The following is a 144,179-nucleotide window of genomic DNA, read 5'->3' as shown; positions in this document are numbered from 1 at the left end:
CTCTGAAGTTGCCCTGTGTGTAGGTCGCATTACTTTCCTTGGGATTGATATATTGTACTTGTTCACTTTAAAGTCCTAGTAAGAAGAACACAACAGATTAAAATAATAGATCAAAATTAAAAAGTTAAAAATCAAGTCAACACAAAGCATTACATTTATATTACGATATAAACGTAATGCAGTGCTATACATAATCTTCAGTGTGTCATTGCTCTAGTCCACAGGTCTTCAACCTGTGGCCCTCCAGATGTTGTGGAACTACATTTCCCAGCATGCCCTGACCGTTTTGGCATGCTCTTATAGAAAAAAATGTGGCAATGCATGTTGGAACATGTAGTTTCACAACATCTGGAGGGCCACAGGTTGAAGACCCATGCTCTAGTCCAGTGGTACCCCTAATAGTGCACGTTTTGCAGGTCTCCACACAGAATCCCAAGTGCTATAATTAGCTCCACCTGTGGATCTTTTCAAATGTGCCTGAATAATGAGTACAGCTGCTGGGTGACCTGGAAAACATGCACTGTTGGGGGTACTTGGGGACCAGGGTTGGGAACCACTGCTCTAGTCCATCAGATCACACAAAAACAGTTGCTTTTATGGTCTTTCTCCTGGGATTTGTGTGTTTTGCACTGACTGTGTTATTAAAGCCCCACCTGCTAAGTCCAGACCTAATGTGAAAAAGGGGCTTCCATCATGACCCCATTCACGCACGCAGTGATGTACATGTCATCATTTCCGGGATCACTGGCTGCTTTTCAGAGCAGCAGTGATTTCAGGCTCCCCCAACTGTCCACCCAGCCCCACTGGTGAATTGTGTGTGTGTGTGTTTGTTTATATGTGGATATACAGTATGTAGATAGATAGGTAGAATATTATACAGGTTGAGTATCCCTTATCCAAAATGCTCGGGACCAGGAGAATTTTGGATAACGGATTATTCCGTATTTCGGAATATTTTAATATTTCAATGATGTATTTTGAATTATCTTGCATTTATGCTGTATAAACACATAATATACACACAAATATATTTTATTACCACATAAAATACACACAAATATATTTTATTTGTTCAAAAAACAAGGTTTCAAAACGTGAAACAAAATGTGTGTACTATCTCAGCACTGAATTTGAATGCCAAGCAATCATTGTCTTGCACATATATAGTTCCAGTTACATATCATGTCCCCAGTGATGCTGTTACAAATGTCCCCAGTGAGTTTTTAGCAAAAAAAAAAAATTTTTTTCACTTTCTGGAATGTCTGGTTTTCGGAATAATTCGGATAACGGATATTCGGATACGGGATACTCAACCTGTATGTATATTCTTATATGCTGAATGTATCCTTGTGTAATATTGCAAGGAATATACATATACTCGAATAAGAAAAGTGCATTGTATAGCCCAAACCGCTGGGTTGTATAACTAAATGTAAAAAAAAAAAAGAAAACCAGTGCTGCATTGATACAAGAAATATAATTTTTTCTATAAGAATCATAAAATGTAATGTATACAATGTAGCCATACTGTATATAAGAAATATAAAAACCTTTTCACAAATATACACACATCATGCCATATAAAAATAATAAAAAAATACCTCATATTGTGGAACACAGAAATCAGTTTAAAAAAAAATGCCAGTAATAATCAGCTGCTTCAGGACCTTTCATTGAGCTAGGATCACACATGGATCCAATGCTAGATTCATAAATGAAGAAAATGTCTAGAGACCTTCTGTGTCAGCCAAAATGTATTGGTACGAGAATAAACGTCTCTTGAATCAATTAAATATCCATGTGTTAAAAAAACAGACTAGAAAAGATGGGTCAAAGATGTAATACATTTATTCTAAAAACCAGTGGACATTTCAAAATGAAATGCGCAAGAATATTCAAATATACTAAAGCACAGATATTGGTTCACAATAATGCCTTCTGAATTAGAGGTTACTATGGCGTGCCTCCGACTTACAAGTTGTTTACTGTATTTGCACAACAGTTGTCGTTTATTTGCTTTATATATTTTTTTTTCATAGTTTAGAATTAGTGTGTTATGCATTTTATATGTATATTATTATGCCCATGTTTTTACATTTTTGCCTTAACTGTTTTCTCATAAGAAGCGATGATTGCTTTAAAGACTGTCTTATTTTTATCCACATTAATTAATTCGTTTCCCCTGGTGACCTCATTGTACATCTTAGCCAGGTTATAGATTGAAAATTAGCCCATGATTTTGTACAGCAGCTGCTTACTTAAAAATGTTCCAAAACATTTAGTACATAAGGCTGCTCCATTACACACGATGTACAGTATTGTTCTGTTTCTTTCAGCTGTTATCTGTCCTGCACCAAATGCACCCTCACATGGATCATATGACCCTCAAAAGGATGAATACACATTCTTAGATGCTATAACCTTTTCATGTGATAAGGGTTTATCACTTGCTGGTGAATCTTCAGCATCCTGCACAGCTAATGGATCATGGAGTTATACTTCTCCTACATGCATAGGTTAGAAATGTTACATTATTTTACCGCAAATGTTACATTTTCTGAAAATATAGCATTAAATGACTTAACACGCTTTTTTTTTTTTGGTTTGGTTCATCTAGATCAGGGGTAGCCAACTCCAGTCCTTGAGAGCTACCAACAGTTCATGTTTTCCAGACCACCTAGCAGGTGCCCAGGTGCATTCTTTACTAAACTGCCAAATTACAAAAGATCCACAGTTAGATAATTATTTAACTTGGAATTCTGTGACGAGACCTGGGAAATGTTAGCTGCTGGTAGCTCTTAAGGACTGGAGTTGGCTACCCCTGATCTAGATGTTAATGTATTATGAAATGGCTTACTACAGTTTTTAGTTGTGTGCTGAGGGGACATTTTAATTTTGAAGTTCAAAAAATTGGATGTGACATGAGCGCATACAGTTATCTTAATATAACTTGTTATTTAATAGAATGCCTTCAGATCCTATTCTGCCATACAGTAGTGCCTATGGTAGCTGCTGTTTTTGACTTGTTCTAAAAACATAATAACCTTGTAATTGCATAGTATAGTAATGCCAATGGATACCTGTTGTTCATAACGGGCATGGCCCCAATGTATGGATGAAACCCTGCATGGCAACAGTGTGGCTAACCATGTAAAATGCAGCAGAGCTGTATTCTGAGTACATTTATAAAGCATCATCTGCTGCACTGCACTCTGGTCCAGCCTAGCAACAAGAAGCCAGAAGCTGTCAATCTCAACCCATACAAACAGGTTTCCAATAGACCGGATGTGAAATACACAAAGTTGTAGATACAGAAACGCTTTAGGTGCCAATTTGCCTCCTAATTAATGTGCCAAAAGCAGGAACTCTTTAGATGAATTCTCCTATAGAATCAGTCAAAATGCGATGCATTGGCCTTCATTTCAGATCTTTTTGCAGATCTTAAATCTTTCGAAACTATCTAGCAGTTGCCAAGAGGATTTGACTGCAACTTGAATGCCACTCATTTTCCATCCCAACCTCCCTACCGTGTGAGAATGTGAATTCGATCAATGTCCTATATCAAACTTAATGCAAGCTGTGCAGCAGCTCTGTCGGCTACCCTGTTTTTTTTACAGGCCCTGGAAAAGCTTTTAAGTCTAATCCGAGTGGTCATTTTGAACTGTTCATCATCATTATCTGGTGATTGACACGTACAAACAGAGACTTTTCCCTCACTGGTACGATAGCCGATAGAACTGCACGATGGTGCATCAAGATAAGATTCTCTTTTTCTTCTTTTCTCAAGCTTGGACATTGGGCATTTCCCTTCCCTTCAAAGATTCTTTTCTCGTTAATAGTAGTTGATCGATCAATCCTGTCCATGCACGTTTGTCTGGCATTGCGTTGATCGGTCAGGAAATCACGCTCAATGCGATCAATTACACCGGTCAACACCAATTTTGAGTCTGGGTTCTGCATATCTGATTTTTATTTCTTCCATGTTATTAATTAACGAAAAAAATTACTTTTACCCGATAGTTTGCTTTGTAGCCATCAGAATGAAATTACAGATTTTAAGAAAATGTCCTTACTTTCATACCTTTTTTTTATTGTATGTAAAAATAGAACAAACTTTTGTTATGAATTTGAATTTTATTTACAAACCCAAATTTTAAAACAAACTACTGTAACAGAATATATAAAAATGTTTAGAAATTAATATTTTTCGTATTTCTTCTGTGACTGGAAAGTATTAGCCCCCAAATATAATCCCCCATCATACTCTCATTGTATTGCCCCTGATAACGATGTTCAAAGTTAATCATATCCTGTTGAAAATGTTTACCTTGCTCTTCCAAATTGGCACCCATGTTATCTTTAAAGTGGTTGAAGTGAGCGTGCAACCTATGTAAAATAGTAATGATCATTGTAAAAGGCACAAAAGCATAGTTTTTACAAAAAAAACTAAGGTTTTGTTTATTTTTCTATTTATAGATTCAGAAAACAGTTATTTAAAATAAACAACAACAAAAAAGTTTTTTGGTTTAATGTGTTATTGTTTTTCATTTGTCCAAATCGACACATTTTTCATGGCAATCTAATAGTCTATTCACCTGTTCCTTCTAAGTATCCAGCTTGATTTTAATATTTTGTTTTTCTTATCCAGATCAGAGGAGTGCTTAGATTTATGGGCACTGTAATTTTTGTTCAAGTCCTGGACATAATTATATTATTTTAGGATTACCTGTTTTCTGCGACAATTTCCTACCACATGAAGTGCTCCAGATATTGTCATTTCTCACAAATATGGTCACATACAGCTGTGACAGACTCGCTACGATTCTTTCCATCAAGTTTTCTTTACTTTTCTGTGTAAACAAGAATTAAATATCGAACTATGTCAAGGTTTGTCTGAAGCATAGTGTCAGACAGCTGCTGAGGTGCACCAATCACCTCTGCTGTTTGGTGAGATTCATTGTCAGAATTATTCAGACTTTGAGCCAATGAGAAATGGAATCTGAGGTGTATGCTCAAAAATAGGGTAATTCATCTACGGATGAATCAACAATGAAAACAAAACAGATGAGGATAAAAGCCCAAAGCAGGATCGAAAGAGTACGCAGTTAAGACAAACTAATTTGACCTGAGATCAAAGAAGCGACCGAGCGTAACGTATTACGATGAAATTAGAGTTTACGTGAATTGATTAAGTCGTTACAGCCAGAAGAGTAAGCAATAGTCTGCTCAGAAAGCGGGCATTCAAGCATGCACGTGGAGGCAGTAATGAGGCGGAGTTGAGGAGGGGGACCCCCCCCCTCCCTGCTCCCCCATTGCATCTCCCTCCCCCCCTTACCCTATTGCATTTTCTCATGGGTGCCTAGCATGAACATGCACTGCGAGCGGTCGACCGTCAGTGCCGAAAGAGGGGGTGTAGTATACTTTTACAACAGGGTTTGGATTGAGTAAAAGTTTAAATTTTATATTTTCTAGTTGATTCCTTTTGCCTTGACTTGCAATATTTGACCACATTTCATTGAAATTAGAAAACTTTCATGTTTTTGATATATACGCAAACTTTGAGGCAATAATAGCAGACTGAAGCTGTCATCCCATGAGTCCCATCTTTTGACACATTAATTAGGAGGCAATTTGACACCTTTGGCACCTATAGTGTTTCTGTATCTGCAACTTTGATGTTTTTTTCACTTCGGCCTAGTGTGCACCCCAAACTTATTCAAAGCTGCAGCACAGCCTTTATTGCTCTTAGGGGCCATTTTTCTTTTACTGTACTTGAAATCTTTGAACACCCAGAGCAGATTTCAGATGCAGTGTAAACAGTGTGCAGCAAGGTACATTTATGGCTCTATCTAACTTCTGCTCATACTATACTGTACTGTATGTGCTGGAAATCCAGAGCACTCTCTGGTTGACTTTTTAGAACCAGCTTTTACACTTCGGGGTACGTTATTTCTGTCTGGAAACTACTCCTGTGTATTCGGACCTCATGGTTGTGTTAGTCCATACCAGGACAAAATTTTCATTAAAGGCTGGTTACCACCTTTCACTCCTAAACCTCATTTGTGCAATTTTCATGACTGTACTGGAGAACATGATCTCAGACTTCAAGTGGGTCCATCATGCACAGTGTCACTACAATGAGCAGATTTCACTCCTTTTTGAAATGGAACAAGATACCACAGTACAATAAGCTCATCAGTCTGTCATAGGAGAATGTTTCTCATTTGGTGTTTGAGAGGAAATCACCTTAGTTTAGATGTTTGAAAATCCTCCAAGCTCCATACCGGTTGTCCAGATTGTGTGTTTGCATACAGGGAAATTAATTTTTGAAAGGATGGTGTTTTGCACTGATTTCCCTGTGCAGTACGTGACCATTCTTACAGGCATTTTCTGGATGTTCCTTTACAGAACAAAGAAAATGTGTCTTTGGAATTCGCTATTTTCCTTTAATCTGAACATGAAGGGGTAAATTTGCTGTCAATCATTTTCTGTGATGCAGTGGAGAAATGATAAACCAAATCTGATTGCTTGCTTTTTTGCAACATCACCTCTTTACATTTTTAGAGGCTTTAATGAATATACCAGAGTCTTTTTTGCACTTGTTTTATGTTTAAGAGGATAGTCTTTCCTCCTCATTTGTTCCTCTCCTCTCTGCTGTGGGGTTTTGTTAAACAGAATTGACAAGCCCCCAGCAGGAATGGTGCATAGGGGGAGGAGCGTGGTAAAAAAATGTTAGATTCTTTAGTGCCTGCACTTATCTTGTACCCATTCGACCCCAATGTGACCCCAATGTATTTCCAACTTAAGATATTGTATCTGTTGTAAACGGCTATTTATGCCATCATTGCTAGATCTTTGTACATTTCAATAAAATAACCGTAGTGTCAGCTTTAACACTCTATTTGCTCTGTCAGGCACCATTTAGTGCCCGCTGGCATCCAAAGCACTTTATTTACCCCCATATAGGTTAGGAGCAGAGTTAGCCTTTTATTATATAGGATTTATTTTAGATGTTCTATGATAAGGTTGCCACTTTAGTTAATCGTAATGCTATCTACGTAATACATCTATTATGTTAACAATTCTCTTTATTTTATGATTTATAATTAATTGCCTTTCTCAAACACATTTTTCATAGCGGTTCAATGCTCTGATCCATATGTTCCACATTCAAGGAGGTTGTCTGGATTTATAGGACCTTATTCTCTCAATTCTGCTGTGATATTTGAGTGTGAGAATAGTTACGTCATGAATGGATCCAGTTCTATCACTTGCAGGATTACCAGTCAGTGGGAGCCGGAAGTCCCAGAGTGTCTGAGTAAGTATTCCTCTTAATCCGTCATATTTCTTTGTTGGCTCATGCTAATGACAGAAGGCAAGTTTTGTATGTATGATCCCACTTGTAAAGATTGTGTTTTATATTCTAATGTGCCTCTCCAGAGCTATTTTAGGGTGATCTTCTGTCCCCAGAGTAAAAGATAATACTGAACCAGTGCTGGCTGTACCAATATAGGAAAATGTATATTAATAATACAGATGGAGCCGGCGTTGTCTTTGTAGGGGATGGCGGCAGAATCGCCAGCCGCCATCCCCCGCCAGCCGCCATATGCTCTGCGAAAGGGGACGCGCGCACACGAGATGTGTGCGCGTCCACTTCCGACGGCGATTCCCCCGGGTCCCCGCTGGCTTGCCGGCGGTCACCCAGGGTCCCCAACGCCTCCCCGCACCCCCCACGCCTCCCCTAACCCTGTCCGTCTCCCTGAAGCGGAGACGGACAGGGTTCCTGTCGCCCCGCCGCCTGGAAACTGAGACGCGCGTGAGACGCACGCGCGTCTCAGTCAGATGGACGCCGGGCTGCTGGCGGATCGCCAGCGGAGACAGTCTGGCGATTCGCCAGCAAGAGGGAGCCCGGCTCCATCTGTATGTAAGAAGGTTTCAATTTTAGTCCAAAAATACATTTTTAATACACCATTAACTAGACAAATATAAAAGTTTAGATACATCACAAAGATGATTAATGACACATTGTATAATTGCTACTATATCAAGGATGCTCATATGTTAACTACAAAGGAAATCTCCAAATAAATAAGCTACACGATTGTTACCAGGTAGCAGTCCCAAGTGTGGAGAGTAAATGTCCACAGGTTCTTTCTGTAGGGATGGTCGGTAAACCTTGGTGGCTGAATATAAGGGTGACGCCAGAAGGATCCTCCAAATGGTTAATGGTGGAAAATGTCGATAGGAGAGAGAGCAAAAAGTCAGCATAGGCTAAATTTACATTTTTCATTCAGAAAAAAAAAACAACAACAATATAGAGTACAGATTGTTTTCCAGGTCTCCTCACAGAATTACAAGTGAAATAATTAGCTCCACCTTTGGATCTTTTAAAATGTGCACCTGCCGGGTGACCTAGAAAATGTGAACTGTGTGGGGACCTGAAGACCGAATTTGAGAACCCCTGATATAGACAATTCATCTTAAGCTGGTTACACTGGGCGATTCCCATGGATGCTGACATAGTTAAATATATTGTTCTCCTGTGGCACAGAAGAACGATATAATGCATGGTTCATGATTTCGGTCAGGGACATTACACCCTACTGCACTCGCTCCGTACACACACATATCTCTAGTAACTATTTGCAGAATGAATTGCAGCTGTGACAGCAATAAAAGAAAGAAAAACCATCATTAAAATAAGCAAATAAAAATCAGAAGTCTACAGTATATGTCAAATATGGTCAAATTCAATTATTCACAAGAGAACCACATTTAAAACCTTTAATTCTATAAAGAATTGTCAGATATTAGAAGAAGGCTAGATTCTTATTGGAGATCAGGGTCCAGTCATGTGACCTGGATATATTAGGCACATAGTTTCATAGCGTAGGCTCTATGGTTTCCAGACCAATAATGGTTATGGTGAAGTGACTGATCACGGTCCAGCTGCTGGATGTGCAGTCACATGACTGGATGTGGTTGTTGTGGTGTCAGAGCCGCACAAAGATCCCCAACGTGCTGCGTTTTGGCTGTTGTGATCGTCGCTGGGATTCCTGTGCAGGTGGACGTGCTTGCTTGGGATTGATATCTATTGATATCTATAGGATAACATATAAAGTCAGTTTTTATGAAACTGTGTGCCTAACATATCAGAGTCACATGGACCCTGAGCACATGACTTGAGATCTCCTGTCATGGACTCACAAACAAATAGATCATTCTGTCCTGAAGAAGCTGGAGGTTTTATCCCAGAGAAACGCATTGAGCCTGAACTTGACTTTCTGACACCATTTACTCCTGAAGATTGCTTTTCTGCAACTACACTTACTGGACATCTAAGGACAAAGCTTTCTCTCCTATAGACATTTTCCATTACTCATTTGGAGGATCCTTCTGGCGTCACCCTTATATTCAGCCACCCAGGTTTACCGACCATCCCTAAAAAAAGAATCTGTGGACACTCACTCTCAACACTTGGTACGGCCACCTGGTAACATTCGTGTAGCTTATATATTTGGAGATCTCCTTTCCAGTTAACACATGCGCATTCTTGATATAGTAGTAATTATACAATGTGTCATTAATCAGCCTTTCCAAGTGGCTGGCACTCTCATTTTCAATAAAATTATAGCTGTGGTGACATTCCTTAAGAGGGCCAAGGAGTGGTCCAATGTAGATATAGAAAGAGCGTGATAGGAGTCACTCACCAGTCTTGCAGATAAAACAGAATTTTAATCAGGCAGCATGGCAAAAAGGGGGTTGGTCGACATATCGGTCCACCTCTGGGACCTTTGTCAATAAATATATATATATATATATATATATATATATATATATATATATATATATATATATATATATATATATATATATATATATATATATATATATATATATATATATATATATATATATATATATATGTATCCCCAATATTCCAATTCGCGCTAGAGCCTATTTGACAAAATATTTTTACAAAGTGATAAATATTTGTATGTATGGCAGCCTCACCACTAAGTTCCCTGAGGGAAAGGGAACGTACAATACCCAATGTCTTTACCCAATAGTGGTATGGCGCCTATAGTAAAGTCCAAATGCAAAATTTGCAAATTCCGTATCGAGTGAAGTAATACAGATGGTCTTTTCCAATATTTTTGTTTATTTTTCTTCACAGGATAGTCGGATAAAAAACGCTTGTAGCCAATCCCAACGCGTTTCGTCTCATAGAGACTTCATCAGGGGAAATACAATAATCTTGTGGTCGTGATTTTTGTGACAAATGTAGAATACTGTCTTCATTAAACATTAATTATCCGGAATTGGTTAATTATATAAGACATGATATCTTAGACCTAGAATATGAATATAAATTAATATCCTGCTGGTAGGTTAATATATAACCAATTAGTGTGACCTGGAATGGAACAGATCTTAATTTCTGTCGACCCCCTTTTTTTTTTTTTTTTTTTTTTATATATATTGGAGTGGGTAATCCTTGCCTATAAAATTTGCAGGTATTGGAAATCCTGTCAGCCTCCTTTAAATCATGCTAAAAATTGATTTTCCTAAAAACGAGGATGGTGAATCTTCATCCAAAATAAAAATATATAGATCTCCAAAGAGACTCCTGTGTGCTTCAGAGAGCGTTTCTGCTAGCCTCTCTGAAGCACACAGGAGTCTCTTTGGAGATCTATATATTTTTATTTTGGATGAAGATTCACCATCCTCGTTTTTAGGAAAATCAATTTTTAGCATGATTTAAAGGAGGCTGACAGGATTTCCAATACCTGCAAATTTTATAGGCAAGGATTACCCACTCCAATATATATAAAAAAAAAAAAAAAAAAAAAAAAAAGGGGGTCGACAGAAATTAAGATCTGTTCCATTCCAGGTCACACTAATTGGTTATATATTAACCTACCAGCAGGATATTAATTTATATTCATATTCTAGGTCTAAGATATCATGTCTTATATAATTAACCAATTCCGGATAATTAATGTTTAATGAAGACAGTATTCTACATTTGTCACAAAAATCACGACCACAAGATTATTGTATTTCCCCTGATGAAGTCTCTATGAGACGAAACGCGTTGGGATTGGCTACAAGCGTTTTTTATCCGACTATCCTGTGAAGAAAAATAAACAAAAATATTGGAAAAGACCATCTGTATTACTTCACTCGATACGGAATTTGCAAATTTTGCATTTGGACTTTACTATAGGCGCCATACCACTATTGGGTAAAGATATATATATATATATATATATATATATATATATATATATATATATATATATATATATATATATATATATATATATATATATATATATATATATATATATATATATATATATATATACATACAACTTGCATCTGGCACTCCTGTTGTTTCTTGTTGCAAACGTTGCCGGGTGCCTCCAAAGGTACTGTATATCATGGGGGATGCTGCGGCACTCTCGGTCTTAAATGAAATAATCACACTGTACTCAAGTGTCTCTTCAATGTTTCGGTCTTTATTTTACAAGACCTTCATTCCTGATGAAGGTCTTGTAAAATAAAGACCGAAACGTTGAAGAGACACTTGAGTACAGTGTGATTATTTCATTTAAGACCGAGTGTGCCGCAGCATCCCCCATGATATATATATATCTGATGGTGTCCGACACTCCTCTCTCCTGGGAATAACTTGCTGGGGTGCCCCCTGGATACCCCTAGCGTGGTCTGTATACGGTAGGTAATCAGTGGCACTCCTCAGGCTTGATGAAAGATAACATTCCTTTATTGTCGCCTATGGCGTTTCGGGGAAGAGTTCCCCCGTTTTCAAGGGCACAGGATACAATGACATGATGTGCGTACAACATATATACAGGTGTCTCTCAATACAAGCAACTAAGACAATTAAAAACATTACGGTGCTCACCTGTCCGGCGCCGCCGCTCAGCTTGGATCTCCACATGCCGGAATCCATGTGTTGCTGACAATCTGCATGAGACAGGGGTGCCGGTCAGTGACGTCACCACAATGCCGTTGCCAGGTGACCGCTGTAAACAAATAGAAAATAATTTCATGAGCGTACCTGGTCTGGGCTGGACATTGTGATAAAATACATGAATATATACAATTTAAAATAATATATGTCTATCGGAGCCATATAACAAGAAACTGGAAAGAGAAAGGATTGTCTCTTTGCTGGCGCACTAAGAAGAAAAGAAGATAAATTTGTTTAAAATATACCTTTTATTATTTATTAAAAAGGGAAAATTGTTTACGTGAAGTATTCCTAATGAGAATTGAATAAAATAAGTATTAAATTACAGCTGTGTGTTATTTCGTATATTTAATTCTACAATGGTCTCAAATGCTGATGTGAGTAAGTATCCTGTCCTCTTAATTTACAGTTGTATCCAAAATCTTTTTTTATTTTCACTTTATTTTGGAAACCTTGTTCCTTTTCGCTTTATTTACTAAGGATTGGATACATTGACTTTTGTAGCTGCTGCTAAAGATAGACAGGATATCTGGACTATTCTGTATTGTGATGTTTTCACAGTAAATTGTCCTTAGTTCTCATACAGCAAATGCACATGATATTGGTCTCAAAACCTAGATGTTGGAGACCTTCTTTGTAAGTAGCAGATGCCTCATTACAGGTCTCTTTTCACTGATAGGTGGATTCCCTTATATTTCTAGGGAGGAGTCGTAATGTGCACTTCAATTTGTGTACAGTATGTTTGAACACTGTACATATGGTGATCAATCACCAAATTACCTGTGTATGATTATACAGGCAGGCGGAGTCTGGGTTGATTGTTGTGGCTAGTCAGATATATGGTTATATTATACGGCCATATACTGTAGTGCTTATTATAGCCAGATACCCTATCATCCAATTCAGTGACCATTATGTTAGCCGCTGTCATTAATCCCAAACAATGTATGTGGTTTGTTGCTGCTTATCAGGCAACGTCTAAATTGGCTAATGCGGCCAAGTCAAATAATTTGTGTGCCAGATAATTGGACAGACACTGCTATCTCTGGTAGAATATACGCTGTTGTGGATTTCTCCAAAAACTAGCCGGTATGGTGTAGTTACTGTCTCCAATAACTTGCTCCCCTCAATTCTTGGGGGATATAGCAATTACACACCCCGGTAAGGACATTTATATAATGATTTAACAGGCAGGGAGTGTGTAAGATCATTGTTGCTGCTAATTTACGTATAGTTATTAGGCAGCTAGATAGTTTATACCCAGGTCACTTAAATGTGCAAAATTTTCATAGACTGCACATACATTTCAGCAATCAATGGACCCCATGAGATAATTGAATTAACATATAATAGCTGAGAGAAGAATATTAATTGCAAACTAACACAAATGGTGTGCGGTTTTCTCATATGATAATATTCAGTCCGGAAACTTATGTGATAAATATATAGGCGTGAGGCTTGTAATATTGCCACCAGTCATTTGTAATATTGCTCAGCTATATGATATTACTGCGACCACGTTGTTTAGGCAGTAATATTTATAAGCTGTATATGTCACTGCCGGACTCGGGTTTATATGGTGATTAAATATACAGCCCACTGATTACATATATTGTTATTCAGTGAGCGGTTATAACGTAGCTGAAAGCTGTGCAGATTTGTTCAGCGTTTATTCACATTGATCAGTATCACTGATCATGCGGCTTCTCTGTCGGTCTTAGTAACAATCATTGCCGTCAGACTAGCCGCATATTAGCCGGGTGTATCAGCAGCATGTCTAATGGTTGCTGCCATTTATCACTGCGCTTCTCCAATGTCTATTGGTTCACGGGGAGGTAAGGAGACCTTGTGCTGCTCTCAGGTAGCGTGCACACTACTCGATTCTCTTATTGCTATTCACAACTTAAGCTAGGTTGAGCTGAGACACATTATATATACATCATTTCATTTTGCATTTTTTAAACACACACAGCACCGTTTCAGACGCTGTGTGTGTTTAAAAAATGCAAAATGAAATGATGTATATATAATGTGTCTCAGCTCAACCTAGCTTAAGTTGTGAATAGCAATAAGAGAATCGAGTAGTGTGCATGCTACCTGACAGCAGGCAGCAGCACACTACTTGGAACACTTGCTCACTGCAGTTTAGAATAATTAGTTGTTTTTACTGCCCTCTTGTGCTTACTGCTGGTATTATCCTAATCTTAAATTATTTTACTTGAAAACTACTAGAGGCAAGTGCTTGCTGCTTGGATCCCTAGGTGAGCAAACATCCCCACACCAAAGGGATTTTTTCCAAAAAATATTTGGTCACTAACCCCAGAAGTCTATGGCTTGGGAAATTTAACCTGTGGATTTGACCTGTGGATCTAACTAGTCTATGGATCCAATACGGTTGTATTTATAATTGGATATGCTCCCAACTGAGCCCTAGGAGAAATTCCACCGCATTTATATAGAGGTTCTTCTAAAGAAATGTACTACTCCATTCAATATTCCTTTTCAAATAAGGTTCTATCTGGGCCAAAAAACTCATTGGGCCAGCACAGATATTCCTATCTGTCCACTATCAAAAATGACCTGACTTTGAAGGGTACTAAATGTCGTATTCTTAATAAGAGATCACAAACCCCTGATGAAGCTTCTTATCGAGGCGAAACGTGTTGAGTACTGATCACGGTTTTTAAATAAATATAAAAATTTCTTCAAAAGCACTACTTCAGAAGTTTATTAGATTTTATTGTTTTACTGTGTATGTTATATGGACATTACAAGAATAGGGCGCTGAAGACACTATTGATATATCTATCTATCTATCTATATATATATATATATATATATATATAGATATAGATAGATATATATATATATATATATATATATATATATATATATATATATATATATATATCTAAAAGAAGGAAGAAGTGGGCGCTCCAATAGTGTATTACCACTTAATTTTTAAAAGGTTTTTATTGGTATAAAACAGAACAAACAGATGGGGTCACGTACCGCAGCATGCGGCTGTTACCTGCCGCTGGCTTCACAGCATGAACCGAGTACTCCGTACTCACAAAAGTAGGAGAGGTTACACTCCACACTCAGGTCCGTTACAGCTCCACAGAGATGCTAGGCCACGCCCCTACGCGTTTCGTCACACCGGACTTCGTCAGAGGGCTGGCCTAGCGTCAGACAGATTCCTCTTACATGGTGTCTGTACAAGTGTAACCAATCATTACACTGATTATCCCTTTGGGCTATGTGTCAGATGTTCTGACCACTTTAAAACAAGAGAGGTAGAGAAAAGGTAGGTCACAATGAGTGGCCTGAGGGGCGCCTGAGCGGAGTTGTTTTGCTGGAGCTGCGGTCTCGGGACTTGGGAAGTCTGACCCAAGGAATGGTACACTGGAAAAAAGGGGGGGGTTTGAGACCGCGCTCGCTAAGAAGCATGCAACAGGTGTACTCTCCCAGTACAAACACCTTTGGCATCCCTACATAGGACGATTATCTGGAGACCTTATAGGAACGGATAAAGGACACTACTACGGCTGGACTGTGGGTGAATATCCTTGCTCTCTGCATTTACTTGTGGTACCCCCAATCTTTTTAATTGATTTATTTTATCATACTTTTTTTTAATATGTATTATTTATAATAAATGTTTTAACTACACCTGTTGCATGCTTCTTAGCGAGCGCAGTCTCAAACCCCCCCCCCCCTTTTTCCAGTTAAAACAAGAGAGACCAATTCTCCTGTTGGCAACAATTCTTACAATAAGTTGCAAAATATAAAATTATTCAATAAAAAATCGCAATAAAAAATACCGCAATAAAAAATACATATAAAATAACATACATACATACATACATAAAATATACAGTACATATGCATATCTCACATCGATACAAAACGATCTTTAAAAGTAATCTTTCTTTTTTTTTTTTTAAACATGAGAAATCATCTCCATAGGAATAATGGAATACATCGGTACAACAATAATTAATACATACTATAGTGATATCCTATCCGAAAAAAGCAGCAAAAATGAAAAAAGCATCACTATACAACCGTAATAATAGTGACACATATATAAAATATATGTGTCACTATTATTACGGTTGTATAGTGATGCTTTTTTTCATTTTTGCTGCTTTTTTCGGATATGATATCACTATAGTATGTATTAATTATTGTTGTACCGATGTATTCCATTATTCCTATGGAGATGATTTCTCATGGTTTTTTTTAAAAATAGAAAGATTACTTTTAAAGATTGTTTTGTATTGATGTGAGATATGCATATGTACTGTATATTTTATGTATGTAATTTTATATGTATTTTTTATTGCGGTATTTTTTATTGAATAATTTTATATGTTGCAACTTATTGTAAGAATTGTTGTCAACAGGAGAATTGGTCTCTCTTGTTTAAAAGTGGTCAGAACATCTGACACATAGCCCAAAGGGATAATCAGTGTAATGATCTGTTACACCTGTACAGACACCATGTAAGAGGAATCTGTCTGATGCTAGGCCAGCCCTCTGACGAAGTCCGTTGTGACGAAACGTGTAGGGGCGTGGCCTAGCATCTCTGCGAAGCTTGTGTCTGTGGAGCTGTAACGGAGCTGAGTGTGGAGTGTAACCTCTCCTACTTTTGTGAGTACGGAGTACTCTGTTCATGCTGTGAAGCCAGCTGCAGATAAATGCTGCATGCTGCGGTACGTGACCCCATCTGTTTGTTCTGTTTTATACCAATAAAAACCTTTTAAAAATTAAGTGGTAATACACTATTGGAGCGCCCACTTCTTCCTTCTTTTAGATACAATTGACCCAGTGGATTCGGGAACTATATAAAGTGGAGCAGCCGGCTTAGAAAACAAGCATAAGTGATTACCCATTTAAAGGAACTCTCACTACAGGTAGAAGGAATTAAGACACCTGACTCTTTGTTGCATACAGGAATTACACCCTGTCGGACTGGTATCATTTTGATCTTTTCGATCTTTATACTATTTGAATATTTATCTTTGCGCATTGTCATTTATCTATCTATATATATATATATATATATATATATATATATATATATATATATATATATATATATATATATATATATATATATATATATATATATATATATATATATATATATATATAGGGTTGTATTCTCTCCTAACCCTGTTTGTGCAAGGATACTTGAGAAGAAGAAGCGGCACTCCGACGGATTGGTTTCAGGTGTATATTTAGAATGACTTTACAGCATGATAGACAACGTTTCAAGACCAGTGCGGTCTTTTCATCAGGTCGTGCATACAGTGCAAAAAATAGTAGTAAACAGTGATATATATATAATTGGTGAAAAGCATATCAAGGTATATTTTCCTCAAAGTATACTGTAGATGACATCACAATTTCATGATTAAAACAACATTTTAATCCAAAAATATCAGGAGACCTAAGAAAACTGGAAACACAATGTCCAAGTAAAAGGCATTGAAGTATCACTATAAATCTAAAAAGACTGGAGGGAGCACAATTGTGGCCAGGAATGGATGAGAAAGTGTGTGTGGCGGGGAGGGAAGCCAGACCTTGTGATAAAGAAGAAAGATCCAGCAGGATTAAAACATGTTGGCCTTTTAAGGGAGCTCTTTTTTGAACCATCTTCCACCCAGGTGTGGATGTTTAAGATATGTCCATCAAGGAACAAGATAGGCATTCCAGACCTTCTTTATCAGTTTTAGGTGGGTATTCAATCTTTGTCGACCTCCCGCAGCCATCTCCCGATGGGGGAGATGGCTGCGGGGCCCTATTCAATGCTGTCTTCCCCGACAGCATTGAACAGGGTTTCTCCGCAGGACGAGCCCGACATCACAAGTTGTCGGGCTCGTTCTGCCGAGAAAAGCCGGAAATAGGCGAGCTCCCGGCCGGAGCTTGTCTATTTCCATCATCAACTCGCGGCCACGCCCTCTTCTCGCCGCTCCGCGGCCGGGACATTGAATCCCGACTGCCGAGCTCCAGGCGAGCTGACCGAGAACGGGACAGGGGCACGGCTGTCGCGCTAGCTCGACAGCCGTGCCCCTGACATTGAATACCCCCCTTAATTTCCCTACTTTCTCATCCATTCCTGGCCACAATTGTGCTCCCTCCAGCCTTTTTATTGTGATATTTCATTGCTTTTTACTTGGACACATTGGGCCAAATGTAAGAGGGTGTGAGAATCAGACCTATAAAATAAAAACCTATTTTTTTTAAAGCAGCAATCAATTACTTGGCACATTCAACCATTTTTTTTCATTGTAAATGATTGCCGTTTAAAAATTTTTTTTATCACTTTCTAAGTCTAACATCCTATTACATTTGGCCCATTGTGTTTAATTTTTGGATTAAAACATTGTTTTTATTATGAAATTGTGATCACCTATAAAATATATAATTTATTAGTGGTGGGAGGATCAGATACCTTTTACATGCAGATTACCACATCTTTTTCCTGTGAGTGTGTAGACACCATTGCAAAGATACCTGTTTATGTGATTATTTATACATATTCAATTGTGAGTCTGGGTATGCAAGAGTACTTTAATTCAAGTGAGAGCCTCATCTGTATATTACCCTTACTACCTATGAATTGATACCTGGTGGTGAAGGTCTATCAATCAACACCCGTTTCTACTTTCCCCCTCCTCTAGAAAGAAACCACTTGGGGGCTTTTTTTTTTTTTTATAATGTTGTTTTTGTTTTATTTTTGTTTTACATGCTTGCTGTTTGAAGATTCATCAATGACTCATTTATTACCCTGTAAAAGTTTTCATCTCCAGGGAAGTAATTCATTAGCGATCGTTCATTTATGTTGAATTTACAGTTGAAATACTTGAGATGGCTATTGACTCGCACAGATTATGTCATTGATCTAAACCCCCCCAAAATGCTATGGACAATGTGTAGGCCCAAAACACTGGTACCACAATGTGCAATCGTTTTTACGTCTTCCTCCATCTTGGAGCTGAAATGGTCCAATGGTCTTCACTGAAATTTCAGTTCACAATATTGGAATTATGTGAAGTGTTGGACCACTTTTATTTGGCGCTCCTAAAAGGCGGCGTAGTCATCCTCTACTTTATGGAGAGGTAAATTATGAAACCAAAACATGAAAACCAGAACCAGATGATGCTCTTGCGACCAGTATGCTGATGACTGAGGCAAGATCTAGTTACCATACTATAGAACAACTGGCATATTTTTTGTGTTCCAGTTTTCATTGCTATAGCCAGGTAAGCTATAAATCCAGTTTAGTAAAGTCTATCTGTTTATTTGCAATATAGGTGCTATAAGAAATAATGTTACACTGCTGTATAATATAAGATTATTGTAAGTGACCAAACTGCTCATTGCTTTCTAACATCTTTCTCCAACCTTCTATTGTACAGTGAGCAAATAATGATCCCGAGAACGTTGCATTGTGGAGGGAGGTTATGTACATTAGTCACTTCTTCCTTGAGTGAAAATATTAACATTACTCCTGTCTTTTGCTCCATTGCATTTCTCTGTTTTTGTTAGTAATTTTATTATTGTACTGTAAAGCCTGCTGAGCTGCGGTTTCTTTCTCAGCTGTGTGTCCTCCTCCTCCTAATATTCCTTATGCGGACCTTGATGAACGTTTTGCCCACCTCCCCAACTACTTTGATGGTACGACTGTGCAGTACAATTGCAAAGAAGGTTTTGAACGTGATCAGAATAAACTAAATAATATATCATGCGAAAACGGACGCTGGATTATGGCTGACAATTTCTGTATACGTAAGTACACCTATATAAATAACTGATGTTCTGCTTGTGTGTAAATAAGCTATGTTTTATAATGAAAAAAGTGCACTTTACTCTTTACGTACAGGTAAATCATGTGGTGATCCTGGGCACGTACTGAATGCGAATAGGATTGCTCCAGATTTCCTGTATGGTTCCAGAGCAATCTATACATGTAATGAAGGGTAGGTTTTATCCAATAGGGAAATACAGTACCACACTGCAATATGTTAACTTATTTTTATTGTTTTGTTTAAATATGCAAAACAGGAAAACTATGACCTACAGCTAAAGAAGACCATATAGAAATATCAGGGTGGCAGTAAAGGATGGTGTAAGTAAGAGAAGGAAAAGCACACAAGGGAAGAGGGTCCTGCTAGTAAGAGCTTACATTCTAAAGGGGAGAGGCAAGTGGTCAGGAGTGACACAGATACAGTGAACGTGGATCAGACTGTGTAATTGTCCATAGTGTAATGCCCCATTCCAAAATTATACTGCAGTATGTGTTGCCATATGTAACATACTGGTTTGCAATACAGTAAAGAATGAGGTGTGAAGTGGTCTCACTCTCTCTACCTAAAAGTACAGTAGTAAGAGGCATCTGCAGTGTAAAGATGATTCACACTGCAGGCTTGTTTCAGTACTGTGTTTGGCTGCTGCATCATACCGTAGCATGTTGTACTGTATAATGATGCACACTCAGTCACATGATAATGTGTCTGTAATAAACTTCTAAATCTCTGATTTTAGCTATCCTGCTCCTAGAACAGTTTATATATAAAAAAAGGTGTAGTAAAAGTAGTAATCTGATTGCTATCCACTGCCACTTTTACTCTTTAGAAAGATAGGGCTAATTTAAATGGTATAAGCCAATCAATAACAGGTTAAACATAGATTATCTGACCCCTGATGGTCTGGAACGTCCTTTGAATCGCAAAAGCAAAGTCTTTCTCTAATGGGAAAAACTATGTGCACTGCAGGTTGGGCAGATGTAAGATTTGGGTGGGATATGTTCAAACTGAAATCTAAATTGTAGTGTAAGAACAGCCAGTATTTTATGCTGCAGAGTAACAAAATAATTTACCCAATTTTGAAGGCCCCATACACTAGTCCAGGCATGTCCAACGTTGGCCCTCCAGATGTTGTGAAACTACACATCCCAGCATGCTTTGCCACAGTTTTGCTATTAGAGAATGCTAAAACTATTGCAAAGCATGCTGGGATGTATAGTTTCAAAACATCTGGAGGGCCAACATTGGACATGCCTGCACTAGTCCGACTTCTCTGAGGTAGAAGTAGGACCTGATTACCCTTGAACTCCCCTGGCAGCTCCCCGTGTTTAAATACATGCCAGTTTTCACCTAATTCATCGGAATCGTGTGAAATCTGAAATTGCAGTAGGTTATGGGGACCGTAACTCTCTACACATGTTACATTTGCCCCATCTGCAGTGCACATGGTTTTGCCCATCAGAAAAATATTTAGCTTTTGCAATCCATACTAAATCAGGTCCTAATGCGGCATACACACAGGGTAACTGGATCCCTATTTGTAAGCGATTTGACAAGATCGCTTAGAAATAAGGCACAGATCGCTCCTTGTTTAGGCCCCCCTGGGACGGTGATGCACGGTCCCCCACGTCGCCATTGCTAGATTAATACTGCATGCACTATAATGCGGCATACACACTCTGCGATTGTATCTCTATTTCTGAATGATGTGTCTAGATCGATTAGAAATTAAGCATGGATCGCTCCGTGTGTAGGCACCCCAGCGAAGGTGATTCACAGGCCCGCGCGTGGCCATCACCATGCTAGATTTGTACTGCATGCCCTATAAATCTAGTCCACACCAGTATTCTTTCACCAGAGAACACTGGCCATGCCTGATTGCTCAGCACACATCGCTGGTGCTGAGCAGTATTGCTTAGCAAGAGGCACGCATCGCTCCGTGTGTACAGGGCTTAAATCTAGTCATCGGCAGTGTTCTCTCACCAGAGAAAACTATCCGAAAGTTCTTATATTTCCTATTTATACAAGGTTTCGCTACGCTCTTCAGAAAATCATGGTTTTTGAGTGGCTATGCGTCGATGTCCCTTGTCACAGTTATACTGTACATGTAGTTTGAGTACCTGTTAGGTTTATTTACCTTATAATGAAATTCTATTAAGACTCTGAGATGGCTGCTTTGCATGCAGTTTAGATTTTTCTGCTGCCTTGTAATAATGGAACCATTCTCAGTTGGATGAACCAATACCCTATACCTCCACCTCTGAGAGCAAGCATTTGTCCCAGCTGCAACCTGTTTGCAGGAATTCTCTACATTGCCCCGTTCTAGTGGCCATATAGTCACAAGTAGAGATGCTGCTCCGTTTCATGTAGTTCTCAAATGCTTGTTCCTGCTGAAAGTTGCTAGATCATGAAGCAAACTTACATTTAACTCTGACTCAGTACATGCGCATTGTGAGTATTGCTCTAATCCAGATGTTGAGGAACTACACATCCCAGGATGCTTTGCATTGGTTTTGCTATGTTGCCATGCTGAAACTGATGGAAGGCATGCTGGGATGTGTAGTTCCTCAACATCTGGAGGGCCGCAATTGCCCAGCCCTGCTCTAATCATTTATACATTTTTAAAATGTGTATATTTTTCACTTCAGCTATGTGAGGACTTCTGCAGCAAGCTATAGTGATTGTCAAGCTGATGGAACTTGGAGTAAAGCAGCTGTTGTTTGTACAGGTGATTAGCTTTTATTTTCTTGAAGCGGAACCACTTAGGCCGGAATCGGTTAGCTGCAGATTGAATTGCACAGTGCGTTCTCCCAGTTAAAATGCTGAAATACGGATCTTCAGACAGCTCTGATGTCACCATTTAACATTTATTTGTGCTCACAGCCAAGCTGCGGCCACTGGAATCTCCCTCCTTTTATTTATTTTTTAATAAACAAAATATATTTATTTTCCAACACGTCAGCTAGTTATGCCCCTTTCAGACCGCACTTAAAAACCGGTATTTTGCAGATTTTTAACCGTTTTAAAACGGTAATCCGTGCGGTCTGAAAGGTGCAGGACCACTTTACCGTTTGCTGCTTTTCTGAAATGGTACAGTTTTAGTGTAAAGTTGTTAATTACAGGTTGATTATCCCTTATCCAAAATGCTCAGGGCCAGAAGCATTTTGGATAATGGATTATTCTGTATTTCTGAATATTTTTATATTTTAATGAGGCATTTTGAGGACTGAACCCATGTTTGAACACTAAATGCATTTATGTTGTATAAACACATAAAACAGATCTATTTTATTTGCATGAAACACTGTTTATGTCACTATCTCAGACACTGAATTTGAATGCTAAGCAATCATTATCTATCACATATTTAGTGCCAGTTACCAATATCCGGATAAGGGATACACAGTCTGTACTTAATTAGCATCGATTGGACTCTCTCTAGTAGACTGGTTGTAAACACTCGTCATGTTTTATTGTACAGCATAATATTGCAACATATGTGCCAATATGTGTTTGTATGTATTGATTCCCAATCTCGATCCTTTAGGCACCCTAAAGGTCCATACACATTGGGCGACTTTGAGCTGAAAGCAGCTCAGTTTTGTTGTTTTAGCTGCTTTCAGCTCATAAGCAGCCCAGTGTGTACGGGGCAGCGATGAGTGATGCTGCGTGCTCCCGCATCATCGATGGCAGTCGATGCTCATCTGCTGGCATTACCAGCAGATGAGAAACCAGGTGGATGGCTTTCCATAGCCTCCTGTTATAGTCTAGCCCCTGTGAACATCTATAATGCTATAATGTATAAATTACTGAACTAATGTTTTTCTTTGTCTCAGCGGTGTGTGGTTCACCTCCCGAACTCCCTCTTGCAGAGCTTGACAAAAGCTTTGCCAACCTACCCAACTACTTCAATGGTACGACTGTGCATTACAATTGCAAACCAGGGTACATACATGATGCTAATAAATCAAACACTATAACTTGCTCGGACAAAACCTGGTCCAAGATTAACGAGTTCTGTTTACGTAAGTACAGTTTGTCGTCTTTTGCTAAGGTATGTTTTTGTTAGTAAAAATGCATAACTCAAGTAAATTTTAATCCTTCCTTACAGGTAAATCATGTGGCGATCCAGGGGAAATACCAAATGCTAACAGGTTTGCTCCAGACTTCCTGTTTGGCTCCAGAGCAAACTATACGTGCATAAAGGGGTAGGCTGCATTTACTGGAGAATTAATACTTTGCAATAGTCTGTTTTGCAACTTTTTTTTTTTTTTTACATGTTTGTTGGGGCTAATTCCGTTAATAAAAGATCTCATTGTAGTTCTACACGTTACACCAATAAACATTGCTCTTATTTGCTCACAGTGCAAGAACAAGACATCTATTGCATGGGGCTACAAGAGGACTTCATTGAGTATCATAATGTGTTACTAAGTAATGAGCAGCAACATCAGATTATTAGTATATTGAATAACAAAAAAGGACATTTTAAACCTTTACATATATGTAGATCATTCATTAACGTTCATCTAAGAAAACTTTTCTCTTTATATAAATTAATGTGTAAGTTCCAGCTGCTCATCCAGTGCTGTGTTTTTCTCTCTTCTTTACAGTATACCCTAGCTCAGGCCTTGATAACTAGCACCATGCTACTTTGTGGATCTTTCAAAATCTATACTACCAATACTCACATGATAGACTGATAACTGCTGAGGTTGCAGCACACACGTCGGTCGTTCTTTTTTTTTTTTTTTTGTCAATTACTCTACCAGTATTACAGTGAAACCACTGGTTTGGATAAATGGATTGCATGGGCAATATGTGCACATATATATCTGACTTTAGTGGTGAGCAGACCCAAAGAGAAATCCTTAATAAAGTAGACTGTTATTGGGTGCCAAACCATGTTAACACATAAGCCTGGGAACTTTTCCTGAATGCTATACAGGTATGTGTCCAATAACAGGGTAACTTGCATGGTGAGAGAAAGGGCTGTAATTTAATAGCCCTGGGCGTTAAAGCATGAGGCTACCACCCTTCGAGTGATGGTAGGTAGATATTTATAGTGTATATTAACACTTTGCTCTGATTACTGATGACACTATAGTTTTGGTTAAGGTATAGATGATAGACCGTGTCTAGATTGGCCACTAATGGTTGATAGTGACTAGGTCGAGAATGGTAGATATACCCTAGGTCAACATTGACATGCGAAACAAGCTTTAGGTCAACGATGGCTAAAATTGATTCTCCAGCTGTTGTTGAACTACACATCCCAGCATGCCCTGCATCAGTTTTACTATTGGCCATACTAAAAAACGGATGCAGGGCATGCGGTGTAGTTCAACAACAGCTGGAGTGTCAAGGTTAGCCATCACTGCTTTAGGTCGGCATGGACATGTTCAACTTGAATAAAGTAGACATGAGTTTTTCATTTTTTGGGTGTCTATGTTGACATGGACACCGTATGTGTACCTCGTCTCTTGGCATGGCTTGCTGCACTCCCCCTGCTTCAGTCGCAGTGCTTCACTGCACATGGCACACTACTATCTAAGTGGGCACAGAGTAAGAAAATAATAGTGTGCCATGTGCAGTGAAGCACTGTGACTGAAGCATGGCGAGTGCAGCAAGCCATGCCAAGAGACGTGGTACACATACGGTGTCCATGTCAACATAGACACCCAAAAAATGAAAAACTCATGTCGACTTTATGCATGTGTCCCCCTTCTGTTAATATCGACCTAGGGTATATTGATCATTCTTAGGTGCCGACTTAGTCACTGTCAACAATTAGTGGTCCACCTAGACATTGTCGACCCAGGAACCGCATACCATAGTTTTTGCCATGCTTTGCATTGGCTGTTATCATTCATTGCATATATGTATCCCAAAACACTCTAAAATTGTATTGCATAGATAATTTTTTTTAGCATTAATAAATATTATCACTGTGAGTTACTGTGTCTATAATTTTGTTTTATTTTATGTGTTTTTTCACTTCAGGTATGCAATGCCTACAGAGACATACAGAGAATGCCAGGCGGATGGGACTTGGAGCAGAGCAGGTCTTGTTTGTACAGGTGGTTGTTGTTTTTGTATTAATGCTGAATTTAATTATTAAACCACTGTTCTCCTGGCTGTGTGTATTTTTTGAGGGCTGATGCAGAGTTGGACGCCGTTGCATCCCAAATCGCCCACGTAAAATGTGCGAACTACAAAAGACGCAGTTAAAATAGTTGCAAGATTTGTGCGGGTCGGCGTCCTTAACCTATTATAGGCTACATACTTCGAACCATGTTTTTTACCAATTGTTTAAAACAGCAAATTATGCATTTTTTTCTATCAATAAGAAAACGTATAAGCATTCTTTAATATGTCAGACAAAATTCTACATCCCATGTACAAAAGCTAAAATAAATGCTTCACACCCACACCGTTCCAAACAAAACATATGAACAAGCAACAAAGAAAGTGTCTCTTCATTTTAGCTGTGCTTTTAAAAGAGGTTAACCACAAGCCATTCTTTGTTGATGGTGATTGTCGGTATAGATAGGTATTTATGGATCGGTTTATTATTTAATATTGTCACATTTGCAAACATGAACAGAACTCAACCTGAATAATTCCTCACTTTAATCAGGAACTTATACATTTGGAATTTGGCAGACATTTAGAATATCATCTAACATTGGTGATTAATATTGTTTACATTTGTATTTTGTACATTTAGAACTATACACAGCAATGTAACAATCATAGGGAGAGCATTTTATCATTCATAATTTTTTGTGAACCTGGAATTTCAGTTTAAAGAAAAGACTATGGGCTAGATTGTTTAGATCGCAAAATGTTAATGTTTTGCCCTTTTTACATTGCTAAGAAGTTTGGTCATACCCAGGACTTGGACACAGGAGTGACCCAGCATTTGCCCCAGGCCAGATCAGATCAGGTTTTTCCTTGGTGCCTTCAGGAAAGGGAACCCTTTTAAGGAGCAGGGCCTTTGGCCCCGATTTTAACTTAATTTTTATTTTTACTTTCGCTTTTAAAAGGGCGGCTCATAGCACTACTAGTGCTGTATAGAAGCCGCCCTGCATCTGCTGGGGGATTTCTTTTCTACATGTTCAGCCTCCCCAGTGTCTTCCAGGCACCGAGAGCAGCCGCTAGCAATGGAGAGAGGCAAGCAGCTACCAGTTTGCGGGTAGCCGACTCGGCGGCACGCCGCAAGGTGTCCTGGGACCATGGTCTTGCGAGAGCGTGTCCCAGATGTGATTTAGCATGCTGGGTGCATGTTCTTTAAAGTGTTTTTTTTGTAAAATGATTTGTTTGTGATTTTATATATGTGTGTCTATTGAAGGATTTTGTTATCCGATATCTAGGAATCACGACACTGAGGTTAATATAATTTACAAGTAAAGATATACAATTTAACTATTGAACGGATATTAATTATCCAATTGTGTTCAATCATGTGGTTTGATAGTGTGTCTTAATATCTTTTAAATGATATTAATAAAAATGATATACTAGTAATAAGAGTGCCCCCAAATCAATGAGAGTTCTTGTTTCTCCTGTCCTGCTTGAATGATAATCCACTCTCTGGGGAGCACCTCCACAAAACCAACTGGTTCATTTCTACTGTCTGATACATAAAATTGTGGATTATATATAATCTCTGCCTAATCTAAATTTGCACTGCAGCATCTTTGTGCATGTGTGTCACCCCATTTTCCCTTTCCCTTCTTTAATTAAAGCGAAGCTTAAGATATTTACTAAATTACTATGGAACATTTTATGGAATACGGTCAAAATCCTGGCATTCGACATCAGAAGACCGACAGCTCCCAGAGTTAGGCATTAAGGGGCAGTTAAGCTGTGTACACACGGGGGCGATAGGGGCTGAAATCGCTGTGAATATGGTCGCTATTGCCATTGATGGGAGTGTGCCCCGGCGATAAATCGCCGGGTGCGCGCTCCCATTTTTAGCCCCATTCTAATCGCTGCGACCAGCTGATTACCTCTGTGGCACCGCCGGCAGAGGTTCCCTTTCATCAGCGACCATCTCTGGTCGCTGATGAAAAGGAGAAACTGAGCAGTGCTGAGCAGTATATCTTCCCTGTGTGTACACAGCTTTAGTGTTAGGCTGGGAGTTATGCTGCTTGAGATAAGGGGGGAGATATAATGCTCAGCAATATATTGCTCAGTGTCTGCTTTTTCATCAGCGACCAGAGATTGTCGCTGATGAAAGGTAACCTCTGCCGGCGGTGGCGCTGAGGTAATGAGCAGGTCGCAGGAGCAAACTCCTGCGACCAGCGTTTAGAATGGGGCTGAAAACAGGAGCACGCACCCGGCAATTTATCGCCGGGGCACACTCCCATCACTGGCAATATGGTCGCCAACGACCATATTTCCAGCGATTTTAGCCCCTGTGTGTACACAGCTTAAGAGTGCAGTGTGCATACTTAGAAGATCAGTCAGGATTCTGTTATCGGGCTTCTAGCTGTCTTACCCAACTTCTGTTTATCTAATAAACATTCTGCCACCACAGACATGTCTCAAGTTCAATTTAGGCCTGATCTACAAAATTTTGTGAATATACTTTAATGTCTCATATTCTAGTGTCACCATTATTTGATTACTGTATTGTGATGTTAGCTGTGGCTATTGGAGGTCAACTCCGTATTTTCATATATCTTGCACCTCCACTTTATTTATTTATGTATTTATTCATCCACTACAAATACCTGGAGTGCCAGCCTTCCAAGCATGATAGATAGATATTTCCCAATTGCCTCCTCTGTGTCCTCTGGTGACATTTTTTAGTGCAAGAAATGTTAATAAATTAAATTAATTAGGGGATGGGTATCGCCATGGGCAAAACTGCAAATTTGCCATAAACACATGGATTTTGCAGCAAATTCACAGATCCACGTGGTTGATTTTTTTATTTTTTTCACAGCTGAAAAATTGGCACAGAGATTGATTATGGTGAATCTAATTCACCCTCTAAAAAAAAAAAGTGAAAATTGGCAATTTTTTGCCTGCCGCAAAATTCGGCGACGATTGAATACCTCCTCATAATAGTTATAATGTATAATATCTCTCAGTTTTCCTAAACAAAGGTCATTATTGGTAAATATTAAGGTACAGTATGTTGCCTAAATTTTTATTTAGGGTAGCATGCACTAAATATAGTAAATATAATTAATACCATCAGTTTTCACTAGTACTCTACAAAAGGCTATATATTATTTTATATGTCCAGGAGAATTTCTACACACGCCCTACAACTTTAGGACCAGATCCCCCTTACACTTGTCCAACTTGTCTGAGGGACAAGTTGGACCTGATTGACTTGAGATTTATCCTATGTGCAGGAGGATCAATCTCTTGGTTAGACCCAATGCGCACGGGAACGTGCATCGGGTCCTACAGCACATCAGATTTTGTCAGATAAATTGGCCCAATCCATCTGAATTGGGTCAAATCTGACAATCTCACAAGTGTAAGGGGCCTTTTAGATTTATCAAACTATTTAAAGGTTTAATAGGCGCATTTGGAGCTGCTCCTGGTAATTCTATTGCCAGCCGCCAGAAGGGGGCACGCGTGCATGAGATGCATGCGCGCCCTGTTCTGACTGAGCCCACCTCCGCCGGCTCCCTGCTGCTTCCCCTGTAGCTGCCAGCATCCCCCACTCGCGCTGCCTGTCTCCCTGAAGTGGAGAGGAGCAGGAAATCTGCTCCCCGCCACCTTGCTGACAGGGATGCTCGCACGTCCCGTCAGATGGAGCTCCTGTCCGCCAGTCTCAGGAAACCAGAATACCCAGATGAAACCCATGCTAGCATGGGGAGAATATACAAACTCCACAAAGTTAGAGCCATACTGGGAATCAAACCTATGACCTCAATGTTGTGAGACTTTAATACTGAACATTACACCATCTTTAATGCTGATAATTAGTGAAGTTCCGTAAAGCTGTCCCATGTGACCTGCATCTTGTGTTGCATGGTGTGTTGGGTTTAGGAGTCTTAAGGTTACATCTACATTTGTCCCATCTATTTTCCGTTAGATTTGCTATTTATGTCTCAGTGGTTTTGATATATTATGTTGGTATGGTTTTTATAACAACATTGTTGCCATTTTCCAGGTGTTGTCATAACTGTCTACATGAATTGCTCTACTTTTATGAATGTCTGTTTATTGGATTTTAATATCTCATATTCTCTCAGTAACCATTATGTTTCTGTAATTTGTATTTGTATTTTAGTTCCTAATCTGTATAGATTGATGAAATGCTGTTTTGTCTTTGTAGGTGTGTGTGGTCCTCCTCCCACATACCAGTTTGCAGATCCTGATGAAAGATCTGCCAACCTACCAAACTACTTTGATAAGATGACTGTTCAGTACAATTGCAAACAAGGTTATGTACGTGATACCCAGAAAAAAAATACAATAACTTGCATAAACAAAATTTGGTCCGATCTTGACGAGTTCTGTTCACAAAGTAAGTACTGTATGCTTTTCCTATTGCTGAAGCTCAGGTGTGTGTGTGTGTGAACAGATGGAGCGCTTCTCATTCTTGCCGTCAGCGTGCCATCGCATAGGTTTTGGCGATCCTCTCTTCTTGCGCTCCCATCCGCCAAGGGCAGGGGTGGGGAACCTTTTTTGTGCCAAGGGCCGGTTGTATGAGGAAAAAAATCCTTCGGGGGCCATATGTAAAAAATTCTCTTACAAATTCTCCTGCTGCAGCCGTCCCACACTCTGGTGGCTGCCACTGAATAGGACTGACAGTCTCCGGCTGCTGTTGATAAAGAGGAATCTCGCGAGAACTACCAACCTCTCCAGAGAATTCCCCTGTACTTGACTCCCGGCAAAGCCGACAGGCGGGTGGGAGGGCCACTCAGACTGGCTACGGGAGCCGCATACGGCCCCCGGGCCTGAGGTTCATGGATGCCAAGGGGCATGGATGCTCACCATGCAATACAAGTGGTCACCTCTGGGTGGCTAATGCTCCACCAATCTTGCGGTGGATTGATATACTCTACCGATGGATCGGTATCGAAATTCGCTGAGCGAGCTTACACAGTAAACTACAGACGCTTGTGTGTCTCATCCCCGTGAACATCGCTGTGGCTCCATCTGTACTGTACAACTGTACTTCTGCTGTGTGCTAGTATAATTGTTGTGTATGTACTGTGATAATTAATTTTGTCAATGAATACTATTTAACCATTTAAGTGTCCCAGCGCTAACCTTATGTGCTGAGTCGGCAATTAGGAGGAGTAGAGGCTTTCATTAAATCAGCCCTCTCCTTACACATATTCAGTGCACAGTGCATTAAAGCTATATTGCACTTAATCTATTTGGCATACATATAAGGGAACCTGACTATATTAGTGCTATATGGATAAATTAAAATTGATTTATTTATTAATAGTTTATTGTATAGTGCACACATATTCCACAGCGCTTTACAGAGAATATTTGATCATTCACATCAGTCCCTGCCCCAGTGGAGCTTAAAATCGATATTAAATGAGCTTAAAGCTTGATTTCTCTGGTTTCAATTGGCTCAGAACTGGGTTTGTATGGAAGAGGAGACGTTTATCTACCAGAAGATATGAACCCCAAGATTCTGAGACCCCCGGAAAGGGTAACTGCAAACATCAGAACCCATGGTGGGTCTGAATTAACGGGTCCATTCTAGTCAATGGGGGAAAATTGTGTCTATTTTGCACCCTGATATCTCCGGTTCTATGTGTCCTAGAGACTTGAGACTGTACCATATGAAAGAGGAGACTCTTGGCTTACAGAGTAGATGAAGTAGTAGTTTATATGACATCAGTAAGGGAAGCGGCAAGCATCCGTAGTTAGAGTGCCTTCCAATTGTCCACCTACTGTAGCTCATTACTACTGAGTGCCGCAAATAGGAAATACTGTATAGAGAGGCTAAAGACAGTGTTTTTGCATCCAATAACTTTTATCTATCCCCATTAAACTTATAGAGATATCACTTATAGCTGTAACTGTTACAGTACAATACATTCTTTTTTATTGCATACGGGCCGTTGTTTTAAACCTTTGGAATAAAAGTTACTTTTAAATAAATTCATTATTCATTTATATTGATTTTCTAAGTGTGCCCCAAAACCCTCTTGTACTTCCTCAGCCACCTTTGACTTCTCAACATTGGAAGTATGCTTTAGCGGGACAAATCTGTAGATACATTTAAATGTTTGTTTACAGTCCATTGCAATGATATTCTAATCTGAGGTGTTTTTTTGTATTTCAGCAAACAATGTACCCATAATTGTAGGTAAGTGAGCAAAACTGTACTTGACCAATTGATTTGTGTGCGTTGCACAGATTTTTTCCCCCCTCAATTGCGTATTATTCATACATTGGATGATACTGGTTTTTATACTTGACACAAACTTGGCAAAACTCGTTTAGATAAAATGTGTCCATTGTAAAAATTATGTGTATTTTAAGCAACGTTCTTGCATGTTTTCAGTGATCAGCATGTTAGTGATAATGGTGTCCACTGCAGTTTTGCTGCCTCATGTTATCACTATAGGCTATGAAAAGGTCGTACTATGGGGCACAGGACTGATAAGAGTGGTTAGAGTGATACTCGAAATACTCTTGGCACACTGGGTCTGATTCATATGTGACAGGGAGCCGCTGCATCAATATAGCCATAAAGCAGGAGGAGTCACCTGTGTCCTTGGATGCAAAATTGGAGGAATTGTTTGGCTTCTTGATACATGGGATCACACAGGCCAGCCGCTGCAGGTTCCAAGCAAGGGAATCTGTCTGGTCCCTCCCTGGCAGTGGCGGCGACAAGCCACCATTTGAGAAATGGAGACCATCACCTCCAGATGGCATCAGGCTGTCAATCACTAACCAACTGAGGCTGTCCAGAGTCTGGCACTGCAAATTACCAGTACAAGTTCTATGCATGTGCAAAGTACTAAACATCAGTGCTGCATGGGCCACAAGTACCGTGTTTCCCCGATAATAAGACACTGTCTTATTTTTTTTTTCCTCTCAAAAAAGACCATAGGTCTTATTTTCGGGGGAGGGCTTATTTTAATAGACCCCACATTCTTGATGGCCCCAAACCTTTCCACATGCCCCCACATTCTTGATGGCCCCAAACCTCTGTTTGCTTACCGAGACAGCCAGAACTGTATTGATGGCCCCTGTGTGCTGTCGGCGCTGTACAGGCTGTACTGTTCAGCAGCCGCGTGATGTGCGCAGCGTGACGTCACGCCGCACCTACCGCAATGCATCCCTGGGAACGGGAGCCGCGGTATTATCGTACAGGTACAGGAGAGTTGAGCGGGGCTGAGCAGGGCTACATTTTAATAACTTTAATAAAATCTATGGGAAAATTCATAGGCCTTATTTTCGGGGGAGGGCTTATTTTGGACAAATGTTCCAAATCTGGGGTAGGGCTTATTATCGGGGTAGGTCTAATTATCGGGGAAACGGTATGTGACCTAAATCAGGCCCACTGTGCTGCTCTTTGAATCTGTCACCCTCTACGGAACATGCAACAATATTGTTACATTTAAAAAAAAAATTGTGTGTGAAGACTTTAGCTTCTTGTAGAGATTGCTGGAGAGATACTGGGGCAGATGTATTAAGCCTGGCGAAGAGATAAATTGGAAGGAGATAACGCACCAGCCAATCAGCTGTGTTTGAAATATGATAGTTGGGAATTGATTGGCTGCTGCTATATCTCCTTCCACTTTATCTCCACTTTATCTCTTTGCCAGGCTTAATACATCTGCCTCAATGTGAAAAGTACATGGTGCATAATTATTTACTGATACAGTAGTTCTGCGGTTCTCAAACTGTGGGTCCTGACCCCAAAGTGGGTCGCGACTCCATGTTGCTGACCATCAGGCTGATGACTTTTCTCATCTCAGTCAGTGATTCAAGGAGTCTGAAAAAGTCTGTTGAATTGTCTGTTACTTCAGACTCCTCCCATCATTTAGTGTCTACACAATGCTGCCATGTATGTGCCGTCTACTGACTACACATGGGACGTGATGACCTTCTGCAGTCACTTGCTGGGGTCCTGTAATAAATGTTATTATCTGATGGGGTCCCAGAGCAAAATAGTTAGAGGGACCCCTGCAGTAGTTGATCAAATATGCTCATAGTCATTAAAGGGAAATACATCATATTTTGTACAGTTGTTGATGAAGCACAATTGTAGTTGTAGCTGCCAGTGTGAGTAATGGGGAGAGATTCACAGCTGATCTTGTACAATGTACAGTAAAGGTTTTATCATTTGTTTTGGGATGTCTGCAAACTGCTTCGACTAGTTTAGATGTCTGTTTGGATTCTGATGATGATGGGGGGGGTGTTTCATTAAAGATAAAATAAGAAATCATTCCGCCACCCCTAGGGTGCCGGCCTCCTCTTTCTTTTACTCTGGATCCCCATGGCTGCTGTGCTGCTGCAGAAAGGAGAAGCCTCCCATGGGGATCTGAATGCTAACCGTTTCCCACACCTCTTTAACATTTAGTGGTGCTAAGGTACCCCACGCCCCCAGTCCATTCCCTCGGCAGGTATGGGCTTTTATTCCGAGCCTGGGGCCCCAGATCTATAAATTTCTAAATTCTGCTTAAAGATAACCTCTACCTATTCTCTCACTGCTCCATACAGTAATTGTAGGAGAAAATGCTGAGTGATTGGCAACATGTAAGAAATCTCTACGCAGCTTCAGTTTTTGTCTTAACAGAATTTAATTAATAAATGTTTTTGTAATAAAAATTTATTTGCAGGTTTATAAAGAATATTAATTTGACTACATTTTTTACAGTACTTGCTGCGTTATATGGGTGTTACAGTAAGAGGCACTGGAAAGTAATATCATAGGAGGCTGTTTTGTGATCTGGCATCATTTGTACATCATTATTAGTAATACATTCCTCTAAAATTCCATTAAAATGTTTTTTTTTCTTTTTTTACATTCTTTTAAGGAATAATCATTGCAATTGCGGTTGTTTGCTGTTGTGGAGTACTGATTTGGTATTTTAAAAAACATAAAAAGAGCGGGTGAGATCACTTATTGCATATGTGTCTGTCTATTATTCTTTGCATGTTCTTACAGACATTGCAAAAAAGCACTTCTTGCTATCCTCTGTTTCTTTCAGAACACTTTTCTCCCTTTTAGTGTAAAGTATTAATTTACTTGGTGTATCAGATGTATTTGTTTTGGTAAGAAGCATCTGTTCTCCCAGGTTTGGTTTAACGGACATCCTACCCGCCACTCTCCTGCTCCAGGGGTCATGTGGTCAGAATCTGTGTCAGGATAATAATAAAGGACAATAAATTAGGGCAAACAGGTGAAAATCAGCCTATTTAAAACATTCATTATCCAAAATATTATTTATTCTTCAATTCTCAGGAGAGTGACGCTGGGGTGTAGGGTTGGAGTAGCCTGGCACCAAATGGGTTAAACCTTTTGCCTCCTGTGCAGCCCAGGCTCCTCCCCATATGCCCTGCCTCTGCCCCCAGTTCTCGTTTGGTGCACCTTTTATAGTAGGGGGTTGTTTTAGGCAGACTTATTTTATTTTAGGATTTTTATTTATTTATTTTTACACTGTGCAGCAGCGCTGGGTGTCTGAAAGACACCAGCAATGCTGCACAATCACCAGTTGGCCACAGCACCACTCCTGCCAGTCCATGGGCATTGAAGGGGACCATAGCTTGCCACCGGGGACAGGTAAGGGTGTCTCTGCACTCCATCCTCCTGCTAGACCACCACAGAAGTTGGGCAGGCAGCACCAGTAGCACGGCAGCTCATGTGGCAGTCCAGGACCCCAGCCGCTTTACTGGCGCTGTCCTGGTGCTGTTTCTTGGTGGATATCTATCAGGAGGGGAGGTGAGCTCTCCCCACTAGCTCCTTCCCTGGGTTAGCAGCATGCGCTCCATCATGCAGGCTTTCCACCATTGGTCTCCTTCTCCTCCCTCTCTCACACAGGCCAGAGATGCAGAGCACCCATTAGGTCCAGTCCGGAGTTCTTCTGTTGGCAGAGTTTGGATTCCTTCCCTGTATACCTCTCCTCCATTAAGGATTAGGTCACACAATTACAATGCTGTGGCTAGTTGAGCTTATTGCCCTGTGTTTCTGCATTGTATGTACTGTATGCTTGATGTGTTTACCTCAGTCTGCATTTAACTCTTTAGCTACTTGTTTTGCTCAGCTCTGCTACCTCGGGATGCAGTCAAAATCCCGACGGGGTCAAAATCCCGACGGGGTCAAAATCCCGACATATAGAATGTACAAGTGAAACAGTCTACATGCCTTTCTGTCGACAGGTGCAAGGTCGACATGGGTTTTTTCACTGTTTTTGAACCGACATGTGCCGACAGGCGGTATTTCATGCCCTACCATCCACTACGGCGTGGTGGGAGAATAAAATAGTGTGCCGAGTGCAGCGAGGCACCGTGCCAGAAGCATTGTCAGCGAAGCGAGCGATGCGAGGGGCTGCGGTTCACTTGCAACTGTGTCCATGTCGACTGTGTCGACATTCGAGTAAAAAAAAACACAGTGAAAAAACCCATGTCGACCTCTCACCTGTCCACCGAAAGTCATGTAGACTGTTTCACCTGTACATTCTATATGTCGGGATTTTAAATATCGGGATTTTGTCCATTTTGACCGTCGGGATTTCATACCGAATCCGCTTCCTCAGTTAGTAAGTCAAATGTCTGTCCTGATGCACTGTTTGTCCTGTATGGCTTTCACAAGCGTGGTTGACCTGCTAGTAAACAGACCATTGGATGCTGGCTTCATTCTGTCATTCAGCATGCTTACCTGGATGCGTATCTCTCGATTCCGTCCGGCATTCAAGCTCATTCCACTCGGGTTGTGTGTCTTCATGGGCTGTTGGGGGTGGTACAACAACAGAATAGATTTGCAGAGTGGCAACTTGTACTAAATGTGTAAAAACCTAAAAAAGTCCCTTTGCTTCCCAAGACTCTGCCTTCAGACAGAGTGCTCTTAATGCAGCTCAGTCATGCCCCCCCCCCCCACCCTTAGGTTGCTGCATTAGGATGTCCCAGCATCAGCCCTGTGTCTCCTAAGAACAAAAGAAAAAAGGGCCTTAACTGTTAAATCATTCTTTGAGGTACTCAGGAGACACAGGGATCCCTCCCTGCCATGCATGCTTCTGTTATTAGTTACTGTTAGAGTTCCGTTGTCCCTTGTTGTGTGGACTAGAATGTTTGGTCTCCAGTAGACTGCAGATGTTTGTATGTAGTTCTCCTCTTCCTTGCTATCTTGGGCTTGCTAACATGAACTGACTGCCTGGGCAGAGGTAGGGCATAGGGGGAGGAGGAGCCTTAGTTGCCTTTGAGGCAAAAGGTTTAGCCCGTTTTGGTGCCAGGCTACTCCAATCCTGTACCCCAGCGTTAACCTTGTGTCTCCGGAGTACCTTGAAGAAAGAGATTTAAAAGGTAAGACATATATCTCCCTATCCATGCCATGCTGAACTCTAGCATTGGAGGAAACATATGATATTTGAGGTAATGGATTAGTCATTTTAATTAATGTTTGAGGAAAAAGTGTTTCTATTGTAAGTCACAAATATCATCTGCTAGCTGCCGTCAAGCATTACTCTCCATTTATTTTAACTGAAACTTGTCCCACTCCTGGTTCTGTGCTACATTGAGACACTATCACCCACCAGCTTAGAGTAATTGTGTATTTGGTATTTGCTTGATGCTGCAGATGTGTTCTCATACATTTAGCCTTAATACGCCATGCAGCCTTTTGTAAGTGAGCTGACAGGTTTTATGCAACTCTACTAATGCTGGGCATCTTTTTTGATGAAAGTGCATCATATTCACAATGCAGTGTGACTAGGACATACGATGAGATGGTGCTGAGTAATTTGATATGACATTTGTATAGTGTTTGGCCGAGTCTGTAGAACTATAGAACTATGACTTGTATTGGGAAAAACGCTACTTTGTATAGATCCAGATACTGAGTCTCATACAGATATGCTAGGGTTATAACTAGAGACAGGATTATATGCATTTGCATATTTGCATATGCATTCGCATATTTTGCCCATTCTCACTTGTTATTGCATATTTTACCTAAAATCTAGTGATGGTGCATATTTTAGGACCCACCACCTTTCCACCCACGAATCACAGCAGTGATTTGCCCTCCTGCTGGCCAGGTAGTGGTAGAGTGTGCAGGCCGAGCCAATATGTGCGCAGTGTGGGGGACATTGCTCTAGGCTGCCAATCTATTTTAATAAAAGTCAGTCGGGGCGGGTTATGCCACAAAGCTCCTGAACCTTTGCCTGCCCCTGGCCTGGGACTTTGCACCAAGAGAGAGACTTCTGCAGCAGAGGAGGTGGGCGGAAGGATTGTAACATCACGCGGTGCGGAGAAAACTCCGGGTCACAGTGAGTATGCGGCGCAGGGAGAAAGCCTTCCACTGCGCCGCTTTCACATGCTATGCTGACATTTGATCCATCTGCGCTGGAGATGAGGGTCTGTGTAGTTGATAACAGAAGAGCCTAGGATGCTGCAGTCTGCTGTAGCAGCCTGGAGGAAAAAAAATCCTGTGTACAGCCTTAAACATCTGCAGGGGCTGTGGGCCTATTTTTGAGGTTTATTTGCAACTAATAGGATGCTGATTTTTAAATAAATAAGTTAAAAATGACTTTTTTCATTATTCAATGTAGCATATTTTAACACTTTTCATGCATATTTTAAGTATTTTTCATGCATATTTGCATGCATATTTAAAGCTTTTTATATTGCATATAATCCTGTCTCTATGAATCAGCACAGACTCCTAATGTGCCCTAGAAGAAAAATACACCCGATGCTAGAATATTCTCATGTGGCTGTAGGTGCCAAGAAGGGCTGGTTAGCATGACAAAAGATGTATGGGACTTCTGTATGCCTGTTGTTGGACTTGGAGCCGGGGCACATGTTACCAATGTGTGCTGATTGTTGTAGAGACAGCTGCTGATACTGTACCTGCAGGGTCCTTAACAGAATAGTGCAGATTGATTAAATAAAATGCTAACACCCTTTATTTAGGGGTGTTATATAGATCAAAATTGGTTTATGATCTTGTTTAAATAAAATTTATCCATTAACCCTTTTTTTGTGAGTGTTTCCTACTGGGTGAGGTTTTTTTTATTTTGGGGGGAGCGCTCCCTAAAAACAGATTTCTCTCTCCCTAAAAACCGATGTCTCTCTCCCAGGGCCCAGGCGACCCTAAGAGACAGACAGACAGACCCACAATTTTTCGGGTTTGTCAATATCCCTTCATAGTCCCTTCTCTGGTGCCAATAAGGAATAGAAACAATATGTGGTGAGCAGTTAGGGGAGATGCCTTTGAGGAAAGGTATGCATATAGATCTGTAAATCTGTGGAGGGCTGAAGTGAGGTTGTGTATTCTAAAACCAAATCATATTTATAAAGAGGCGGCAATTGGGAATGACTGTTCCCATATGATAAATTAGTTTGGTTCTTCCTTTTGTCAGAGACGTCTCCTGGTCACCTCCACTCCAAGGTATGGTGACTTTTTTAAGGTCAACAAATTTTCAAGAAACAAAACACTTATCTGTGCAAATCAGTGTATCTTTATTTATTGGCCAAGCCACAATACAATCTAATATGGTAGTATTCTGTACCCTCTTTTTGCCTTCTATAGGGCAAATTAGACAGCACGACTACCTGGAGAGATGATTCCTCAGTGGTCTTCTCCATTGCTTGTAGAAACACTAATTCCTTGAATGAACCTTTAAAAAGATTCAAGCTAGCTACTTCTAGCATAAAATAGTATAATGTATTATTAAAACATGGATCAACAAACAACCAGGAATCATTTAGTACCATAAAAAAGGTAAGCACCCATTTTCCAGGGCTCCACACACAATCAAAGGTGAATTAATTCGCTCCACCTGTGATCGTTTAAAATGTGTCAGTGACTGAGTGCACCTGTTCACCTGCCAGGTGACCTGGAAAATGTGCACTGTTGGGGGTCCTTGAGGACCTAGGTTGAGAACCACTGATATAAGGCATTTTCTAAGCGATCTGACTAGATCGCTTAGAAAAGTGCCCCTACATCGCTCCATGTGTAGGTGGTGATAATGCTGGATAAATCTGGGCAGGGCCAGTGTTCTCACCGGAGAACACTGACCCTGACCGATCGCACAGCACTGACACATCACTGTGATGAGCGATCTAGCATCACTCCGAACACTGTGCAAATCTCCCAGAGTAAAGGCCCTCTAGTTCTGAGGGTTTTTTTAAGGCTTAACTACTGATCAACTACCTTCAGCATGCTAAAATATGGTCTATATCAAAGTGGAAAATAGAATTTTTATTTTATTTTGTTTAGCTTGCAAAAATAGGGTTTTAAATTTATTTTAACAGTGGACTTCAGCGTGTCAGTGGCTCCTATTTGGATTACAGTTAATATCCATTCTCAAATGATTAAATCATGGAAAATAAGTTTATTTCCTGTACAGTGGTCTTTGTTTGTAAAGTACCTGCTCATGAACTAGTATATTTAGTTTACCTTTTCTGTGTTCTTAACTTTGTTTGTGGATTCTATTCTTTATCTCCTATTCTTGATCGCATTGGCTGTCCTTTGGTTTTTACACAATTACTCTTTGTAGTTTTCTATATACTGTATACTTTTCTTTTTTTCTTTTTAGGAAGCCCAAGTCAGATACTCTTAATGTGCAGTACACTCATTGTAATGCATAAATATTTATGAAGAAATGAAGATCGTATTTCTTTACAATTACAACAATGAAAAACCCCGCATCTGATCACTGAGAAGGCTCTTCCTCCATAAGCCTGGTTGTCTCTCTCCTGTACTGAAACTACTGAAACTTGGGTATAATTAAGTCATATAATATTGTATTGAGCTCTCAAAGCTGATTGGATGGTAATTTACAGACACATGGCCGCTTGCTGGGCTTCCCCTTCCCCGCTTAGTCCATGGCAGTTCTACATCTTCATGTTTTCCCCCCTTCCTCCCATCCTACACTTGAAGCTTGGCTGCATAGCTTGCAGAAAACATGAAGAACCCTTCTAGCAAGTATAACCACAAGAAAAACACAACTTGATCTCAGGGGAATTTAGAACAGGAGAATTACTGGCTATTTATGCTTTCACTGGGGTTTTATGCTGCTTATTAGGAAAATTACTGTGTATCACATTTGTGCCTGTCAAGCAACCAATGAATGTTAGTTGGTTCCCAAAATATCTTTTATTTTAATAAATACATTTTAAATAATTTCTGTATCTTAAGTCTCAGATAACTTACATGATGCAGGAAATTTGGTACGGGTCTCTTTCTGCCCACATCTAGCACATGTGTTACTTGGCTTGGTTACTGTATGTCCTTGTTGTATTCATGTCTCTGTGCATGTGACTGTCTTATACCTGTACTAACTTTTCTGCAATATTAAATGTAAATAGAGGGATGAGCTCTTTTACTCACTTTTGTACAGTATGTATAGCCACAACTATTTAACCTCTCTCCTTGAAGTTCTTAATGATCTGATAAATGGTTGAAATGAGGTGCAGTCTTACTAGCAGCAATATCCTAGCCTGTGCAGCCCTTTCTGTGCAACTTGTTTTCTTGCAGGTGAACTGAGGAAGATCAATGACTTCAAGCCCCACTTTCCCTTCCAGTTTGTTATTCCAACCCAATAAGCATGACAGAGTGATCTCCAGCCCTGTCCTCATCAACACCCACCTGTGTTAACAAGAGTATCACTGATAGGTCAGCTGATCCTTTTGTGGCTGGGCTGAAATGTAGTGGAAATGTTTTTGGGATTACGTTCATTGTCATGGCAAAGTTGGACTTTGCAATTAATTAAAATTTCTCTGATTTACTCTTCATGACATTTTGCAGTATATGCAAATTGCTATAATAAAAACTGAGGCAGCAGGCTTTGTGAAAATGTTATTTTAGTCATAAAATTTTTGCACAGGCCTGTATAGTTGTAGACAAATTTTGAAAGGTTGGGGTGGCACTGTTTTGTCTAAAGTCCTTTCCATAGCTTCTTTATGTTGGGGAATTGAGTCATGAAGGTTGCGGTGGTAAGCTTGACACCTGTGTCGTGTAATTTGTAATGTCATCCGATATGATCAGACAGTGTTTGGCATGGTGGTCGGATAATACATGTAGTAGATGTAGTTTCAGCAGAATTACCTATAATAAGGTGTCTGGTGGGAAACTAAACACAATATTTAGTATTAGATTTGTCAGTGAGGGGATGTGCTCATGTTATTTAATGGACACAATGTTCAACTGGATTAGTAGTTTATTTAATGATCTACTGAAAAAGCATAATGTGTAAGCATAATCATACCAAAATAATATGGTGGTTATTACTACTTTTTTTGCACTTGAGGTTTTCTAACTACTAATTGGTAATTATGCATTTTGGTACATTTGTACTATGTGTGTGTTTGTAAATGAAAGTATAACTAGGACAACTGTTTTCTATAATATAAACGCATAAAATCAGAGTTGTGTGTTTAGACCAAATGGTCTATTTTGGTCTAGTTGTTTGTCAGAGAAGCACTCAACTAAAGAGTACTTGGAAAAGTCCATCTGTTACTTGTTTCTGCTAGATAGTTCACTTTAGTATAACAGGCATATACATGTGTTGCGTTGGGTGCAAATTCCCAACAGCCAGGATCCTTACACCTCCCAGTAAGTATTTTCACCCTAAACCTAATTCTGACTCTTACCCACCCCACCTCTCCCAAATTCTAACAATAGTCATCCCCCTAGTGCAGGGATGGGGAACCTTAGGCCCTCCAGCTGTTGTTGAACTATACATCCCGTCATGCCTTGCAACAGATTTAGCATGGCCAAATAACAAAACTGTAGCAGGGCATGTGTGGATGTTAGTTCAAAAACAGTTGGAGGGCCGAAGGTTCCCGATTCCTGTCCTAGTGCCTAACCCCGAGTCCAGTATGTCCTGAATTCATCAAACACATTTGTGGCCTTTTAACAAAAAGATAGCCTTGAAATGACTCATGGAGGTCAATCCAATTAGATGAGAGTTGCCTTTTGCGAGATGTGAGTTGCCCTTTTCACAGGAAAGTAACAATGTGCATTTATTTTGCCATCCAATTAGAAACTTGCATTGAAGCAGTCAGAATAAACATTGCAATTTTTTGCTTGCTTTCCCCTCAGGGTGCGGAAAATCTTTATTGTAAAGTAAATATTTCTAGACTTGCTTTAGAACCCTTTAACACCCCCCCTCCTCCACCACCATCAACTAGTTAGGTCTTTAAAACTTTTTAGTTGGCTTAATTGTGCCAATTATAACGCAGAATTTTTTGGGATTCGAAAATTAACTTACACGCATGGCTATCCCTAGCGCCATCAATATCAGTGGCAGCGGGGACCCGGTGAGGTGTCGGCATACACCCTTGCTGATGTGGGGGTAGCATGACCTTGAGATGCTAATCGCCAAACTGTCTGGACCGCTGTCAGTAAGGAGCCCTCTGCTTTTAGCAGAAGTTGTTGACACCAGGAATACCTGATTTCTGGTAATCCTCTGGGTTTAGTAATTTATTGTATTGCAGATATTTTATTTAAGCAAAACTGATACTGAATGACAAATGTACTTCTTAAATTATTTTGGGTTATTAACCCTTTTAAGTTTAATTTACTAAACCTATGTGGAAAATAGGAATGTAAAATGTGTGTAAATGTGAACCAGTTGTCTTTAGAATGTTATGCTTTGTTAATAAAGAATGCACAAAATGAAGATGTAGTTTGCTTCTGCTGATACTTATTTTTATTTTATGTTTGGGGCTCTGATTACAGTATTTGCTCACATTTATTAAGACTACAGCTCCTCAATAGTTAAACTGTGGACATACTGATTGGTTGTACCAGTATGTTACATAAAAATGTAAAATATTCAGGGCCAGATTTATTAAGCTCGGTGAAGTGATAAAGTGTCTAGTTTTTATCACCGGCCAATCAGCTCCTAACTGTGAAGTTACAGGCTTGGTTTGAAAAATGACAGTGGGGAGCTGATTGTCCGGTGATAAAAACCAGGCACTTTATCACTTTAACGAGCTTAATAAATCTACCCCTCAGTACCATCGATTGCAGAAATTGCCAGACAGATACAATCTGATAGCAGCTGACACTGAATTGAATCTTTCAGTATGCAGACTTTGCTGTTACCTCCCATAGGCTGCAAGCAGAATCTGTCTTCTGCAGTTAATGAACAGAAGCGTTCGCAAATAATTGACTGTGCTCCTTAATATATATGAAGATCGCTACTCCATATAACCATAAGTCTATATTAAATGCAAAATCAGTCCATCTAGCACAATTGTATATTACTATATGTCTATATATGTATTCCCGCAGCCAGCATAGTCAGTACATCCGCGGCTAGCCTGAGCTTACATAGTTAGCGTAGTCAGTCAGCATTGTGTCACCACTTATTACATTGTGTCAGTTATGGCTGCCAAACCATTAACCATCTTCAACCTACCACAGACGGAGGAGGAGTCTATGGAGTTTTTACAATGCCACCACTTGCTTCCAGAGACACAGACCTGTGTCAACGGGCATCCTATGAGGCTCAATGTTAAGGTGGGTATGTGGCGCTGCCACATAAGCTGTGGGAAGGTCAGTCTCCGTGCCGCACATTGGTTTTACGGATGTCACCTCACATTTCTGACCCTCCTGCGGTTCATATATTCGTGGGGTCCATACCAAAATATTGAAAGGCTCTGGGGCTCATGCAAGTGGAGAAACAAAAGACAGAGGGGCACTGCGCATCAATACCTTGACTCCTACCCGCAGGAGTTTATCTGGCGCAAAACCCTTGGTGCAGAGAACGCTTTCTTGCGCATTTTACATGCACTAACTCTGGTCCCAACGGCTGACAAACCAGCCGACACAAATGTTGACGCAGCTGCGTCAACATCGGCTGCATCTGAAGGGAATGCAGAAAGAGAAGAATGATGTATGATATGCCAGGTGTGATTGTTTTCTTTAAACACCCCCACTATCCACGTCATCCTAAAGCATGGCGAGCGGACTCGTTATGTGACCTCCTTACCTGTTCATGCCCCCACTATCCACGTCTGTGTGGAGTTGATTTTATAAAGTGTGGCGAGCCACCGAGCCCATGGCGTGCGCAGCAAGCCCTGCGAGGGGGACGTGGCTTACTTGACGTGTATTCCGCGTCCCCTCGCAGGGCTCGTTTTACGCGTCCCCTCGAGTGGCTCGCCACGCTTCAGGGCTCAGTGGCTTGCTGTGCTCGCCACACTTTATAAAATCAACTCTATGCCGACGCGGATAGTGGGGGTATAAACAGAGCGGGAGGACGTGGCGCTCGCCACGCTTTGGGTGGGCGTGGATAGTGGTGGTTTGAAAAGGAGGTATTTGCCAATAAGTAACAATGAGCACTGGCAAATGCGTCCTTTGTACATGAGATGCACTTGCGCCCGCATCCCCCTTTGTGCACGAGACGCACATGCTACCGAACCCCTAAGCCAGTCTCCCTGAAGCAGACACGGGCAGTGTGTCCGTACCCTGCCACAAGAATTACTTAGATGCACAAGGGTCTGAGACACTCGTGCATCTCAGGCACTGTGAGAGAGGCGCTCACTAGGCTTGCCGGGGACAGAGCTGCAGATCACGGGGACAGTACGGTGACTACGCTGATTACGGTAGGTAGCCGTTGGGCTACACTGACAATGTAGCTTGGCCTACACTGAAAACGTAGCGTAGCCTGTTGACGTGAAACTACACAAGTACCTTAGATTATTATAACCCGTCTAAGCTAAATGTAGCTTCCATCTTGTAGCTGTAGCTCAAGTTATCTAGTAGTTTACATTCTTGATGGTTCTCCTTCCCTCCATTGGGGCCTGAGAGTTTACAGTCCTATTTTTACAAGTTCCCCACCAATGAACCTTCTTGCGGTTGTTAAATGTGAATTTATTCGCATAAAGATTGTTTGCAATGCTCAGTACAAGCTTAACTAGGAGATTGTGGCGTTGTTGTTTTTGTTGTTAATGGATGCAAACTGAGACCTTGTTGAAACTGGTCCTGAGCCCTCTTTGAAGTAGTAATGAGAAGATGAAGTTCCACTGTTGGCTAGATATTGTAAAGAGCTTATTTTTTCATTTACAATGAAAAAAGTAGTTTAAAAGTGGACCTTCTTAAAAATACATGAATATTCTATTACCAATGGGACATATGATTGTCCTAGCAGGAATTTGCAATGAAATATGGTGAATGGTATGCGTGAACACTAGTACTAAATAGTATCCAAGCAAAGGTGTATGATATTGAACACATGAACACATTATGTACCAGGTATAATATATAATGATTATTCTGTGATATTATGCGAAAATAATAATATTTCAGAATATATCATAAATAAGAGGATTTTGGTACTCACCGATAAATCCATTTCTCTGAGGTCAGCAGGGGCCACTGGGAATCACTTCGGGTTTTGGAGCATGGATAGCTGGGAGCTAGGCACTACTTAGTTTTAATACAGGGGAGACTAGCTCCTCCCCTCCAAGACCCATCATCCCCCAGTGAGAAAATTGGTAAACTAGAGGAGATAGGAACAAAAAACGTTATAACAACCAACAATAACACAACAACCAGGCAAACGAGTAAACTGGACCCACGTACAGCCACAACGACCAGGATCCGCAGGCTGGGTTGGGCGCCCAGTGGCCCCTGCTGATCTCAGAGAAATGGATTTATCGGTGAGTACCAAAATCCTCTTTTCTCTGACATGCAGCAGGGGCCACTGGGAATCACTTCGGGGAGGTTCCAAAGACCAGGCCCCGGGTGGGAGAGCGCTGGGGATTCTGGAGGACCAAACGACCGAACGCTGCGGCAGAGTCAGCGAAGGTGTCGAAGCTGTAAAAGCGCACGAACGTATTTACGGACGACCAAGTGGCCGCCCTGCAAATCTGCGCAACTGTAGCGCCTCGTCTTGCAGCCCAAGACGTGCTTACAGATCTGGTAGAATGTGCCGTCAAGGAGGAAGGCGGAACTCTCCCCGCCTTTAAGTAGGCACCTCTGATTGTGAATTTAATCCATCTCGCTAATGTTTGTTTTGAAGCCGGACGTCCCCGGCGAAAAGCGTCATACAAAACGAACAACCCATCCGTCTTCCGGATTCGTCTAGTTCTAGACACATAAATCTTTAAGGCGCGCACAACATCCAATGATTTTTGCTGAGAAGAGTCCCCTTGAAAAGCCGGTACCACTATAGGTTGGTTCATATGATATGAGGAAACAACCTTAGGAAGGAATGCAGAAGTCGTGCGTAGCTCCGCCCTGTCCTCATGAAAAATGAGATATGGAGCTCTGCAGGACAGTGCACTAAGCTCTGATACTCCGCGCAGAGGCCAGAGCTAGCAGAAGGACCATCTTCCAACACAAGAACTTAAGTTCCACCCTTTCCAGCGGCTCAAAAGTCTCTGACTGGAGGAACGACAGGACCAAGTCTAGGTCCCATGGAGGAACAGGTGGAGCAAACGGTGGTTGCACTCTAAGGACCCCTTGCAAAAAAGTCTGGATCTCAGGCAATAGTGCTAACCTCCTTTGAAAAAGGATGGACAACGCTGAGATCTGTACCTTCAGCGATCCTAGCTTAAGGCCTGCATCCAGACCTCGTTGTAGGAACAACAATAGGCGAGAGAGCTTGAAATTCCGATAAGGCCAGCCCTTTTCCTCACACCACTTCGAATATGTGCGCCAAATCCGGTGGTAATGGGCCGCTGACGACGGTCTACGAGCCCTCAGCATGGTGGGAATTACCGAACGAGGTATGCCCCTTTCCCTCAACACTGCGGTCTCAACAGCCACGCCGTCAAATGGATCTGTCAACTTTTGATGCCAAAATGGGCCCTGTTGTAGAAGGTCCTGGCGTAGCGGCAACCGGACTTCGTCCACTGCCATCCTCTGAATGTCCGAGAACCCTGACCGTCGAGGCCAAAAAGACGACGGTCTACGAGCCCTCAGCATGGTGGGAATTACCGAACGAGGTATGCCCCTTTCCCTCAACACTGCGGTCTCAACAGCCACGCCGTCAAATGGATCTGTGTCAACTTTTGATGCCAAAATGGGCCCTGTTGTAGAAGGTCCTGGCGTAGCGGCAACCGGACTTCGTCCACTGCCATCCTCTGAATGTCCGAGAACCCTGACCGTCGAGGCCAAAAAGGCGCAATGAGAATCGCCTGAACTGACTCTCTCTTGAGCTTCTTCAAGACTGGTGCTAGGAGAGGCAGCGGAGGGAACAGGTAGACCAACCTGTAGTTCCACGGAGTTGATAGAGCGTCGATTGCTATTGCTCCTGGGTCTCTTGTGCGAGCCACATACCTTGGTAGCTGATGATTTTCCCGCGAGGCCATCAAGTCCACCTCGGGAGTGCCCCACCTCCTGGTGAGGTCTTGAAACACCTCTGGGTGTAGGGACCATTCTCCTGGATGCAGACTTTTTCGGCTGAGAAAATCTGCTTCTATGTTCTCCACTCCTGGAAGGAACACCGCCATCAGAACCACCTTCCAACGTTCTGCCCAAAGAAGGATTCTTCTGACCTCTGTCATGGCCATTCTGCTGCGAGTTCCCCCTTGCCTGTTCACATAGGCCACTGCTGTCGCATTGTCCGAGCGGACCTTCACTGCGTGACCCTGAAGTAGATTCTCCGATCTGACCAGCGCATTGTAAATAGCCCTTAACTCCAATACATTGATCGGTAAGGTCTGTTCCTGGGTGGTCCATCTTCCTTGCATTCTGAGGTCTAGGAGGACCGCTCCCCAACCGCTCAGACTGGCGTCCGTCGTCATTACCGTCCAATTGTGGATCGCGAAGCGACGGCCCTCGCTCAAGTGATCTCGCTGGAGCCACCAAGTCAAGGATAGACGGGCATAAGGGGATAACCGGATCTGTCTGTGAAGCAATAGATGAGAACCTTCTCCCTTCTTGAGGAGGTCCATCTGAAAAGTTCTGGAGTGAAAGCGCCCCCAGCCCAGTGCTGGAAAGGCCGACACCATCTTCCCCAGTAACTGCACACAAAGGTGTAAACTGACCCTCTGAGGTAGCAACACTCTTCGAGCTAGCTCCTGAATGGCCAAAATCTTTTCCTCCGGAAGGAAGACTCTCTGAGCCTCTGTGTCCAACCAAAGGCCCAGAAACCGAATCCTCTGAGTAGGGGTCAGCGAGGACTTCTTGTAGTTCATGACCCAGCCTAAGCTGGTCAGCATCAAAATCGTCCTCCTGGTATGGTCCTCGAGCATCTGAACTGAAGGGGCCTTGACGAGAAGGTCGTCCAGATAAGGGATTATCGTCACCCCCTGGCTCCGAAGAGCGGCGATCGCCACCGACAGAGTCTTGGTGAACACTCTGGGGGCTGACGATAATCCGAAAGGTAGAGCCCTGAATTGAAAATGGTCTCTGCCCACTGCGAAGCGTAGAAAAACCTGGTGATGGCTGCAGATGGGGATATGCAGATAAGCATCCTTTATGTCCAGGGAAATCATATATTCCCCTGGCTCCAAGGAAGCTATTACTGAGTGGACTGACTCCATCTTGAATGGTTGGGGCGAGACCAGTAGGTTTAAGGCCTTGAGGTTTAGTATGGGTTGAACTGACCCATCCGGCTTCGGCACCACAAAGAGATTGGAGTAATACCCCAACCTTCTCTGTGAGACCGGAACCGGACAGATGACCTGAGAGTCCAACAGCATCTGTATAGCCAGGAGAATCCCATCTCTCTTGACCGAGGATTCTGGCAGCGCTGTGGTGAAGAACCTGTTGGGAGGAGGAGCGTCGAACTGTATACGAAATAATCCTGCGAACCCAAGGGTCCTCCGTTAGGGAGAACCATTGGGTTCTGAAGTAGGAGAGACGTGCTCCGACTGACCAGTTTCCCACTGAAGCTGGCAAACTGTCATGCTGCCGGCTTTGGGGGCTGCTTTGGCTCCTGGACCCGGAGGGCGGCCTGTGGACGAGATCTGGCTCTAGTACCTCTGGATGATTGGAAGCCTCTTCCTCTGCCCCGAAAGGAACGTTGTGGACGAAAGGATTGAAAAGAGGGTCCCGCATACTGGCGTCTCTGAGGAGGTGCCGCTGTTGGCAAAAAGGCAGATTTTCCCCCGGCAGCCTGCGAAATCCATCTGTCCAGCTCTGGACCAAATAGAATATCGCCCCCAAAGGGGAGACCTTCGACCGCTCTCTTAGATTCTGCGTCAGCCTGCCAAGATCGCAGCCACAAGGCCCGTCTTGCTGCAATGGCGTTCGCAGAGATGCGTGATGAAATAAGGGAAATATCCTTAGCAGCGTCTCCAAGGAATCCCGCCGACTCCTTAATATGTTCCGCCAGTTGGCGAATCTCCTCTGCTGGCATCCCTGAGTCGAGGCCCTCAGTAATCAGCTCCGCCCACCTGGCATTTGCCCTATTTACCCAGGCCGACACTATGGCCGGCCGAAGCTGGGCACCAGCCGCCGTATACATAGCCTTTAAGGTGGCCTCCATTTTTCGGTCTGACGGATCCTTGAGCGAACATGCCCCTGGAACTGGCAGGGTGGTCTTCTTGGATAATCTTGACACGGATGTGTCCACCGGTGGAGGTGTTTCCCATTTGCTCAAGGCTGCTGGCTCAAAAGGGTACATCGAAGGAAACCTCTTCGGTACCTGAAAGCGCCTGTCCGGTCGCTTCCAGACCTCTAGAAGCTGATCCTGGTTAGGGCAAGGAAACACCACAGAGGTTTTCTGTGTATTTCCAAATAAATCCAACTCCTGGGGAGCCGGAAGAGGATCCTCAGGCAAATGTAACACCTCCTTAACTGCAAGAATAAGGGCTTCTATACCAACCGGAGTTGGCTCCGCCTCCTGAGGGGTATCCTGTACCTCCTCCCACTCACCCTCTTCCATCTCTTCAAAGGGCTCAGGTTCCTCGTCGGTGTCCTCTCCCTGAAGCATCATCTGAAAGGGGCGCTTCTGGGCTAAGGGACCCGGCCTCTGGGGCTTGGCCAGGGCCCCCGCCAAGGAGTCCACCGACCTGGACAAAGCCGTAGCCCATGCAGGCTCTGCCCTGCGGGATACTGCCAACTCCGCAGACAACTTAGTCATAGTGCCGACTAAGGCTGCAGCCCACTGGGGGGCTGGTGTGTCGGTAGTCTGGGACCCTGACGGGGGGACCGCACAGGTCTGACAGACTGAAGTTCCCCCATCAGAGTATTGGGAGAACTTATTGGAACAAACTGTGCATGTGAAAGACTTTTGAGCAGCCTTGGACTTGCTCGCCATGTCTGCACGTGGGCAACTCAATTTTAAGGCACACACAAGCACACACACACACACAAGACAGTGGATCACCCTAGGGCAATACCCAAATCCCCCCTGGGAGAGCGGGTCCTGGAAGGGAGTAAGTCCCTATAAACACAGTCAAAATGACAGATAGTGCCCTGAAAGGGTTACAGTAGCAGCAGTCTGCCTGCAAGACAAGAGGAGAGAGCAGCATATAGTGTGTGTGTGTTAACAGGGCCGCGCCATGCCCACCTCAGCGCGCACCTTCCCCCCCTCCTCACCGCAGCCTTGCCTGTGCCCTGCTTAGGTAGGGGACAGAGTCTGCCAGCGCTTGGAGGGCTTGCTGCGCCTGTCTATTCAGGCGTGCTATAAATCCCCCTCGCGGCCGCCATTAACCACCGCCGCGCCAGTCAAAATGGCGGCGGCGCCCTGCAGGGACAGCGCTGCCCGCGTGTAGAGGCTAGGGACAGGTGGGGGCTAGTACGTGCGCCCTTTTACAAGGCACGCTCAGACCGCGGCCGCCATTAACCCCTTCCGCCGCGCCACTTATTAGCGCGGCGTCTGCTGGATTAGCGCTGCGGCGTACTGTATAACAATACTAGATGTGGGTCTCTTACTCACCCCTGCTGAGGCTCTGCAGTAGCGCCTGGCAATCCCCTTTGATGGAGGGTGGCAGGAACGCTGTGATGTCGCGGCAGGTGCCTTTGAAGAGGCCCTGACTGACAGCCTGGGAAAAACCCAGGGGCGCTGGAATCCCGGACCCTAGCTTTTCAATAAGCAGGGAAGGGATCCCCAGTGTAGATGATGAAGATTAGAGAAAATAAAGACTGCAAAGTATTAGAGTAGTGCAGGAGCAGTGAGAGCTGTGACTAGCTCCCTCAGGCACAATTTTCTCACTGGGGGATGATGGGTCTTGGAGGGGAGGAGCTAGTCTCCCCTGTATTAAAACTAAGTAGTGCCTAGCTCCCAGCTATCCATGCTCCAAAACCCGAAGTGATTCCCAGTGGCCCCTGCTGCATGTCAGAGAAATTGGATTTCTGATAACCCTTTATGCGGACCCTTTGTTGGAGTATCTGGAACATTTACAGTAATCACTACAGAGTGATGTATCATGTAAGTAATAGTGAGTTGAATGCATACATAGTTATAGGCAAAATATTAATCAGAATATTGCTGTGTACTAGCGTTCAGAGTTGATACAAAGTAGAAAAAATGGTTTAGGTTGGAAAGGCTATACATGTAGGTGAGGAATAACTGCTGTATTTAATCATACTATTTGCATCGAATGCTATATGAGTGTACCAAAACCAATATGGACGGATCCCTGGGCTCTTAAAATATGATTGCTTTTTCTCAATTTTTGCAGGTGTCGATACCCAAAAAAGAAAGAAACAACACACAATAGTGTAACACTGTAATGACAACGTTCTTAGTGCTTAATTCATATATTGATGTAAGCCTCCTACCGAAATAAATGGTCTACAGTGCAAATGTAGACAAACACGTTTATTTAGGGACAAAGGGGTCACCAAGGTTCCATCAATCTTCTTATCACTGGTTTTGTCTCAAAAGGACATAGAAGAGAAACTTCATGGTGCAATACAATAAAAAAAATTTTTTTAAACCTAACAGGAGTGATTTTTCTACAGCAAATGCAGACACACAGAGCAGTTTGTAACACAATCAAACAAGCATCCCTGGATCGCTCCTTGGATGGTCCCAAGTCCTTAAAGTCCTCCTGTATACTCCATACCGACCGGTTTCGATATCCAAGTGATATATTTTTGAAGGTTCATACCTGAGTGATTCACTACTGCTAATAGGTTCAGCTGGGGCTATCCAATTAGCCCCTGAGGCACAAAAAAAATAATCCTGATAAGCTGCTACCGGGCCCTGTGATAATATATGGGATCAGGAACTTAAACCCTATATCAGTGGTCACCAACCCGTCGCTCCCAAGCTACTGGTAGCTTGCGGTAGCGATCTGGGTGGCTCGAACACTCTGCAGCTGCCCGCCCATCCATCCATCCATTTCCTGCCTGCCCGCATGTCCCTCTGAAATATGACATCTAACACATTAGAGGTCATATTTCACATCTAGCGTCTGACAGCGAGCATAGCGCTAAGCGCTGCCGGGAATTCCGGGTAACACTGGAACGCAGATGCTAGAGGTGAAATATGACCTCTGTCAACCAATCACAGCAGATGCTAGAGATCTGGGTGTGTGGATTGTTTAGGGTCCGGGCGGGGTGAGGTGTATTTGTGGGTTCATGGTAAGTCCTGGGGTATGGTATCACTGAGCTGCGCTCTGAAAGGTTCTCTATGATGTACTTCATAGAATCTTAATGAGCTTAATACAGTATATGCAAATATAAATTAACTTTGCTATAATAGTGGAATAATATATAATGATGATCAGATCCTAGTAAATTTTATTATTATTTTTTGGGGCCAGCAGTGTCCTGTGGTGGTGCAGCAGTGAATAGACTGTGTCTATTCAGAGAGGCTGCCCCCATAGTGGAAAAAATGGGGTATGTGGCGTCACAGGTGTACCACGATAGTAGGTCATGCCCCCTAATTTCGGGTGGCCCCTTCTCTTTGTCCAGTTTTGGGAAGTATGTATGCAGCATATTGGACATTGCAGTGTGTGGCAAAAAATTAGACTCATGAAAAGGGTACTTTGACATTTGGGATTACTCAGACCTGACCTGACACATTTTTAGCCAATGGACAAAACCATGTTGCACTTGAGCAAATGTAACATGTGCAGAGAGAGTTAGATTTGGGTTGGGTGTGTTCAAACTGAAATCTACATTGCAGTGTAAAAATAAAGCAGCCAGTATTTACCCTGCACAGAAAAAAATAACACACAAATCTGTGGTTTGAGTGATCCATTTGCAACAGGGTTGACCTTTTCCTAATTGGCACCTCTTGCAAATGATTGTTTCACAGATAAAAGTGTAAAACTACTAGTCATCTTCTTGGTCCCCTTAGGTTATGAAGCTTTACCCCAAGCATCATCGGCAGCCCTAGTGCACAAGGATTCTCTTTGTTAATTTTGAATAGAAGAGTATTTTTGCAAAATTGATAATGGACCATCTGCTATCATTGTGTCTAGATGGTTTTGTCCCTACCTCTTATTACTCTGGCACTAATAATGATGCAGATGCCTTGACAAATGTCAGAATTTGGCCTAGACATGACCATGTGTTTTATTATCATCACTGCTGCCACTTATGGTGACTTATATGGACACAAACCTCATTATGAATTTTATCAGTTTGTTCTTGTCCAACACAATCCTCATAAACATCCTCTGTGTCAGATACACCTCTTTATTATTGTTCTTCCATAGTAGCAACCTTCATTTTTAGGTCCAAAACAGAATCATAACTTTTACTCACACATAGCATCCTAAGACTCTTCTCATGGATCTGTCCATCTTTTGAACTGTACAGTATGTTCATCCTTCATGTCTTTTCTGTGTACTGATTTAAAGGTGACCTATCTAGACTCAGAGTAAAAAGGTGTTGTCTGTGTTGGGCTTGGAGTTTAACGATAAGCATTCTTGTGCATGAAAGAGCAGTAGCAGCACCACCACAGCCATGTTCTGAACTTTTCCTTGCCACTTGTGTGGTGTATGGGATAGTGGCAATTTTTTTTTACTTTGACAGTAGCATTTCCCTTTATAGTTAAAGGTGATGTTTTTTTTTTTAGAACAATAAAACATTTTTTTAGATTGCTAAACATTGTTTACTACACCTCTTTAGTCATTGATCACCTCTATAAGTACTATGACAGCTGGCAGTAGTAAGAGGTTGCTACAGTTCTTCTACCGAATGATCCATGATTGATTTTCATATTTTACTCCAGGATAGGAGTAGTTAAAGTTAACAGCCACCACAACAATTGAATGTACAAAGATTGTTACATTTACTATGCACTTTTATTAAAATACTATTTCCACTTTGAGAACTTTGAGGTACAGCTGATGTTGATACCAAAACAGCCAGTAAGGAGAAAAATATACGGTTTCAAAAATATAGTGACAAAGATGCCTGTTGTCTGACATTTACACCCTTCTAGCCCACTCTAGTAACCTCTCTAATAGCATCTATTGAAGCACAGCTACAACCTCCAACCTCTCCATGCACTCTTCTGTGTGAAATGGTGCCTGGCCATGGAGTAGATACTCTTGCATGTAATCCACACATGAGAGATCTGAGATTTCTTAGAAAAAGTTTTGCCTCATTTGGAGATCCAAACTTGACGGAAGACCCAAGCCTGGAGATCCAAACTTGACGGAAGACCCAAGCCAGGACTCCAAGGTCAGGTATGTTCAGATTTATGTAAAAATCAACCACACCATTGCCTGATATTTAAAGAGCCCTTTGTCCCTCCACCCTCCCCCTTTTTTATTTTCCTTTATATATTTTATTGAATTTTATTATGTTTGTCTACTGTTTTGCTAGCAGTTATTGAGACAGATTTTTGTATGATTGCTGCATACTTGGCCTTACTGCAACCCCATCTTTTTGTAGCCCTTTACCATACAGACTTTCTGTGCAGTTGATCTGCTTGCACTCCTCCAAATTTGTGACTAATCTAATTTTGCTATATGATTGTTGTACTTTTATAGTTTTGATACTGTACTGCTTCTTCATTTACTGCAACTGTTTTGTTTCTTTACCTGATTTCTTGTGAAAACTTAATAGCCACACCATAATTACGGCTTGCTGGTGCAAGAAAATACTGTACTAGATCAATTACAGTTCATTCTCCTGTTAAAAGTCTGGCATACTGTATACAGGTGAAACTTGAAAAGTTAGAATATCCTGCAGAAGTTGATTTATTTCAGTAATTCAACTTAAAAGGTGAAATAAATATATTATGTAGACTCCTTACATGCACAGCAAGATATTTCAAACCTTTTTTTGTTCTAATTTTGATGATTACGGCTTACAGTTTATAAAAACCCCAAATCCAAAATCTCAGAAAATTTAGAATCTTGCGAAAAGGTTTAATAATGTAGGCTCAAAGTGTCACACTTTATACAGCTAATTACTCCAAAAGGATATAATGTCAGGGAGCGCTTCTCAATTAATCGAAGATAAATATATATAAAAAAAAAACGCAATTTAATAAACATACGAAAAAAGATATTTATAAAAGTGTCACAGTAATACTAATAATCGCATATCCTGCTGTACATAAACAGACTTTAAATGTCTAAACAATCCCATTAATAACCTTGTTTACCCAGTATAATGCTGTAATAGGTATAGCTTTCCCCTCAAATGCTATGCTCAAAATCCGCATCCAGATGTATATTGACTTAATAGATGGTAAATGGACAGCAAGTGTGGACTGGGGTGACCGCAGCCTGGAGGGGATTGTCAGGAAAAGGCCATTCAAAAGTGTGGGGGAGCTTCACAAGGAGTGGACTGAGGCTGGAGTTGGTGCACCAAGAACCACCACACACAGACCGATCCTAGACATGGGCTTTAAATGTCGTATTCCTCTTGTCAAGCCGCTCCTTTTGCGCAAAAACGTCCGAAATTGCACGTTTTTCAGAAATCGCCAACTTAATGAGATGCGAATTTCGGCAAAAAAATTGCACTTTTTGCCATGAATTCGCACATTCTGAAGTGGTGATTTCTCAATTCGCATACAGATGTTTTCCCATTGAAAAACATACAATTCTCAAATTTACTGGGGTGCGAATTTGGAAATCGCCCCCAAAAAATGTGCAAAAATCACCAAAAAAATAGACCAGGTTCTGACTGGCGAATTTGTCAGAAACATGCACAGATCATTGCAATCTGTGCATGGTTCTGGTGTTAAAAAAAAAAAGGTTAAATTAAAAAAGTGGGGGAGAAAACAGCGTGGGGTCCCCCCTCTTGAGCATAACCAGCCCCAGGCTCAAGGAGCCAGTCCTGGTTTCATAAAATCACGGGGCTGAACAAATAGGGGTCCCTGGGATTTTATTAAACCAGCACCAGGCTCAAGGGCCGGTCCTGGTTCCCAAAATACGGGGGACAAAATGAGTAGGGGTCCCCCGTATTTCAAGAACCAGCACCGGGCCCAACCAGCCAGCAGGGTAATGACAATGGGGAGACTTTTTATACAAGTCCCCCCGGCCAAAGCATTCACCCCCTGACCGGTCAGCATGGGCAGGGGTCCTGGGGGAGTGGCGACCCCCCCCAAAGAAGGGGTCCCCCCTCCAAAACTTACCTGCCCATGCTGAAGCCCAGGGCTATCCTCGATGCCCCTGGGCATCGAGCTGATAATTGTGTAAAAATATATAGTTCCACAGCCGTATACAATAGTTTCTCTGAGTCCCAGCAAGCCTGCCCCACATGCAGGGACTTGGAGAACCACAAGTCCCAGCATGTGGGGCAATAAAGGGCCCGCTGGGACTTGTAGTCCCACAGTAGCACAAATAGTTAAATATACACAAACACACTGAGAGTACAACTTTATTACACACGGAGCCCATTCATCCAAACTCACCTATTTTGCCACAAAGCATCGGTCCCCTTGTCCTGTAGAATCCACTGGGATACCTGTGGGGAGAAAACATACTCTACAGCGCTTCCCCGGGAGCCCTACAGCACTCTAATCACGGTCCGGTGTTCTGTTTACATCTGGGGCCTAGCCCCCAGACCGGGACTTAGCCAATCATGGACCGGCATGGGGGTTGTCCCGGACCATGATTGGCAGGTTGGTGGGCCTAAGTCCTGGTCTTTGGGTGGAGCCCCAGATGTAAACAGAATACCGGACCATGATTAGAGTGCTGCAGGGCTCCCAGAGAAGCGCTGAAGACGTCTGTGAGTATGTTTTCTCCCCACAGGTACCCCAGTGGATTCTACAGGACAAGGGGACCGATGCTTCGTGGCAAAATAGGTGTTTGGATGAATGGGCACCGTGTGTAATAAAGTTGTACTGTCAGTGTGTGTATCTATTTAACTATTTGTGCTACTGTGGGACTACAAGTCCCAGCGGGCCCTTTATTGCCCCACAGACTGTGACTTGTGGTTCTCCAAGTCCCTGTTGTGGTGCAGGCTTGCTGGGACTCATAGTTCAACAGCAGTATACAGTAGTTTCTCTATCCTTTTACACAATTATCAGCTTGATGCCCCACCGCCCAGGGGCATCGAGGACAGCCCCGAGCTTCAGCAATGGCAGGTAAGTTCTGGAGGGGGGGGGGGACCTCTTCTTTGGGGGGGTCACCACCCCCCAGGACGCCTGCTGACCGGTCAGGGGATGAATGCTTTGGCCGGGGGGACTTGTATAAAAAGTCTCCCCCCGGCTGTGGCATTACCCTGCTGGCTGGGCCCAGTGCTGGTTCTTGAAATACGAGGACCCCTACTTATTTTGTCCCCTGTATTTTGGGAACCAGGACCGGCCCTTGAGCCTAGTGCTGGTTTACTAAAATCCTGGGGACCACTATTTGTTCAGTCCCGTGATTTTATGAAACCAGGACCGGCTCTTTGAGCCCGGGGCTGGTGTACTTTTTTTCTACACAAAATCGCACATTTCTGAAAATGTGCCGATTTTCATGCCTGAAAATCGCACTATATCGCACTTTCTTTGCCGTAAAATTTGCATCGCATGAATTGACAGCAAAAGTGCGTTGTTGTTTTTTTAAAAGTGTGATACAGGGCGATTTTAGGACAAAATCGCACTTTGCAAAAAAACAGTAATTTCACTAAATATCGCCCAAGGAATGTTGCTCAATGGTCCAAAGTCCTCTTTTCTGATGAGCAGATTTTTCATCTCATTTGGAAACCAAGGTCCCAGAGTCTGGAGGAAGAAGGGAGAGACAGACAATGCAAGATAATTAAAGTCCAGTGTGATGTTTACACAGTCTGTGTTGATTTGGGAGTCATATCATTTTCAAGGAAAAAAGCTGCACCCAGCAGCGAAACGCGTTGGAACAGGCATCCAGCGAACCCCCCTACCAATTGCTGCTGTTCCAGATATCACCCAACCACCTTGGAGCAATTTCCATCAGGAAATAATAGTGAAGAGCCAGACCGCGACTGACCATCTGCCATACATCTGAATATGGTACCAACCATCTGAAGGCAAGCCACCTTTCTAAGGTACCCATCTTTGGTCATTCAGTGGATCCCCCAAGGCTTCGGATATTCCAACAGGGAGGAACGCCACCCTCACAATTTGCATTGGAGGAAGCAATACAAGGGTAACCACACACAATTGTCTGGAGGAAAATTCCACCTTCCATTCTCCCTTCTCCCCACCCAACTGTGGACTAAGGTGATATTGTTACAATAACTGGATGCAGCCTTTCAATCCACCTGTTATCCCGATTTTTACTTTTTTCATTGTAATTGTATCAAATTTTAGCGTGCTATATGTACTTATTAAATTGTAATTATTTTTAAATACCTTGTTCTGCCATCAATTTAGCCCAATCTACACCCATACATTTTTTGTTTCCATACAGGGACTGACAATCCCTTTTTCAGATTGCTGCTGGCCTTACAACTCACACAGGCGCCCCCACAACTACTCCGGTACCTGTTTTTTCCCAGTATTCTCATGAGAATGCCCATGAAACGCTGGGTGTTCCCATATGCAAATTGCCTGGACTGCCGCCTCACACCTAGACTTCTGTATGCGTATGCTGTGGGCGCTAGCCACAGCGGCTGTACATGCGTATAAAAACTTAAATGCATGTGCAGTCGCAAACAAACTGTCCCCTGTGCGATTGCACGGGGACTGGTTGAATCTGAATAACCCCCTCAGTGCAGGTGTGCGGCCCGTGCTCTAGGCAAGGCTGCAGATTATACCAATCACAGAACTCCTTAGCTGAAGGAGCTGCCGGCAGAGGCAATCTCATTCCATGGGATGGGATCATTTCTGGTCTCCAGCAGTGGCTGATAGCAGTATGTATTGTGGCTCAATACCATGGGGCCTCACTGTATATGGTGCACACAAATGCGATATATATGATTAGATATTAGATGATTAATATGATGATATCTATGTAATCCTATAATTAATTAAGACAGTGGTTCCTAAACCTTCTTGGATAACAGTGCCCTAGAGTATCAGCATTTTTTTTTCATGGCACCCCTAGGATAAATGTTTTATGTAAAAAAAAATAATAATAATAATAATAATCCGTCATCCTTCGGTTCAATGTTGTGTTTCTGACTGTCCATGTTTTATGATTGCTAGCTATTAGCACTGGTTTTGCCTATCACTTGAACCATAAATAATTTGATCTGGTCCTAGACCACCAACACAAGGCACCCCAGAGTGCCTAGACACACAGTATGGGAACTAATGGGTTAAGAGAATATTTTTATCCTGTGGATTCTATAGCTGCTGAAATTCAAAGTATTTCATAATGAAAGCCATCTGTTTTCTTGGGCCAAACTGAGCTGTTTGCAATGGTAGGATGGATCATTACCTCCTTTTGTATGAGCCATGGGGGGACAGTACAGTCCTGTAGGATTGATATTCTGACTTTACTTTGTTCAGGGACAGGGAAGGTTTGGGGTGTGTAATTACAAGCGGGGTTGCTATTTTCTTGTGCTTGTAAAGCCATATACAGTATGCATGCTTTCTTTGCATTTCAGTAAACAGTACTGTAAATACTGGGATAACTGGCAGTGCCTTATGATTGTTGTGTCTGATGAGTAGATGCTGCATCACCACAAAGGAGGGATGACCTTCAGCGGTCTATGGCTGCAAAACCACTAATGGCGCACCATTGATGGCAGTAACTGATGATGAAAAAAAACATTTCTGGCTGTAGTCATGGCTGATCTGCTAGCGGAAATGTTTTACAAACTTTTGGGGAACCTAACAAAACTAGCACACCAACCATAAAAGTAGAATTTGTTTGGTCAGGGTGACTTGTTTGTTGTACTGTGAATATATTTTTCAATCTATGACAACAGACAAAACTGCTTCATGGGCGTAGAAAGCTTAAAACAGAAAACAGAAAAATGTGTGGCCCTTATGTGTAAATTATATGGTAATACAATAATTAAAATGGGAGATCTGCAGCCACACACTTGAGAAAACGGTGTAGGTAATCGTAACCTGGTAGTAACCTGCCTCCACCTGTACTGCACTTCCACTGTCTTGGATGATCCAGTGCTTTTTTAGACTTAAAATGTCTAGGACTGAACTGATCATCTTCCCACCCTCCCGCATAAAATCCAATCATCTTTCATCCTAACAGTCTATTTATGCTCACTGCTACCCCTTCTGTGTCTCCTGTCTGTCTCATCCTTCCCTCTAGAATGTAAGCTCTCATGAGCAGGGACCTCTCTCCTCTTCCCTCCTGTTCTCACAGCACTCTTCTTGCATTTCAACTACAGCTCTTACTCACCCACAATCTATACCTGCATCTATTCTCATTCACTTCCTTATAGCTCAGCTGTATTGTGTACTAAGAATTGTGCTTTCATTGTGGTATGTGTAGTTCTGTGTACCCTGTACTGTTCTAATGTTTTCTATATGTACGGTGCTGGCTGGTGCAATCACTATGTGACACCGCTAAATGGCTGCCTGGGTGCTGCACAGCTCAGTAATTATATGTTCCCCATGTCCGTGTCCCTCATTAGAGTACATCATTATATATATATATATATATATATATATATATATATATATATATATATATATATATATATATATATATATATATATATATATATATATATATATATATATATATATATATATATATATATATACTGTTACTGGCTACCTATTTGGCTGTGCAATCACCATGTGGTGCCGCTGAATGGTCGCCTGAGTGCTGCACAGCTCAGTAATTATATGTTCCCCATGTCCGTGTCCCTCATTAGAGTACATCTAATATACCATATATACTCGAGTATAAGCCTACTTTTTCAGAACATTTTTTATGCTAAAAAAGCCCCCTCGGCTTATACTCGAGCGAGGGTCCCGCTTGAGTCAATAAGTTTTCCCAGTTTTTTTGTTGTAAAATTAGGTGCCTCGGCTTATATTCGGGTCGACTTATAATCGAGTATATACGGTGTATATATATATATATATATATATATATATAAATATATCAGTACTGTTACTGGCTACTTGCTGGCTGTGCAATCATCATGTGGCGCCACTGAATGGCTGCCTGGGTGCTGCACAGCTCGGTAAATATGTTCCCCATGTTCGTGTCCCTTATTAGAATGCGTCTTGTGCATATCTGTACATGTGATGTATATCTGTACTGCCATTGTTGCGTGTTCCTTGTACTGATAACCCTTTGCATTACAGTTTGTGCATTGTTATTTTTAATGTCAGTAAAGCGCCTTGAGTCCTGTTGGAGAAAGTGCGCTATATAAATAAAACTTACTTACTTACTAGTAAGAGTGATGCCCATAAATATGCAAATACAAATAGTCACAATACATGATTGTGAATGTCTTTATGACAGTACTTTACAACCAGGCTATTATTGCCTACATGTGTACAAAACAATGTGCCCTCTATTGGTGCTATCCCGTATATATTCAGTACAATATAAAAATGCAGCAATACATTCCTTACAATATGGGAACATATCCTCTTCTCAGAGGAATATTAAAAGTAATTTAACCCCTTCAGGGACACATTTAGAAGTTTACAGATATGTAAGAATTTTTTTCAGTGTAATCACTTTCTCATAAAGTCAAACACTTCACATAGCCTTTGCCCCTGCATCAGCAGCAGCCAGCTATGGAATCACACACAGGCCTATCACAGTCCCAGACTTGGCAAGTTGACTGCATGAGCACTGGCACAAAAAATTCTTATGGGTATCTGTCACTGTATATTCTACCAACGTTAAATGTCCTCAAATAAGGACATTTGCTATTTACATTGAATTGAATAGACAATACAAAGAGTATGTACCTGGTTTTGCTTGCACAATACCAGCAGATGTGACATTCTGTGATTCGCAATAGTAGATTCATTTCCTATATATTTAATGTTTACAAGTTACTGCCAGCCAAAGACACATCATCAGGAAGTGATAGACCAGGTCTCTGATCACATGATTACCTATCATGTGACTGTATATTTAAAATTACAGGGTTGTTAGTAAATCCCCATGACAACTCTGGATCCCTGTGGCTTATATGACATTATTATGGACATACTATTGGTGCAGAAATTTTTTACAAGCGGGTTTGATATTGATTTTATAGTACTTATTTCCTAGCACGGCACCCACGATTTTCAATTGTATGGCATCTTATGCATTGTATCGCATCGCATGCAATGCGATTTTGGCCCCCCTATACGATTTTTAATTGTATAAGCGCCCTGATGGGTGCTTTCAATGTTAAATGCACCCCCACTATGAACACCAACCCAAAGCGTGGCGAGCGCAGCGGGCCCGCGAGGGGCGGCGGTACGTGTCGTCCGACTTTTTAATACCTCCACTATCCACGTCGGCGTGGAGTTGATTTTACATAGTGTGGCGAGCGCACGCGGAATACATGGAAAGTAAGAAGCGTGCACTCGCCACGCTTCGGGCTCGGTGGCTCACTGCGCTCATTAAATGTATTATGGTATGTACATTTTTTTTCTCACATCATTATATGCTGATGATACCGCAATAATCCTAGTCTACTTTCACATATTGGAAAAAGGAAAAAAATTGGGATCAGCGTATGTAGTTGGGAAATGGGTTTGTATTGGTGCCATTTCACTATAATGAGAGAAGATGAGACATTCATCGGATGGAATGTATTGGTCCATTTTTAGATTGTATTGACTGTTCCGGGAAGCACCATTATTACATATTATACATTCTGTTTTGTACACCTGTAAATTTAAGGTTGAGAGATGTGGGGATAACCTTATTGATGTTCCCCCTACAGACAGCTCTTATTGCATTGAATAGTAGTAATACATTGTTGGAGCTCCATTATTATTGTCTACTAGTCTTGGTGACTGCTTGGGTGTATGTAACATTTTCTGTCAGCCTATTCCAACAGACAAACAAAACATGGGATGTCCATTAACCTATATTTTAGAGATGTTGATATGTATTCCTTTATAGGTGTACACTGTCATTATCTGTCAATAATGAATGAACATAGCATATTTATTTTATTTATTAGCACACAATAAATTCGTCATAGAATGAAATCCAGTAGGTGAAATGTTTAGCTCACATTTTCTTCTCTGAAGTGCTGCGGTTGCATTTTGCCCTCCGTCATAACCGATTTCAAATGGTGCTAGATTACAATTTTAGCCTCTGAACACCAAGAGAGATCGGTCATTCAGTGTAAGGGACTGTGTTGCTCTGAGGAATCGAATCTACTTTCACATTCAGAAATAAGACCGCATACAACTCTCTACACACTTTAACAGTATTTTTAGCAGCCGGTCTTTCATTTAACAAACCAAAAACCTACTTGCTGCTCTTACAGTTAATTTAAAAGCAATTTTACATGACAAATAACACTGCTATCAAAGATTGTACAGGTTCTTGACCTATTGTGTATTGTCAATGAAAAGTTATTTCTGCCTAGTTTTGATGTTAAGGCATGCTAAGGAGTTGAAAGGGCATTCTGGGATGTGTAGTTCCAGAGCAGCTGGAGTTACCTACCTGAACTTACTTAAGCAGTAAGATCCGTGATTCTTCCAGCTTACAATACTTTATTTACAGGCAGCCTGACCTTCCTTTTCTGGTGATAAAAAGTAAAAGGTAGCAGGGGGGAGGGGGGGGGGGGGTAGGTTTAGCACCTAGTGGGGTAACTTTAGTGTTAGGCTGTGGGGAGGAGAAGGTTAGGGTTATGTTTCATCCAAATATTTGTGTGTGTCTATGTTCTACAATAATGATATGTAGAGCCAAAAAATGTAAACCTGCTTCTGCAAGACAAAGATAATATGTCTCCGCTGAAATCCTTTGTTGATCCTGCTGGAAGTTCATATACTGTACTTGTGTATTTCTGTTTAAATATATGAAAGCTACTTACTTGCATTTCACTGTGTTGCTTGTAGTACTGTAGATGCAATTCTTACTCCTAAAACACTGATTTCAAATGGTGCTAGATACATTGATGGTTAAATCTAAGTCACCATAAGAAACCAGCTTTCGGGAATAAAATTAATTCTCACAACTTCCAGGAGATACAGGATTCTCGGATCCTGTAGAAACACAAAATCAGAGTTCCAAGGGTAAATGACACATGTTGCGGCTGCTCCTAGATAATTACTGTATTTAAACAGACATTAATGACCCATTACTGTGCTATAAACATAACTACAACGTAAACAACAATATGTAACAATTACTTCATATCATTTTATTACACAGAGAATTTGACAGAAGATAAGAACCATTTGGCCCATTAAGTCTGGCCATTTACTGCATTATGGACCCGATTCAGAGATGCATGCAGGACACGTCATTGCTGCATCTGTGGATGCAGACATGTGCAAAACTGCTAATGCAGTTGGAGGCATCTGCAGATTTGGCCAGGAGGCTTCTTTTTCCTACAGTCTGAGGGGCAGATTTATTCATCTCGGTGAAGTGATAAAGTGTCTGTTTTTTATCACGGGCCAATCAGCTCCTAACTGTGAAGTTACAGGCTTGGTTTGAAAAATACCAGACACCTTATCACTTCACCAAGCCTAATAAATCTACCCCTGAGTGCTTTATGTAGAGATGCAGAATTGGATCACCATCGCGCCCAACAGTGATGATGGTCACAACTCTTGGCCATCTGATTAAGCCACCACTCACTCAGAATGACAAAGTGGAACTGCTTAGCCAGGAGCAGAAAGTCTGTATTGGAAGACACACCCTAAGCTTGGCACTCCCTTTGTTTTTGGGAATGATGGCCAGCTCTACTACAAACTATCAATTCGGCTGCAGCTTAGGGGGCACTGTGTGCGATCATATAGGACCCGTTCTGCACAAAGTCTCTAAATTCTATTGTATTAGACCTGGGGTAGCCAACCCTAGTCCTCGAGAGCTACCAACAGTGCATGTTTTGCAGGTCTCCTCACAGAATCACAAGTGAGCTAATTAGCTCCATCTGTGGATCTTTTAAAATGTGTCAGTGATTAATGAGTGCAGCAGCTAGGTTGTCTGGAAAATGTGCACTGTTGGTAGCTCTCGAGGGCTAGGGTTGGCTACCACTGTATTAGACTCTGCAATCCAAGTTCGGTTACTACTGTACCTATCCACTTCTTTTTCAGTGAAATAATAGTTCCTCATATTCCTTCTAGTGCAGTGGTTCTCTTTTCAGGTCTCCAAACAGAATCACAGGTGAAATAATTATCTCCCCCTGTGATCTTTTAAAATGTGTCAGTGCACCTGCCAGGTGACCTTGAAAGGTGCACTGTAGGGCGTCCTTGAGGACCGAGGTTGAGAACCACTGTTCTAGAACTACTTCCCTGCAGTTTTAAGGTTTATCCACTTATGTAAATATTTTTCCTCCTCTGAAAGTGGCTTCTCCATTGTATTTATTATTATTATTATCCTCCTCCTCCTTTATTTATATGGCACCTATTATATAGATATTTATTCTGTGCCTATTGGCACCCGCAATTAGTTTACCACAGGTACTAAAGATGCAAATTGCCCCGCCCCCTCATCAAAGGGGGTGCAGTACTGGGGGTTGGGCTTGATGACGTCTACATCAAGCCCCCCAAAATTGCTGCTGACAGTCTCCTTTCCGGGCTTCTCCCAGAGAGGAAATTTTAAAAGTAGGCAACCCTGTTTAATATAGGTGTCACATATAAAGTAAGCTGACGGCCCACATACAAATACCTGTTTCTCCAAGTATTTCTCATCTTATTGTCACTAATCCTTAGTAAGTCATTATCAGGTTTACTGGTTCAGGACTAGGTGTATAGATGAGTGTGTAAAGAACTGTAATTTCACCTTTCACAGCAACTGAGCACTGTATACTCTGGGCCTGAATCTACACAAATATATTTAGATTGGTAGACTCATACCATTCCTATTCTACTCACCCTATCTCCTAACTGTGCACTAACCATAACCCTAAAAAAAAAACTAATGTTCTAACTCAAACCCCACAACTAACCCCAACACCCTAAAACTAAATAACAACCTTTTAATACCCTATCCATAGTGCCCTAACCCAAAAGCAGAAACTAGCCCTAATACCCTGCTGGTGGGGCCCTCTTCCTGTCACTCCATACATACTGTACAGCACACAAGCCTGATCTGAAAGCACAGTGCAGTCAATGGGACTGAGGTCATGAGATCACACAGACCCGCTCATACTGTCATGCAGTGCTACTCCAAGAACAATTTTGGACAGGCTAGATTTCTTTGTGAGGCTCGTCCAAGGGCCCTTTAGGAACCACGGGGCAGTAGGCGGGCACCTAGGTTGCCTTGTGGGAAATCTGAGCCTGGATACGACACCTCCGTTTGCCCATCCCTCCTCCTACTCGCAAAAAATAGTGGTGTAAATCTCTCTTATTGTGTAATATGTCCATGGGTGGCAGTAGCATAACCGTTAGCAAAGTGCAAATCATACCAGCTTGAAAAAAAAAAAAAAAGTATACCATATATCTACAGTAAACTAGTGAATTATGTTAAAAGTAAAACAATTTTTATGGGACTTTAACTGAAAGCTCTCCTGATTAATTGGAGACTACTCTCCCCCTGCTATACTGAGCCATGCACAATCTCTACTCCCCTCCTGTGCTTGGCAGTGACTGAGTATGTATAGCCTGTGTGGTAAGAATTCCAGATGTTCATTATGATGTGATGGAGGAATAATTATTCTTGGAACGCTTAATGGTATTTGGCAGAGGTTCTATATTAAAAAAAAAGAAAGGAAGAAAGAAAGACGTGAACATAAGGCATACTGTGCATTCCGGTGATTAGTGTCCAACAGGTCATCTGTTTAGCACTACAGTAGCTCAGAAAGAATGATCAGGAAAGTGGCTGAACATTGCAGAGTTGCCTGTGAGTACAGTAATCTTATTATTCATTTAATGTGTTTATTCATGTTTGGGGAACAATATACGTAGTGAGAATATGAATCAGATTAGTATTATATAACCTGTAGCCTATTATGTAACCTTCAGCATGTCTTGTAGTTAAATACCAGCCGCAGCTTGTTACAGATGGTGGGAAAAGCGTTTTCTTTGGGAATAATAGCTGAAATAGAATGTAGAGCAGCAGATTCCGTTGCACTTTACAATTGTAAACAGATATAAAACAAACTGGGTAACAGACAGACTTGGAGGTAAGAGGGCCCTGCTGCAAGCTTACGATCTATAGGGATATAGGAGGGAAACACAAGGACAGGCACCAGTAATAGCATAGCTTGTAGATCCAGAGGTGAAGCTATATAATACATAAGTGCCTCAGAGGCTTATGCATATGGAACTTAAATATGCTAGGCTTGCCTGAAGGGGTGAGTTTTCAGTGAACGCTTGAAAGTTTGGAGGCTAGTGGAGAGTCTTATTGTGCGTGGGAGCAGTACATCGAAAGTCCTGTAATAGTGAATGGGAGCTGGTGATCAGTGCAGAAGAGAGACACAGATCTTGTACAGAGCGGTGTGGTCGAGATGGGAGATATTTTGAGATAAGTAAACAGAAGGGTTTTATATTGAATACGGTAAAACACAGGTAACCAATGGAGGGACTGGCAGAGCGGATCAGCAGAGGATGAGCGTCTTGCTAGGAAGATCAACCTAGCAGCAGCATTTAGGATGGATCGCCACGAGAGTCTGTTCTTGGGAAGACCAGTTAGGAGACTATTGCAGTAATCAATGTGGGATATAATGAGTGCATGGATAAGAGATTTAGTAATGCCTTGTGTAAGATAGGGTCATATTTTAGATTTGTTTTTTAGATGCATGTAACATGATTTGGTGATAGATTGAAAGTGGGAAACAAAGGAAAGTTCAGAGTCGAGGATGACCCTAGGCAACGAGCTTGTGGGGTTGGGTAGATTGTCGAGTTGTCAACAGTGATAAAGATATCAGGATGGTAATGTTCTTGGCTGGTGGGAATATAAGTAATTCCGTTTTGGAAATATTGAGTTTGAGGTGGCAAGAAGACAAACAAGATAAGATGGCAGAGAGGCCCAAAACCACTGGTGACAACTCTAGGGTTGATAGATTTGAGCATCATCCACATATAAATGATACTGAAATCTGAAAGAGCTGATGAGTTTGCCAAGAGAGGAGGTATAGATTGAGAAAAGCAGAGGACCTAAGACTGAGCCTTGCGGAACTCCAACTAACAGAGGTAGTGAAGAGGAGGTAGAGTCAGAGAAACGAACAGTGAAAGAGCGATCAGATAGGTAAGATGAAAACCAGGAAAGAGCTGTATCATTAAGACCTAGGGAGTGTAGTGTTTGTATAAGAAGAATATGATCAACAGTGTCAAACGCAGCAGAAAGATTTAGAATAAGTAGTGAGTAATGGCCTTTAGACTTGGCAGTTACCAGATCATTCACCACTTTAGTCAGTGCAGTCTCAGTGGAGTGTTGGGAGCGAAAGCCTGACTGAAGCGGGTCTAATAGGGTGTGAGAGTTAAGAAAGTGTGTGAGGCAAGAGTAGACAAGTCTCTCCAGTAGCTTGGAGAGACATGGGAACTGAGAGAGAGGACGATAGTTAGAGAGAGTTAGGGTCAGAATTGTGTTTTTCAGAATGGGAGTAATCACTGTATGTTTGAGCAAAGAAGGAAAAGTACCAGTAGCAAGAGAGAGATTGCAGATTTTAGTTAAGCTTGGGATAAGAACAGAAGACTGAGTTTGGCAGTACTATGGAAGGATGGAAGGAATGACACGGGAAGGCCATTTATGCAGGTTCAGTAAGACGTAGCCAAGATCTAGTATATTGAACTTGGGCTGCATTCGCTTTTATTGTCTCTGGTACCTCTGTTAGTAGCTCCCCTATAACTTCTGAGACTACATCCTAGATGCAAAACATGATCTGGGCAACATTTTTCATTATCCTGCAGCTGTCTTAAAAGTACATGTACAGTAGTTGAGGCTAAACCTGACTACACTCTATGTTTAATCTAGTTATACAGTAGGTATCAGTGTGTGAATTTTTCTGAGCCGTTACATAAAGTATGTTTCATGCAGACTACATTTAGGTTGAAAAATACAATATATAGATGCAAACTCGTCATGCAACATTATTTGCCACAGAACACTATTGATTTATACCAATCAGATTACATTTGTATATGTATGCTAAATTCCACGGAATGGCCCAAATAGATATAACACACACTAATTGCACAGCTTTACTTGGTATGTTTAGAGTAAACCTAAGTCAATTGCACTCAGTATGTGTTCCATGTAAATACTTCTGGGTAAACAATTTGTGGGTGATTACAAATAGAATGGGACAGTCTGACATAGTGGAGTGTTTTGGGTTTTTTTTCCCTCTGTGTATGGAATCTGATGCAAGAACAGAACAAAAATGCACTCAGCTGCTCTGACTGGCCTGGAGGTGTCAATGCGGCACATAGTTGGGCAGCGACAGGAAGGAGGCTTAGTGGTTGCAAGAAGGTGGACCATCTTGTGTGCATGTTATGGGAATGTGACTGAAAGTGGTTACATACAGAGATGCTCAGCAACTCACATAGACTGAGAAGCTCCACCCACCATATGGCATAGAGTGCCTAGACTGAGGCACACATGTTCATTGTCCATATAATGAAGCAGTATTAGTCAAATTTGGGCTCATGGCTTTGCTTTTGCATAAAGTCACAGACCTGTGATTGGCAAAAGATCCATAAATGGATAGAGGCAGTGGCAATTTTTACCTATTTAAAATACATCAATGTATTGAAGCCAAATGCAGTTTGTGAGACTGCACTGGCTTCATTGTGACTGGCAGTGACTTCCTCTTGGAAGTCGGACCTGCCAGTCACCCAAGACAGTCTGTGTTCCCTCCCTCAAGGGCTGCCTCTGTTTTCTATAGGCTGTAGCCAAAGCAGCTTATAGAACCTGGGATATGCGCATGCCCCGGTACCTGTCATCCGCATGGTACAGGCGCCGGGACCATGGCGGGGAGCAGGCATCACAGACAGCAGCAGCCCCCATTTTTACAATGAGGTAAGAGCCGCCACTTGATAGGGGTGGAGTGGGAAGAGGATACAGATTTCTCACTCCCAGGCTTGTTAAAGGGGAGGAGAATGGGGTCCAGGCCAGGTACAAAGGGGGACAAATGTACCACTTTGCTGCGCATGGTGCAGCTTTGCATAATCATTTTTAGGTTCCTTTCTGGAAGGGAGTGTGACCATGAATTTCCTAGTTCCTAGTCTAGAAGTTCCATGTACCATGAGCAGACGAGTGGGATCACTGTGTACTGTATTTCAACTGCTTAAATAGGATGCTTTCACCAGAACAGTGTTTGGCATCTGATACAATGGTATTACCAGCAGATGAGTGGCTTTGCAGCTGCACTCTACAAAGCCGTCCTCCCCCCGCTGACAGCGCCGGGCAGTGGGAAAGATGCTCAGTGTGTATGCACTGAACGGCTTTCCCCCAGCGATGACGCCATAATCGCTCTACATACACGCTGGGCATAATTGCCCAGTGTGTATGGACCTTAACCCTTCCACAACTCTGTAACAGACAGCCTGATTGAGGTTGGCACTGATGTCACACACCCTCCCTTATACCGCATGGGCACTCATGTTTTTTCAGACACTCCCAAAAAATTGGCTGATTACCAGCCCAAAAATGCTGACTTCCTGTTATTTAAATTGCAAGGGGATTGCGATTAGTTATTTTCCCTATTTTTGTCACCATTTTGACTAGTGCATGCACGCTACGATTCAATAATCGAACGGTGTCTTCTTTCAACCCTACTATGTTTGTGTATAGTATCTTATATCAATGTAGTGTTATGTAGATGCCTATTCAATTTCTCTATAGCATTGTGCGAGCATACTGCATGCCAGTGTATGGGGCAATGTATTTCTACCTGCCTAAAACATATTAAACTTCTGTTTATATTAAAAAAGATGAATTTATAAGCAACTATACAAACATAAAAGCTTTGATTTATACTGTATATTGACTGTGTGCATTTTAATAATGTGCATATGTGTTTCCATATACAGATCTAAAAAATGTAAAGGTTTACATTAATGTAAATCAACATATAATAGATGGAGTACCATTGCCAGACTTTCAATGTTGATTTACATTAATGTAAATCAACATTGAAAGTCTGGCAATGGTACTCCATCTATTATATGTACACATGAGGTGTAGTTCACTTTCAATCCACATAGTGGTGCACATGTCATACAGTAAGTAAACAGCTAGCCTACAATCAGCTGTGAGTGGGAAGTTTTACAGAAACCCCTACACTTACAGCATTACAGAGGTTCCTCATATATAACAGACAAAGGTTACAAGAACTTGTGATAAAATTATTATTTAGAGCCTTTATTTTGCACTCTAGTGTTCATATGTCATTTTACGGCAGAGATATTGGTCAAACGCTTTGCAAATGCATTCTAATTGCAGCGGCACCTTGATGAATGCGCAATGCGATTGCAGTCTGCCAATAATCGCTCTACTATAGCGCGGGACATCGGCAGTGTATACATCACTCATTTGTGTTAGGGGGTGCTCTTTGTGCTTTAGTAAATTACCTTTATTGATCAATTTGTTTATCTGTGCATTTCCCTCATAGAAGCCCAGATCTAGAACAGTACACTTTATTATATTACAGTATATTCATATATACATGCACATATAATATATCTGTCATACCTTTTATGATATATTGTGCTGCAAGTGAACAATGAGGGCTAGAAGTTGATCTTTTGGCAGATTGAAAAATGGGCAATTGTAAGGATCTGTGCGAATAGTTTGGTCAACAGTGTCTAGGTAAACTCCAAAAGAGTTAACATTATAAGAAAGTCGACACGGAAATGTTTTTTTCTTGTTTTTTTTGTGTGTCTCAATTTGTACATTTGAGCACATGGACCCCCAATTAGTGTGCCACTTTCCTCTCCATACTTTTGGTCCATGTGCTGCGCTGTGCCCTCCACACGTCGACTATTATTGGGAATGGTAAAGTATAAAAAGTAAAAGAAAAAAAAAACGGTCTACCTTTGTGTGTGTGTGTGTGTGTGTGTGTGTGTGTGTGTGTTAACCATTGCCATGTTGACCTAATGTATGTCTACTTAGTCCGGATACCAATTTTGACAAAAGCCAATATTGGGATGTTAGACGACTGGGTCAGATCATCTCAAAAACACAGGTCTTGCGCTTGTGGGGTGTTTCAGGTATGTAGAAGTTAGTACTTACCAAAAGTGGTCCAAAAAAGGACAACTGGGGAAACAGAGACAGTGACATAGGCATCCATGTGTGTTTAATGAAGGGTAGCATGTGTGGTCTAATCCCACAGAGGAGCTACTGTAGCACAAATTGCTAGGAAATGTAAATACTTGCCAAACTGTAAGGGGCCAGAACACACAGTGCATTGCAGCTTGCTAAGCTTGGGACTGTATAGCTGCAAACTGGGAACATTGCCCAAGTTGACCCCTGTCCAGTGCAGAAAATGCTTACAATGGGCACATGAGCATTAGAATTGGACTACTGAGCAATGGAAGAGGCTGGCCTGATCTGACTAATGAAGCTTTTATTACATCTTGCAGATGGCTGGGGAGAAAGCAATCAGGCAGAGGCAGTGCGATGCTCTGGACAATGTTCTTGCTGGGAAACCCTGGGTCTTGCCATTCAAGCAGATGTTATCTTGACACTATGACAACATAAACATTGTGGCTGACCCAGTATTCCCCTTAATGGCAGCAGTATTCTCTGATGGTAGTAGCCTCTTTCAACAGGATAATACATGCAGCGGCACTGCAAAAATTGTACAAGAATGGTTTGAGTAGCCTGATATAAAGTTGAAGGTGACGGCCCCCGAGTTCTCCAGATCTGACTGAGCATCTGTGTGATGTCCAAGCCATGGAGGCCCCATGTCACAAGTTACAGGACTTAAAGGATCTGCCCCTGATGTCATGGTGCCAGGACACCTGCAGAAGTCTTGTGGAGTCCAAGCCTGGGCGGGTCAGAGCTGTCTTGGTGGCATAATATCAGGTAGGCATTTGTAATGTTATGGCTTAGCACTATGTATGTCAGGATGTCGGGTCAGTCTTCTGACCGCTGGCATCATGTAACCAACCCTTAGATTATATCTATACATCAGTATACAGATGTGTTTACATACAGCTAGACTCCTTTCACAATAACCAGGATGCAGTGTGTGAATACATACAAAATGCTACATTACATTGTTTTCCAGGAACACAGTGTACCGTTCCATTTCCACTACAACTCACGTGGCATATCATTATATAACAGAACAATCGTTACCAGTTCTGGTTTTCCCTTTATCATACCTGACTGTGTGCTCCCCCTCCTGATCCTCCTCAGCTGACTGTGACGCAGACAGTATCAGGCAGGTGTGTCCAATTATGACTCCGTCAGAGCACTTGCTGGGCAGTCCCACGTCTCCTGCTCCATATACAACGTCACTCTCTTGTTTCCTTCTGATCTATTTCCTGCATGGGTGCCATGGCTCTCTAAAAATTACTTCACAGTAAATAAGCAAGATATGGAAATGAAATGACCTTTACCTGTTGTCTGTACACAAAACAAAAACAGAATAAAGAAGCCTAATCTTTTAGATACCATAACAGCAAATAACACTGTTGCTGAGTTACAGTATCCAAGCATATTAACACACAGCTGCTCTCCATCATTGGTTTTACCACAATAGCAGAAAATAACGAAATATTTCAGTCAGTACAGCCTAAATCTACTCATACATTTAACACATTTATGGAGAACACTTTACATTATGGTAAGGGACTCTAGAATGTGGTTCATGCGGAAGTGAAAGCAGGATTGCTTGAACTCTTTTATTCATTATTATGTAACATTATTCAGGAACTTTCTTCCACCAGATAAAGAGCTTGATTGGATAATGTATAAGCACTAACATATACTCTAAGTTGACCACATGTAGAACCAAGGCTGCCATCAGAAATGATGGGCCTGGGACTGCCAGAATAGGCAACAGGGCACACACACACACTTCCCCATAGTCACACACCAGGGACGTGCAGTTTGGGGAGGCAGTGCTTCTCCTGTAATTTTGTTTAAAATAATACAAAGATCATACCGGTGACACACATTCTGTGTCATAAGTATTTTCTTTATATTATTTTAGTAATTTTTAACATTTAAACTAGTTTGGGAGGAACCAATAAGCAATGTTCACACTAAGAAGTGTAAAGGGGTTAAGTCGTGGGCTAAAAAAACACATAAAAAAATGATAAAAGCGGCACCTCTAGTAGTGCTTCATTGACAGGGGCTGCTATGATTGGAAAGCAGATCCAGTTGCTGTCCAATCACAGCAGCCCCAGTCAATGAAGCACTTCTAGAAGTGCCACTTTTATCCAGCTCTCTGAGGGGCAGTGCCTCTCTGTACACTGCCACCACTGCACACAAATGCTTGCACACCACCTCGCAGTTCCAGTGTGAGAATATTTGGTTAACCAGTAATAATTAGCCATTTTTAATATCTAAACTGTTAATTTAGATATCCGCTTTACTCCTTAGGAAGGGGTATTCAATCACATTTTCAACAGTCGAAAATCCGGCCAATTCGACAGTCACTATTCAATGTTCCGACAGTCGGAAGAGCCGTGGAATGTTGAAAATGTCAGAAGATTTAACACTCTAGTGCCCGTTTTTTATAATGCAGATTTGACGTTTTAAAAAGATGAATTGCATGGCTTCAATAGGTGTGTGCTGATATTTCCGACTATCTGCTCACATTGGATACCACAATTAGTAGAAATGGAATGTTCCTCTTCCTCACCACAATTCATAAATGCTCCCAGTTTTGCATGGAAGTATATTAGTTTTTTACTCAACTGTTTTTTTTTCTGATGTTATTGCTCCACTAAACCTAAAATCTTTTTAGATAAAAGAAAGTTGTCTGAAATAACACTAGGACACTAGATTCACTGTACATCAGTGTTTCCCAAGCTCTGTCCTAACAGCCCAGGTTTTAAGGAAAGAATGCGACTTAGTAATTTGCCTCATTTATAGTGATTTAACCATTTGTGCACAAGCATGGATAACCTAAAAATTTGGACTTTTTTTAGGGGTAATTTCACAAAACGTTCTAAAAAAAGAAAAAAAACCTTATGTCACCCATAGCAACCAATCAAATTCTGTCTATCATTGTCTAGGATGCAACAGAGAAACAATAGACAGAATCTGATTGGCTGCTATGGGCAACATCACCTTTATTTTTAGAATCCTTAGTAAATTGACCCATTGTTATCCCTTGCGAACAGAGGCAAACCCAGCTGTACATGGTATTTATTGATAGCGACATACATCTGACATACAGATATGTCCCTGTTCATCTTACGTCAGACAGTAGATATCCATGGCATGTTTGCCACTATAAGTATGACCGTGGGATCATAGGATCTCATGGTGAACGCGCTTCCATGGCCCTGCTGCATCATGCGCACAAATAACCGCTCTCGGGATGCATTCGCATGTAAGAATATAGATGAAAGTGCTTTGTATTTCCCAAACCAGCAGAGCTGTTATAAAGAGAAACATTCTATTATTAAAGAAACTCTGCACTCCCAGTAAATTGTGGAGGCAAGTGGTTTCACAGGGAGGGTACGGTCCGAACCCAGGTGTCACCGAATGAGGTGCGACACCAAAGTACTGACTTCTGGTCCATGGCAGGAGCCGGGTGGTAAACTCTAACATTACATGCAGCACCCGGCTCCTGCCACTGTGTAAGAGCCGGCACTGCAGCCACAGCTATTCCTGGAGGCAGCCTGCTCCCCATGAAGCCATGCTCCCTTCAGCTGTCTGAGTGCCACTCCAGATGTCATTGGGGCAAGTAAGGACCCTGTGTGGAGGGAACTATAAGTGTAGTAAGATTGCTTGTTGTCCAAATCCTTTAGGTTATCCAGCAACATACAGTATCTCATTCATTAGATCCTTTTAGTTGTCAGTACCCTTTAAAAGATGAATCATCTACAATTTAATGCAATGCATAAGCTCCAGGATCTATGGTGTAGTCGGAAAGTCTCCTGCCCTGTTTCACAGTTCACCTGAAAGGATTAATAGCATGCTTACATACCAGTGTGAGATGTGACCTGTGATTGGAACACTCAGTAGTACATCCATGAAAAGGTAGCTGCTTACCAATAAGAAGTAGTAAGAAAACAATGTTAGAAGAATGCTCATCTTGTTTCTTAAGGCAGGACATGGGACATCTATGACAACTTCCTAGACCAGAAAATAAATACAAGTTTACACTGACATTCATCCTAAGCAGTACAGAGTATGAGATTCCGGTTAGTACACAAGCAACTGGATGTGTCAAATTCCCATTTTCCTCTACATGATATAGTTGTGAGCTGTGCCTTCGCTAATAAGAGTACAGCGTTACTACTTTATTGTACAGCAAAGCATGCTGTCTACATCTAGATTTGCACGGAGACATACCTTCTTTCTGTGCATTTACAACAGTGTGCTTCTTTTATAATATGACTAAGTTAAATGCTCTAGGCATTTTCTTGCCAACATTCTGAATTATTGAAAGACAAGGTACAGTAAAAAGGCAGAGTAAAAAAGACTATGCAATATGATACAATTAAAACTAGCAGTGATGAAGCAGTATCTATATACCCTATAAACATCTAAAAAAGGAGGCACACGGTTAAAATTTGCAAAAAAAAACAAAACTATATTGCTGCTAAAAAACAGTTAATTTTTTCCAAATTAAAAACTGTGTGCCTCCTTCTTTGGATGTTTGTATTTAACAGTGGAGTGCACCAGCAACGCTGACCAGATGGGTGGAGTGCCGACATAATTGCGGAATTATAAAGATAGATAGAGAGAGATTGTAAGCTTGTGAGCAGGCCCCTCCTACCTTTATATCGGTCTGTTACTACCCACTTTATTTATTTATTTACAGTTTCTTATATAGCGCAGCAGATTCTGTTGCTCTTTACAATTGTATACAGTGATAAAACAAACTGGGTAACAGACAGACAGACTTGGAGGTAAGAGGGCCCTGCTGCAAACTTACAATCTATAGGGACATAGGAGGGAAATACAGGCACCAGTTATAGCATAGCAGTCCCACCAAGTTGCAGGTCCAGAAGGGAAGCTATATAATACATAAGTGCCTCAGAGGGTTATGCGTGTGGAACTTAAATATGATAGACTTGCCTGAAGAGGTGAGTTTTCAGGGAACGCTTGAAAGTTTTGAGGCTAGCAGAGAGTCTTATTGTGCGTGGAAGGGCATTCCATAAGGTGGGAGCAGCCCAGTTTGTTTTATCACTGTTGTTTTCAATTGCAAAGCACAATGGAATATGCTGTGCTATATAAAAAAAACTGTAAATACACACACATAAATAAAAAGTCTTTATCTCCATGATTTCTGCCCACACTCCTCCCCCCCATAAATACTTGGTTGGAAAGGTTGATTAAATGACATAGTGTTGATGTTGTTGGACCAATCTCTCCTCATGGAGATAAATAGTGATTTTGTGTATTTAAAACTGATTGAGTCGGATGGATTTCTACCAGATCTCTCTTTGAAATAGTCTGAAAGTGGGCAGGAACCCAAAACAGATCTCTCTTATGGTAGATCGCTGACAGCCATTCTGCTAGGAAGCATGTGGAGATACGGTGCCGATTGTCTTTTTTTATAGGTTCCCATGAATGGGTGTGTAGGACACCAGTGCATTGCTTACAGGACCTACAATGCTGTTATGACGGCTCTGGCTTAAGCTCTGTGCAATTCTGAGTAGTGTGTATGGAGAATGGAAGCCTGTTTCTGACGCATCTCATGCACTTAGCATGGGGCTGGTGCTAATACAAACCATGACAGTTGTACCAGTTTATGTAAAATGACTTGGCAGCACAGGTGTCCCACTTGAAGACACACACATTTGTCTATTAGTTTTGTGGAATCTTGCATTAGCCTAAATTAATCATTCTGGACAGTGACTAGCATCTGACAGATGCTGGGGAGCATTGTACAGTACTGCTATGCCAAAAAGTGACTGCAATGAGATCTGTCCTGCAGTAAACAGTTAAGAAACTCTCTCACACCAGCTGAGCCAAGGTCACAGCATACAGAGGAAACACTGAGAGGCTGTGACGCAGCACAAATAGAAGCCTCACAGGAAAGCATCAGACACATTGGGCCAGCTTGAAGCCCACATTTAGCTGCAGAGGATTCCACCACCACCACACCAGACTATACAGATACTGTAAATGCAAACTGCTGCATGCATATAATGGGCAAAAATAAACATTTGATGCACACAGGGAAGACTCCTCATCCCATCAAAAACACTGCACAAATGCAGTTCCCAAATTACTAAGAAAGTGCAAGTGAAAGGTGGGATCTGGCTATTTTGTTGTGGGTATTTTTAGCTACTGGAAAATATTACACTAACTGGAACAATGAAGCAAACAATAACCTTGTTTTACTGTTTAAACATCACACGTCAGCTTTTTTTGCACAACTTATAAAGTGTGAAAGTAACCGTATTGACTAGCAACATTACATAACAGAACATTTATATGGAGTTTATCATATACAGATTCACAATCTCGTTAGACATTCATGATTTTATCACTATGGGGTGTATTCAATGTGTGTCTATATTTGGCAAGGAATTCACGTAGATCCCAGCACCCTTGGTGGCTGCTGTCTGGTAGAGCCAGCCCTGCTGAATCCAGTCACTTTCCATATGACAAGCTTCAGCTGTCAATATAACTTAACAAGCCTCCATAGCTAAACAGTACAAATCGGTATCTATAAGGTGTGCCCAAATAAAAAGGAGACTTTTGCTGTAGCGGAGTTGTATCTAATAGCAGTGGGTTAATGTGTTTGCTGATAGATGGTGTGATCTTTTTCACAGTTGCGTATGTGTAATGAATGACTTTGCCTGAGTTTCTTTGTTGCTGGAAAGTTGTTTTGCACGGTTGGATGCAGCACGGATTCCTCTAGATCAGCATAAAGAGCTGTTATCCAATTTCTTCGCACAGAAGGGGAGCAGGAGTCAGAAAATGATCGCAAGATGAATGCGGTGTACAGCGGGCAGTGTACAGTGCACCATATTCCGGGGTGTCAGTGTTATGAGGTGGGACACAAAAGCATCAAGGACTTGCCAAGGCCCGGGCAGGCGCACGTGGTCAACCAACCCTGCCATGATTTCGGATGTGGAGGATCTCCTTCCCAAATGATGCACCAAGCGAGACACCGCTCTCCATACACTGCTTTGATTCTGTGATAAATGCGCTGATCTGGAGGAATCCATCTTGCATCCGACCGTGCAAAACAACTTTTCAGGAACGAAGAAACTGAGGCGAAGTCGTTCACTAAACTTGCGCAACTGGGAAAAACTCCTCGCCATTTATCAGCAAACCCACTGCGATTAGATACAACGCCGCTACAGAAAATGTCTCCTTTCCATTTGGGCACAACTTATAGATCTAATCATTTAAAACAAAAATACACTCAGAAAATATAGACATACAATGATTGAAGCCAATTTAGACCGCTGCCAAACAACATTCGACAATAAAGGGAACGGCTATTTCAGTGCTAAGCTAGTTTGTATTCCTGGGCTGAAGTCTAGGGTTGGAGTAGGAGGAGAAGCTGGGAGTAAGAAGGGTGGTTTAATTAAGTTCCTGCTCATGAACTGGGACTCTGGAGGTCTAGGAAATGCTGAAGGAATAGGAATCCCTGAGTGCTAAGCTGTGGAACTTGGAATGGCTGAGCCAAACAAAGCCAGCCAGGATTGACATAGAAACTGGTGAGGACTTGCGAGGCTGGTCTCTGGAGGTGGAATGAGATTAAAAGAATACAAGACTTGGATATATGCAAGACTTAGTACTAACACAGTCTGTGGTACAAGACTGTAGACCACAGAACTTGGTTAAGGGGAAGGTCCGATAGTACCGAACACCAAGACAGGGACTAGTGGTGTTGGGATTCAGAATACTAAACAGCAAATTGGTACTGCTGATCTGGAAACAACAGTAGTTGAACTAAACACTGGGTTGTAACCAATGATACTGGAAACTTGGTTAACACCCGTGAAACTTGAAGTTGGACACCAGGCTGAAACCGATGGTGCTAGACACTGTATTGGAAACAGTGGTATTTTAAATGGAAAACCAGTCTGGTACTGGTGCTTCTGGACTGTATAGACCTGGGGTAGCCAACTCCAGTCCTCGAGAGCTACCAACAGTTAATGTTTTCCAGATCTCACAGAATCACAAATGAAGTAGTTAGCTCCACATGTGGATTTTTAAAAATGTGTCAGTCAGTACTGAGTGCACCTGTGCAGGAGCTAGGTTGTCTGGAAAATGTGAACTGTTGGTAGCTCTCGAGGACTGGAGTTGGCTACCACTGGTATAGACTAATAGTATGTGAACTGGACACTGCGATCACACCAATGGTGCAGGGCACTGGACTGGAACCAATTGTATGAGACACCGGGTTGGTACTGGTGATGATGGGCACTGTACTGGTACTTAATACAACGGTGGAATGGAATACCACTGTAGAAGATTCAGAGACAACACTGGAGAGCACATAGGCCCTTATTCTGATCGGTGCGGCCCGATCAGAATATGCGGCCAGGACCGTGCAGGCGAATCCCCGCCTTCCATACGGATCGCCACCTCCGTCCGTACGCGGATATGTGGCGGTCCGCATGAAAGTGGACGGGGATACGCCTCCTCCATCTTGGGAGCAGCCCCTGCATTCGATGGTCGCCGAACATCGAATGCAGGGCCGCACGCTCCACCAGCGCCCGCCACCCTAGACCACACGGACACTTGTCCGTATGAAATCATGTATGGGGGCGGGCAGCTGACATCCGGCGATGTCAGATGCCCGCCCCCTACACATGCGTCACGGCTTCATTACCATGCATACGCCCTGCGTTTGCATGGGAACGCCCATGAAACGCGGGGCGTATGCATACCCTCTCCGCCCCCTGTGCGGCGTCGAAAGAATCCGTTCGGCGAAACCGCTTGCACATGCGCAGAGTGACCTCTGCACATGCGCAGTAGAAAACCATCGGCGGTACGACCGCATGCGGAAAAATCCGCACCGATCAGAATAAGGGCCATAGAGTCTGTCCATGCTGCAGACTATGGCTGATTTTTCAGTAGAAACCTGCCAGTGCAGTCCCTTTATAGAGATTGCAGATTGTCTGAAACCCCCGGAAAAAAAACGTAAAACTAAGTTTACATTGGCGGTGCATCAGTCACTTGACCTAGACTAGAGGAAGATGGTAATGGCCTTGTTCCAGAGCTGGCAGGAATCTCTGCATGGAGGAAGCTGGAGCCAGCAGTTCACACAACAGAATAACAGGTAAGTTGCAGAGTCTTTGACTGGGGTCTCCAAGGTGCACAATGACAGGCTACTTGTATCACTCGGGTGGTCTTCACTGCAAATACTTCATGAAAAATATGTGTCTTTCTTTCTACATTCACAGCAAATAAAACATTTTTTTTTTTTTCAGATAGTAATTTGAAGGAATTGTATACAAAACAATCTAAAGCACAGACACCATACCTCCTGAAGACAGACTGTTTACTATTTGGGGCTCATCTTTAGCATACTTTATAAAGTTGGGGGTCCTACTCCACTGTTTCTAGGTCCCTTGACATATTATGATTTTGATCCACCCCCACTACTGAGACTACAATGAGGGGCAGAAGAAAGCGTGAATGGAGTTATAGACAAAGAGGGTGTCTGGGAAATAGCGAAAAAGAGAGAGGAGAGAGAAAGTGAGCAGGTTTCATGGAAAAAGAGGGAATGAGAGAAAGATGTGCGAGAAAGAGAGGGGGTGTCAGACAGACAAAGTGGGAGGAGCAAGAGAGAGGAAGGGGTGCAAGCAGTAGTAAGAGCGAATGTCAGGGAGCAAGAGAGAGTGTGAGCGTGTCAGGGAGAGAAATGTTTACAGTACTACAATTTCATGTGCATACCTGAAGTTACCAGTGTGATGGTAGTGCTGACCATGAAGCTTGCATGGTCTTTAGAGGACAGCTGAATGATAGTGTGCAGACCAGGTACAGAGAGCAGCATTGCAGACAGACAGCATCCACTTCTGCAAAAACAAACAGAATTGATGCATTAACTACTGTACTGATGACAAAGCATAAATTAGAGCTAATCTCAATAATACAGTAGGAATTTAAGAACTCCATTTAAGATCTATTGTAAACTATCCATAGATTCAGTGTTTAAAGGGACGGATGCAAATTTGTTGCAAAATGTACACGCTTCAGGCAATACTTACAACTGCACATATACATTCGCGAAATGGTGCAAGATGTGCTATGCAAACAGCCATATTACTCACTCTGCAACAGATCCTAAACAGCACAATCCCCGTGTGTTAGCAAGGGTGATGAAAGCTGCCACAAAATTTATAGTAGTCACATACTCGAGTTACCTGACTGGCCTAATAGTCACAGAGCAATAAAATGAACACTTTATTTTACAGCTTCTTTGGATTACTCCAAGGTTGCTACAGGGGAAAGGGGGGGGGGGGGGAATAAGGGGTTTTTCTACAGTACGTCTTTGCTAATGGTTTTTACCTTGAACCTGTCACTCCGTCATGCTCCATTATTTGACAACAGCTAATAATTTCTAATGTAACTTCTTGACATGGTCATGTGTCTTTTTATTGGTACTTTTTTTCATTAATTCTTAGAAAAAAATAGTAGTAATACAGGTATATTTGATTATAATTAAGTGGTCCACCAAGCAGTGGCATAGCAAAAACCCTCGCAGACCCTGTGATGGCTTTTGTGTGTCCTTCCCAAATGGTTTCTAATTTTCTTATAAAGAAAGCTGTTATAGAGATTTAAAAGTTTGCCCCTTTCCCTTTCATTACTATTTTTATGTCACACTTGCATGCATGTGCACAGCACCATCACTTCCCCGCCTCATGCAGTCGCAGCATCCCAATCCTAATGACAGGTGGGGGCTGAGTGAAGAAGGGCTCATAAAACAAAGAAGTATGTGAAGTAGGGAAAAACAGATACAAAAGTTTAGTTCACAATTGAAGCTGAAGAAAGTTGTTGAAAGGTTGTTGCCCTGAGAAATAAAATAGGTATTGGATGGTGAATGAATTATATAAAAATGTATCCATAATCTGACTGGGCTATAAAATAAACAAAACCACCGGGAAATTTAAGTATACGGTTTAAAAAGCACAGCAGAATATTGGAAATGAGCAAAGTCTTTAGTAAACAATACATGAAAATCCCACATGACTAACATATAACTATGACATAACATACAGTATATGCATATTCAGCGGGGCACCATGACGTCACTGAAAGCTATTGTTTAGTCTGTATGCACTATATCTTCCACCCGTGGTATGCGCCAGATTTAGGCTTTCTGGTCAATGCCAGCATGCTCCTGGATGTGGCATCTGAATGAAATCATTCAGTGTGTATGCACTAAATCATTTGCTTCAAGGGAAATCGTTAACAATATCTTTCATAGACTACATCAGGGGTTCCCAATCTTTTTTGATTCACGGCACCCTAGAGAATCAGAATTTTTTTCACGGCACCCCTAGGTCCAAAAATAATTAATTAGATTGGGTTTATATGCGATTCTTAGCGGCAGTTATGTGGTAAAGGGCAGGATTTGCTGCTGTTTGTACACATTCTATGATTGGCAGGCACCAGCACTGGTTTTGCTCATAAATAATTAACCATTAATAATTTGAGTTGGTCCTGGACCACCAAGCCACGGCACCCCTGCATGTGTCCCGAGGCACCCCAGGGAGCCACGGCACACAGTTTGGGAACCACAATGTGTACACATATAAAGACTCCATTCCTTCTGCATGTTGCAGCTATCTATCACCCACCTGGGCAATCCATTCCTGTCTGCCTTCCCCATGTCCTATCCTCTGACATTTCCACCATCACTATCAGTCAGAATCACTCTTGATGGTCCCAAATCTGCTGTCCATAACTCCATACTACTCTCTAAATTCCTCTCAGCCTTTACCAATGGACTGACTCCTCTACTGATCAGGAGGGACACTGTCTTATTCTTTTAACTACCAGACTACGTTTAGTTCTAAATTCTAACGTTCATTTACCTCTCTTGGATCACAACCTTATCACCTGCATGCCATCATATATTATGTGAACCTTCATGTCACTAAAGTCCTCCAATCCTCCTTAAACTGCTTTCACTTATTTCTGGCTGTATCACACCTGAACCAGATTCTAGAAACAACCCTTGATGACATCGCTCCAGCTGCCCATCACATTCTACATAGGCCTAGATGTCAACTATGCCACTCTAAAGTAACAAGACACCCAAAAACTCTCACATAAAGTTGAACGTTAGTGGCGTAAATCTCATACTCCAAGTGACTTCCTCACTTAGGACTATCTACCACTCCTATCGGAATTTTTTTCGGATACTGCCAAACAAACATATACAGTATGCAAGCATTTATTTCTGCTCAAGCCTTTATCCCCAACATTTAAATCACTTCTTAGTTCTCCCTCACCAAACCCACCAGTCCCTATCAATATGCAATCCTACCCTGCAAGACTGCTGCTTAGGTATCTTTCTGGACTCTAAACTCTTCTTTTTCCCCACATTCAATCAAAATCACCTTTATTGGCCAGGTATATACTTGCGTATACTAGGAATTTGTTTTCAGTTTGCTGTGCAACAGCCAGGAGGGTAACAAGTAAATAGGTAATCATATACAATATAAACAATGAACAATATAAACAGGTGGGGAACACATACAGTCATACAGAAAGATGCCCTTCCACACACAGTAAAACTCTTCTAATCTCCAAACCTTTAAGCGTTCCCTAAAAACACACCTTTTCATGCAAGGTTGTCACATAACCTTCATAAATATACAGATCCAACTACATCCCCAATGTACTGTCCAAACATCCTCACATTTTTTTTTCTTTCTTTACTTTCCAATCCACATGACCCCAGACCAACATTGCTGGGTGAACATGCAGTTAGGTTAAATATTGGGACTTTGACACAATTCTCATATTTTGGGCTCTATTCTCCACCACAATGGATTTGAAATGAACCAAACAATATGTGCATTAACTGCAGACTATCAGCTTTAATTTGTGGGTATTTACATACAAGTCAGGTTAACGGTGTAGGAATTACAATGGTTTCTATATGTTTCTCCCACTTTTTAAAGGAATGGATTTTCAGAAATCCCTGTCTGAAAGTGGTATCACTATGCTCACATGAGACCTATTATTTTAGGTGCAACAAGCCTCATAAGGTTTCTTTGTAGTTATTGCCAATAGTAGAAATCCAATGATACACTATTACAGAAGTTGTTGTAACAAGCATTTGGACGTGCAGTCAGTCAGTTTGCACTGGCATGTGTTTACTTGCAACGAACGCAAATAAAAAAATGCAAGTTGTATCCAAGTCTCAGCTGCACTGCAAACACTAACACAAACGAGCTCCATTCACATGCTCTTACTTGTTTTACAAAACACTAGAGAAAAATAGGTAAATGGCTTTGCAGTCTTCTTGATAAGGTACTACTGATTTATATAGGAGAGCAAAAGGCCGCTTTGATGATAAAGAACTCAATGATAGCCACTTAGCTACAAACTAAGTGCAAAGTATAAACAAAGCTAATATACAGTAGCAGAGGACCTGCACACTATGAGGACATATTTATTTGATGACGGCACAGCATTCATCAAGTACATTAAAAGCAGGGCTGTGGAGTCGGTAGATAAATGGTCCGACTCAGACCCCGACTCCTCGTACGTCTGACCCGGACTCCTAGACTCCTACTCCTCTGTATTAATATGCAAATGTATTTGATACATTCCTTGAAGGAAAGAAAGGCAACATACATATTATATTACTACAGAAACTAGAGGCTGGGAAGCCAACAGTCTACTGTATTGAACAGTTTAAGCAAAGGACAAACACAATGTTTGTCCGCTGGTTTGCTTGCTCGTCACCGTTCAATTCACGGACACAAGGAACGATTTCTTTACCGAATCGTTACTGGCGACGAAAAATGGTGCCTGTACATCAATATGAACCAGGAATGGCTTAGCCAAGGTAAACAAACGACCCCGCGCATGAAACAAGATCTTCATCCGCGTAAAAAGATGTTGTGCGTATGGTGGGAGAGCTTGGTTGAATGAATTTTTCAAGGTATTGAAAACCTTATTGAACGTTTGAAATAAGTTGTAAACTACAAGGGAGAATACATTTATAAGTATTGGTGCTCCGAATTGTGCATTGCGTGCCAATAGTGAAGCACATGAAAAGCATGCTTTTTCACGGTCACGTAATGTGTTCGTTTTGCGGTTACGTGAGGCACTGCATGCATTGGTCTTTATTCTTACAGTAGAGAATTAATTATAATTTTCGGAGTTGGAGTCGGTGCATTGTTTGCCGACTCCGACCCCAGGTACTCGAAATTTGCTCCGGCTCAGACTCCTCGACTCCGACCCCGACTCCACAGCCCTAATTAAAAGGGAGGTGGATTTACTAAAAATGTACCTCAAATTAAATTGCGGTATGTGAGTAACCAAATTTTTTAAATTCTGTTCAGAAAAGAACAATAGGGAGATCGCTTAGTGACCTATGTAGTATTAGGGCAGATGTATTAAGCCTGGTGAAGTGATACAGTGGAGATAAAGTGGATGGTGAAAATGCACCAGCTGTGTTTGAGAAATGACAGTTAGGATTCGATTGGCTGGTGCCTTCTAAAGGTGCCCATACACTACTGCGATGAATCGCAGCAGTGGGTGGGCCATCTGACTCCCTTGAGCTGCCCGCAAACTTCCTGGGTGGCAGGATCACATGCGATGTATTGCATGCGACCTCGCTCCCCACTGTGGGAAGGGGGGCCCAAGTCAGAGTTTGGACGGGCAGCAGGTCCGACCTCCAGCTCGGGTCCGATGCGCAGAGGACTGCGTGTCGGACCCAAGAGGGACATCACACACATCCAGAGGGACATCACACGCATCCAATTTCGGATGATTCTCCGCCCGATCCATCGGGATCGGGTTAAATTTGCCCAAATCGAATCACTTTACTGCTGATTGCCTGGTGCATTATTACTCGTCACTTTATAATTTCACTAGGCATAAAATATGTGCCCCATTGTTTTATAGCTGGCACCCAACATCACTGTGCCACACCAGGAATCCTGTTCAGTCAAAAAAAATTAAGAGGATAAGTTAGTTCTAAATGATCTCATTTCAATTCTTCAACAGGTGATAAAAGTTACTAACTACGTTTATTCTCCGCTTAGTTAAAAAATAACTAAAAATCAATGTACTAATCAACTGTTCACCTTTAGAGAAATGTGATCGGCACTAATGAATGTCATTATTGCCTAGCAATTGGGTATAATATTTGGCATTGGCAATCCATAAAATCCATTGCAAGGTTTGATTAGCAAGGATGTTAAGGTGGTCTGAAATATATAACCATACTCTGTGAGTCACTAATTACTCAAATTGACGTAAGAGACTAAAATAGCGTGTGGAACAATTGCATAGAAGATGAGGAAGCAGGACTTTCCTCTACTGTAAACTATGCACTGAGTTAATGTACTGTGGCAGACTGCATTGTAGGAAGATTAAGTCACAGAAACAAAAATTTAACTCCTGCATGCCAAGTGCCTAACTCCAGAAGATAAACCATATTAAAGAAAGTGAAGAAATAAAACTATTTTTGGGACTGTACATTATACAGGGGTGAACTGTACCGAATTTACTATTTAGTTGAAAAATAAGAATACTGATTTAGGAGATTTAGATCTCTGATCTGTAGCTACATTTCTAAAATGCTATGTCCCAAAAGGTTATTAAATTATCTGCCATAAAAATTGCTTATTTAATTAAATAATTTTTTTTTTTTTTTTACTGGTTTATTGTATGAATACAAAATAAGCTTATTAAAGTATATAATGTTAAAAATAAACCTGTCTCAATGGCTTATGGACTTGAGCATGGGAAAATTGCTCTGACTGAGTGCATATTGAAGTAGTTAATTCATATTTATAATTGCTACTTTTGAGGGCCAAGAGTTAAGCGTAGATGGGTATGATGTGATTCGCATAATCCTGGCCCAATCCTCTGCAGAACAAAGCTGCAATATGCATAATAATTATCATTTCAATGGAGTAAATGTCACTTAAAGGCATTTCATTTAAAACAAAAAAATCTCAAAAACAGTTATGCTAGAGCAGGGCTGGGCAATTGCGACCCTCCAGATGTTGATGAACTACACATCCCAGAATGCCTTGCATCAGTTTCAGCATGGCCACATAGCAAAACTAATGCAAAGCATCCTGGGATGTGTAGTTCATCAACATCTGGAGGGTCGCAATTGCCCAGCCCTGTGCTAGAGTCTGGTCATACCATAGAATGGGAAAACTCTCCCCAAAATCTCACTTTGTGATTCTGACAACCTATTAAATTTGGCCCAATGTGTTTAAGAACTGTAAAACCGCAGTACAATATGGCATGTTTTGCTTTGAATTGTATTGCTGTTGTAAATGTTCTGCGCAAGCAGGCAGAGCAGTGGTGACTTTTGCAAGCCACTGCTTAGAAAATTGTCTTTATGAAAACAAACTCTCTCAAAATGCATAAAATAAAAAACATCTTGTGGCACTATCCTATTAGCCCCGATTTCAATTTGGTGGATAACAGCTGGATATAGTGATTAATAACCGATGGTCATTATCATGGTATCCAATTACATCCCAAAATGACTGCGCGGTTCGGCGAAAACACACGGGGATCAGGTAGAAGTCTCAATCCCCTGTGTTATCGCAGGTCCTGGCAGTTGCTTATCAGGGATTATGCTTTACGTTCTCCAGGCAAGTGACGCATAATACCGGACAACAGTGGGTATCGGGAGCTAAGGGACGCCGGCATCGGGCCTAATAGGTTTGCTGCGGCCAACCTATTAGCAGTATGTAGATTGTAAGCCAGAGCATTGGATGAGTTCCTAAGTAAGCATTGTCTGCTATATGGATACATTATTTGCAATGTTACTTCATAACTTGATAGCTCAACTGTTATGTATCACCTTTTACCTTATATTATTCACATTACTTCCATACTGCTTCTAGATTAGGATGAATCTGCCTTTCTCTAAAATCTCCTGTCAGGTAGAAGCCTGGAGAGATGTTGCTTGCCAGTGAGGGAGATGGGCTGGGCTACACATTACTAGGCTCTGCCCCAGAAATGAGGTGATTTGCGGGTCCACAAGAGGCGGGGCTATATTATGCATATGCTGCTATGGCTACTTACCCTACCGCTTGTGTGCAAAATGTGGAGACCTGCGCACTAACTAGTTCCTACAGTCACTGGTGCTGCTGCGGCGGCACAATGGCGAGATACTGTAAGTATTGAAAAAAATGGGTGCAGGGTGTGCCCCCTGTGTCTTTGTGCATCGGATACACTGCACCAATTATAGATACATCACTGACTGGCACTGCTTTTAACATACAAACCAAATATTAGTTTATAAGTTCTAGGATACAGTATTTGTTTTTGTTGTTGTCTGATGAAGTTACACTATAAAATGTGTTGGTGTGTATGCTTATTCCTTAGAGATATTAGATAAGATGGATTATCTATATAACATAATCAAATACCTACTTGTAATTAAAATCTTAAATGTATTGTTAGCAATATAAATGTATGATTGATACAGGGATCATCAGTATTAACATCCTCTATAAAAATAGCCTATATCGGAGTGTATATGTGAAATATAAGCGATATAAATAATGTGTTCCTTCATCTCCACTAACATGCTGAGAAAGGGACCTATACAGAGAATAAGACATTATTCTCCTATTATACTAATGAAGGACATAATGATATATTGGTTCTAGCACATGAACAAAATCTCTCTAGCGTTGAAAACAGTCTTTACTGCAGCATAATTACGGTACTTTAGCTCCCTCGCTGCCTGCAAGAAAATCCATGTTGCCAATAATATCTTTGCTGACATCACAAGCTGTGATGCTGTTCATGTTGCCAGGATGACTTAACACGCTCTGGTCTTTACACCAGCTGATAAATGCCTGCATGATAATCCAGGAGGAAACTGTAACTCATTTTCCACTGACATAACACTGTTTTTGTAATCATATCAGCTTCAGAACACTGGCTCAATTTGTGACTACAGTACTTTCATAATTTCTACAGTATTTAGATACCTCATCTACACTTTATTCCCTGATCCAAATGTGCAGATGGGGTATGGGTCATAGGGTCCACAGTACTTAGCTTGACAGTCATCAGCTTGACCACTATAGGTCGAAAGTCACTAGGTCGACACATGAAATAGGTTGACATGGTCATTAGGTCAAGACAAGAATTATGTTGACATTAAAAAGGTTAACATGAGTTTCATGTAGTTTTTTTGGTGTCTGTCGACTATATAAGTGCCCATGTTGACATGTGTCAACCTAAGTACTGTTGACCCTATGACCCACATAGATGATCTTCACATTTGCAGATGGAGTATGAAGAAATCCTATGTACATAAGTATTCACAGCCACAGCTCAATACTTTGTTAATGCACCTTTGACAGCAATTACAGCATCCAGTCTTTTTTAATATGATGCCACAAACTTGGCACATTTATCTTTGGGCAGTTTTGCCAATTTCTCTTTGCTGCACCTCTCAAGCTCCATCAGGTTGGATGGGAAGCATTGGTGCACAGCCATTTTCAGATCTCTCCAGAGATGTCCAGATGATTCAAGTATGGGCCACTCAAGGACATTCAGAATTGTCCTGAAGCCACACCTTTGATATCTTGGCTATTTTCTTAGGGTCGTTGTCCCGCTGAAAGATGAACCGTCGTCCCAATCTGAGGTCAAGAGCGCTCTGGAACAGGTTTTTATCCAGGATGACTATGTACATTGCTACGTTCATCTTTCCCTCTATCCTGACTAGTCTCCCAGTTCCTGCTGTTGAAAGGCATTCACACATCATGATGCTGACACCACTTCACTGTAGGATGGGATTGGCCTGGTGATAAGCAGTGCCTGGTTTCCTCCAAACATGATGCCTCGGCATTCACACCAAAGAGTTTAATCTTTGTCTCATCAGACCATATAATTATGTTTGATGGTGTGAGAGTCCTTCAGGTCCATTTTGGCAAACTCCAGACGGGCTACCATCTGCTTTTTTACTAAGAAGTGGCCTCCGTCTGGTCACTCTACCATAGAGGCCTGATTGGTGGATGCTGCAGAGATGGTTGTCCTTCTGGAAGGTTCTCTCCTCAGCAGCGTGCTCTAGCTCTGACAGAATGAAAACCATTTTCTCCGGCACTTCAAATAAGCTGTAGGAACATTTCAAGAATGATCAGTAGAAACAGGATGCACCTAATCTCAACTTTTAACTTCATGGCAATTTTTTTTACACATCTGCAAACAACTCCAAATAACTGGTTTCACGTTATCATTTATGAATTTATTCCATTTTTGAATTTGGATGTAACATGACAAACTGTAGAAAAAGTGAATCGCTGTGAATGCTTTCAAGATGCACTGTATAGTCTTAAAATGTTGTTAATGCTCATTACAAAAAAACAAAACAAAGAGATTCCTCATTAAGAAAAAAACAGGATAAAAACTTACATTTTTCTAAAATCAACATCATTTGGACAGGCCTTTGATGACTAGATTATATAATATATAATAATGTAAGAATTAAATGAGACAGATGATTATTTGATATTTGGATTAGAATTAAATGTATATTATGAAAAGGCACAATTGTTATAGATTATAATATAAAGTGGAGATTTCTTAATTTGTGGTGAAAATAATATGGTAGGGAAAAATGATTCAACTAATGAACAAATAGTTTTGAAGTATCACAGCATAAATGAAAGCTAAATAAAACAAAGTTGAATATAGACATCAACATATTAAGTGTAAATAATCATACACACACATTATATATATATATATATATATATATATATATATATATACAGAAAATGGACACTCACCAAGGTCTTATTACATCAATTTATTCCAGAGTAATAGCCATATCCGACGTAACGTGACGTTTCGATCCAATAACAGGAATACATGCAATAGGGTCAGCACAATCAAACAGGCAACCTGGTATCCATCCTCTTGCTAACAAAATCTTGCTGACAAAATCAATCATCTTTAATCACTGCTTATAATCACCATATTTGTAATATTTCCTTCAAATGACTGAGCAATTCTTCTTGCAGTACACTTTCATGACAACTCTAGATTACCACAGTCATGTCACTAGCACAGTGATGATCTAGATAAAGATCATTAATTTTTAATATTCACAAATCAATCCAATTAAAATGTGTACAGCACAACCTGATTTCCAGCCGAGTTGTCTACTTAAACCACACGACTATAAATCCAATGATTTCAATATTATGATTTTGGGAAGGAGGCCGCTGGACTGCACACCCTAATTATAAACATAATTAAGAGATGCTATCAAGCCGAGACTTGGAAATCAACAATGAAAGGGAAAAAATGCAGACGCACATTCCAAGTACTGGTGATCAAAATAATTATAGGGAACTCTGCATTCCAACATAGCGCAAAATCAAGGTGCTTGGCATACTTTTTAACCAAAAAATGCCATTCCATCAACCACATCTAGGTGACCTTGTCTCTGGGGAGTCCATAACACGAATGGGGGACCTAAATGAGGCAATTTCAGGGCATTTTCTAAATGATCTAGCTAGATCGCTTAGAAAACGCCCCTACATCGCTCCGTGTGTAGGGGCCATCGCCTTTAGATTAATATCCAGCATGCTGGATACATGTACTTAATCGCTGGACAGGGACAGTTTTCTCAATGGAGAACACAATGGTAGATTGCTCAGCACACAGCACTGACATGTGTGCTGAGCATTCTGAGCAATCTAGCATCTTAGTACATCTCTGCGTGTGTAGGTCACCTTGGATTCAAGTTTGGGGGTGCTGAATAGCACCAAGTGGTAAAGGCTAGCAACCCCAAGGCATCACACTAGTAAAAGGCTAGCATGTTAGTCAGTGCTATCTGTTAAGGAGTGTTAAATTAGTGAAAGGCATAAATGACAATGTAAAAAGTGTTACATTGGAAAAAAATGTTCCAAAGCAGACAGGCCTCACCAGCTCCAGGGGCCCCAAAGTCATCCCCAAAACTGAAAAATTTTATTAATTTATTAAGGACTTAACATCATAGTTCCCAACATCGGCCCTAGGCATAGGCAAATGCCCAGGGCATTTGGCATGCATGCCTAGCCTAGGGTCAGCTCAGCTTAACAGGGACAGAGGCAGATTTGCAAGGATGCATCTGCCACTGGCCGGGTCACGTGCTCCCTCTCTGGCCATCGTGATGCTCCTGCAGCATTGGTCAGTTCTTTAAATAAAATGGGGGTGTATGTTATTAGCACACGCCCTGGAGTTTGTCTGGGCCCTGCCATGCCTAAGCAAGAAGAAAGAACAGACTGAGTAACCCAGCCAGCAATTAGAAGGTAACGTGTGTGAGTGTCAGTGAGTCTGTGACACAGGGATCTCAGCTCATGTATCTGTGTCTCCAGGGCCGGTGCCACCACTAGGCAGCTTTAGGCATTTGCCTAGGGCGCCGGCCACTGGAGAGCGGTAATGAGCAGCCGAGGAGACCAGGAAGTCAGAAGAAACCTGCAGCAGCTGCCAAGTTAGGACGTTGGGACACCCTGCAATCCAACCAAGCAGGGAGCAGGTGAGTACACCCCCTGCCCCCCCGACTCCCGTGGATTATGATCGCGAGTGCCGGTAGCCCCCCAGCTAGTCAGTGGCAGGTGCCAGCTGCCCCCCCGCCCCGTGCTGGACAGCAGCAATCAGCTCCCCCCCTCACCCCATGGAGGGGGGCGGGCAGGCAGGCTGGTTGCCTGGGGCGCTGCCAGGGCTTGCACCAGCTTCGTGTGTCTCACTGCACCCTCCCTAGCATCTACATCTCACTGTACCTTCCTTAGCTCCCTGTGCCTCACTACTACGAGTGTCAAAGAACCATACTAATTATAAGTACACTTTAAAAAGTGCTTTACTACACATGTTCTATACACGTTATTATAATATTGAGATGATGATTATTATTAATTTATCTCTATACTATATCTAACCATGGACTAGGAATTTTAAACACTTATCATACTGTTAAAAACAACAAAGAACAACAAAGTATCAGATAACACTATTGTTATTGTATCATCTTAATGTTACAACTATTGGTCATGGTGTAAAGGAGTCTTATAAATCAAGCATACATATTCCTATCACAAAGGCACAAAGCTAATCTGTTCTCAGCAGCCTACTAGTATTAAAATGTGACGCCTAGCAACAGCAGTCTCGAAAAATGTTCTAAATAAAACAAATATGTCAAGATTCTATCCAGCTTTTGCTGTTAAAGACCTGAGTACAAGATTCAACAAGGCAACATCTTGCTATAAAAATTATGTTCAGCTTTGTTCTGTTGAACATTAAACACATAAGGAGCCCAAACACGCTCCGTTTTGCCGGTCCGTTTTGTACTTTTAAAGTACACATCGTATCGGATTGCATGCATTGTGCATTCACTGCTATCCGATACGATGTGTACCTAGTACAAAAAGTATGTGCAGCACATACTTTTTGTACCGTGCAATTCCCATCTGATCCAATGCTTTTGAATCTTAAGGTGCCCGTACAGGGTGCGATCATGGCATGCGTTTTGGTTTAGATCGCATCAGGACCTAGTTCAAATGTGCAGCACATACTTTTTGTACCGTGCAATTCCCATCTGATCCAATGCTCTTGAATCTTAAGGTGCCCGTACAGGGTGCGATCATGGCATGCGTTTTGGTTTAGATCGCATCAGGACCTAGTTCAAATGTGCAGCACATACTTTTTGTACCGTGCAATTCCCATCTGATCCAATGCTCTTGAATCTTAAGGTGCCCGTACAGGGTGCGATCATGGCATGCGTTTTGGTTTAGATCGCATCAGGACCTAGTTCAAATGTGCAGCACATACTTTTTTTGAACTGTGCGGGAGCGCGCATCGCACCTGCAAAAAGCACCGTGTATGGGCACCTTTAGTCTTTACAGTATGTGAATTAAATTTGAATTAAATTATTTTAAAATTAAAATAAAACAAAAGTGCACAGCTTGTGAGACGTAAACATAATCTAGCTAGAATATGATTGGTCATATATAGTTGTCTATTTTTTTTAAGGCACTAAGGGCCATCTCAAACACAATGGTTTTTCCATAACGAAAAATTGTGTAGTTTTTGTGTATCTAGTCAGTTTCACATGACACGGTTTTGTGTCATGTATAATGCTAATGCTGTGTTAATAAAGGTAATTAAGCAGCAGGTAAAACATGCTTGCCTACATCATCAGGAGAAGCCTGGAGAGGTGAAGCCGCTGGGGTCCTTGTAAGGGGTGGAGCTAGCAGCCATGTCAATTGGCCCCACACCGACGATGTTAACTCACACAAATAAAGGAACGGCGAGGAGCCAAATATCATGAGTTTCCTGCATTTTTACAGGATTAGCTAGATGGATTAGGTATACAGAAGGACATTCAAGAGGGTCAAGAGACATTGCAGAAATTGTATCAGCTTCCCCGGGTCATTTTCTTGTTTCATTCTACCAGAAAGGTGTTGGTAGTTTACTACTAGAATGGAAAAACAAAAATGACAATAGGTGCGTGGCGCAGTGCTGCCTAAGATCACTATCCCTGAAGATACACCTTTACTTCAACAATATAACATGCAAAAAATAGGGATAAATAATCAATGGCGCAAAGAAGATGATACTTAGATTTCTTCGGTTCGAGCATTTTCCTCTTTTGTGAGATGTTGTTCTCAAATGTGCAAGGTTCACCACAATTCTACAGAATGTAATGTAGAATTGTAACTTTTATTTTTCTGTATTTTTCCACACGTGATACACCCTGATGTGGCGAACCTTGCACATTTGAGAACATCTCACAAAAGAGGAAAAAGCTTGAACCGAAGAAATGTAAGTATCATCTTCTTTGCGCCATTGATTATTTATCCCTATTTTTTGCATACTACTAGAATGGTTTAAAGTATAAAGTACGTGCTAACTGTTTTGTGATCCAAACCCAGCGGTTAAGGGGGGATGGGGGAGAGACAGGGTTGGGTTCCAATAGCTGTAATGGGGAGTTGGAACCAGCACAGAAACCGCCTGGGACCTGCACAGTAATTCTAACAGTATGCAGCATTATACTGTAGTTTGCAGGGGGATGCCAAAAACCCCACCACTGGCCCTGGCTCTGCCTACTGGGGGAAGGGGGGAAATTACTTGTCAGAGAGAAATTAGTTCCACCACCTGTCCAGGACCACTTTAAGCCCTGGCCAAACCAATAAATGTGAGAATACAATGATGAATTCTCTAGGAACTAATAACACTACATAACAACTAGGCATACATTTACAATTTAACAGCTACATCAATTGGGTAACAGTAAATAGTATGCTTTTAAAAGTAACCACTTTTTGTGCAGTTTTAAATGGTTCCAGTTGAAATGAGATGGGTCAAGCGATCCATGTTGAACATGGGTGCTGGGTTCAACCTGGGTCATGGTGCAGTGAGCACAAGTTAACAGCCGGCACTTGGAGATAATCATTTTGACACATATGACCCAGCAATAAGATGGGTTGGGTCACCAGTCTGAAAGGTCTATCAGTCATGTCATACCTGGGTTAGACCCAAGTACAAGCATTCTGCTAGCCTCTCTGAAGCATTCAGAAGTCCCAGTGGAGATTCATTTGCTCTTATTATTTGGATGAGGGATCATCATCCATTTTTATGTAAAATCTTTTAAGTCCAATCTAGAGGAGGCTAAAAGGAATACATAAACCTGTTACATCATAGGAATTTTTAACTCCGACTCATAGGAGGATGACAGGCACTCTCAGACCTGTTGCATTATAGGTAACCTTCTTAATAGAGGAGGCCGACAGGAATTCAAAGACCTGTTATTCTATAGGCCACAATAATTGACTTACTTCAAATATATAAACTGAATTTGATATATACTCCTACTATAGGTTTAAGGATTATCATGTTCTCATATTAGATTATTCTGGAAAACATCTATATAAAGAAGAAAGGATTTACAAGACCGTTATTCCCCTGATGAAGTCTCTGTGAGACGAAACACGTTTTCTACACGCGTTTTTACCTGACTATCCTGTGAAGAAAATTATTAAGTATTGGAAAAACATCTCCTGGTTTACTTCAATGGATGTGGATATTGCAAGTTTGCTATTGAACTTTTTTGTAGGCGCCATACCACTATTGGGTAAAAATATTGGGCTTTGTTCGTTCCCTACCCCTCAGGAAACTTAGTGGTGAGGCGGCTTTGTTCGTTCCCTACCCCTCAGGAAACTTAGTGGTGAGGCTGCCAAGCATATAATTGTGACACACTGTTTGCATTTTTTGTGAAATAGGCTTCAGCGCGAGTTGGAATATTGGGGATATATATATATATATATATTCAGTACATCCCTGTCGATGACAGAACACCAGCACCAGTCCATGTAAGAATTTCAAAGCAGATTTATTAGTCCTAGCCAGGACATCTCAATGCTCAAATGCATAACATAGTGACATGACACCCAAACAGGCGAATACTCATCATTTCAAGCAGTCATCCTAACGATCCTCGACGGCCGTTTCGGTGCCCAAAGCACCTTTGTCAAGATGACCCCTCTTGACAAAGGTGCTTTGGGCACCGAAACGGCCGTCGAGGATCGTTAGGATGACTGCTTGAAATGATGAGTATTCGCCTGTTTGGGTGTCATGTCACTATGTTATGCATTTGAGCATTGAGATGTCCTGGCTAGGACTAATAAATCTGCTTTGAAATTCTTACATGGACTGGTGCTGGTGTTCTCTGTCATCGACAGGGATGTACTGAATATTGATTTATGACCGGGCACAGTCGACCAATGGTATACAGCAAGCGTTGTGCGATCTCTTCCGTGGTTTATATATATATATATATATATATATATATATATATATATTCCCCGGATCCCTTTACTCTTTACTAATCTGCAGTGTGATGGTTATAACCATGAATGTTGTTAACCAATAAATACTTGTCCAAGCCTATCTTAAATGTATGTATTGTGTCTGCTAACCCCACCTCCTCTGGCAGAGAGTTCCAAACCTTTACAGCCCTGGCTGTAAAGAAACATCCCTTCGGAGGGTCTGAAATCTCCTCTCCTCCAGTCCAAATGGATGCCCTTGTGTCCTTGTCACTGACCTCAATTCAAAGAGGGTGCCTGATAGTTCCTAATATTGCCCCCTGATATATTTATACACGTTAAGCATATTGCCTCTTCAGCATATTTTCTTGAGCGCAAACATTTGGATACTCTGTCCTCGTAGCTGAAGGACTCTATCGATTCTATTAGCTTGGTTGCCCTTCGCTGTACTTTTTCCAGGTCTACCATATTCTTTTTGTAGTGGAGGCCCAGAACTGTACTCCGAATTCCAGATGAGGCATAACCAGTGTCATGTAGAGGGGCATAAACAGTGTTGTCCCTTGCTTCCATGCCCTCTTTTTATACAGGCTAGTACCGTGTGGCCTTACTTGCTGCTCCTTGACACTGAACCCTGCATCCACGTTTGTCATCAATTTGTACTCCCAGGTCCTTTTCCAGTTGTGGAAGCATGTAGACATCCTTATCCATCTTAAATCACCCTACACAAAAAGTATCATCCACAAATATGGCCAATTTGCTTATTATAGATACAATTATTTCCCCTAGTCCCAAATCCCTTTTAAAGGACCAGCATCTTATGTGCCACATTGTCAAATTTTGCAAATTCTAGGCAGATTAGGAGTCTCCACTGGAAATTGATTAAATAGCCCTGGAATGTATGCACATGCCTAGTGGGATGCATGATGAGGCCATGACCACTGTGGCAACTACTTGATTTTACCATTTGCTTCTTTTCACTTCAAAACATGAGTATGCCAATGGAATTTTTGTTAGTACTATCGAAGTAAGGAATTTAAAGACACAAAGTTATTTTGACATTCAAAGCCAAAATGTGGGAAATCAAATAAAGATAAATACATAGAATTACATTTTGGTGTACAAATTTGCCAAGAAGATATTTAGAGTTTGTGTTTACTTTTTAGTCATTAGTTCATGTATACTTAAGGCAAGTTTAACATAAGTACTTTCTACAAATTACCTTAGTGTACTTAAGACTATGCGGACAATTTACCAAAATGGGAGTTCTGTTTTATATGGGAGGCTGCTATGGGCAACCTATCAGAATCTTCTTTTTTATTTAGTACCTTCCAAAAGATAATATATAATATCTGATTGGTTGCCCATAGCAACAACCCATGTGAAAGAGAACTCCCATCTTTGTAAAATGTCCCCCTTTGTGTAGTCTTAAATAGATTGTACTACAGATAGAACCATCTTCATATAGCCAATTAACAGGATTAAGTGAGCCAGAGCTGTCAGACTTAGGCCCTTATTCTGATCGGTGCGGATTTTTCCGCATGCGGTCGTACCGCCGATGGTTTTCGACTGCGCATGTGCAGAGGTCACTCTGCGCATGTGCAAGCGGCTTCGCCGTACGTATTCTTTAGACGCCGCACAGGGGGCGGAGAGGGGCGTGAAGGGCTACTTAGCCTCATTACCCTATGCATACGCCCCGCGTTTCATGGGCGTTCCCATGCAAACGCAGGGCGTATGCATGGTAATGAAGCCGTGACGCATGTGTAGGGGGCGGGCATCTGACATCGCCGGATGTCAGCTGCCCGCCCCCATACATGATTTCATACGGACAAGTGTCAGTGTGGTCTAGGGTGGCGGGCGCTGGTGGAGCGTGCGGCCCTGCATTCGATGTTCGGCGACCATCAAATGCAGGGGCTGCTCCCACGATGGAGGAGGCATATCCCCGTCCACTTTCATGCGGACCGCCACATATCCGCGTACGGACGGAGGTGGCGATCCGTATGGAAGGCGGGGATTCGCCTGCACGGTCCTGGCCGCATATTTATGATCTGGCCGCACCGATCAGAATAAGGGCCTTAATCCTATGCTGATCCGCTACTTTTCTCTTCTATGTATTGTATTGCAGCTGAGAACAATAGGCCTTGGGGAGCCATGGCTCACTATGGCTACCCAGAGAAGGCTAGCTGAAGAAGGCTCCATCTGTACATAGGATTGCTAAAAATAACTTGACAATGTCTTGAATAAATATTACATTTCACATACTGTAGCTACGATATGGCAGCATTTTGGAAATATTAAGCCTTAAGCACTTAACACAGATTCAGAAATACGATATAAATGCTTTAAAGCGGATAGTACAATAGATAATGCAAGTAAAAGGACCTGAATACACAAACGTACTGCCAAGTGTTCCATCTGCCTGGATTTTCACATTATTACTCAGTAAAATATAATGAAGCTCTCTGAAAAGACTTATTAAATAAAAGAGCAGTCTTTGCTACAGGTAAGCTTTAAGACACAATAACTAATGTTCTATGAATGTTGTTAAAAGAACAGACAGAGTACACGGTACTGGCCATGTTTCTTAATCAAAAGAGAAAAAGAATGAAAAATCACTATTAGGATTTGCTTTGTTTTGTTCTTGTGGAGTAAAAACAAACGTTTTATAACATTTTAACATCCGTAGCCGGGCAGGATTAGTAAACATGTTTTAAGTGCAATCAGTTTATTGTAAGTGGTTCTGACTCACATGTTTTGGCAAAAACAAGATGTGTAGTATTTCATACAGTATGTACAAGTGTACACAGATGGTGCTAAGCACTGGCAATATTTTTTTCTTTTTCTCTCTGCATTCACCAATATATTTTTGTGAGCTTAGAATGAAGACAAGACCAAGCAGCTTCCACTCTGTTTGCAAATGTTGTAGTAGTTCTCTAGCAAAATGATGGCCGAAAAGCTACAGTAGGTGTGGTATAATATATAAGGTGCGCCCAAATGAAAATGAGACTTGTGCTGTAGCGGCGTTGTATCTAATTGCAGTGGGTGAATGTGTTTGCCAATAGACGGCGTGGCATTTTTCACAGTTGCGCATGTGTAGTGTACGGCTTCACCTCAGTTTCCTCCTGGAAAGTTGTTTTGTGCAGTCGGTTGCAGGATGGAATCCTCCAGAACAGTGCAAAGAGCTAGTATCCAATTTCTTTGCGCAGTAGGTGAGCATGATTCAGAAATCTATTGCAGAATGAAGGTGGTGTAAGGAGAGCAGGGTCTCCACACGATTTTGGCTGTTGAGGATCTTATTTGTCAGAATCACCATACGTAAAATCGCAATGATTGTACACAGCGGGTGCCCAAGAATCTATTGGCAAGAATAAGTGTTTCCTGGACTCATCTGATTTGGTACGCAAAGCAAGGAATGCATTTCATTGCCAGTGCAGTACCAGTTTACGCGTGATGACCTGACCTGGTTGGGGGCCAGGTGCACCTGCCTGGGCCGTGGAAATTCATTGATGCTTTCGTGTTACCGAATGCAATTGCGTCCACCTATGCGTCAAGCACTTATAGCATAAGCATATGTGACATTTTGGAGAAAAAAAAATATTTTATGTACAGTATGCATCTGAACTGCAGGTACAGGTATGTAATGTATGTATATTTACACCTGTACATTACGTATGTAATATTTTACTCAGTGCATGTACAAATCATTCCATGATAAAATAATTTGCATCCAATTTGTCTGCTCCTAACAACAAATCCATCATAAACATTAACCAGCACTACCGGGTCTCTTTTGTAGCTCCAAAATTTGATGATCTCCTAGGACTGATTACACACTGCAATAGTGCCATCTCTGGAATTAGGAAATAAGCCTCACCATAGAGAAGGGGTTTCCAACCTGGGGTAGGTATACCTGTGGGGGTACGCTGCAGACCGGTTAAGGGTACTTGAAAATAATATTGGTACTGGCGGAAGAAGTCTCCCAATGGCATAAGTCTCCCATTGTTGCAGAGATTAACCATGCCGCATCACTACCGGTTCCGTATGCAGCATCATCAGTTGTTTCTGTTGCTTTTGCCCAACCAGCAATCCACTGGGAGCTCCCCGCACTGCACTTAGACATCAGCGTTTATCTGTTAACATGGGTGGAGGAAGCAGCGGCATTAATCCTAAGGGCTGTTTCACACAGTACGGTTCCTGCCGCACGGTGAAATCCCGTACGGTCAGGGAGCCGCGCCGCACTCAGAATTTTATAATGGCAGGGATGGCCACAGCCCGGCAGCCGTCCCTTCCAGTGGGGGGATCCGGCTGCAGCCGTGCGGCCGGGCCGTGGCCGTCCCGTGTGAATGGACACAATAGTGTCCATTCACAACTGCTGAGTGCGGCACGGCTCCCTGGCCGTACGGGATTTCACCGTGCGGCAGGAACCGTACTGTGTGAAACAGCCCTTAAGGCATTAGGGGGAACCCTGGAGATTTCATTCCTGACTGCACACTTCTCCTCCTCTACTCCTTAATATAAGAACACGCATAAGGATATATAGTACATACCGCTCACTTCCATTCCACTCATAAGTACTGTGGATATTTGAAATTGAGAGGAGGGGGTACTAATAATAACAATAAATGCAAAGCCTAATCAAGGGGTGCAGGGAAAAAAGGGTAGGGAACCGCTGCCATAGAGCATGAAGGAGTCAAAGCTGAGTCTCCAGGAGCCTTGCCTGCTTCTCCTACTGCTCTACTGAGGTTTGTGGGCAGCTCTATTGGGAAGAAGCAGTGTGCATTTTTGCATTTGCAGTGTAAACTACATTTTTGCATTTGCAGTGTAAACTGCATTTTTGCATTTGCAGTGTAAACTGCATTTATTATATAAATGTAAATATATAGAAGTGTAGTATCATTGTTTAATAGTACAGCCACACACCAGTAACATACTGTCAGCATTAGGCTTAATGACTCATGTTGACAATTATTAAACCTCATTAGAATTTGGCAGCATCACTTTTATTTTTCAAGTCTCAGGACAGGTGAACAACTGACTTATCAGTGTAACTCTAGTTACAAGTTTTATCTGGAAAATATACATTTCAATCCATTTCTTATCCAGGGGCAGTAGAACACAAGACCTTACAAGTACGACATGACTAGTCACTTCTCTGGGTCAATCTCAAGATAAAATAGTAACTGTTCTACTGTCCTTTGGATCTAAGACAGATCGACTATACATTCTCTTATGTAGACAGAGGGACTTTCTGTACTTCCTAACAGCTAACCAACATACAATAAGTTTTCCACCTAGTACATAAAAATACTTACAAGAAATCCTTTTGGCTATGAAAATATTTATCTTTTTATGATGGCCAGAGAATCACAAGTTGCTTTTGAATATGCTTGAGAAAATAAAAAAAAGTATTGTGAAAGTTATATAGTAAAATAATCATGCATAACTGCTATAAAATAGTCCAATGAGACATAACCTAAAACATCAGCATATTTATTCCTGTAAGAATATTATACAGTTGACCTCATAAATTACATACCCTATCAGAATTTGTAATTTTCTGGCCATTTGTCAGAGAATTTGAATGATAACTCACCAACTTTTATTTCACTCATGGTTAGTGGTTGGGTGAAGCCATTTATTGTCAAACAACGGTGTTTACTCTTTTTAAATTATAATGACAACAGAAACTACCCAAATGACCCTGATCAAAAGTTTACATACTCTGGAGATTTTGGCCTAATAATATGCAAACAAGTTGACACAAACGGGTTTGAATTGCTACTAAAGGCAACCATCCTCACCTGTGATCTGTTTGCTTGTAATCATTTTGTGTGTATAAAAAGGTCAGTGAGTTTCTGGTCTCCTAAAGGACCCTTGCATCTTTCATCCAGTGCTGCACTGACGTGTCTGGAGTCATGGGGAAAGCAAAATAATTGTCAAAGGATCTGTGGGAAAAGGTAATTGAACTGTATAAAACAGGAAAGGGATATAAAAATATATTCAAGCAATTGAGAATGCCAATCAGCAGTATTAACCCCTTCCCGACATTTGACGTACATTTACGTCATGGTCGGGAAGTACTTCCCGACACATGGCGTAAATGTACGTCATGGCATTTAACTGTCACCGCGTCTATAGACGCGGTGACAGTTTCAACATGTCTGCTGTCCCTGACAGCAGACATGTCCGTGCATGCCCAGGGGGGGCTGCGATGCCGCCCCCCCGTCGGCGATCGCTGTGATTGGCTGTTCAGTGTGAACAGCCAATTACAGCGTTTTCCTGTGTCACCGGCGAATAACGTTCGCCGGTGACACGGGATCAGAGGTGATTGGTGCTGTAAAGTACAGCACCAATCACCGCGGGGTGTAAGGGTGACACTGGTGTCACCCCACCGCACCCCGCCCGCCCCCAAAGGCCGTGATTGGTTCGTCGGACCGACGGACCAATCACAGCCAAGGAGGGGGATTTAAACTAACGGTGACTGCACTGCAGACGCCATTCCGGTCTGGAATAGCGTGCAGTGCGGTCACCGTACCTCCCTGCCGCCATACTGACCAGAACCTTGCTCCATAGCTTGCTCCATACTTACCTGATCGCTGCTTCATCACTGCTTCCTGGATCCTGTTACTACTTGTGCCTTCCTGTGAAATTGTGCTGCTGCAGTGTACTAGCTAGATAGAGAGAGATAGATAGAGAGAGATAGATAGAGAGATAGAGAGAGATAGAGAGAGATAGAGAGAGATAGAGAGAGATAGAGAGAGATAGAGAGAGAGATAGTGTCAGAGAGTGCTATATTTTGTGCTGCTGCAGTGTGATCTAGTTATAGATAGAGAGAGAGAGATAGAGAGAGAGAGATAGATAGAGAGGCCTAGTGACAGAGTGCTATATTTTGTGCTGCTGCAGTGTGATAGTTATAGAGAGATAGAGAGAGATAGAGAGAGAGAGATAGAGAGAGATAGTGACAGATTGTGCTATATATTTTTGATATAACTGACTGCTGCCCCCTCCTTTTGTGCTGATCAGTATAAATTAACTGATCAGCAACTTTTTGGGGGCGCAGTTTTTTTTTTATATATAGATATACCTGTCAGTGCTGCTGCTGCAGTGTCATAGAGTGATAGATAGTGAGAGATAGAGAGATAGAGAGAGATAGTGACAGAGAGTGATAGAGAGTGCTAAATTTTTTGTCTGCTGCCCCCGCCTTTTGTGCTGATCACTATATCTGAGGTGATCAGCAACTTTTTTGGGGGTACAGAGGTTTTTTTTTTTTTTATATATACCTGTCAGTTGCACCAAAGGTTGTGCACCTGCTGCACCTCACTGGTAATCAGTGTCGCATCACTGATCACCTTTTTTTTTTGTGTGTGTGCTGTGGGGTCTTTTTTTAATTTTTTTTTTACACACACTGTGATTTTGTGGGTGTCCTGTGGCCGCTGTGCGCTGATCAGTGACGTACATCACTGATCATCTTTTTCGGCACAGGGTTGATCTATATATTTTTTTTTTTTTTATCAAATTCCTGTTGCCTTTGAGCGCTGTTCAGTGACAGACGTTACTGACCAACATCTGTGCTCAATTTTTGGCGCAGGACCTTTTTTTTTTTTTTAACCCCTTAAATTTTTTATTTTTAACCCCTTCATTTTTTTTTTTTTTATTGGTATAAAGTATTTTTTTTTTTCTGCACCACATACACACTACACACTACATACCCCCCGGATTGAAATAAAGTTTGTACCCCCCCCTACACTATACACGTGTTGAAACATTTCACTACCAGTAACACAAAAATAAAAATGGCATCCCAAATGTCCTCCCAAATGTCCTCCCAGTCATCCAGGAGAATGTATTCAGCGGAGGAGGCATATGCCCTGCTTGCTTCTGACTCTGACACAGCCAGTGATGCAAGCGGGGAATTTGAAGGATTCGCCTTAAGCTCCTCTTCCTCCTCTGGTGATGAGGGACCCCCTCAAAGACGCCCCCGTAGAGCAGCTGAGACCCCCCCCCCAATAATTGATCTCGTATGGACCCCACCACCAGACAATTTTGAGCCCCAGGTTCCTGAGTTTTTGGCCATGCCAGGAATCCAATTTGATTCCACAGGTCTCAGAGAAATTGACTTTTTCAAATTATTTTTCTCTGATGATTTTATAAATTTAATGGTGGACCAAACTAATTTATATGCCCAGCAGTTTATTGCTCAAAACCCCACGTCATCATTTGATAGGTGGACCCCTGTAGATGCAGTAGAGATGATGACGTTTTGGGGTCTGGTGTTTCATATGGGCATAGTAAAAAAGCCAGAAATTAGGCAATATTGGAGTACAGATGTTCTGTACAGTACTCCATTTTACCGTATGGCCATGACCCGGACTCGATTTGAGACAATTCTTAAATTTATACATTACACCGATAATGCACAGTGCCCACCCAGAGATGATCCCACCTTTGACCGGCTATTCAAAGTCAGGCCGGTCATTGATCATTTCAGTGCCAAATTTGAAGAGGTGTACATCCCTGAAAAATTTATTTGTATCGACGAGTCCCTTATACATTTTAAAGGAAGGGTTAAATTCCGCCAGTACCTTCCCAGTAAGAGGGCAAGGTATGGCATAAAAATGTACAAACTGTGTGAAAGCACCTCAGGGTACACCCACAGGTTTAGGGTTTATGAAGGGAAGGATTCAAGAATTGAACCGCCAGAATGCCCCCCCTCCCTCGTAGGTGTTAGTGGGAAAATTGTCTGGGATTTAGTGCACCCCTTCCTGGATAAAGGTTATCACCTCTATGTGGATAACTTTTACACCAGCATCCCCCTGTTTAAGGCCCTTGGTTCAAGAGGTACAGCAGCTTGCGGTACTGTGCGCAAGAACCAAAGAGGCCTCCCAAAAACGCACATTGCCCAAGTAATGAGAAGGGGTGAAAGCAGGGGAATATGCACCGAAAATATGTTGTTGGTCAAATATAAGGACAAGAGGGATGTCCTTATACTGACAACAATTCACGGAGACAGTACCACCTCCGTCCCTGTACGAGGTACCAGTACCCACACCTCAAAACCTAATTGTATCCTGGATTACAATAGGTACATGGGCGGAGTGGATCTTTCAGATCAGGTACTGAAGCCGTACAGTGCCCTGCGGAAAACAAAAATCTGGTACAAGAAGGTGGCCGTGTATATCATCCAGATGGCACTGTATAACGCTTACGTGCTATTCCGTTCTACCGGCCAGAGGGGGACATTTATGCACTTTCAAGAGGAAGTCATAAAGGGCCTAATATTTGGGAACCAGCAGGCAGAGGGCCCCAGTACTTCTAGTACTGGCCCCCGTATTGTACCAGGGCAGCATTTTCCTGATGAAATCCCCTCCACTGGAAAAAAGGGCAGGACACAAAAAAGGTGCAAAGTTTGCTATAAAAAGGGAATAAGAAAGCAAACTATTTTCCAGTGTGACACTTGCCCCGACAAACCCGGCCTATGTATAAAGGAGTGTTTTAAAATATACCACACATCTATGGAATATTAGGTTCATAATTTCACCGTGCTTCGGGGGTCTTGCTAATGCCACATAGCACCCACCATTCATTCCACCAGAATCTGAGCCGCAAAATCCAAAAATCACTCCTTCCCTTCTGAGTCCTGCCATGCACCCAACTGGTATTTTTTGGTCACATGTGAGGCATTGCCGTACTCGGGAGAAATTGGGGCACATATTTTGGGGTGCTTTGTCTCCTTCATTCCTTGTGAAAATGAAAAATTTTGAGCCAGAACTGCATTTTTGTGTAAAAAAATGTAATTTTTCATGTTCACTGCCCACTTGTATCAAAATTGGTGAAACCCCTGGGGGTTTGAAATGTACACTATACCCCTAGATGAATTCCCTGAGGGGTGTAGTTTGCAAAATGGGGTCACTTGTGGGGGGGTTCCACTGTATTGGTGCTTTGGGGGTCTTGCTAATGCGACATAGCACCCACCATCATTCCACCAGAATTTGTGCTGCAAAATCCAAATATCACTCCTTCCCTTCTGAGTCCTGCCACTTTTTGGTCACACATGAGGCATTGCCGTACTCGGGAGAAATTGGGGCACAGATTTTGGGGTGCTTTGTCTCCTTCATTCCTTCTGAAAATGAAAAATTTTGAGCCAGAACTGCATTTTTGTGTAAAAAAATGTAATTTTTCATTTTCACTGCCCACTTGTATCAAAATTGGTGAAACCCCTGGGGGTTTTAAATGTACACTATACCCCTAGATGAATTCCCTGAGGGGTGTAGTTTGCAAAATGGGGTGACTTGTGGGGGGGTTCCACTGTATTGGTGCAACATAGCACCCACCATTCATTCCACCAGAATCTGTGCTGCAAAATCCAAAAATCACTCCTTCCGTTCTGAGTCCTGCCATGCACCCAACTGGTATTTTTTGGTCACATGTGAGGCATTGCCGTACTCGGGAGAAATTGGGGCACAGATTTTGGGGTGCTTTTTCTCCTTCATACCTTCTGAAAATGAAAAATTTTGAGCCAGAACTGCATTTTTGTGTAAAAAAATGTAATTTTTCATTTTCACTGCCCACTTGTATCAAAATTGGTGAAACCCCTGGGGGTTTGAAATGTACACTATACCCCTAGATGAATTCCCTGAGGGGTGTAGTTTTCAAAATGGGGTGACTTGTGGGGGGGTTCCACTGTATTGGTGCTTGGGGGGTCTTGCTAATGCGACATAGCACCCACCAAAATTCCACCAGAATCTGAGCTGCAAAATCCAAAAATCACTCCTTCCGTTCTGAGTCCTGCCATGCACCCAACTGGTATTTTTTGGTCACATGTGAGGCATTGCCGTACTCGGGAGAAATTGGGGCACAGATTTTGGGGTGCTTTTTCTCCTTCATACCTTCTGAAAATGAAAAATTTCGAGCCAGAACTGCATTTTTGTGTAAAAAATGTAATTTTTCATGTTCACTGCCCACTTGTATCAAAATTGGTGAAACCCCTGGGGGTTTGAAATGTACACTATACCCCTAGATGAATTCCCTGAGGGGTGTAGTTTTCAAAATGGGGTGACTTGTGGGGGGGTTCCACTGTATTGGTGCTTGGGGGGTCTTGCTAATGCGACATAGCACCCACCAAAATTCCACCAGAATCTGAGCCGCAAAATCCAAAAATCACTCCTTCCGTTCTGAGTCCTGCCATGCACCCAACTGGTATTTTTTGGTCACATGTGAGGCATTTCCGTACTCGGGAGAAATTGGGGCACATATTTTGGGGTGCTTTTTCTCCTTCATACCTTCTGAAAATGAAAAATTTTGAGCCAGAACTGCATTTTTGTGTAAAAAAATGTAATTTTTCATTTTCACTGCCCACTTGTATCAAAATTGGTGAAACCCCTGGGGGTTTGAAATGTACACTATACCCCTAGATGAATTCCCTGAGGGGTGTACTTTGCAAAATGGGGTGACTTGTGGGGGGGTTCCACTGTATTGGTGCAACATAGCACCCACCATTCATTCCACCAGAATCTGTGCTGCAAAATCCAAAAATCACTCCTTCCCTTCTGAGTCCTGCCATGCACCCAACTGGTATTTTTTGGTCACATGTGAGGCATTGCCGTACTCGGGAGAAATTGGGGCACAGATTTTGGGGTGCTTTTTCTCCTTCATACCTTCTGAAAATGAAAAATTTTGAGCCAGAACTGCATTTTTGTGTAAAAAAATTTAATTTTTCATTTTCACTGCCCACTTGTATCAAAATTGGTGAAACCCCTGGGGGTTTGAAATGTACACTATACCCCTAGATGAATTCCCTGAGGGGTGTAGTTTGCAAAATGGGGTGACTTGTGGGGGGGTTCCACTGTATTGGTGCTTGGGGGGTCTTGCTAATGCGACATAGCACCCACCAAAATTCCACCAGAATCTGAGCTGCAAAATCCAAAAATCACTCCTTCCCTTCTGAGTCCTGCCATGCACCCAACTGGTATTTTTTGGTCACATGTGAGGCATTGCCGTACTCGGGAGAAATTGGGGCACAGATTTTGGGGTGCTTTGTCTCCTTCATACCTTCTGAAAATGACAAATTTGGAGCCAGAACTGCATTTTTGTGTAAAAAAAATAATTTTTCATTTTCACTGCCCAGTTGTACCACAATTGGTGAAACCCCTGGGGGTTTGAAATGTACACTATACCCCTAGATGAATTCCCTGAGGGGTGTAGTTTGCAAAATGGGGTCACTTGTGGGGGGGTTCCTAACTTTTAGCATCTTATGGTGCCTTGAAACCTACATGGTGCCTAAAAAATAATCTCATAAAAAGGAGGCTCCAAAATCAAGTAGGTGCTCCTTCTATTATGAAGCCTGTGGTTTGGTCACCGTGCACACTAGGGCCACATATAGGATATTTATGAAAACAAAAGAATTGGGGGAATCAATTTTTAGTCACATTTCTCTAGTAAAATGTACTGTGTTCCTTATAAAAATGTATTAAAATTGCAAATCTGCAAAAAAAAAGAAATTTTGAAATTTCACCTACACTTTGTTTTAATTCCTGTGAAACACCTAAAGGGTTAACAAACTTCCAAAATGCTGTTTTGAATACTGTGAGGGGTGCAGTTTTTGAAATGGCATCATTTATGGGGGTGTCTCACATACAAGTCCCTCAAAGTTACATCAGAACTGAACTGGTCCCTAAAAAAATCAGTGTTTGAAATTTTCTTGAAAATTTGAGAATTTGCTATTCATATTGTAAGCCTCCTAGTGTCCCAAAAAATTAAAAGGAAGTTGAAATAATGATGTCAACATAAAGTAGACATATGGTCTGTTAGTTATTCACTATTTTGAGTGGTAAGATTATTTGTCTCACAAGCAGAAAATTTAACATTTTGCAAATCGCTAAATTTTCCATTTTTTCACGATATTTTGGTATTTTTCACAAAAAAACACAGACTGTATCGACCCAAATTTACCACTAATTTGAAGTACAATGTGTCACGAAAAAACAATCTCAAAATCACTGGGATAAGTAAAAGCAAAAAAAAGTTATCCCCACTTAAGTGAGACATGTCAGATTTGAAAAAAAGGGCTCTGTCAGGAACGCAAAAACTGGCTCTGTCAGGAAGGGGTTAAAACTGTAATTAAGAAGTGGCAAATGAGGATTCTGTGTAAACCAAATCACGGTCAGGTAGACCAACAAAAATTTCACCCACAACGGCCAGGAAAATTGTTTGGGATGCAAAGAAAAATCCACAAATTACTTCAGCTGAAATACAGGACTCTGAAAAAGAGTTGTGTGGTTGTTTCAAGATGCACAATAAGGAGGCATTTGAAGAAATATCCACTGCATGGTCAAGTCGCCAGAAGAAAGCCAATACTATGCAAATACCACAAAGCATCCCACTTACAATACTCCAAACAGCACAATACTCCAAACAGCACAGAGACAAGCCTCAAAACTTCTGGAACCAAGTAATTTGGAGTGATGAGACCAAAATTGAACTTTTTGGCCACAACCATAAACGTTACATTTGAAAAAGGAGTCAACAAGGCCTATGATACCATTCCTACTGTGAAACACAGAGGTGGATCAATGATGTTTTGGGGATGTGTGAGCTACAAAGGCACTGGAAACTTGGTCAAAATTGATGGCAAGACGAATTCAGCATGTTATCAGAAAATACTGGTGGAAAATTTGCACTCATCAGCCCGAAAGCTGCGCATGGGACGTACTTGGATGTTCCAACATAACAATTATCCAAAACACAATGTCAAGTCAACCTGTCATTGGCTACAGCAGAATTAAGTGAAGGTTCTGGAGTGGCCATGTCAATCTAGTGACCTCAATATCATTGAGCCACTCTCAAATTTTGAGGAACTGGAGGCATTTGGCCAAGAAGAATGGGCAGCTTTACCATCAGAGAAAATAAAGAGCCTCATCCACAACTACCACAAAAGACTTCAAGCTGTCATTGATGTAAAAGGGGGCAATACAGAGTATTAAGAACTGGGTATGTAAACTTTTGATCAGGGTCATTTGGGTAGTTTCTGTTGTCATTATGATTTAAAAATAGTAAACACAGTTGTTTGACAATAAATGGCTTCACCCAACCACTAACCATGAGTGAAATAAAAGTTTGTGAGTTATCATTCATATTCTCTGACAAATGGCCAGAAAATAACAAATTCTGCTAGGGTATGTAAACTCATGAGCACAACTGTATATGAAGAATATTTCACAACAATACATTTAAATGCACAATACTATAATAATTATAAGGTATAGGTCGACAGTCAATAGATCCTCCCCTTATGGTCGACATGCACATCCCCTCTATACAGTGTGCACATAATCTTACATCCTCCTGGCCAACATTGTTATGCGACTACATCATATAGCCCTTTGCAATGTGGCTTGACCAATATGCAATAGATAACTTCTATTCTTGTGTACCTATTCTCCCTATAGACTGTAACCCTGCAAGCAGGGCCTTTCTACTTCTATGTCTGTCTGTAACTGCATGGTTTGTGCGAATTGTAAAGGGCAACGTTTCCATTGACTGGGCTTACATATGGTTAAACATATAAAGTGACTCCCCCCCCCAAAAAAAGGTTGACTTTTTTGTGCCGACCATTGTTATTTTGATCTTTTGACCTTGTCAACTTTATCAACTGTCTACCTATTATTTGTCGGCCCAATGACTGTCTATCTAGACAGTGTACAGTATAAACTTTTATACCACACCCACTCAAAATTTTTGTATAATGTCATAGCTACTCATGAATGATAAGCAGATCGCTGGGGAATTTTACTTTGTACAAAATAAATCAAACATACTTCATAATAGTAGTAAACGAAAACATACAAATATATAAAAGGTAAGAATTCATCAAGAATGTCAGTACAGTAAATCGATTATTTTAAAACTTTCGCAGGCTGTGAAGTAAGCAATGCTTAAACTTCACCAATTCATTTTGGATACTTTTTCCAGTACGCAAGGATTACTCCTTTAAGAAGTTTGTTCAAGGTCATATGGTACAGCTATTATTGAATAATTTCAACTAGGTAGACAATTTTCTGGTGACAGAGGGCAGTGTGTACTCCGAAATACTACTAGAGTACACGGTGTCCTGTAACTGAACAATTAGATAATAAAACATAGCATGGAATGTTTTCTTATATTCATGCCATTTTGTGGGATTTATTTTGTAACATCAATGCTCTGAAAGTGGGAAGCTATTGAAGCAGTAAGTGGTTGGCAGTTTCCGTTGCAATAGCTTTCTTTATAAAAATAAATAAAGACACACATAGAAAAACAACAAATACTCTACATCCCAGAATGGCTATTTTTCTTGTACATACAGTAAATAATGGTGAACATTGCCAACCACAATATTCAGCCATTAGGGAGCATACACATGGGGCACTTTTCTAAGAGATCTATCTAGATTGCTTAGATATTTAGCACACATTGTCCCGTGTGAACGCCACATAGTGATGTGCGGTCCCGCGCATCTCCATTGCCTGTTCAGATAATTAGCACATGAAGTCACATCGTCTGCATGTGCAGAAAGAAAACCGAATTAAGCACTGGTTAGAACAGTTTGCTCAGCACACCATGTATATATAGCGTGATGTGTTCTAAGCAATCTGTGCTAACTAGATTGCTTAGCACAAAAGTAACACACACATTGTCCCGTGTGTATGAGGCTTAACTCTGGAGATATTTCATAAATAGTGGTAAGAGGAGGATTTATATGCCATGGATAAACCCACTATCACTTATTGTACCTGATTTAGAGATGGATAAAATGATGAAATAGACAGTACAGTAAGCTGCAGAGCAATTTATGACAATGGAGAGCCGCATATTATTATGCGGGCTATGATCTCCATGAAGATGCTTTTCAAAAGTAGGAAAGTATACCCCTGACCACTCTTATCAACAAGGTGGTTTTGGGTCCCAGAACTGCTACTCACTGGATATTTTTTTTTGCAAACTATTTTTGTATAGTTTGGAGACTTGCATGTGAAAGCTCAACAGTTTCTGAGATACTTAACTGGTAAATATTTTTCCAAAAAGATGCTAATTTTTTTAAAAAGTGAATTAGGTTAAAGGCCCATACACATTAGTTGATTTTCAGCTGAAAATAGCCTAGTGTGTATGGTCCAGCACTGCCCGACAGCGATAATGCGCCAACAATGTATCTATTACTGACACCATTGGCCACCAATGCCATTGAAAAGCCAGTTATAAATATATTGCTAGCACATTACCATCACCACTGGCCACCAATGTATATTTTTTTATGGTGGCAACGTATAAATTACCACCATCACTCACCACCAATGTATATTTTATTATGGCAGTAACATATACATTGCTGGTGCAGGTGAATGGATTTTTGCTTATGTGCACGGCTGTAAATAAAATCATAGCCATGCACATGTGTGGGATTTTGCCCTGGAGGGGCAGTGTAGGGTAGGGTTTACCTGATCACTGGGCTCCGAATATATGAATTACTCCCCAAAAACCAAAATGCACTGAATAAAATGGCTCGGTACTTGTGTAGTTTCACGGCGGCAGGCTACACTACGTTTTCAGCATAGGATAAGCTACGTTGTCAGCATAGCGACTCTGCGGCAGCCCACCAATGTAGTGTCCCCGTGAGGCAGCTAGTCACCGTACTGTCCCCAGGAGCTGCAGGTCTGTCCCCGGTAAGCCTAGTGAGCACCTCTCACACTGCGCCGGTAACCATCAGATCCCCTGCGCTGGCGGACACCGGCGGAAGGGATCATGCGGGAGCCAGCAGAGAGGAGCTCCATCTGTCTGAGACGCAGGAGCCATGGTACGTGCCCTCCCGACCTGTTCATACCCCCACTATCCACGTCTGCGTGGAGTTGATTCTATAAAGTGTGGTGAGGGCAGCGAGCCCCGCAAGAGGACGCGGATTACTTGACGTGTATTCAGCGTCCCTTCTCTGCGCTTGCCACACTTTATAAAATCCACTCCACTCAGACATGGATAGTGGGGGTATGAACAAGTGGGGAGGACACGTACCGCATCCGCTCGCCACGCTTCGGACTGGCATGGATAGTGGGGGTGTTTCAGGAACACATTCATACCGGTCATGTCAGGCAGGTTAAAATGGTCAATGGTTTCCACATAATGTAATAAGCGCTGACTGACTACGCTAACTAAGTAAGCTCCGGCTAGCCGCGAATGGGCGGGAACACTATGCTGATATTGATAGGGACCCTGACTACGCTCCGACTCTATGGAGCTCTGAATAGTTTGAGAGGACTCTACTCTAGATTTGATTTATTTGATTTTCCTTCTAAGAATTCCAGGTATTCTTTGTTTGGGAGAAGCATAATTAACCCCAGCTCTGGTAGTTCTTAAAATTAGCTTCAATTGTTGCGCCCAATATTATTTTTAGTCTCTACTCTAGAAGCCTTCAAAAATAGACTCAATACTTTCCTGTTTGCTCTAGCATTTCACTAATAGCCACGATTAAGTTGTTTTGTATTTTGTGCTGATAGGTAAATTTAAAGCACTTTGAGTTCTCTTAGGAGAAAGGTGCTGTATAAATAACTATTATTAATATTAAAACTGAGCGTATAGTTCCCCTTGAGCACAAAAGTAAAAAAAAAAACATCCACCTTTTATGGCAAAACCCATTGCTGAAATTCCATGTAGAGTAGCTTCTTCCTTATGAGGTGACCTTTGAAGGTCATGTATTGATTATGAAATTATTTCTACTTTTCAACCAAACAGTAATGAATTTCACACTCGGTATTTGCTCAAGCAGAACAGCTATAATAATAATAATAATTATATGTTCAGGATTATGCTCAAATTTTAAAAGAGATATACACAATAGCACAGGTTCTCAAAGTCAGGCCTCAGACCCCAAACGGTGTATGTTTTGCAAGGTCTCTTTACAAAATTAAGTGAAATATTTAGCTCCACCTGTGGATCTTCTAAAAATGCATACTGTTTCATTTATACTTCACACCATGGTAGGAATTGAGAGTTATAATTGTTGGGATTTTTTTTTCCCCATTAGAAAACAAAAGTAAGATGATAATTAATGGGGATACGTTTTTCTAACACAATACATTTAGAGAGTTTTTCACACATTAGAAGGGGATGCAGTTGGGATAACGACAACCAGATCATGATGGTAAGTACAGGGGTTAGGGTTAGGCTCTGGGGCAGGCATTCCCAATCTTGGTCCTCAAGGCACAATACCAATTTAAGTTTTGGTGCTTTCCCAGTTTTAGTACAGATGGTTTAAACAAAATAACTGAGGTACTGTACTAATTAAGACATCTGTGCTCAAGCATGGATATCACTTAAACTTGGACTGCTAATGTGCCTTTTAGGATCAAGGTTGCCAATGTCTGCACTAGGAGGAGGGTTAAGGTCAGACTGCAGGGGGAGGGGGGTAAGATTCAGGCAGGGTGGGTTAGAGGAAGTGTTAAAAAAAACTTATCAGGATCCGCCAGGATTTTGACCATCAGGATGCTGCTGGCAGCATCCTGACCATCAGGATAGTAAATGCGAGGATTTCGTACGAAATCCATTAGAACAACAGAATGAGAAAGATTCTCTTCAGAGTGTTCCTGACAGTTCTACATAACATACTTGCAGGTTTCTACGATCAGTATAACTATATATACACAATACATATAAATAAAATAACAGAGATACTTTTTAGCATGAGCAGTTCGCTTCTGGCCCTAAACCGTGCTTGCAGTTTACCAGCTGCTTACATAGTGGTTCCCAAACTGTGTGCCTAGGCACCTTGGGGTGCTTCGAAATGTTTGCAAGGGCGCCACGGGTTCCATGACACATGCAACATATCAGTGAAGGCCTTAAATTTGGCCCATGGTACAACAAGAGGTCTTGATGACCTTATGTCACTACTTTCAATGCTGTATTGAGCCTCTGCACAATCAGTGTCCCATTAGTATTGTTTATTTGGTACTTGTTTCCTAGCACGGCCACAACGATCATGATCGTGGGCATCGTGAGGAAAAATCGGGGGCATCGCGGCCATCGCATGCACTAAAAAAATCGGGTGCGATGGAACCGACACGATGCCCGCGATTTCCCCATAGGGAACAATGTTAAATGCCTCAATTTACCCGCGATGCCCCCGATTTCCCATAGGAATCAATGTTAAATGGCTCAATTTACCCAAATCATCATAGGGAACAATGTTAAATGGGCCAGAAAACCCCAAAAACACCGCTGAACAGTGAAATGTCCCCCCAAAAGTAGTTTACGCCACCCCACGATCAACGTGAACCCGAAGCGTGGCGAGCGCAGCGAGCCGGCGAGGGGCGGCGGTACGCGTCCTCCGACCTTTTCATACCCCCACTATCCACGTCGGCGTGGAGTCGAGAATAGAATAGTGTGGCGAGCGCAGCGAGCCACCGAGCCCGAAGCGTGGCGAGCGCAACGAGCCCCGCGAGGGGACGCGGATACCTGTGAAGCCCGCGAAGGGACGCGTTTACCTGTGAAGGTATCCGCGTCCCCTCGCCACGCTTCGGGCTCGGTGGCTCGCTGCGCTCGCCACACTAACTATTCTATTCTCAACTCCACGCCGACGTGGATAGTGGGGGTATGAAAAGGTCGGAGGACGCGTACCGCTGCGCTTGCCACGCTTCGGGTTGGCGTTGATCGTGGGGTGGCGTCAACTACTTTTGGGGGGACATTTCACTGTTCAGCAGTGTTTTTGGGGTTTTCTGGCCCATTTACCATTGTTCCCTATGATGATTTGGGTAAATTGAGCCATTTAACATTGATTCCTATGGGAAATCGGGGGCATCGCAGGTAAATTGAGGCATTTAACATTGTTCCCTATGGGGAAATCGGGGGCATCGTGTCTGGACCATTTAAGCCTTTTTTAGCCGCATACGACGCGACCGACGCGATATTGACTTTTTTCAATGCATTTCAATGGGAAAATCGGGGGCATCGCGTCGGTCGCGTCGCAGACCACTAAAAATGACACCCGATGCCCGCGATTGTGGCCGTGCTAGGAAACAAGTACCGTTTATTTTTATGGTGCCACAAGTGTTCTGCACATACAATACATAAAAGATACATAAATGTAAAAGTACACCAAAAGCAAAAACACAGGGGACAGGACACACAAGTAATTATTAGGGTGCTGTTGCATGGAGTAAGGAGTAAAATCACACACACACACACACACACATACATACATACATATAGATTGTAAGCTTGCGAGCAGGGCCCTCCTACATTTTGACTGTCTGTAAATACCCTGTTTTGTTGTATGACTGTCTGCTATTGTAAAGCGCAATGGAATATGCTGCGCTATATAAGAAACTGTTAATAAATAAATACATACATACATATTCTACGAGAGGAAAAAGCACATGGGGAATGAGGACCCTGCTCATGAGAGCTTACATTCTCACTCCTGACATAGAAAGTCTTTTAAATGTTAAGTCAAGATTTAAAAATAAACCAACAATAATAAGGCTCAAACTGGCTTTAGTCTAACCATCAAATATTAAATAACCTGTAGTAAAATGCTAATATGTATTGTGAAAAGTTTATTTTTATTTTATTTTTTTTATTTTAGATACAGATTGTGAGTGTTACATAGGAAAAGTACCACACAAATTTATACCAGGCTTTATTGGCAGTGTTCTGGCCTAGAGCTGTGCATACTAGGATATACTGCCAGTACATTGCAGATGTAAACAACAGGTACGTCATCATTACGTAGAGAAGGAACCTGGAAATTTGGATGTTAATTGTGCTACACCCCCTACAGGCGGTTCCTGCAATACCTGCAACGTGATGGCCATGACTCAGCACATGCAGATGCTACGCAGCAATGTTACACAAGCTGAGATTTGTTTTTATAATGAAGCATCTCATAATATGCCACAGGAGAAAATAATGCCGTGTATGATTTATGCAAAGCACACCCCCTAAATAGATTATTGCTATCTAGCTGTTAACCGGTTTATCCCTGGGTGAAAGTACAAGCCTTATACTGAACGTTAAACACTGTAGTACTGATTCACGTTATTTTTTGCTTTTAAAAAAAGCCTTTAACCCTTACAATAACACAAAGGCTATTTTATACAGCAGCAACATATAGCACTTACTGTAAACCCGTTAGTCATATCACGTATCTACAATGAACCAGGTAAATCATAAATTACATACAGTATAACAACAAAAAATGTCAGCAACACTTTCAACTTATTACTAAATTATTTAGAGCAGAAAGTGTCTCTCTACATGCAAACATATAGTTCATTAACCCTTACAATAGCTATGCAAGAGACCTACTTTTTAGTATGGACATAAACATGTTTGTTAAATAAGCATCAATACTTATTCTTTTGAAAAAGGTTGTGAGAGGCCATTTTCTGTGCTCAAGTATATACGGTACTTCAGACTTTTACTCTAGGGTGTAGGATTTAATAGTGCATACATGCCACAATCAGTAAAATCATCAGTATGTGGCTACCCAGTACTAGAAAATGTGACATTTGGATCTCAAAAACCCTTAATATAAAACACTAGTATATTTATACTGTTAGTTGCCAGGTCTCCCGCTAATGTACTTGTCCCTCCTCTGTATGTTACTTACAGTACAATAGATAGCCACAGCATCTCATCCCCAGGTAATGGAATCCTGACAGCGGTCTGGTGGTTCATTGCAGGTCCCATGTCTAAATATTATTTTTTGACAGGGCAGGATGCAAAGCCCCACCACTGCTTAGCTCCACCTCTTCACTGATTGGTTCAATGTCTTCCCATGATCAACAGTAGGGATGCTCCCTTGATGGTTTCCAGACATCCACGGAACCCACCCATAAAACTATCAATGGAGACCCTTTGGTGGTGATCCAATTGTATGTAGCCCAATTATAAACTACACAATAGGTAATCAATTGTTTGTGCAAGTAGCCCAAGGCTGCACTTATCGTAGATATCTTCTCGCACCCTCCTGAGGCACAAACAGAAATCCACGTAAAAGTAGGGCTTTGGGCCGGGTCGCACCATGCTGGCAGCATACCCGGCACTTTGCATGGGAGATGCTCCTCAATGCAGCTAATCCAGTACATTCTTACACATGCAAGTGGATGATCGGGAAATCGTGCTTTTCGATTGGATCTACAAACAATTACATTGTCAAATCGTCCCCTTTTGATTGCCATTCCTAGACTGCTGTGCAGGCTTCTCCTTCTCTATGTTCATCAACCCATCACATCAGTGATAACTCTAGGTAGGGGATTGTCCTTAGATTCCCACCTCATATGACGACACTGGGCATCAGTTGAGATAATACATAATACAATAAAAAATATTTGAAACGCATAAAGTTAAGGTGTGTCCTGTAGGTCACATGCTGCACTTGAAGGCTGTGACCCTAGCTTTTTTTAGTAGTCGCCGCTGCCATTGGACAATGTCTACACATGCTCTTTTAGCTATTCTAAAACATGTGCAGTTCTCCCTGTACAAAACTTTGTAAGCAGTGATCATGCATCAGTGCATACAGGACAACTACTTGATTGCCTTTCTGGCATTGAATGGGTGTATGGTTATGCAAAAACCGTACACAGCCTTGAGACACTAATCCATTTAAACCTAATACAGCCTGGAAAGTAACATCCAGTATTCCATATAGCTTGTCATAGCTATCCACTATTTGATTACTGGAAGAACATATTGAGTGGCAGTGGTGGATTAGCCATAAAAATAGCTTGCATTTTATATGAGCACGGCAAACTGCCCAAGGTCAAACATATAGGAAGGCCATTAACAAAACAAACATTAGGGGCGTTCTCGTGTATTGGCAGCAAACGATGTCCAGTGCATAATGAAAGGGTTAAAATGATCGTTGCCAGTCTATAAATATTTCTCTTTTCCAAGTGGGTGTTCACAGGAATACATCTCAGGCAGAGCAATCTTGCCTGGAATGATCAGCATAAAGGGCTCCCAGCAGGAAAATAGTAACAGCCCCAGAGTATAATATATGTAATATAAAATCCAGGACCTGGACTTTTACGTGGCTTCTGTGAATGCAGATATTAACAATCCTAAGCAATCACTTCTGGGATGTAACACTCTTAAATCCTTCAATGCAAACAGGAAGATGAATAAACCAGAACACACTGAGTTACATTTGCTAACATGGTGATTTACAGCAAAGAAAGTAAAAATATAAAAGTCTTTCCAAATTACGAAGACTGCCACTTTTATAATCAAAGCACTGAGTAGGTGTAAGTCTGTTCAAGTTCTAGAACGGTCATCATTTTGTTCATTGGTCTACACAATTTTTGCAGAGTTTCGTACCTCAGTATAAGTGTTGTGCCTATGCAAATAAAGTATGAGCTGAATGAAAGATAAATAGATTACTATAGTATGGGTTTTATTCTACGTATGCTCTATTACTGATACTTGCGTAAAAAAATAAAGTAGAAAAGCAACAGTAAATGTAATTTCACAGAATGTTTTCTGCCAATGAAAATCAACATTTCACCTGCCAGTGTCACTACCTACCAATAGGATGATGTGCTCGGACTGGGATCCCGCCCCTGGCCAATCCTATTTGAGCTCATCCTCTAAACTAATGCAGAAGCATAGGCAAGTATATCACATGGAGGTTGGAATACTGCCAACATGGAGATGGGAAGAGAGGGAGAGAGAGAGAGAGAGAAACAGACAGACAGGTAAACAAGTTCCCAAAGCTAGCGAGATGACATTTAGTTTTTAAGCACTGGGCAATGTCTTCTGCTATCGGCGTGCCTTCAAATGCCTTTTAACCCGTTAAGTGCTGAATGAAACCATGAACAACTTGTAGATACTGAATTTAAATGCTCTGCACTTTTACAGTTTCCCTTCTATCAACACTGCAATCCAATCCTTTACAGGCTTCTGGGCAAATAAACTGCTGCTCAATCATAATGGAACATAAAATATAAATAGCAATAAAACGTACCATGTAATGCAAGCTGCGGCAACCAATAAAACGATAATACATATGAACAGCAAACTGTCACAAACAAATATAGAAAGAAAAAAAAAATAATAGAAATAACTTACATGAATTTGCCGTCCATTATTCTGAGGAATGAGAATAAAACTACGCATTTGTACAGCCTGGCAGCTATGCAACCTCTAACACTGCAAAGAATTCCACGTAGTTAACCGGTGCATCCCATAGAATAAGGAGATGTTTATAGTTTTGGGCAAATAATTTACCGTTAGTCGTCCGCTATGTCATGGTAGACGTGACGCAGCTTTTAATACCTCCGGGTTCTGTAATACGTCTGTGGAAGCAGGCAGACTCAAGGAAAAAGAGCGCTCACCCCCAATTGCTGCTGCGTAGGTTTGGGTAACCGCGTGACCTCCATGTACGGGTAGAACGTTCCAGAACTGCCATTAACCCATTCGTAAACCCTATTCTCAGTTACGAATCTTGTCAATCTGCTCCCCCACCTCTCGACAAACCACCACCTCACCTCCTCCCCCTGCGGGATTAAAATTGGACGCCTTCTCGGTAGCTCGCTGATAAGAACAGAGAAATTAGGTGATGAGGCATTAGTTAGTGCAAAGAAGCAAAGATTATGAGAAATCCCAGCCCATGATACTTCTACAGCTCTCTTCTCTGTGTAGCAGCAGCAGCAGCTGATTTTCAGAGACCTGTCGACATAGACTGTTTCTTCTCTCTCTGCTCTGTGACGCAGCTGAAAATTCTCAGCTCTGCTCCCAGTGTCACTGGGAGGAACTGCATCCTGGGAAAAGAGCTTTCACAGTTGTGCCAGAGCTGGGAAGTAAGGTGATGAGATTTCTGATAAAAATGATCCATGAGTAAGCCATGGTCTATAACGTAGCCCCTGCATAAGTGTGCTGCAAACCATGTAATACACACAGAGATTAACGATATAAACATTTATGCTAGAAAAATATTGTGTTCTTATAATATAAAATGCAAAGCAGATTTATCATTAAAAAATTTTCAGCGCATTGTTATGCAATAGAAAGGGTCAAAAATGGTAGTTGCACTGAGAATCAGAGTAATTGCTGGGGGAAAGAGGCCATGCTGAGCAAAAGGCAAGTTCGTTTATCATGAAACATAATTAAGTATAGATGACAATTTGTGCAATTCTATTACATCAGTGTTGGCCAACACGTGGCTCTTGAGTCGCATGTGGCAACATGTGATGTGGCTCCGGCACTGACAGCCTGTCTCCTCTGACAGGCATGCAGCTGTTCAAAGGGAATACGGTCATTAGGTCTACACCAACTAGGTTGACAAGCATTAGGTTGACACCATAAGGTCGACATGGGTCAAGGTTGACAGGTCATTAGGTCGACATGGGCTAGGTCGACAGTCAAAAGGTCAACATGGGGTTTTTCATTGTTATTTGAGCCGACATGTGCCGACAGGAGGTATTTCATGCCCTAGTGGATAGTGGGAGAATAAAATAGAGTGCTGAGGTTAGCGAGGCACCGTGTCCGAAGCATAGCGAGCGATGCGAGGGGATGCGGTGCACTTCAAACTGTGTCCATGTTGAATGTGTCGACATTCGGGTAAAAAAAACACTGAAAAACCCCATGTCGACCTTTTGACTTTCGACCTTGCCCATGTCGACCTAGTTGCCTGTCGACCTAGTGGTGCCGACCCAATGCTTGTCAACCTAGTTAGTGTAGACCTAACAACCCACACCTGTTAAGAGGAAGCTTTATGATATGGGAGGAGCATGAACCACTTTACTCCACGCACAACATGATGATATAACGAGAGGCGGAGCTAAAGGCGTCCACATGTAGGATGCAGTTGTGGATGCAGTCTCAAGGTTAGAATTGTGTGGTGGTGGTGGGTGGGGTGTGGGGAGATAGCTCCCTACAGTGCCAGGGCAGGTTGCAATGAAACATGAAGCAGCTATAGTGTATTGCGTGAATTTATCTTTTTTGCTGCTTGGTGAATTATCAGTGCCTTGTGATCAGATTGCCGCTGCCCAGACACAGAGTGATTTCCCGCCCTGTGCAAGTCTGCTAATGGCTTGCAAAAAAATCACACCAACTGGCGTCTAGCTACAAATCCATTAGCAACGGACTCAGCATCGAATGATTTTCCCAGTGTGTTCGTAACCCAGGACCTACTTTGCCTGTACAATGGAATCAAGCTGATCGATGGCAGCGTTGACTTCACAGACCCTTCCTTAAAACGCTTGGGCATGCCTTTGTTTCCTTTGACACTCCCAGAAAACCACCAGGTGACACTCACAAATGCCAACTTCCTGTCCATAAACTTGCGAATGTCAGCTATCAGAAAATACTCTGGATTTTCCTGCTGAATGGCCTTGCACACTACCATCTACAGTATATACACATTCAATGGTTTGATAATCAGCAACTGTGTGAATTCACACAGCAGTGATTAGGTCTGAAGAACCCCCTTTATGAGTAGGGCAGCAAGGATGGTTGTAATGGTTAACATTACTGCATTACAGCACTAAGGGCATGAGTTTGATTCCCGCCATGGTCCCTAAATGTGCGGTGGTGTATAGTCTCCCCATCCTTGCGTGGGTCTACTCCCTGTACTTCAGTTTCCTCCCACAATCCCAAAATATACTGGTAGGTTAATTGGCTCCCAACAACAATGAACACTAAAATAAAATGCGTGTGCTTGTACATGTAGTAAAGAAAATATATTGTAAGCTCCACTAGGGCAGGGATGGATGTAAATGTTCAAATATTCTCTGTAAAGTGCTGCGGAATATGTATGTGCTATAAAAAAAAAATAACTGGTAGTTATAATAATAATAATAATAATAATAATAATAATGTGGTTATAAATGTCAAAATTTATTTTATGTTGATCTGGCTTGTTTCAGTTTATTTTAGGTGACCGCGATTGTACATAAATGGGACACTGCCTTGTAATAGCTAGGGCACGCCCCATTTCTGTTGCCGCGAATAATATTGGCACTTTAGCTTGACTATAGATATTTTTAGGCTATTTTAAAATATCCACAGGTGGACTATGTCCCTTGTGTGGAGACATGGAAAACGTAAACTGTTGGAGGTACTTGTGGACCGAGGTTGGGAACCACTTCTTTATGGGCTTTAAAATTTTACATTTGTAACTACAAATATGTTCATGAATCAGTTCTGCAACCCAGATTTTACTTCATGATATACAGATGATAATGCATAGTTTCCTACTCTCCCAGAACTGCTGGACGGCTCCTCAAAAAAAGTGCGACACTCCAGGCATAGCCACACCCCCCGATATATAGTGCCTGTAATCAAGGCATTGAATAGCACAGGGCATGGCTATGTTGATGCAAACAAGCAGCCACATACCCAACAAAAGCCACTGTGACACGCCACACCCCCTATCCGCCCAATATGCCAAGCAACACACCCCGCATAACCCACTGTTGTGCCAAGCTGGCTGCCCACTCCTGGAGGGGGCAGACAAGAGTCAGCAACTATATGGTAATGCCTTCCTTTACAGTTGTCAAATTACATTTACTGGTGCTATCAAATAGAACAAAAAGAAAGTTGGATACTTGTACGCATCATGGAGCATATGTACTAAGCCTTGGGGAGAAACACATCTTGTAACATGGCATTTAGGAGTGGATTGGCTGGTACTTTCCCTCGCTTAGTACATAGACCACCTTATTCACTTCCTAGTAATAAAAAAAAAGTAGATTCACATACGAGTAATAATACCCGATTCATCATATGGTGTACTTCTATGTTATAGCTCACTTTATTATATGTGAAATTGTATACATATGCAAATCATACCTTGAACACTTTGTTAGTATTGAAAATATTTCAATAAAAAGGATTGAAAAAAAAAGTAGATTCAACAGAGCATGTGTCTGAAATCAACTGAGTACATTTATGTTTAAACTGTTCCCAGTTCTTAGTGCTAGAAACTGATAAAACACTAGTAGCAGTGCTCCCTGACACCTTAAAACTTGATAGTTTATCAGGAAGAGCAATGTTCTTATACAAACTTCTGACATAAAATCAGGAATAATAAATGGTTTCTAAAGGTCCATACACACTGGGCGATTATGCCCAGAGTGTATGGACAGCGATCATCGCTGGGGGGAAAGCCGCTCAGTGCATACACACAGAGCGGCTTTCCCCCTGCCCGGCGCTGTAAGCGGGGAGAGGACGAGTTTGCATAGCGCAGCGCTATGGTAAGCCATCCGCAAAGCCGCTCATCTGCCGGTAATACTAGGAGATGAGTGGGTTTCCCGGCGAAGAGCATACACATATACAAACTAGCTACATTTGTGGCTTTCTTAATAAACAACTGGTGCCATCTAGGAAAACTCTATATACTGCTTTACCATGCTCTTTGTACAGCATATTTACATTGCCACCCATTGCAGGGCACCTCTGCACAGACCAATCCATTTGCAGAGCACATTGCACACATCCCATTTCCAGGCCCATCTGCACAGACCCATATCATTGCATACACCCCACTGCTGGGCCCATACCACTGCAGAGCAGACTGCACAGACCCATTCCATTGCACACAGTCCATTACTGGGCCCATACCACTGCAGAACAGATTGCACACATCAAAATACCAGCCTTTCTGCACAGACCCATACCATTGCACATACCCCACTGCTGGGCCCATACCACTGCAGAGAAGACTGCACACATCCCAATACCGGCCCTTCTGCACAGACTCATTCCATTGCACACAACCAACTGCTGGGCCCATACCACTGCAGAGAAGACTGCACACATCCCAATACTGGCCCTTCTGCACAGACTGATTCCATTGCACACAACCTACTGCTGGGCCCATACCACTGCAGAGAAGACTGCACACATCCCAATTCCAGCCCTTCTGCACAGACCCATACCATTGCACACAACCCACTGCTGGGCCCATACCACTGCAGGGAAGACTGCACATGTCAATACCGGCCCTTCTGCACAGACCCATTCCAATGCAGAGCCCACTGCTGGGCCCATACCACTGCAGGGAAGACTGCACATGTCAATACCGGCCCTTCTGCACAGACCCATTCCATTGCACAGAGCCTACTGCTGGCCCCATACCACTGCAGAAACAACTGCACACAGCACAAAACCAGCCCTTCTGCACAGACCCATACCATTACAGAGCAGATTGCACCCCCCCCCCCCCCCCCCACTGCTGGGCCCATCTGCACAGAACCACCCCATTACAGAGCAGATTGCTGGTGTACATCTGTGCATACAAATATGTAAGGAGTGAGACGCCCACTATCAGTGTCCATGATGCTTTGTACATATTCAGAAGCTACCAGTGGTGGTTTTTACCTATGGGCTGCAGGGCTGCAGCCCCACACCAGGTAAAATCCGCCATTATAGTGAAGCCAGATGCAGTCTGTGAGACTGCATCTGGCTTCACTGTGACTGGCAGAGACTTCCTATTGGAAGTCCGACCTGCCAGTCACCAAGGCAGTCCCATTGGGAGGTGTTCCCTCCCTCCGGGATGCCTTGCTGCGGCCTGCCGTGCAAAAATGGCAAATGCGCATGCGCAGTACCTATATCGGTACTGCTCATGCGCTGGTCCAAGTGCCTGTAACTTATATTGTACAGGAGGACCATGATTACTTCTATGGGCTGCTGCCGAAGCAGCCCATAGAAGCTGGCCATATGCGCAGTACATATGTCTGTATTGCACATGCTCCAGTCCCGACACCTGTCATCATAGGTCAGGCGCCGAGGACGGGAAGGTAGCGGCAGCAGTGGCCACCAGAGGCAGCCCTTCTCCCTGAAAGAGGTAGGAGCCGCCACTGGAAGCTACCACCTGTTACATCATTGACACTAGCAGAAGCCCTATGCCTGATACCGAGCATGTGAGCAATTCAGTGCCTCTGTATTCATCCATATTCAGCAACACACCCTTGTCACTCTATTGTTGCTATACTATCACCCCATACATTTTTAATACGTGTGTGTGTGTAAATATATATGTACAGTACTGCGTTTGTTTAGGAAAACTACCAGGACGCATGTGCAGTGTACAGTAACTCAGATGCATATGCAGAGGAAAAACACTGGCCCCCCACAGAAAATAATCATCACACTGACACTCTATAGGAAAAATAATAATGAGCTGGAAGATGTACAGACCCTTTTGTACTGATCTATGCATTTGACCATCCACAAGCTATGTAACCACAAGGGCAAGGGAAAATTACTTATTATAATAATGCTATACTGAAAATGTAACTCTCTCTGCACGTTACATCAGCCACACCTGCAGTGCACATGGTTTTGTCCATTAGAGAGTCATTGTTCCTTTCCGAGTGAATCAGAATAACCACCTAAGAGTGAATAAGGAATATCAGAACACTGGAAAGGTCCATGCAGCGACATAAAACATATAATAAAAAATATAAGGAAAAGTTACAGGAGCAAACAGGTCATTGTGACATTTTGCTCACTGCCCACCTTGCCTTCACTCAGCAGCAGTCACCGCCTTGACATGGCATCATGGGAGATGTTGTTTTCTTGCAATAAACACAGAGAGCCTGGACTGAGACTGAGGCCGGAGCGAGGGAACTGCAGCAGCCGCAGATAGCCGGTGTTGGGGGGAGCACAGACACTAAGGAGAGCAAGGAGACCAGGCCCAGAAGCAAACCATCATAGTGTGCCAATCCGCTTAACACCTCTTGTTTTCTCACTGTGCAAAGTAAAACAACATCTGCACAACTTTATTAACACCTGACTACAAATATTAAATACTGAAGTTGCAGCTGACCGTCACTCGCAGAACTCATCAAATGACTAAAACAATGCAGAGCCACATCTGATGATCAACGGTATATAGGGAAATGCTCATTTATTTGATCACAAGAATCGATTGGAGATTCCCATCATCTGATGACCAATATACAATACAGAGAATCATAATCATAGATCCAGTAAACAAGAACTTTATGTGATGACCAATATTAATGGGAAAGGCACATAGTCTGATTACCACATCCTACTCATCAGCCACTTATCACTAACCCTTGCAGGGCTCCATCAAGACCTGTCATAGGTGGCACTGGCTGATTTCATTTGAATTACATGTTATATTAAAATAAACTTTAATACTAGAATGCCCAATGCACATAGACTTGCCTTAATTTGTACTTGCCTTAAATAAACATATTTTTGTACTAGTTTATATGAAATGATAACACAAAAACATACAGTATTAACAAAAAATGATGCAAAATTATTAAACAAGTATTACAATTGCAGTACTATATATATATATATATATATATATATATATATATATATATATATATATATATATATATATATATATATATATATATATATATATGTCAAATTTTTGTATAATTATTGAAAAGTGCCACATGCATACTTTTAGCAAGTAATATATGTTCCTATTTTTCTGGACGATTTTCGCACTGTACCCTGACTTGACAGTATTAAGTCATGTGTAGGTTTCTGACTGTATTCTTGATTAGACTGTGTAGAAGAAGGCACAATTCTAGACCTCATATTCAGTTCTGCAGATCTTCAGCTAACCATAAAAACTATTTTATTTATTTACAGTTTCTTATATAGCGCAGCAGATTCAGTTTCCACTTTACAATTATTGACAGTGATAGAACAAACTGGGTAACAACAGATAGACTTGGAGGTAGGAGGGCCCTGCTGCAAGCTTACAATCTATAGGGAAATAGGAGGAAAACACAAGGACAGGCACCAGTAATAGCATAGCAGTCCCACCAAGTTGCAAGTCCAGAAGGGTAGCTATATAATATATACTGTAAGTGCCTCTGAGGGTTAGGTGTGTGGTATCTGATTATGATAGGCTTGCCTGAAGAGGTGAGTTTTCAGGGAACGCTTGAAAGTTTGGAGGCTAGGAAGTGAGAGGAAATCACTCGGAATACGAGATTTGCGCCACTGGCGTTCTACTTTATGTGCAAGAGGGGGTGTGAGGATCTGCGCTCAGAGTGTGCAATAAGTGGCTGACAGTAAGTAATGGATAAATGCAGTTTTATTTTCACTGACAATGTATCCAATATGCCGCTGCGTGCAGCTGGGGTGTAAGGGGTTAAGAAAAAAAGGGGGGAGGGAGGGGGTTAATCTGTGCTGCTGGGGCAAGCACACAGATAAGGTGGGGTGGTGGCAGTCAATGGGAGAGAAGAAAAAGTCACAATGCAGATGCGCAGGTAAGTGGTGCGGGGGGCTGGCGTCCCGTTCCACCCGCAGTACACTTTACCTGTTCTCGCCGTGGATGCTTGTCCTCTATCCTTCTTCCGCTTACTGGCTCCGTCACACCTCGGCTGAATCGGCGCCTTGTCCGCTCGATACGCCGGCTTCCACGGCTGCTGCACAGACGGGACTTCCGGGTTGAAGTCTCGCGGGATTCGCGCCTTGGTCTGTCTGCTGCAGCTGCCGCGCGCTCGACTCCCAGCCGGGAGGAGACTGGATATGTCTGTTGAGGTGGCTGTGAACTCCAACGCGTTGCGACCCTCTTGGGTCTTCTTCAGGGAGTATAGTGTGTATCTGTCTTGCATTGGAATTTATCCTAATGCGCGTCCTGTGACTGATTTTGACCGGTCCCACTGGCTCTATGATCTCATAAGGACCCCGACATTGTGCATACATCTGGCTTTCTGTGGTGGGTACCAGCACAAACACTTTGTCTCCCGGGTTAAAGGACCTGTTGACTGAGGTGATGTCATACCTTTGTTTCTGATGTTGTTGGGCCCTTTCCATGTGTTCGTTCAGGAGTGGTGCAATCTGCCTTAGATGGCCGTATAACTGGGCCACAAATTGCACGATGTTAGGGTCCTTGCACGGTTGTTCTTTCCACCCTTCTTTTAAAATATCTAAAATTCATCTGGGCTGTCTCCCATAGAGGAGCTCAAAGAGACTAAACCATGTAGAGGATAGGGGCACCTCTCTAACCGCAAACATCAAGTAAGGTAAGAGCAGATTCCAAATCTCATCTTTCTTGTGACACCACCTCTTTATCATTTGCTTAAGGATTTGATCAAACCTTTCTACCAGGTTATCTGTTTGCGGGTGGTACACTGAGGTGTACCAGTGTACTTTTAGCAACCAGCACAAATATTTCATGATTTTAGAAACAAAATATGTACTTTGATCCGTTAGGACCTATTTCGGTATTCCTAAGCGGGTGTACATGGTTAGTAGCCATCTGCCAATGGTGCCATATTTTAAATTGTGCAGGGGTATAGCCTCTGGGTACATGGTGGCATAATCAACTACAACCAATATGTATTTTTCCAATGGCCCTATCAGATTCATACCAATACGCTCAAAAGGCACGGGAAATGATAGGGAGCTCTAAACTCTGGCCATGGGGCTGACCTCTAGCATACTGGGCATCCCTGACTATACCTCTTAACGGAAGCATATATGCCAGGCCAAAAGAACCTTAACTGGATGCTTCGGAGTGTTTCCTTCTCCCCCAGATGGTCACCCCACACATGCTTCTAATACCAACCGCTCCAGTTTTTGAGGCACTAAGAGCTGATCTTCCCTTTTCCCTTGTAAAGTAGCAACACAAAATCGCTAATTACTTTTCAAAACAAAATACGGTGCACCCTCTGATGGTAAAGCATCAATTACCCTGCCAGTAACCACTTTAACAAACCACTTTAACAGTCTCAAAGGTTTGTACCAAATGGCTCACCTATTTTTTAGCGCTTTTGACTCATCACACAATATTTAAATTTGAGTCTGCTGGCGCTGCATCTGGGTTTGCTGTCTTTCAGCCATATTCTGCTGACTGGCAGCCATCTGCTGCTGTCCCTCATAAATCATCTGGGGCAGCAGCCAGTTCAGTTAACTTTTTTAGTATTTCCTACATATTGGTCTGCTCTTTCTCTTTAGGGGCAAACCTAGGAGGTTTAATATAATGTGCAAGACTGTTCAAACAGACTAAGCCAACACACGCCTGCTTTTGCTGGCTATTTAACACACAACAGCAAACAGTCTGCCTATAATGTAATGACCCTTTAAGGCTGCCACTTGCACTGCATAACCAGAGAGAGAGAGAGAGGAGAAAAAACTTATTGTTTAAACACCTGTATGCTCATTAACAGTTCCTGCTGTACACAGTCCTTGCTCACATTCTCCATCAATTGCTACAAGGATCAAAAACACGGGGACTGAAGACTTTTGGTGTTTATTTTGTACAGCAAGTCACATCATATCAGGTTCAATCCATATGCAGTCTGTATTACAGGCAGTGGTATACAGGCACTCTCAGCATAATATACTCTTGAAAGGCTCCAGTGGTCACTATGATAAAACACCCCCCTGTGTTCATCAAGATAATGGTGTGAGTATTTCTGCACTAACCAGTGACCACTGCAGGGATACAGCTTATTATTATGGAAAGTATGGACTACTCTCCCAGAGTGTCCAGAAGACTTGTATCACTTGGGTAGCTTTTCCCACATTAAAAGCATGGTGACTCTGCCCTGGAAACCCTTATATCAGAAAATTCCAGGTGCTGCGGATTACACACCTGGGATTCTGCTTCTGCTACCAAACCTGGTCTAGATCCTCCACATTACTTTTATGTGGGGGAATGCTAGCTGCCACACAATGGGCCTTATTCTAGTACAATCTTTCTGACAAAATCCTTCTTAGATGGACAAAACCATGTGCACTGCAGGGGGGCAGATGTAAAATGTGCAGAGAGAATTAGATTTGGGTGGGGTTTTACTTCAAAGTGAGATCTTTATTGCAGTGTAAAAATAAAGCAGCCAGTATTTACCCTGCACAGAAACAAAATAACTCACCCAAATCTAATTCTCTCTGCACATTTTACATCTGCCCCCCTGCAGTGCACATGGTTTTGTCCATCTAAGAAGGAAAGAGTGAACTAGAATAAGGCCCAATATCCCAAATAACCAACCACCTTATACTAACTAAAGTGTAACACTAAGAAGAGTAAAAATGGGGAGATAAGAAAGAAGCCACCCCTAATGCTATATCCTAGCACTTAGTCCCTATAATAGCATGATGATAACTAACACCGAGACATAGTATTGTGTTGTGGTCTCAGGTCGAGTCCGGCTTCAGTCCCTCTCTCTCTCTCTCTCTCGCTCGCTCTCGGTATTAAAGAAATGGGTGGTGCCCTCAAAAAATGCACCACCCATTTCTGTAATACCTCAAGCTGGGAAAAGCATGGAATAAATGCGAGCTAGGTAAAGCATGGAATACTGAATATTTCTAACCCTCAGTTAATACTTCACTTGTAATAACTGTGCCCTAGATTTTTGCATATCCATAGAAAAATCTGGACACACAGCAATAACATGTGTCAAATTTCAAAGGCCCCTGCATACGTGCCAATCGTAGAATGGTATCCCGATCTTTATAATGGAGCATGCGGGCAATAAAGGTGCAAGCCGGAGGCCCTTAAATGGCATGCGTTGTGCACACTTGACCACAATTCTTCCTTTTTAAAAAGCTGCAGAAGCCATTCCTCCAGTCATTTTTCTGGACAGGACCCCTCCGCCCTCTGAGGAAAACCAAACAAATCTAATGTAATTTTAATGAAATAGAAGAAGGCAAAGATTAGCCTTCTCATAAGCTTGTTAAATTACCATTCTGATCCAAAGAGGCAAAGACTGCTTGTGAGCAGGCCACCCTCTCTTGTGAAAACCGTACGAACAAGGAATCCAAACGTCTGATGGATTCAGTACAATGAACATAGATCTTGAGCGCCCGTACCACATCCAAAGATCTCTCCTTGTTGCACAAGTGGAATTCAGTGCAGGAACCACTATTTCCTGGTTAACATGGAACTTAAAAATAACCTTAGGCAGGTAGGAAGGTTTAGTCCATAGGACAGCCTTAACCTTATGGAATATGAGAAATGGGGAACGGCAAGACAAGGCCCCCAAATCAGACACCATCCTGGCTAAGGCAATGACCATCAGAAATCCACTTTTGCTGTAAGCCACTTCAACTCCACTGAAGATAGAGGTTCAAAGGGCAGTTCTGCGAGAGCTGCAAGAACCACAGACAGATCCCAAAGAGCAACCGGAAGGGTGTATGGGGGTTGAATCCTGAAAAACCCCTGAAAGAATGTGCGGAAGTCTGGCAAAGTAGCCAATTGTCTCTGGAACCAGACAGAAAGAGCAGGCTCCTGGACCCTAAGGGATGGCAGACACAAACCTTTATACAGACCACTCTGAAGAAAAGACAAAAGCCTTACCACTATAAAATGTTTGGTTTCAAGAGATCTCTCCTTACACCAAGAGAAATAGGTTTGCCACACCCTATAATAGATTCTAGCCGAGGCAGTCTTCCTGGCTTAAATCATGGTCTTAGCCACCCTCTCAGAGAAGACCTTCCTTTTTAAGATGGCTGTCTCAAAGCTAGTCTCTTCAGATCCGGGTGCAGACAAGGACCTTGACTGACTAGATCTGGTTGCAGTGGTAACAGAAACGGAGAAGCAGCTGACAGCTGTACTAGATCTGAAAACCAATATCTCCTGGGCCACCAGGATTAGGCTTCCCCCTTCCTGTATGAACTTCCAGAGAATTCAAGGAAGAAGAGATACTGGTGGATAAACATATGGAAGATGAAAGTTCCACTGTATGGATAGAGCGTCCGTGAATGCCCCCCGAGGATATCTGGCTCTGGAAGACACACAGGGACACAGGTGCCCGGTCCTTTGGATCCGCCTACAACCCCGATGTAATCCCTGTGAGAACCAGGAACCCTGAAGAAAAAAAGATTTATTTGGAAAAAAATGCTCTGTAGCAAATAGTCCACAACATGAAATGGTTGACTATCTGAGTTTCAAGTGTTTTATAGTGAAATGTTTGGGTATGTAGCAAATTTGCAACATTATGCAACAAAGCGTTAAATTAAGGATGAAAAAGGGAGGGGGAGATGACCCCAGCGAGATATCCACTGGGCTCTAAGGTACAAAACTAAACCAAAGCAATGTTCACCTGGAAATTTTGTAAAAAAGCAGAACATAAATAATTGGCATGCATTCTGGCATTTTTGTCTTTCTCTATAGCAGGGGTGGCCAACCCGCGGCTCTCGAGCCGCATGCGGCTCGCCCCCTGCTACAGTGCGGCTCGCCGGCTCCTGCTGGGATGGCGTTCCCGGACTATACATTGTCCGGGAACAGAGCAGGGAGGGTCGGGCAGCCTTGCTGCCGTCGCCGGGGATCAAGCTCCGGCGCTGCCGGTGACCCGACATCACAGAGTGCGTCTGACTCTGCGGCTATTTTAAATCTCGCGCCGGCTCACGCAGCTAATCGGAGTGGCGGCTCCTGATTGGCTGCCAGTGTCGGACCATGTGAGCTGGCGCGAGATTTCAAATAGCGCGCAGACCTACTCTCCTCTGACAGCTACAGCGGCTGGGGTGGGCTGCGCTGCCGCTGATAGTTCTCTGCCCGGCTGCCTGGCCTCACTGCTCCCCGTGCCTGGCCTCACTGCTCCCCGTGCCTGGCCTCACTGCTCCCCGTGCCTGGCCTCACTGCTCCACGTGCCTGGCCTCACTGCTCCACGTGCCTGGCCTCACTGCTTCCCGTGCCTGGCCTCACTGCTTCCCGTGCCTGGCCTCACTGCTCCCCCTGCCTGGCCTCACTGCTCCCCCTGCCTGGCCTCACTGCTCCCCCTGCCTGGCCTCACTGCTCCCCCTGCCTGGCCTCACTGCTCCCCCTGCCTGGCCTCACTGCTCCCCATGCCTGGCCTCACTGCTCCCCATGCCTGGCCTCACTGCTCCCCCTGCCTGGCCTCACTGCTCCCCCTGCCTGGCCTCACCTCTCACTCCCCCCTTTGCAATGAGCATGTAACCCCTGGCAGACCATATAACCCCTGGCATAGTGCATGTACCCCAGAGCATGACAATCCCTGACATCGAGCATGAAATAGGAAACCCTTGGCATCAAGAATTAACCCTGTAGCAACGGGCTTTAGGTAAGCAGCACTTATAGGTAATTGGCTTTACGGGTGTGGTATTATATATAATGGGCATTAAAAAGTGTGGCATAATGTGTAATGGGCATCATGGTGTTTAGTGTAATGGGCATTATGGTGTTGGGTATAACGTGTAATGGGCATTACGGTGTGTGGCATAACATGTAATGGGCATTATGGCATGTGGTATACTATATAATGGGTGTGTGACATGTAATCAGCATTACGGTGAATTTGGCGCGCACTGTCCATGTTATCCCTACTTAGAAATAAATTGAGTCCTGGCATAATGAATGGGCATCACAGTGTGTGGTATATCATGTAATGGGCATTACGGTATGTGGCATAACATGTAATCAGCATGGCATGTGGTATACTATGTAATGGTTTTGTGACGTGTAATCGGCATTATGTTGTAAAATACCCGGCACCGTGGGAGCATATGTATCTGGCACTATTGGAGGCATATGTGTATTACACCCATCCAAGGGGTCCAAATAGACCACGCCCCTTTTTTGGGCGCGCCCGCCTTCGGCGGGCGCATGTTGTTGGCTCTTTAGCTAGACTACAGATATTTTTCGGCTCTTTACCTCTGACCGGTTGGCCACCCCTGCTCTATAGAGATAGTGGGTCCAGAAGTACCTAAGGACCCTGTTTTCTGTCATATTGTTCAGTATCTCACACACTACTCTTCCCATACAAAATATAAGTCCATCCAAAAATTATGATTAACACTGCCAAAGTCCATATTCTGGCTGCATAATCATCAGTACTGCATACTGCAAATCAGTACTGCTGCACATACTCCAGTAGTGCGGCTTGTTTGCTTGTGGTAAACAGACATCTTTTTGGTATCTTTAAAAAGTTTTTTTTTTTTTTATTCAATTATTTTTTAGATAGACAATCTTTTTTTTTTTGGTGATAAAAATACATATTATAAGTATTGACTCCTCTCTAACCTTCAATATCAAGTTTTACTCACTGTATCTTCCTAAAAGAATAAACAGATAATCATCTTTCCATCAAAACAGGTATGATAAAATAGCTTCCCTATTTCCTCTTTGTCAAACCCTACTAGTATGTTTAAAAAGTGTTTAACAATAATTGTAAATCCTTGAACTCATTTCCTGCCATTTTTTGCTACTCAGATTTTTCTCCCGATCAGAGGTATTCCAAACTACATGTGCCAAATGATCTTCTCCTATAACATGCTTTTTTTTAAATGCGTCTGGGAGTACCAGACCTCTGGATTTAGGGGGATATTCAATCTGCAGGTCACGGCAGGCGAGCTTGCTCGCCTGCCGTGACCCAGTCCCGTTCTCGGTCAGCTCGACCGAGAACACGCAGGCGGGATTCAATGTCCCGCCTGCAGCGGGGCGAGAAGGGGGCGTGGCCGCGAGTTGCGGCCGGGAAGTGACGAGCTGCAGCCGGCAGCTCGTCACTTCACGGCTGTTCTCGGCAGAACGAGCCCGACAGCTAGAGATGTCGGGCTCGTTCTGGAAGAAAACCCTGTTCAATGCTGTCGGGGAAGACAGCATTGAATAGGGCCCGTCGAGCATCTCCCCCACGGGAGATGCTCGACGGAGATTGAATATCCCCCTAAGTCTGCTACTTACTGCTTTCCAGTTATACCACCATAAGTTTTTTCATAATTCAAAATGGATACATCATTTAACATGGAGGCCAAGTTGGAACCATGCTATGAGGTCCGGGAGTGTTCTCTCTCTATTCTAACACTTTTTCTCCAGTATAATTTTTTTCCCCTTTAATATCTCATTATGGTTAAAACAGCAAACCCCATCACAATATACAGAAATAGGGCCATGGGAAAGCATGTGCATAGACAATGACAAATACAACAAACACTGAAGAAGAAAAGCGGAGGAAGATAAGCTTGGGGTGAGAAGGTATGGAAGATACTTGACCAACCAAAAGAAGCAAGGAGTACGACAGGGTATGTTTGGAGGGGTGGAGGGGTGCAGGATAACCGCCTTACAGTTTCATGTGAGTTATTATCTTGCTTTACAAGAAATGTGCAGAATCCGTTTGGCAGTACAATATGTATGGGAAGCATGGTGTGGGGAACAGAATCACATTTTGTGTGCTTTCCAAAATACATGATATTCCCATACACTACATGACCATAACCCCCCTCTCCAATTTATGTTCCTTCAGTGTAATATTGGTCATGTTTTGGTCTCTGTTCTGTTAGGAGCATTTATAATATTTATGGTACTGTAATACCATGTTCTCATTGCCGCCCCTGCAAAAAACGGGTTTTTCTTGCCGGATTTTAAGCGGGGCACAGAGCATATCAGCTCATAAACCCCCTTCATACTGCACCAAAGACCCAGGAATTTCCCATGTCTGCCCTTTTCACACTGCTTCCCCTGGTCTGCCTGCCAACAAGTGTGTGGAATGTAATTGCAGCTTTGATTGGCTGTTGGGAAATTTGCAAAATTTGCTCTGATTGGCTGTTTTAAAAGCAGCTTTTATTGGCTGACTAAAGATGATCTCATTAAAGAGGCCTTTTTACCCAGCACACTGCATTGATTTTATCATGGCTATTACCCCATTTAATAAAATAATAATAATAATAATAATAATAATGACAAGACATTTCTGTTTTTATGTACATATTTTATTCATATGGACACTGTGGGGGGTGAAGGATGGCTGGCAGGGACACAGGGAGAGCTGGCAGGGGACTAGGATAGGGAGCCGCTGCACTGGTCCCGCTCCTGCTTATTTAATGAATGGGAACCAGTGTGCAGTGAATATATGAATATCTAATGAGCGGCTCCTGGCGAATGTGTATTCATGTGCTTCAAGTACATGAATAAAAATAGCATGCCCCTTCACAGAAAAAAAATCTGATTTTTTTTAAAGCAAAAAAAAACCCCTTTATTTTAGAAGATCACTTTCCAGTTCACCTTAAAAAGATGGCGAATGCAAAAGGTAAATCATGGCAAAAATCAGGGAGAAAGCAATTCGCCATCCTAGCATTGAATACACTCTCAGCGAATCCCAGTGAAAACCCCATTGAAATACACCAGCGAATTGCAGCGAGCATGAAACGGAGAACTGGCCGGCATTCGCTATTCGCTTTCGGCGAACAGTGAACATTGAATAGGGTGAATCACATTTTCAGTGAAAAAGATTCACTGCAAGGAGTGAAAACAGCCCGATTCACTGAAAACAACGGTGAATCGGGAGCATTGAGTTGCTGTGAGAGTTCCTCAAAATATCCGCTAAAAATGCCAGTTGCTCACACTTAAAGTGTTAAGGAAAGTAAGAGATTTCAGTGTGTATCACAATAAAATTATCTAGGATGTTGCTTACCTTCAGTATGGCTGCTTAACAATATTCACTTTGAGCCTTTAAAGCCATATATTAAATAATCAGATCTTGCAGAGACCTATTGAGGGGGGGGGGAAAACAACATAATCAGAAGAATGTTTAAATTCATGTTAACTCACTTCATTTGCAATGAATCACGATAAACAGTGACGCAGAATTTCCAGTGGTTCTCAAACTTTGTGAAGAGCACAATCAGCTCATGCTTTACAGCTCATCTAGCAGGTGCACAAGTGTATTCATTTCTCACTGACACATTTAAAAAAATATCCACTTTTTGTGACTAATTAAGGAAAACAAACTCTTTAGGCTAGTATAATCTATGATGGACATATTATTATTAAGTTTAGGAGCACATTTGTGCAGTGATAGAATTTAAAAATGTACTGCAACCTCATGGTTCAGAATGAGTAAGCAATAAATTGCTGTCTGCCAAAAAACTGTACTAAAACCCAAAATAAACTTACTTGGTTCTAACAAGATAAATTCCCCCAAAGAACCCCAAAACAAACCTCCCCATAACCCCCCATCCTGTATAACCTACCCCCAACCTAGTCATACCTGGAGCCCAACTCACTAACCCCTATCCCACTAACTACAAAACAAACCTAAATCTAAATCTACCCATTGCTACCCCTATAGAGACTAACCCCTCCCCCCCCCCCCCCCAAATTATGAAACACAGGATATAAAAATAATAATAATAATAATAATAATATATCGACGGCTATAAACATACAGTATGACAATAATCTCAGCTATATTAGATCTGCATATCCCCCTAAATATAGTAGTATACCACATTTGGCAATGAGGATATATGAGGATGAAATGAATAATTAAAATTGTAAATCTGTACATATTTTTTATGCAAGGTGTAGAAGCCTAAAATAAAAAGGAAAACAGTAAAAGATATAGACAGCATCTCAATATAGAATTATAGTACCATTCTAGGCCTTAGTACACTTATCGCCAGATAAAAAGAGAACAACTGAAATGTGCTAGTGATATTATAAGCCCTACCAACAGAATTAGTACTCCAACTCAGGGTAGAACCCTAATCTGGCCAAGTTTCAGTCCCCTGAGAATACCAAGCATGCTTTTTGTTGGGCGTATCAGTCGCGTGAGGACAAATGAAGGGGTGACTGGGGCACTTAGGGGTCAAATTCCAGAAACCAAACATAAATGTTGATAGCAGGAGAGAAGACTGGAAGTCAGCATCAATATTCTGAAAAATAATATGTCCATTAGACTTAGATCATGTCAAGTGTAATAGTCAGGGCCGCTGCAGGAGAAATCAGATAACCAGTAGGCATAGAAGAACCTTCCCCATCAGGTAGATCACATCTTCCAGGAGTATAGTGATGGGATATAGCAGCTCCCTGTACATCATCCAATTGGCGATAAATTCGGGCAGGGGAGGCATATATCGCACGCAGAATCTGTGTAGTATAGGATTCCATATTTGACCAAAATATGGATAAACCAGGAGACTCACTAAGAGTATACTGCAGGATATTTAAACAGCTGCGTTGAGAAACAGTGTGGAGTAGGGATCACCAGAACACACTAGTACCAGCTGACAGCCATAGGAATCAAAGCAGTTCATATGGAACGCCACAGTCCAGTTGGGAGGGCAAGATGGTGCCGGCTCCCCCCCGTGCGGTCCGCGGCAGTGAGTCCCTGCTGAGACCTCTTCCTGCTCCCCCGCTATAGGTTCCGGAGAGATAACCAGCGCACCTCACCCCAGCTCACCAAGTCACCCGGGAACAGAGAGCCACACAGTGCGTTATAAGCAATGACTCCTTATGTATAAGAAGGATCAGGTAGTCTCAGCTCTGTACAGATTAATATGGGTATAATGGTTGCTGGTACAGCATAGACTCACAGTCTAAAATGGCTGCGGTCTCCACCCTGCCCCTATGATGAGCGGCTCCACCACACTCGTTACCAGGTGTCCAGGTGCTGGGGACTCTGCAGGGAGCTGTCGGTAGTAAAGAGGCAGTGCAGGAGGATACCAACGAGGAGGTCCGGGCAAGACGAGTCGGGAGTGTGGCTGTCAGGAGCGCCAGAGCTCAGCTCCCCCACACTGCAGCCGCAGCAGCAAAATGGCGCTGGCGTCTGACCTAACTTGGGGACCCGCAGCGGCAGGCTCAATATCTCCTCAGCGGGTGTCTGGAGAGTCTGCGGCACCTAGAATGAGGCAAGAGGCTTCCCCCACCCCCACAGGTAGTCTGAGAAGGTATACTTATGAAGTATGGGCTTGCAGGATATCTGGAGCGGGGAGCAACAGGAGAGCACGTCCACTATCTTGTCTCCTGAAGCCACACAGCCAACTATGGTCTCTTCTTACTCTACTCATAAACCATTTGGATTAAGACCTACTGTCATGATCATCACAGTTGCTTTCTAATGTTGAACTGCTTCTGCATCTTGTAGAACATCAGTGCTCAGTTAGAGCCTGAGCGAATATAGGTGTCTCAAATAGTATTTTCTGTGCGGAATTCAAACATCACTTTAGAAAGTCTCTATCACATAATTTTACAATATTACATGTATTAACAATGAATTAACAATACATACATATTAAACAATTAACGGTACTTATGTAGTACCAGGGAGCCCACTAAGCAATTTGCTTAGTGGGCTATTCTGCGTAAGGAAATCGCATCGCATGTCCCGTTTTAGTGCCGTACGATGCGTGTAATTTATTCACTGCTCTCTCTCCCCAGGCTTATCGCATCACATGCCATCGCACCTCACGCAAAAGTGATCACATACGATTTTATATGGTAAAATGCCATTAACTTTACTACACTGCAATGACATGCATTGTGATTTTTATGTACCCCCCCCCCACCCAGAAGCGTGGCGAGCTCCATGAGGGGCGGCTTAACGCATCCTCCCAACCTTTTCATACCCCGCTAACCCGAGTCCGAAGCATGGCGAGCCCCGCGGATTACTTTACATGTTCTGCGTCCGATCCCCACACTATATAAAATGAACTCCATGCTGACGAGGATAGTGGGGGTATGAAAAGGTTGGGAGGACGCGTTCCACCTCCGCTCGCCACGATTCGGGCTGGCGTGTATAGCGGGGGGGTTTTAGTAACAAATTCACACCTGCCATACCATACATCTGACACAGTAATGAGGACATGTGTTAACGATGAACTTTAAAATTTACTTAATAATTAATAATAAAGATAACACATTAATTAATTACATTTATAAACAGAAATCAAATGAAACAACAAGAATAATGAGAATTAATGAAGAAAAAAAAGAACAATAATATAGTCACTATGAAGGCAGTGCACTTGCCTTGGGAAGCAGCGTCAGAGCATGGAGAATGTGGCAAGTGGGAATAGTAGCGCCCAGAGTCTTCCTCCACATGAACTCTTCCAAGTACGAATCCAAATTTTTGCGGGACTTGCCTCTTTGGCGCTTGTTTCGCTATTTACACTCCCCCAACAACCGCTCAATGTTTTGCATGTGAACCCCTGACTCAGGGTCAACAAAGTTAAATC

The 144,179-nt window shown here is 42.1% G+C and overlaps 1 protein-coding gene and 2 long non-coding RNA genes across 9 annotated transcripts in view; 1 reads left to right on the top strand and 2 right to left on the bottom strand.

The window, feature by feature from the left end:
* The window catches only part of LOC146060047 (zona pellucida sperm-binding protein 3 receptor-like), a 101,945-nt gene extending 58,323 nt beyond the window's left edge, over positions 1–43,622 (top strand). For 5 of the 6 annotated variants that reach the window (XM_083172844.1, XM_083172843.1, XM_083172839.1 and 2 more), the window contains exons 6-17: positions 2,337–2,516; positions 7,139–7,318; positions 19,613–19,801; positions 19,896–19,992; positions 22,467–22,546; positions 23,655–23,843; positions 23,930–24,026; positions 25,822–25,898; positions 30,128–30,319; positions 32,108–32,131; positions 34,815–34,890; positions 40,536–43,622. In XM_083172844.1, coding sequence (XP_083028970.1) covers positions 2,337–2,516; positions 7,139–7,318; positions 19,613–19,801; positions 19,896–19,992; positions 22,467–22,546; positions 23,655–23,843; positions 23,930–24,026; positions 25,822–25,898; positions 30,128–30,319; positions 32,108–32,131; positions 34,815–34,890; positions 40,536–40,587 — 1,433 coding nt within the window. In that variant the 3' untranslated portion in view covers positions 40,588–43,622. The remainder of the gene's footprint in view (positions 1–2,336; positions 2,517–7,138; positions 7,319–19,612; positions 19,802–19,895; positions 19,993–22,466; positions 22,547–23,654; positions 23,844–23,929; positions 24,027–25,821; positions 25,899–30,127; positions 30,320–32,107; positions 32,132–34,814; positions 34,891–40,535) is intronic. The other variant, XM_083172841.1, reaches the window with a different exon arrangement.
* Positions 43,623–52,649: 9,027 nt separating this feature from the next.
* LOC146060046 (uncharacterized) lies at positions 52,650–57,575 on the bottom strand. Its single transcript, XR_014470367.1, has 2 exons — positions 55,478–57,575; positions 52,650–55,445 (listed from the first exon to the last, which is right to left on the bottom strand). It is a non-coding gene; the product is annotated as an uncharacterized LOC146060046 (long non-coding RNA).
* Positions 57,576–65,287: 7,712 nt separating this feature from the next.
* On the bottom strand, positions 65,288–124,012 carry LOC146060045 (uncharacterized). 2 transcript variants are annotated; one of them, XR_014470366.1, is made up of 5 exons: positions 123,396–124,012; positions 83,224–83,345; positions 77,401–77,484; positions 74,553–74,745; positions 65,288–65,321 (listed from the first exon to the last, which is right to left on the bottom strand). It is a non-coding gene; the product is annotated as an uncharacterized LOC146060045 (long non-coding RNA). The 2 variants fall into 2 exon arrangements; XR_014470365.1 differs by lacking the exon at positions 65,288–65,321 and having other exon boundaries at positions 72,372–74,745.
* Positions 124,013–144,179: the final 20,167 nt, after the last annotated feature.

The sequence above is a fragment of the Crinia signifera genome, chromosome 2 (assembly GCF_055691185.1).
Source record: "Crinia signifera chromosome 2, ASM5569118v1, whole genome shotgun sequence".
NCBI classification, from domain to species: Eukaryota; Metazoa; Chordata; class Amphibia; order Anura; family Myobatrachidae; genus Crinia; species Crinia signifera.
Note: the sequence above shows the minus strand (reverse complement) of the source record. Positions and strands in the feature narration are given on the sequence as shown.